Raw genomic sequence first — 144179 nt, 5'->3', positions numbered from 1 at the left:
CAAAACTTGCTCCCTCAGTACCTCAGATAGTGCTCGCTCAATACCTCAGAAAGTGCTCACTTCGTACCTCAGAAAGTGCTTCCTCAATACCTCAGAAAGTGCTTCCTCAATACCTCAGATAGTGCTCCCTCAATTCCTCAGAAAGTGCTTCCTAAATACCTCAGAAAGTGCTTTCTCAATACCTCAGAAAATGCTCCCTCAGTACATCAGATAGTGCTCCCTCAATACCTCAGAAAGTGCTCCATCAATACCTCAGAAAGTGCTTCCTCATTACCTCAGATAGTGGTCCCTCAATACCTCAGAATGTGCTCCCTCAATACTTCAGAATTTGGTCCCTCAGTACCTCAGATAGTTCTCCTTCAGTACCTCAGAAAGTGCTCCCTCAATACCTCAGTTATTTCTCCATCAATACCTCAGAAAATGTCCTCTCAGTACCTAGGAAATTGCTACCTCAATACCTCAGAAAGTGCTCCATCAATACCTCAGAGCGTGCTCCCTCAATACCTCTGAAAGTGCGCGCTCAGTACCTCAGATAGTTCTCCCTCAATACTTCAGATAGTGCTCCTACAATACCTCAGATAGTTCTCCCTCAATACCTCTGAAAGTGCTCGCTCAGTACCTCAGATAGTTCTCCCTCAATACTTCAGATAGTGCTCCTCAATACCTCAGATAGTTCTCCCTCAAAACCTCAGATAGTGCTCCCTCAATACCTCAGATATTTCTCCCTCAATACCTCAAAAGGTACTTCCTCAATACCTCAGACAGTTCTCCCTCAATGCCTCAGATAGAGCTCCCACAATACCTCAGGTAGTTCTCCCTCAATACCTCAGAGAGTGATCCCGCAGTACCTTAGAAAGTGCTCCCTCAATACCTCAGAAAGTGCTCGCTCAGTACCTCAGATAGTACTCGCTCAGAACCTCAGATAGTGCTTCCTCAGTACGTCAGAAAGTGCTCCCTCAATATCTCAGAAACTGCTCCCTCAGTACCTCAGATTGTTCTCCCTCAGTACTCAGATAGTTCTCACTCAGTACCTCAGAAAGCGCTACCTAAATAGCTCAGAAAGTGCTCCCACAGTACCTCAGATATTGCTCCCTCAATGCCTCAGATAGTGCTCCCTTAATACCTCAGAAAGTGTTCCCTCAGTACCTCAGATAGTACTCCCTCAATACCACAGAAAGTGCTCCCTCAATACCTAATAAAGTGCTTCCTCAATACAACAGATTGTGTTCCCTCTATACCTCAGAAAGTGCTTCCTCAATACATCAGAATGTGCTCCTTCAGTACCTCAGATAGTGCACCCTCAATATCTCAGAAGGTGCTCCATCAATACCTCAGATAGTTCTCCCTCAATACCTCAGAAAGTGCTCACTCAGTACGTCAGAAAGTGCTCCATCAATACCTCAGAAAGTGCTCCCTCAGTACCTCAGATAGTGCTCCCTCAATACCTCAGAAAGTGCTCCCTCAATACCTTAGAAAGTGCTTCCTCAATACCTCAGATATTGGTCCCTCAATACCTCAGAATGTGCTCCCTCAATACTTCAGAAAGTGGTCCCTCAGTACCTCAGATAGTTCTCCCTCAGTACCTCAGAAAGTGCTCGCTCAGTACCTCTGACAGTGATTCCTCAGTACCTCAGAAGGTGCTCCCTCAATACCTCAGATAGTGCTTCCTCAGTACCTCAGAAAGTGCTCCCTCAATACCTCAGGAAGTTCTCCCTCAATACCTCGAAATTGCTCCCTCAATACCTCAGAGACTTCCATCAGTACCTCAGAAAGTGCTCCCTCAATACCTCAGAAAGTGTCCCCACAGTACCTAAGAAATTGCTACCTCAATACCTCAGAAAATGCTCTATCAATACCTCAGAGAGTGCTCCATCAATACCGAAGATAGTTCTCCTTCAATACCTCAGATAGTTCTCCCTCAAAACCTCTGAAAGTGCTCGCTCAATACCTCAGATAGTTCTCCCTCAATACTTCAGATAGTGCTCCCACAATACCTCAGATAGTTCTCCCTCAATGCCTCAGATAGTGCTCCCACAATACCTCAGATAGTTCTCCCTCAATACCTCAGATAGTGCTCCCACAATACCTCAGATAGTTCTCCCTGAATACCTCAGATAGTGCTCCCGCAGTACCTCAGAAAGTGCTCCCTCAATACCTCAAAAAGTGCTCGCTCTGTACCTCAGATAGTACTCGCTCAGAACCTCAGATAGTGCTTCCTCAGTACGTCAGAAAGTGCTCCCTCAATATCTCAGAAACTGCTCCCTCAGTACCTCAGATTGTTCTCCCTCAGTACCTCAGATAGTTCTCACTCAGTACCTCAGAAAGTGCTCCATCAATACCACAGATCGTTCTCCCTCAGTACTCAGAGAGTGCTTCCTCAATACCTCAGAAAATGCTCCCTCAGTACCTCAGAAAGTGCTCCCTCAATACCTCAGAAAGTGCTTCCTCAATACCTCAGAAAGTGCTCCCTAAGTACCTCAGTAAGTGCTCACTCAATACCTCAGAAAGTGCTTCCTCTATACCTCAGAAAGTGTTTCCTCAATACCTCAGAAAGTGCTCCCTCAGTACCTCAGAAAGTGCTTCTTCAATACCTCAGATAGTGCTCCATCAATAACACAGATTGTTCTACCTCAGTACCTCAGAGAGTGCTTCCTCAAAACCTCAGAAAGTGCTCCCGCAGTACCTCAGAAAGTGCGACCTCAATCCCTCAGAAAGTGCTTTCTCAATACCTCATAAAGTGCTCCCTCAGTACATCAGAAAGTGCACCCTCAATACCTCAGAAAGTGCTTCCTCAATACCTCAGAAAGTCCTTCCTCAATACCTCAGAAAGTGCTCCATCAATACCACAGATAGTTCTCCCTCAGTATCTCAGATAGTACTCCCTCAATACCTCAGAAAGTGCTCCCTCAATTCCTAATAAAGTGCTTCCTCAATACAACAGATTGTGTTCCCACTATACCTCAGAAAGTGCTTCCTCAATACATCAGAATGTGCTCCTTCAGTACCTCAGATAGTGCACCCTCAATATCTCAGAAGGTGCTCCATCAATACCTCAGATAGTTCTCCCTCAATACCTCAGAAAGTGCTCACTCAGTACCTCAGATAGTGCTCCCTCAATACCTCAGAAAGTGCTCCCTCAATACCTTAGAAAGTGCTTCCTCAATACCTCAGATATTGGTCCCTCAATACCTCAGAATGTGCTCCCTCAATACTTCAGAAAGTGGTCCCTCAGTACCTCAGATAGTTCTCCCTCAGTACCTCAGAAAGTGCTCGCTCAGTACCTCTGATAGTGATTCATCAGTACCTCAGAAGGTGCTCCCTCAATACCTCAAATAGTGCTTCCTCAGTACCTCAGAAAGTGCTCCTTCAATACCTCAGATAGTTCTCCCTCAATACCTCAGATAGTGCTCCCACAATACCTCAGATAGTTCTCCCTGAATACCTCAGATAGTGCTCCCGCAGTACCTCAGAAAGTGCTCCCTCAATACCTCAGAAAGTGCTCGCTCAGTACCTCAGATAGTGCTCCCTCAATACCTCAGAAAGTCCTTCCTCAATACCTCAGAAAGTGCTCCATCAATACCACAGATAGGTCTCCCTCAGTATCTCAGATAGTGCTCCCTCAATACCTCAGAAAGTGCTCCCTCAATACCTCATAAAGTGCTTCCTCAATACAACAGATTGTGTTCCCTCAATACCTCAGAAAGTGCTTCCTCAATACCTCAGAATGTGCTCCATCAATACCTCAGATAGTTCTCCCTCAGTACCGCCGATAGTTCTCCCTCAGTACCTCAAAACTTGCTCCCTCAGTACCTCAGATTGTGCTCGCTCAATACCTCAGAAAGTGCTCACTTCGTACCTCAGAAAGTGCTTCCTCAATACCTCAGAAAGTGCTTCCTCAATACCTCAGATAGTGCTCCCTCAATTCCTCAGAAAGTGCTTCCTAAATACCTCAGAAAGTGCTTTCTCAATACCTCAGAAAATGCTCCCTCAGTACATCAGATAGTGCTCCCTCAATACCTCAGAAAGTGCTCCATCAATACCTCAGAAAGTGCTTCCTCATTACCTCAGATAGTGGTCCCTCAATACCTCAGAATGTGCTCCCTCAATACTTCAGAATTTGGTCCCTCAGTACCTCAGATAGTTCTCCTTCAGTACCTAAGAAAGTGCTCCCTCAGTACCTCTGATATTGACTCCTCAGTACCTCAGAAAGTGCTCCCTCAATACCTCAGTTATTTCTCCATCAATACCTCAGAAAATGTCCTCTCAGTACCTAGGAAATTGCTACCTCAATACCTCAGAAAGTGCTCCATCAATACCTCAGAGCGTGCTCCCTCAATACCTCTGAAAGTGCGCGCTCAGTACCTCAGATAGTTCTCCCTCAATACTTCAGATAGTGCTCCTACAATACCTCAGATAGTTCTCCCTCAATACCTCTGAAAGTGCTCGCTCAGTACCTCAGATAGTTCTCCCTCAATACTTCAGATAGTGCTCCTCAATACCTCAGATAGTTCTCCCTCAAAACCTCAGATAGTGCTCCCTCAATACCTCAGATACTTCTCCCTCAATACCTCTGAAAGTGCTTCCTCAATACCTCAGACAGTTCTCCCTCAATGCCTCAGATAGAGCTCCCACAATACCTCAGGTAGTTCTCCCTCAATACCTCAGATAGTGCTCCCGCAGAACCTTAGAAAGTGCTCCCTCAATACCTCAGAAAGTGCTCGCTCAGTACCTCAGATAGTACTCGCTCAGAACCTCAGATAGTGCTTCCTCAGTACGTCAGAAAGTGCTCCCTCAATATCTCAGAAACTGCTCCCTCAGTACCTCAGATTGTTCTCCCTCAGTACTCAGATAGTTCTCACTCAGTACCTCAGAAAGTGCTACCTAAATAGCTCAGAAAGTGCTCCCTCAGTACCTCAGATATTGCTCCATCAATGCCTCAGATAGTGCTCCCTTAATACCTCAGAAAGTGTTCCCTCAGTACCTCAGATAGTTCTCCCTCAGTACCTCAGATAGTTCTCCCTCAGTCCCTCAGTACCTCAGAGAGTGCTTCCTGATTAGCTCAGAACTTGTTCCCTCAGTACCTCAGATCGTGCTCCCTCAATACCTCAGAAAATGCTCCCTCAGTACCTCAGAAAGTGCTACCTAAATACCTCAGAAAGTGCTCCATCAATACCTCAGAGCGTGCTCCCTCAATACCTAAGATAATTCTCCTACAATACCTCAGATAGTTCTCCCTCAATACCTCTGAAAGTGCTCGCTCAGTACCTCAGATAGTTCTCCCTCAATACTTCAGATAGTGCTCCTCAATACCTCAGATAGTTCTCCCTCAAAACCTCAGATAGTGCTCCCTCAATACCTCAGATAGTTCTCCCTCAATACCTCAAAAGGTACTTCCTCAATACCTCAGACAGTTCTCCCTCAATGCCTCAGATAGAGCTCCCACAATACCTCAGGTAGTTCTCCCTCAATACCTCAGAGAGTGATCCCGCAGTACCTTAGAAAGTGCTCCCTCAATACCTCAGAAAGTGCTCGCTCAGTACCTCAGATAGTACTCGCTCAGAACCTCAGATAGTGCTTCCTCAGTACGTCAGAAAGTGCTCCCTCAATATCTCAGAAACTGCTCCCTCAGTACCTCAGATTGTTCTCCCTCAGTACTCAGATAGTTCTCACTCAGTACCTCAGAAAGCGCTACCTAAATAGCTCAGAAAGTGCTCCCACAGTACCTCAGATATTGCTCCCTCAATGCCTCAGATAGTGCTCCCTTAATACCTCAGAAAGTGTTCCCTCAGTACCTCAGATAGTACTCCCTCAATACCACAGAAAGTGCTCCCTCAATACCTAATAAAGTGCTTCCTCAATACAACAGATTGTGTTCCCTCTATACCTCAGAAAGTGCTTCCTCAATACATCAGAATGTGCTCCTTCAGTACCTCAGATAGTGCACCCTCAATATCTCAGAAGGTGCTCCATCAATACCTCAGATAGTTCTCCCTCAATACCTCAGAAAGTGCTCACTCAGTACGTCAGAAAGTGCTCCATCAATACCTCAGAAAGTGCTCCCTCAGTACCTCAGATAGTGCTCCCTCAATACCTCAGAAAGTGCTCCCTCAATACCTTAGAAAGTGCTTCCTCAATACCTCAGATATTGGTCCCTCAATACCTCAGAATGTGCTCCCTCAATACTTCAGAAAGTGGTCCCTCAGTACCTCAGATAGTTCTCCCTCAGTACCTCAGAAAGTGCTCGCTCAGTACCTCTGACAGTGATTCCTCAGTACCTCAGAAGGTGCTCCCTCAATACCTCAGATAGTGCTTCCTCAGTACCTCAGAAAGTGCTCCCTCAATACCTCAGGAAGTTCTCCCTCAATACCTCGAAATTGCTCCCTCAATACCTCAGAGACTTCCATCAGTACCTCAGAAAGTGCTCCCTCAATACCTCAGAAAGTGTCCCCACAGTACCTAAGAAATTGCTACCTCAATACCTCAGAAAATGCTCTATCAATACCTCAGAGAGTGCTCCATCAATACCGAAGATAGTTCTCCTTCAATACCTCAGATAGTTCTCCCTCAAAACCTCTGAAAGTGCTCGCTCAATACCTCAGATAGTTCTCCCTCAATACTTCAGATAGTGCTCCCACAATACCTCAGATAGTTCTCCCTCAATGCCTCAGATAGTGCTCCCACAATACCTCAGATAGTTCTCCCTCAATACCTCAGATAGTGCTCCCACAATACCTCAGATAGTTCTCCCTGAATACCTCAGATAGTGCTCCCGCAGTACCTCAGAAAGTGCTCCCTCAATACCTCAAAAAGTGCTCGCTCTGTACCTCAGATAGTACTCGCTCAGAACCTCAGATAGTGCTTCCTCAGTACGTCAGAAAGTGCTCCCTCAATATCTCAGAAACTGCTCCCTCAGTACCTCAGATTGTTCTCCCTCAGTACCTCAGATAGTTCTCACTCAGTACCTCAGAAAGTGCTCCATCAATACCACAGATCGTTCTCCCTCAGTACTCAGAGAGTGCTTCCTCAATACCTCAGAAAATGCTCCCTCAGTACCTCAGAAAGTGCTCCCTCAATACCTCAGAAAGTGCTTCCTCAATACCTCAGAAAGTGCTCCCTAAGTACCTCAGTAAGTGCTCACTCAATACCTCAGAAAGTGCTTCCTCTATACCTCAGAAAGTGTTTCCTCAATACCTCAGAAAGTGCTCCCTCAGTACCTCAGAAAGTGCTTCTTCAATACCTCAGATAGTGCTCCATCAATAACACAGATTGTTCTACCTCAGTACCTCAGAGAGTGCTTCCTCAAAACCTCAGAAAGTGCTCCCGCAGTACCTCAGAAAGTGCGACCTCAATCCCTCAGAAAGTGCTTTCTCAATACCTCATAAAGTGCTCCCTCAGTACATCAGAAAGTGCACCCTCAATACCTCAGAAAGTGCTTCCTCAATACCTCAGAAAGTCCTTCCTCAATACCTCAGAAAGTGCTCCATCAATACCACAGATAGTTCTCCCTCAGTATCTCAGATAGTACTCCCTCAATACCTCAGAAAGTGCTCCCTCAATTCCTAATAAAGTGCTTCCTCAATACAACAGATTGTGTTCCCTCTATACCTCAGAAAGTGCTTCCTCAATACATCAGAATGTGCTCCTTCAGTACCTCAGATAGTGCACCCTCAATATCTCAGAAGGTGCTCCATCAATACCTCAGATAGTTCTCCCTCAATACCTCAGAAAGTGCTCACTCAGTACCTCAGATAGTGCTCCCTCAATACCTCAGAAAGTGCTCCCTCAATACCTTAGAAAGTGCTTCCTCAATACCTCAGATATTGGTCCCTCAATACCTCAGAATGTGCTCCCTCAATACTTCAGAAAGTGGTCCCTCAGTACCTCAGATAGTTCTCCCTCAGTACCTCAGAAAGTGCTCGCTCAGTACCTCTGATAGTGATTCATCAGTACCTCAGAAGGTGCTCCCTCAATACCTCAAATAGTGCTTCCTCAGTACCTCAGAAAGTGCTCCTTCAATACCTCAGGAAGTTCTCCCTCAATACCTCGAAATTGCTCCCTCAATACCTCAGAGACTTCCATCAGTACCTCAGAAAGTGCTCCCTCAATACCTCAGAAAGTGTCCCCACAGTACCTAAGAAATTGCTACCTCAATACCTCAGAAAGTGCTCCCTCAATACCGAAGATTGTTCTCCTTCAATACCTCAGATAGTTTTCCCTCAAAACCTCTGAAAGTGCTCGCTCAATACCTCAGATAGTTCTCCCTCAATACTTCAGATAGTACTCCTCAATACCTCAGATAGTTCTCCCTCAATGCCTCAGATAGTGCTCCCACAATACCTCAGATAGTTCTCCCTCAATACCTCAGATAGTGCTCCCACAATACCTCAGATAGTTCTCCCTCAATACCTCAGATAGTGCTCCCGCAGTACCTCAGAAACTGCTCCCTCAATACCTCAGAAAGTGCTCGCTCTGTACCTCAGATAGTACTCGCTCAGAACCTCAGATAGTGCTTCCTCAGTACGTCAGAAAGTGCTCCCTCAATATCTCAGAAACTGCTCCCTCAGTACCTCAGATTGTTCTCCCTCAGTACGTCAGATAGTTCTCACTCAGTACCTCAGAAAGTCCTCCCTAAATAGCTCAGAAAGTGCTCCCTCACTACCTCAGATATTGCTCCGTCAATGCCTCAGATAGTGCTCCCTTAATACCTCAGAAAGTGCTCCCTCAGTACCTCAGATAGTTCTCCCTCAGTACCTCAGATAGTTCTTCCTCAGTACCTCAGAGAGTGCTTCCTGATTAGCTCAGAACTTATTCCCTCTGTACCTCAGATAGTGCTCCCTCAATACCTCAGAAAGTGCTCCCTCAGTACCTCAGAAAGTGCTTCCTCAATACCTCAGAAAGTGCTCCCTCAATACCTCATAAAGTACTTCCGCAATACAAGAGATTGTGTTCCCTCAATACCTCAGAAAGTGCTTCCTCAATACTTCAGAAAGTGCTCTCTCAGTACCTCAGATAGTGCTCCCTCAATACCTCAGAAGGTGCACCATCAATACCTCAGATAGTTCTCCCTCAGTACCTCAGATAGTTCTCCCTCAGCACATCAGAACTTGCTCCCTCAGTACCTCAGATAGTGCTTGCTCAATACCTCAGAAAGTGCTCCCTCAGTACCTCAGAAAGTGCTTCCTCAATACCTCAGAAAGTGCATCGTCAATACCTCAGATAGTGTTCCCTCAATACCTCAGAAAGTGCTTCCACAATACCTCAGAAAGTGCTCCATCAATACCTCAGAAAGTGCTCCCCCAGTACCTCAGAAAGTGCTACCTCAATGCCTCAGAAAGTGCTCCCACAATACCTCAGATAGTTCTCCCTCAATACCTCAGATAGTGCTCCCACAATACCTCAGATAGTTCTCCCTCAATACCTCAGATAGTGCTCCCGCAGTACCTCAGAAACTGCTCCCTCAATACCTCAAAAAGTGCTCGCTCTGTACCTCAGATAGTACTCGCTCAGAACCGCAGATAGTGCTTCCTCAGTACGTCAGAAAGTGCTCCCTCAATATCTCAGAAACTGCTCCCTCAGTACCTCAGATTGTTCTCCCTCAGTACCTCAGATAGTTCTCACTCAGTACCTCAGAAAGTGCTGCCTAAATAGCTCAGAAAGTGCTCCCTCACTACCTCAGATATTGCTCCGTCAATGCCTCAGATAGTGCTCCCTTAATACCTCAGAAAGTGCTCCCTCAGTACCTCAGATAGTTCTCCCTCAGTACCTCAGATAGTTCTTCCTCAGTACCTCAGAGAGTGCTTCCTGATTAGCTCAGAACTTATTCCCTCTGTACCTCAGATAGTGCTCCCTCAATACCTCAGAAAGTGCTCCCTCAGTACCTCAGAAAGTGCTTCCTCAATACCTCAGAAAGTGCTCCCTCAATACCTCATAAAGTACTTCCGCAATACAAGAGATTGTGTTCCCTCAATACCTCAGAAAGTGCTTCCTCAATACTTCAGAAAGTGCTCTCTCAGTACCTCAGATAGTGCTCCCTCAATACCTCAGAAGGTGCACCATCAATACCTCAGATAGTTCTCCCTCAGTACCTCAGATAGTTCTCCCTCAGCACATCAGAACTTGCTCCCTCAGTACCTCAGATAGTGCTTGCTCAATACCTCAGAAAGTGCTCCCTCAGTACCTCAGAAAGTGCTTCCTCAATACCTCAGAAAGTGCATCGTCAATACCTCAGATAGTGTTCCCTCAATACCTCAGAAAGTGCTTCATCAATGCCTCAGAAAGTGCTCCATCAATACCTCAGAAAGTGCTCCCCCAGTACCTCAGAAAGTGCTACCTCAATACCTCAGAAAGTGCTCCATCAATACCTCAGAGAGTGCTCCCTCAATAACTCAGATTGTGCTCCCTCAGTACCTCAGATAGTGCTCCTCAATACCTCAGATTGTTCTCCCTCAAAACCTCAGATAGTGCTCCCTCAATACCTCAGATAGTTCTCCCTCAATACCTCTGAAAGTGCTCCCTCAATACCTCAGATAGTTCTCCCTCAATGCCTCAGATAGTGCTCCCACAATACCTCAGATATTGCTCCCGCAGGACCTCAGAAAGTGCTCCCTCAATACCTCAGAAAGTGCTCCCTCAGTACCTCAGATAGTACTCGCTCAGAACCTCAGATAGTGCTTCCTCAGTAAGTCAGAAAGAGATCCCTCAATATCTCAGAAACTGCTCCCTCCGTACCTCAGATTGTTCTCCCTCAGTACCTCAGATAGTTCTCACTCAGTACCTCTGAAGGTGCTCCCTAAATAGCTCAGAAAGTGCTCCCTCACTACCTCAGATATTGCTCCCTCAACGCCTCAGATAGTGCTCCCTTAATACCTCAGAAAGTGCTCCCTCAGTACCTCAGATAGTTCTCCCTCAGTACCTCAGATAGTTCTCCCTCAGTACCTCAGATAGTTCTCCCTCAGTACCTCAGATAGTTCTCCCTCAGTACCTAAGAGAGTGCTTCCTGATTAGCTCAGAACTTATTCCCTCTGTACCTCAGATAGTGCTCCCTCAATACCTCAGAAAGTGCTCCCTCAGTACCTCAGAAAGTGCTTCCTCAATACCTCAGAAAGTGCTCCCTCAATACCTCATAATGTGCTTCCTCAATACAACAGATTGTGTTCCCTCAATACCTCAGAAAGTGCTTCCTCAATACCTCAGAAAGTGCTCTCTCAGTACCTCAGATAGTGCTCCCTCAATACCTCAGAAGGTGCACCATCAATACCTCAGATAGTTCTCCCTCAGTACCTCAGATAGTTCTCCCTCAGTACATCAGAACTTGCTCCCTCAGTACCTGAGATAGTGCTTGCTCAATACCTCAGAAAGTGCTCCCTCAGTACCTCAGAAAGTGCTCCCTCAATACCTCACAAAGTGCTTCGTCAATACCTCAGATAGTGCTCCCTCAATACCTCAGAAAGTGCTTCCTCAATATCTCAGAAAGTGCTCCATCAATACCTCAGAAAGTGCTCCCCAGTACCTCAGAAAGTGCTACCTCAATACCTCAGAAAGTGCTCCATCAATACCTCAGAGAGTGCTCCCTCCATACCTAAGATAGTTCTCCTTCAATACCTCAGACAGTTCCCCCTCAAAACCTCTGAAAGTGCTCGCTCAATACCTCTGATAGTTCTCCCTCAATACTTCAGATAGTGCTCCTCAATACATCAGATATTTCTCCCTCAATACCTCAGATAGTGCTCTCTCAATACCTCAGATAGTTCTCCCTCAATACCTCTGAAAGTGCTCCCTCAATACCTCAGATAATTCTCCCTCAATGCCTCAGATAGTGCTCCCACAATACCTCAGATAGTTCTCCCTCAATACCTCAGATAGTGCTCCCGCAGTACCTCAGAAAGTGCTCTCTCAATACCTCAGAAAGTGCTCGCACAGTACCTCAGATAATACTCACTCAGAACCTCAGCGAGTGCTTCCTCAGTACGTCAGAAAGTGCTCCCACAATACCTCAGAAACTGCTCCCTCAGTACCTCAGATATTTTCTCCCTCAGTACCTCAGATAGTTTTCTCTCAGTACCTCAGAAAGTGCTCCCAAAATACCTCAGAAAGTGCTCCCTCAGTACCTCAGATATTTCTCCCTCAATGCCTCAGATAGTGCTCCCTTAATACCACAGAAAGTGCTCCCTCAGTACCTCAGAGAGTGCTCCCTCAGTACATCAGACAGTGTAACCTCAATACCTCAGAAAGTGCTTCCTCAATACCTCAGAAAGTGCTTCCTCAATACCTCAGAAAGTGCTCGCTCAGTACCTCAGATAGTGCTCCCTCAATACCTCAGAAAGTCCTTCCTCAATACCTCAGAAAGTGCTCCATCAATACCACAGATAGGTATCCCTCAGTATCTCAGATAGTGCTCCCTCAATACCTCAGAAAGTGCTCCCTCAATACCTCATAAAGTGCTTCCTCAATACAACAGATTGTGTTCCCTCAATACCTCAGAAAGTGCTTCCTCAATACCTCAGAATGTGCTCCATCAATACCTCAGATAGTTCTCCCTCAGTACCGCCGATAGTTCTCCATCAGTACCTCAAAACTTGCTCTCTCAGTACCTCAGATAGTGCTCGCTCAATACCTCAGAAAGTGCTCACTTAGTACCTCAGAAAGTGCTTCCTCAATACCTCAGATAGTGCTCCCTCAATTCCTCAGAAAGTGCTTCCTCAATACCTCAGAAAGTGCTCCATCAATACCTCAGAGCGTGCTCCCTCAATACCTAAGATAATTCTCCTACAATACCTCAGATAGTTCTCTCTCAATACCTCTGAAAGTGCTCGCTCAGTACCTCAGATAGTTCTCCCTCAATACTTCAGATAGTGCTCCTCAATACCTCAGATAGTTCTCCCTCAAAACCTCAGATAGTGCTCCCTCAATACCTCAGATACTTCTCTCTCAATACCTCTGAAAGTGCTTCCTCAATACCTCAGACAGTTCTCCCTCAATGCCTCAGATAGAGCTCCCACAATACCTCAGGTAGTTCTCCCTCAATACCTCAGATAGTGCTCCCGCAGTACCTTAGAAAGTGCTCCCTCAATACCTCAGAAAGTGCTCGCTCAGTACCTCAGATAGTACTCGCTCAGAACCTCAGATAGTGCTTCCTCAGTACGTCAGAAAGTGCTCCCTCAATATCTCAGAAACTGCTCCCTCAGTACCTCAGATTGTTCTCCCTCAGTACTCAGATAGTTCTCACTCAGTACCTCAGAAAGTGTTCCCTCAGTACCTCAGATAGTTCTCCCTCAGTACCTCAGATAGTTCTCCCTCAGTACCTCAGAGAGTGCTTCCTGATTAGCTCAGAACTTGTTCCCTCAGTACCTCAGATAGTGCTCCCTCAATACCTCAGAAAATGCTCCCTCAGTACCTCAGAAAGTGCTTCCTAAATACCTCAGAAAGTGCTTTCTCAATACCTCAGAAAGTGCTCCCTCAATACCTCAGATAGTGCTCCCTCAATACCTCAGAAAGTGCTCCCTCAATAGCTCAGAAAATGCTTCCTCAATACCACAGATATTGGTCCCTCAATACCTCAGAATGTGCTCCCTCAATACTTCAGAAAGTGGTCCCTCAGTACCTCAGATAGTTCTCCCTCAGTACCTCAGAGAGTGCTCCCTCAGTACCTCTGATAGTGATTCCTCAGTACCTCAGAAGGTGCTCCCTCAATACCTCAGATAGTGCTTCCACTGTACCTCAGAAAGTGCTCCCTCAATACCTCAGGTAGTTCTCCCTCAATACCTCGAAATTGCTCACTCAATACCTCAGAGACTGTTCCATCAGTCCCTCAGAAAGTGCTCCCACAATACCTCAGAAAGTGTCCCCTCAGTACCTAAGAAATTGCTACCTCAATACCTCAGAAAGTGCTCCATCAATACCTAAGATAATTCTCCTTCAATACCTCAGACAGTTCTCCCTCAAATCCTCTGAAAGTGCGAGCTCAATACCTCAGATAGTTCTCCCTCAATACTTCAGATAGTGCTCCTCAATACCTCAGATTGTTCCCCCTCAAAACCTCAGATAGTGCTCCCTCAAAACCTCAGATAGTGCTCCCTCAATACCTCAGATAGTTCTCCCTCAATACCTGAGAAAGTGCTCCATCAATACCACAGATAGTTCTCCCTCAGTATCTCAGATAGTACTCCCTCAATACCACAGAAAGTGCTCCCTCAATACCTAATAAAGTGCTTCCTCAATACAACAGATTGTGTTCCCTCTATACCTCAGAAAGTGCTTCCTCAATACATCAGAATGTGCTCCTTCAGTACCTCAGATAGTGCACCCTCAATATCTCAGAAGGTGCTCCATCAATACCTCAGATAGTTCTCCCTCAATACCTCAGAAAGTGCTCACTCAGTACGTCAGAAAGTGCTCCATCAATACCTCAGAAAGTGCTCCCTCAGTACCTCAGATAGTGCTCCCTCAATACCTCAGAAAGTGCTCCCTCAATACCTTAGAAAGTGCTTCCTCAATACCTCAGATATTGGTCCCTCAATACCTCAGAATGTGCTCCCTCAATACTTCAGAAAGTGGTCCCTCAGTACCTCAGATAGTTCTCCCTCAGTACCTCAGAAAGTGCTCGCTCAGTACCTCTGACAGTGATTCCTCAGTACCTCAGAAGGTGCTCCCTCAATACCTCAGATAGTGCTTCCTCAGTACCTCAGAAAGTGCTCCCTCAATACCTCAGGAAGTTCTCCCTCAATACCTCGAAATTGCTCCCTCAATACCTCAGAAACTTCCATCAGTACCTCAGAAAGTGCTCCCTCAATACCTCAGAAAGTGTCCCCACAGTACCTAAGAAATTGCTACTTCAATACCTCAGAAAATGCTCCATCAATACCTCAGAGAGTGCTCCATCAATACCGAAGATAGTTCTCCTTCAATACCTCAGATAGTTCTCCCTCAAAACCTCTGTAAGTGCTCGCTCAATACCTCAGATAGTTCTCCCTCAATACTTCAGATAGTGCTCCTCAATACCTCAGATAGTTCTCCCTCAATGCCTCAGAGAGTGCTCCCACAATACCTCAGATAGTTCTCCCTCAATACCTCAGATAGTGCTCCCACAATACCTCAGATAGTTCTCCCTGAATACCTCAGATAGTACTCGCTCAGAACCTCAGATAGTGCTTCCTCAGTACGTCAGAAAGTGCTCCCTCAATATCTCAAAACTGCTCCCTCAGTACCTCAGATTGTTCTCCCTCAGTACCTCAGATAGTTCTCACTCAGTACCTCAGAAAGTGCTCCATCAATACCACAGATCGTTCTCCCTCAGTACTCAGAGAGTGCTTCCTCAATACCTCAGAAAATGCTCCCTCAGTACCTCAGAAAGTGCTCCCTCAATACCTCAGAAAGTGCTTCCTCAATACCTCAGAAAGTGCTCCCTAAGTACCTCAGTAAGTGCTCACTCAATACCTCAGAAAGTGCTTCCTCTATACCTCAGAAAGTGTTTCCTCAATACCTCAGAGAGTGCTCCCTCTGTACCTCAGAAAGTGCTCCCTCAATACCTCAGAAAGTGCTTCTTCAATACCTCAGATAGTGCTCCATCAATACCACAGAATGTTCTACCTCAGTACCTCAGAGAGTGCTTCCTCAAAACCTCAGAAAGTGCTCCCGCAGTACCTCAGAAAGTGCGACCTCAATCCCTCAGAAAGTGCTTTCTCAATACCTCATAAAGTGCTCCCTCAGTACATCAGAAAGTGCACCCTCAATACCTCAGAAAGTGCTTCCTCAATACCTCAGAAAGTCCTTCCTCAATACCTCAGAAAGTGCTCCATCAATACCACAGATAGTTCTCCCTCAGTATCTCAGATAGTACTCCCACAATACCTCAGATAGTTCTCCCTCAATGCCTCAGATAGTGCTCCCACAATACCTCAGATAGTTCTCCCTCAATACCTCAGATAGTGCTCCCACAATACCTCAGATAGTTCTCCCTCAATACCTCAGATAGTGCTCCCGCAGTACCTCAGAAACTGCTCCCTCAAGACCTCAAAAAGTGCTCGCTCTGTACCTCAGATAGTACTCGCTCAGAACCTCAGATAGTGCTTCCTCAGTACGTCAGAAAGTGCTCCCTCAATATCTCAGAAACTGCTCCCTCAGTACCTCAGATTGTTCTCCCTCAGTACCTCAGATAGTTCTCACTCAGTACCTCAGAAAGTGCTGCCTAAATAGCTCAGAAAGTGCTCCCTCACTACCTCAGATATTGCTCCGTCAATGCCTCAGATAGTGCTCCCTTAATACCTCAGAAAGTGCTCCCTCAGTACCTCAGATAGTTCTCCCTCAGTACCTCAGATAGTTCTTCCTCAGTACCTCAGAGAGTGCTTCCTGATCAGCTCAGAACTTATTCCCTCTGTACCTCAGATAGTGCTCCCTCAATACCTCAGAAAGTGCTCCCTCAGTACCTCAGAAAGTGCTTCCTCAATACCTCAGAAAGTGCTCCCTCAATACCTCATAAAGTACTTCCGCAATACAAGAGATTGTGTTCCCTCAATACCTCAGAAAGTGCTTCCTCAATACTTCAGAAAGTGCTCTCTCAGTACCTCAGATAGTGCTCCCTCAATACCTCAGAAGGTGCACCATCAATACCTCAGATAGTTCTCCCTCAGTACCTCAGATAGTTCTCCCTCAGCACATCAGAACTTGCTCCCTCAGTACCTCAGATAGTGCTTGCTCAATACCTCAGAAAGTGCTCCCTCAGTACCTCAGAAAGTGCTTCCTCAATACCTCAGAAAGTGCATCGTCAATACCTCAGATAGTGTTCCCTCAATACCTCAGAAAGTGCTTCATCAATGCCTCAGAAAGTGCTCCATCAATACCTCAGAAAGTGCTCCCCCAGTACCTCAGAAAGTGCTACCTCAATACCTCAGAAAGTGCTCCATCAATACCTCAGAGAGTGCTCCCTCAATAACTCAGATAGTGCTCCCTCAGTACCTCAGATAGTGCTCCTCAATACCTCAGATTGTTCTCCCTCAAAACCTCAGATAGTGCTCCCTCAATACCTCAGATAGTTCTCCCTCAATACCTCTGAAAGTGCTCCCTCAATACCTCAGATAGTTCTCCCTCAATGCCTCAGATAGTGCTCCCACAATACCTCAGATAGTGCTCCCGCAGGACCTCAGAAAGTGCTCCCTCAATACCTCAGAAAGTGCTCCCTCAGTACCTCAGATAGTACTCGGTCATAACCTCAGATAGTGCTTCCTCAGTAAGTCAGAAAGAGATCCCTCAATATCTCAGAAACTGCTCCCTCCGTACCTCAGATTGTTCTCCCTCAGTACCTCAGATAGTTCTCACTCAGTACCTCAGAAGGTGCTCCCTAAATAGCTCAGAAAGTGCTCCCTCACTACCTCAGATATTGCTCCCTCAACGCCTCAGATAGTGCTCCCTTAATACCTCAGTAAGTGCTCCCTCAGTACCTCAGATAGTTCTCCCTCAGTACCTCAGATAGTTCTCCCTCAGTACCTCAGATAGTTCTCCCTCAGTACCTCAGATAGTTCTCCCTCAGTACCTAAGAGAGTGCTTCCTGATTAGCTCAGAACTTATTCCCTCTGTACCTCAGATAGTGCTCCCTCAATACCTCAGAAAGTGCTCCCTCAGTACCTCAGAAAGTGCTTCCTCAATACCTCAGAAAGTGCTCCCTCAATACCTCATAATGTGCTTCCTCAATACAACAGATTGCGTTCCCTCAATACCTCAGAAAGTGCTTCCTCAATACCTCAGAAAGTGCTCTCTCAGTACCTCAGATAGTGCTCCCTCAATACCTCAGAAGGTGCACCATCAATACCTCAGATAGTTCTCCCTCAGTACCTCAGATAGTTCTCCCTCAGTACATCAGAACTTGCTCCCTCAGTACCTGAGATAGTGCTTGCTCAATACCTCAGAAAGTGCTCCCTCAGTACCTCAGAAAGTGCTCCCTCAATACCTCACAAAGTGCTTCGTCAATACCTCAGATAGTGCTCCCTCAATACCTCAGAAAGTGCTTCCTCAATACCTCAGAAAGTGCTCCATCAATACCTCAGAAAGTGCTCCCCCAGTACCTCAGAAAGTGCTACCTCAATACCTCAGAAAGTGCTCCATCAATACCTCAGAGAGTGCTCCCTCCATACCTAAGATAGTTCTCCTTCAATACCTCAGACAGTTCCCCCTCAAAACCTCTGAAAGTGCTCGCTCAATACCTCTGATAGTTCTCCCTCAATACTTCAGATAGTGCTCCTCAATACATCAGATAGTTCTCCCTCAATACCTCAGATAGTGCTCTCTCAATACCTCAGATAGTTCTCCCTCAATACCTCAGATAGTGCTCCCGCAGTACCTTAGAAAGTGCTCCCTCAATACCTCAGAAAGTGCTCCCTCAGTACCTCAGATAGTACTCGGTCATAACCTCAGATAGTGCTTCCTCAGTAAGTCAGAAAGAGATCCCTCAATATCTCAGAAACTGCTCCCTCCGTACCTCAGATTGTTCTCCCTCAGTACCTCAGATAGTTCTCACTCAGTACCTCAGAAGGTGCTCCCTAAATAGCTCAGAAAGTGCTCCCTCACTACCTCAGATATTGCTCCCTCAACGCCTCAGATAGTGCTCCCTTAATACCTCAGTAAGTGCTCCCTCAGTACCTCAGATAGTTCTCCCTCAGTACCTCAGATAGTTCTCCCTCAGTACCTCAGATAGTTCTCCCTCAGTACCTCAGATAGTTCTCCCTCAGTACCTAAGAGAGTGCTTCCTGATTAGCTCAGAACTTATTCCCTCTGTACCTCAGATAGTGCTCCCTCAATACCTCAGAAAGTGCTCCCTCAGTACCTCAGAAAGTGCTTCCTCAATACCTCAGAAAGTGCTCCCTCAATACCTCATAATGTGCTTCCTCAATACAACAGATTGCGTTCCCTCAATACCTCAGAAAGTGCTTCCTCAATACCTCAGAAAGTGCTCTCTCAGTACCTCAGATAGTGCTCCCTCAATACCTCAGAAGGTGCACCATCAATACCTCAGATAGTTCTCCCTCAGTACCTCAGATAGTTCTCCCTCAGTACATCAGAACTTGCTCCCTCAGTACCTGAGATAGTGCTTGCTCAATACCTCAGAAAGTGCTCCCTCAGTACCTCAGAAAGTGCTCCCTCAATACCTCACAAAGTGCTTCGTCAATACCTCAGATAGTGCTCCCTCAATACCTCAGAAAGTGCTTCCTCAATACCTCAGAAAGTGCTCCATCAATACCTCAGAAAGTGCTCCCCCAGTACCTCAGAAAATGCTACCTCAATACCTCAGAAAGTGCTCCATCAATACCTCAGAGAGTGCTCCCTCCATACCTAAGATAGTTCTCCTTCAATACCTCAGACAGTTCCCCCTCAAAACCTCTGAAAGTGCTCGCTCAATACCTCTGATAGTTCTCCCTCAATACTTCAGATAGTGCTCCTCAATACATCAGATAGTTCTCCCTCAATACCTCAGATAGTGCTCTCTCAATACCTCAGATAGTTCTCCCTCAATACCTCTGAAAGTGCTCCCTCAATACCTCAGATAATTCTCCCTCAATGCCTCAGATAGTGCTCCCACAATACCTCAGATCGTTCTCCCTCAATACCTAAGATAGTGCTCCCGCAGTACCTCAGAAAGTGCTCTCTCAATACCTCAGAAAGTGCTCGCACAGTACCTCAGATAATACTCACTCAGAACCTCAGCGAGTGCTTCCTCAGTACGTCAGAAAGTGCTCCCACAATACCTCAGAAACTGCTCCCTCAGTACCTCAGATATTTTCTCCCTCAGTACCTCAGATAGTTCTCTCTCAGTACCTCAGAAAGTGCTCCCAAAATACCTCAGAAAGTGCTCCCTCAGTACCTCAGATATTGCTCCCTCAATGCCTCAGATAGTGCTCCCTTAATACCACAGAAAGTGCTCCCTCAGTACTTCAGAGAGTGCTCCCTCAGTACATCAGACAGTGTAACCTCAATACCTCAGAAAGTGCTTCCTCCATACCTCAGAAAGTGCTTCCTCAATACCTCAGAAAGTGCTCGCTCAGTACCTCAGATAGTGCTCCCTCAATACCTCAGAAAGTCCTTCCTCAATACCTCAGAAAGTGCTCCATCAATACCACAGATAGGTCTCCCTCAGTATCTCAGATAGTGCTCCCACAATACCTCAGAAAGTGCTCCCTCAATACCTCATAAAGTGCTTCCTCAATACAACAGATTGTGTTCCCTCAATACCTCAGAAAGTGCTTCCTCAATACCTCAGAATGTGCTCCATCAATACCTCAGATAGTTCTCCCTCAGTACCTCAAAACTTGCTCTCTCAGTACCTCAGATAGTGCTCGCTCAATACCTCAGAAAGTGCTCACTTAGTACCTCAGAAAGTGCTTCCTCAATACCTCAGATAGTGCTCCCTCAATTCCTCAGAAAGTGCTTCCTCAATACCTCAGAAAGTGCTCCATCAATACCTCAGAGCGTGCTCCCTCAATACCTAAGATAATTCTGCTACAATACCTCAGATAGTTCTCCCTCAATACCTCTGAAAGTGCTCGCTCAGTACCTCAGATAGTTCTCCCTCAATACTTCAGATAGTGCTCCTCAATACCTCAGATAGTTCTCCCTCAAAACCTCAGATAGTGCTCCCTCAATACCTCAGATACTTCTCTCTCAATACCTCTGAAAGTGCTTCCTCAATACCTCAGACAGTTCTCCCTCAATGCCTCAGATAGAGCTCCCACAATACCTCAGGTAGTTCTCCCTCAATACCTCAGATAGTGCTCCCGCAGTACCTTAGAAAGTGCTCCCTCAATACCTCAGAAAGTGCTCGCTCAATACCTCAGATAGTACTCGCTCAGAACCTCAGATAGTGCTTCCTCAGTACGTCAGAAAGTGCTCCCTCAATATCTCAGAAACTGCTCCCTCAGTACCTCAGATTGTTCTCCCTCAGTACTCAGATAGTTCTCACTCAGTACCTCAGAAAGTGCTACCTAAATAGCTCAGAAAGTGCTCCCTCAGTACCTCAGATATTGCTCCATCAATGCCTCAGATAGTGCTCCCTTAATACCTCAGAAAGTGTTCCCTCAGTACCTCAGATAGTTCTCCCTCAGTACCTCAGATAGTTCTCCCTCAGTCCCTCAGTACCTCAGAGAGTGCTTCCTGATTAGCTCAGAACTTGTTCCCTCAGTACCTCAGATCTTGCTCCCTCAATACCTCAGAAAATGGTCCCTCAGTACCTCAGAAAGTGCTTCCTAAATACCTCAGAAAGTGCTCCATCAATACCTCAGAGCGTGCTCCCTCAATACCTAAGATAATTCTCCTACAATACCTCAGATAGTTCTCCCTCAATACCTCTGAAAGTGCTCGCTCAGTACCTCAGATAGTTCTCCCTCAATACTTCAGATAGTGCTCCTCAATACCTCAGATAGTTCTCCCTCAAAACCTCAGATAGTGCTCCCTCAATACCTCAGATAGTTCTCCCTCAATACCTCTGAAAGTGCTTCCTCAATACCTCAGACAGTTCTCCCTCAATACCTCAGATAGAGCTCCCACAATACCTCAGGTAGTTCTCCCTCAATACCTCAGATAGTGCTCCCGCAGTACCTTAGAAAGTGCTCCCTCAATACCTCAGAAAGTGCTCTCTCAGTACCTCAGATAGTGCTCCCTCAATACCTCAGAAGGTGCACCATCAATACCTCAGATAGTTCTCCCTCAGTACCTCAGATAGTACTCGCTCAGAACCTCAGATAGTGCTTCCTCAGTACGTCAGAAAGTGCTCCCTCAATATCTCAGAAACTGCTCCCTCAGTACCTCAGATTGTTCTCCCTCAGTACTCAGATAGTTCTCACTCAGTACCTCAGAAAGCGCTACCTAAATACCTGAGAAAGTGCTCCCTCAGTACCTCAGATATTGCTCCCTCAATGCCTCAGATAGTGCTCCCTTAATACCTCAGAAAATGTTCCCTCAGTACCTCAGATAGTTCTCCCTCAGTACCTCAGAGAGTGCTTCCTGATTAGCTCAGAACTTGTTCCCTCAGTACCTCAGATAGTGCTCCCTCAATACCTCAGAAAATGCTCCCTCAGTACCTCAGAAAGTGGTTCCTAAATACCTCAGAAAGTGCTTTCTCAATACCTCAGAAAGTGCTCCCTCAGTACCTCAGATAGTGCTCCCTCAATACCTCAGAAAGTGCTCCCTCAATACCTCAGAAAATGCTTCCTCAATACCACAGATATTGGTCCCTCAAAACCTCAGAATGTGCTCCCTCAATACTTCAGAAAGTGGTCCCTCAGTACCTCAGATAGTTCTCCCTCAGTACCTCAGAAAGTGCTCCCTCAGTACATCTGATAGTGATTCCTCAGTACCTCAGAAGGTGCTCCCTCAATACCTCAGATAGTGCTTCCTCAGTACCTCAGAAAGTGCTCCCTCAATACCTCAGGTAGTTCTCCCTCAATACCTCGAAATTGCTCCCTCAATACCTCAGAGACTGTTCCATCAGTACCTCAGAGAGTGCTCCATCAATACCTAAGATAGTTCTCCTTCAATACCTCAGACAATTCTCCCTCAAATCCTCTGAAAGTGCCAGCTCAATACCTCAGATAGTTCTCCCTCAATACTTCAGATAGTGCTCCTCAATACCTCAGATTGTTCTCCCTCAAAACCTCAGATAGTGCTCCATCAGTACATCAGATAGTTCTACCTCAATACCTCAGATAGTTCTCCCTCAATGCCTCAGATAGTGCTCCCACAATACCTCAGATGGTTCTCCCTCAATACCTCAGATAGTGCTCCCGCAGTACCTCAGAAAGTGCTCCCTCAATATCTCAGAAAGTGCTCGCTCAGTACCTCAGATAGTACTCGCTCAGAACCTCAGATAGTGCTTCCTCAGTACGTCAGAAAGTGCTCCCTCAATATCTCAGAAACTGCTCCCTCAGGACCTCAGATTGTTCTCCCTCAGTACCTCAGATAGTTCTCACTCAGTACCTCAGAAGGTGCTCCCTAAATAGCTCAGAAAGTGCTCCCTCAGTACCTCAGATATTGCTCCCTCAATGCCTCAGATAGTGCTCCCTTAATACCTCAGAAAGTGCTCCCTCAGTACCTCAGATAGTTCTCCCTCAGTACCTCAGATAGTTCTCCCTCAGTACCTAAGAGAGTGTTTCCTGATTAGCTCAGAACTTATTCCCTCAGTACCTCAGATAGTGCTCCTTCAATACCTCAGAAAGTGCTCCCTCAATACCTCATAAAGTGCTTCCTCAATACAACAGATTGTGTTCCGTCAATACCTCAGAAAGTGCTTCCTCAATACCTCAGAAAGTGCTCTCTCAGTACCTCAGATAGTGCTCCCTCAATACCTCAGAAGGTGCACCATCAATACCTCAGATAGTTCTCCCTCAGTACCTCAGATAGTTCTCCCTCAGGACATCAGAGCTTGCTCCCTCAGTACCTCAGATAGTGCTTGCTCAATACGTCAGAAAGTGCTCCCTCAGTACCTCAGAAAGTGCTTCTTCAATACCTCAGAAAGTGCTTCGTCAATACCTCAGATAGTGTTCCCTCAATACCTCAGAAAGTGCTTCCTCAATACCTCATAATGTGCTTCCTCAATACAACAGATTGTGTTCCGTCAATACCTCAGAAAGTGCTTCCTCAATACCTCAGAAAGTGCTCTCTCAGCACCTCAGATAGTGCTCCCTCAATACCTCAGAAGGTGCACCATCAATACCTCAGATAGTTCTCCCTCAGTACCTCAGATAGTTCTCCCTCAGTACATCAGAACTTGCTCCCTCAGTACCTCAGATAGTGCTTGCTCAATACGTCAGAAAGTGCTCCCTCAGTACCTCAGAAAGTGCTTCCTCAATACCTCAGAAAGTGCTCTCTCAGTACCTCAGATAGTGCTCCCTCAATACCTCAGAAGGTGCACCATCAATACCTCAGATAGTTCTCCCTCTGTACCTCAGATAGTAATCGCTCAGAACCTCAGATAGTGCTTCCTCAGTACGTCAGAAAGTGCTCCCTCAATATCTCAGAAACTGCTCCCTCAGTACCTCAGATTGTTCTCCCTCAGTGCTCAGATAGTTCTCACTCAGTACCTCAGAAAGCGCTACCTAAATAGCTCAGAAAGTGCTCCCTCAGTACCTCAGATATTGCTCCCTCAATGCCTCAGATTGTGCTCCCTTAATACCTCAGAAAGTGTTCCCTCAGTACCTCAGATAGTTCTCCCTCAGTACCTCAGAGAGTGCTTCCTGATTAGCTCAGAACTTGTTCCCTCAGTACCTCAGATAGTGCTCCCTCAGTACCTCAGAAAGTGCTTCCTAAATACCTCAGAAAGTGCTTTCTCAATACCTCAGAAAGTGCTCCCTCAGTACCTCAGATAGTGCTCCCTCAATACCTCAGAAAGTGCTCCCTCAATACCTCAGAAAATGCTTCCTCAATACCACAGATATTGGTCCCTCAATACCTCAGAATGTGCTCCCTCAATACTTCAGCAAGTGGTCCCTCAGTACCTCAGATAGTTCTCCCTCAGTACCTCAGAAAGTGCTCCCTCAGTACCTCTGATAGTGATTCCTCAGTACCTCAGAAGGTGCTCCCTCAATCCCTCAGATAGTGCTTCCTCAGTACCTCAGAAAGTGCTCCCTCAATACCTCAGGTAGTTCTCCCTCAATACCTCGAAATTGCTCCCTCAATACCTCAGAGACTGTTCCATCAGTACCTCAGAAAGTGCTCCCACAATACCTCAGAAAGTGTCCCCTCAGTACCTAAGAAATTGCTACCTCAATACCTCAGAAAGTGTTCCATCAATACCTCAGAGAGTGCTCCCTCAATACCTAAGATAGTTCTCCTTCAATACCTCAGACAGTTCTCCCTCAAATCCTCTGAAAGTGCTAGCTCAATACCTCAGATAGTTCTCCCTCAATACTTCAGATAGTGCGCCTCAATACCTCAGATTTTTCTCCCTCAAAACCTCAGATAGTGCTCCATCAGTACATCAGATAGTTCTCCCTGAATACCTCAGATAGTTCTCCCTCAATGCCTCAGATAGTGCTCCCACAATACCTCAGATGGTGTTCCCTCAATACCTCAGATAGTGCTCCCGCAGTACCTCAGAAAGTGCTCCCTCAATATCTCAGAAAGTGCTCGCTCAGTACCTCAGATAGTACTCGCTCAGAACCTCAGATAGTGCTTCCTCAGTACGTCAGAAAGTGCTCCCTCAATATCTCAGAAACTGCTCCCTCAGTACCTCAGATTGTTCTCCCTCAGTACCTCAGATAGTTCTCCCTCAGTACCTCAGATAGTTCTCCCTCAGTACCTAAGAGAGTGTTTCCTGATTAGCTCAGGAAGTGCTCCCTCAGTACCTCAGAAAGTGCGTCCTCAATACCTCAGAAAGTGCTCCCTCAATACCTCATAAAGTGCTTCCTCAATACAACAGATTGTGTTCCGTCAATACCTCAGAAAGTGCTTCCTCAATACCTCAGAAAGTGCTCTCTCAGTACCTCAGATAGTGCTCCCTCAATACCTCAGAATGTGCACCATCAATACCTCAGATAGTTCTCCCTCAGTACCTCAGATAGTTCTCCCTCAGGACATCAGAGCTTGCTCCCTCAGTACCTGAGATAGTGCTTGCTCAATACGTCAGAAAGTGCTCCCTCAGTACCTCAGAAAGTGCTTCTTCAATACCTCAGAAAGTGCTTCGTCAATACCTCAGATAGTGTTCCCTCAATACCTCAGAAAGTGCTTCCTCAATACCTCAGAAAGTGCTCCATCAATACCTCATAAAGTGCTTCCTCAATACAACAGATTGTGTTCCGTCAATACCTCAGAAAGTGCTTCCTCAATACCTCAGAAAGTGCTCTCTCAGTACCTCAGATAGTGCTCCCTCAATACCTCAGAAGGTGCACCATCAATACCTCAGATAGTTCTCCCTCAGTACCTCAGATAGTTCTCCCTCAGTACATCAGAACTTGCTCCCTCAGTACCTCAGATAGTGCTTGCTCAATACGTCAGAAAGTGCTCCCTCAGTACCTCAGAAAGTGCTTCCTCAATACCTCAGAGAGTGCTCCCTCCATACCTAAGATAGTTCTCCTTCAATACCTCAGATAGTTCCCCCTCAAAACCTCTGAAAGTGCTCACTCAATACCTCTGATAGTTCTCCCTCAATACTTCAGATAGTGCTCCTCAATACCTCAGATAGTTCTCCCTCAATACCTCAGATAGTGCTCTCTCAATACCTCAGATAGATCTCCCTCAATACCTCTGAAAGTGTACCCTCAATGCCTCAGATATTTCTCCTTCAATGCCTCAGATAATGCTCCCACAATACCTCAGATAGTTCTCCCTCAATACCTCAGATAGTGCCCCCGCAGTACCTCAGAAAGTGCTCTCTCAATACCTCAGAAAGTGCTTGCTCAGTACCTCAGAAAGTACTCACTCAGAACCTCAGCTAGTGCTTCCTCAGTACGTCAGAAAGAGCTCCCTCAATACCTCAGAAACTGCTCCCTCAGTACCTCAGATATTTTCTCCCTCAGTACCTCAGATAGTTCTCTCTCAGTACCTCAGGAAGTGCTCCCAAACTACCTCAGAAAGTGCTCCCTCAGTACCTCAGAGAGTTCTCCCTCAATACATCAGAAAGTGCTTCCTCAATACCTAAGAAAGTGCTTCCTCAATACCTCAGAAAGTGCTCCCTCAGTACATCAGATAGTTCTCCCTCAGTACCTCAGAGACTGCTTCCTGAACACCTCAGAACTTGTTCCCTCAGTGCCTCAGAAAGTGCTCCCTCAGTAACTCAGAAAGTGCTCCCTCAATACCTCAGAAAGTGCTTCCTCAATACATCAGAAAGTGCTCCCTCAGTACCTCAGTAAGTGTTCACTCAATACCTCAGAAAGTGCTTCCACTATACCTCAGAAAGTGCGTCCTCAATACCTCAGAGAGTGCTCCTTCTGTACCTCAGAAAGTGCTCCCTCAGTACCTCAGAAAGTGCTCCCTCAGTACCTCAGAAAGCTTCTTCAATACCTCAGATAGTGCTTCCTCTATACCTCAGAAAGTGCTTCCTCAATACCTCAGAGAGTGCTCCCTCTGTACCTCAGAAAGTGCTCCCTCAGTACCTCAGAAAGTGCTGCCTCAGTACCTCAGAAAGTGCTTCCTCAATACGTCAGAAAGTGCTCCCTCAGTACCTCAGAAAGTGCAACACAATACCTCAGAAAGTGCTTCCTCAATACTTCAGAAAATGCTCCCTCAGTACATCAGAAAGTGCACCCTCAATACCTCAGAAAGTACTTCCTCAATACCTCAGAAAGTGCTTCCTCAATACCTCAGAAAGTGCTCGCTCAGTACCTCAGATAGTGCTCCCTCAAAACCTCAGAAAGTCCTTCCTCAATACCTCAGAAAGTGCTCCATCAATACCACAGATAGGTCTCCCTCAGTATCTCAGATAGTGCTCCCTCAATACCTCAGAAAGTGCTCCCTTAATACCCCATAAAGTGCTTCCTCAATACAACAGATTGTGTTCCCTCTATACCTCAGAAAGTGCTTCCTCAATACCTCAGAATGTGCTCCCTCAATACCTCAGATAGTTCTCCCTCAGTACCTCAGAACTTGCTCCCTCAGTACCTCAGATAGTGCTCCCTCAATACCTCAGAAAGTGCTCCCTTAATACCCCATAAAGTGCTTCCTCAATACAACAGATTGTGTTCACTCTATACCTCAGACAGTGCTTCCTCAATACCTCAGAATGTGCTCCCTCAGTACCTCAGATAGTTCTCCCTCAGTACCTCAGAACTTGCTCCCTCAGTACATCAGATAGTTCTCCCTCAGTACCTCAGAGACTGCTTCCTGAACACCTCAGAACTTGTTCCCTCAGTGCCTCAGAAAGTGCTCCCTCAGTAACTCAGAAAGTGCTCCCTCAATACCTCAGAAAGTGCTTCCTCAATACATCAGAAAGTGCTCCCTCAGTACCTCAGTAAGTGTTCACTCAATACCTCAGAAAGTGCTTCCACTATACCTCAGAAAGTGCGTCCTCAATACCTCAGCGAGTGCTCCCTCTGTACCTCAGAAAGTGCTCCCTCAGTACCTCAGAAAGTGCTCCCTCAGTACCTCAGAAAGTGCTTCCTCAATACCTCAGAAAGTGCTTCCTCAATACCTCAGAGAGTGCTCTCTCAATTCCTCAGAAAGTGCTTCCTCAATACCTCAGAAAGTGTTTTCTCAATACCTCAGAAAGTGCTCCCTCAGTACCTCAGATAGTGCTCCCTCAATACCTCAGAAAGTGCTCCCTCAATACCTAAGAAGTGCTTCTTCATTACCTCAGATAGCGCTCCCTCAATACTTCATAAAGTGGTCCCTCAGTACCTCAGATAGTTCTCCCTCAGTACCTCAGAAAGTGCTCCCTCAGTACCTCTGATAGTGATTCCTCAGTACCTCAGAAGGTGCTCCCTCAATCCCTCAGATAGTGCTTCCTCAGTACCTCAGAAAGTGCTCCCTCAATACCTCAGGTAGTTCTCCCTCAATACCTCGAAATTGCTCCCTCAATACCTCAGAGACTGTTCCATCAGTACCTCAGAAAGTGCTCCCACAATACCTCAGAAAGTGTCCCCTCAGTACCTAAGAAATTGCTACCTCAATACCTCAGAAAGTGTTCCATCAATACCTCAGAGAGTGCTCCCTCAATACCTAAGATAGTTCTCCTTCAATACCTCAGACAGTTCTCCCTCAAATCCTCTGAAAGTGCTAGCTCAATACCTCAGATAGTTCTCCCTCAATACTTCAGATAGTGCGCCTCAATACCTCAGATTTTTCTCCCTCAAAACCTCAGATAGTGCTCCATCAGTACATCAGATAGTTCTCCCTGAATACCTCAGATAGTTCTCCCTCAATGCCTCAGATAGTGCTCCCACAATACCTCAGATGGTTCTCCCTCAATACCTCAGATAGTGCTCCCGCAGTACCTCAGAAAGTGCTCCCTCAATATCTCAGAAAGTGCTCGCTCAGTACCTCAGATAGTACTCGCTCAGAACCTCAGATAGTGCTTCCTCAGTACGTCAGAAAGTGCTCCCTCAATATCTCAGAAACTGCTCCCTCAGTACCTCAGATTGTTCTCCCTCAGTACCTCAGATAGTTCTCCCTCAGTACCTCAGATAGTTCTCCCTCAGTACCTAAGAGAGTGTTTCCTGATTAGCTCAGAACTTATTCCCTCAGTACCTCAGATAGTGCTCCTTCAATACCTCAGAAAGTGCTCCCTCAGTACCTCAGAAAGTGCGTCCTCAATACCTCAGAAAGTGCTCCCTCAATACCTCATAAAGTGCTTCCTCAATACAACAGATTGTGTTCCCTCAATACCTCAGAAAGTGCTTCCTCAATACCTCAGAAAGTGCTCTCTCAGTACCTCAGATAGTGCTCCCTCAATACCTCAGAATGTGCACCATCAATACCTCAGATAGTTCTCCCTCAGTACCTCAGATAGTTCTCCCTCAGGACATCAGAGCTTGCTCCCTCAGTACCTGAGATAGTGCTTGCTCAATACGTCAGAAAGTGCTCCCTCAGTACCTCAGAAAGTGCTTCTTCAATACCTCAGAAAGTGCTTCGTCAATACCTCAGATAGTGTTCCCTCAATACCTCAGAAAGTGCTTCCTCAATACCTCAGAAAGTGCTCCATCAATACCTCATAAAGTGCTTCCTCAATACAACAGATTGTGTTCCGTCAATACCTCAGAAAGTGCTTCCTCAATACCTCAGAAAGTGCTCTCTCAGTACCTCAGATAGTGCTCCCTCAATACCTCAGAAGGTGCACCATCAATACCTCAGATAGTTCTCCCTCAGTACCTCAGATAGTTCTCCCTCAGTACATCAGAACTTGCTCCCTCAGTACCTCAGATAGTGCTTGCTCAATACGTCAGAAAGTGCTCCCTCAGTACCTCAGAAAGTGCTTCCTCAATACCTCAGAGAGTGCTCCCTCCATACCTAAGATAGTTCTCCTTCAATACCTCAGATAGTTCCCCCTCAAAACCTCTGAAAGTGCTCACTCAATACCTCTGATAGTTCTCCCTCAATACTTCAGATAGTGCTCCTCAATACCTCAGATAGTTCTCCCTCAATACCTCAGATAGTGCTCTCTCAATACCTCAGATAGATCTCCCTCAATACCTCTGAAAGTGTACCCTCAATGCCTCAGATATTTCTCCTTCAATGCCTCAGATAATGCTCCCACAATACCTCAGATAGTTCTCCCTCAATACCTCAGATAGTGCCCCCGCAGTACCTCAGAAAGTGCTCTCTCAATACCTCAGAAAGTGCTTGCTCAGTACCTCAGAAAGTACTCACTCAGAACCTCAGCTAGTGCTTCCTCAGTACGTCAGAAAGAGCTCCCTCAATACCTCAGAAACTGCTCCCTCAGTACCTCAGATATTTTCTCCCTCAGTACCTCAGATAGTTCTCTCTCAGTACCTCAGGAAGTGCTCCCAAACTACCTCAGAAAGTGCTCCCTCAGTACCTCAGAGAGTTCTCCCTCAATACATCAGAAAGTGCTTCCTCAATACCTAAGAAAGTGCTTCCTCAATACCTCAGAAAGTGCTCCCTCAGTACATCAGATAGTTCTCCCTCAGTACCTCAGAGACTGCTTCCTGAACACCTCAGAACTTGTTCCCTCAGTGCCTCAGAAAGTGCTCCCTCAGTAACTCAGAAAGTGCTCCCTCAATACCTCAGAAAGTGCTTCCTCAATACATCAGAAAGTGCTCCCTCAGTACCTCAGTAAGTGTTCACTCAATACCTCAGAAAGTGCTTCCACTATACCTCAGAAAGTGCGTCCTCAATACCTCAGAGAGTGCTCCTTCTGTACCTCAGAAAGTGCTCCCTCAGTACCTCAGAAAGTGCTCCCTCAGTACCTCAGAAAGCTTCTTCAATACCTCAGATAGTGCTTCCTCTATACCTCAGAAAGTGCTTCCTCAATACCTCAGAGAGTGCTCCCTCTGTACCTCAGAAAGTGCTCCCTCAGTACCTCAGAAAGTGCTGCCTCAGTACCTCAGAAAGTGCTTCCTCAATACCTCAGAAAGTGCTCCCTCAGTACCTCAGAAAGTGCAACACAATACCTCAGAAAGTGCTTCCTCAATACTTCAGAAAATGCTCCCTCAGTACATCAGAAAGTGCACCCTCAATACCTCAGAAAGTACTTCCTCAATACCTCAGAAAGTGCTTCCTCAATACCTCAGAAAGTGCTCGCTCAGTACCTCAGATAGTGCTCCCTCAATACCTCAGAAAGTCCTTCCTCAATACCTCAGAAAGTGCTCCATCAATACCACAGAAAGTGCAACACAATACCTCAGAAAGTGCTTCCTCAATACTTCAGAAAATGCTCCCTCAGTACATCAGAAAGTGCACCCTCAATACCTCAGAAAGTACTTCCTCAATACCTCAGAAAGTGCTTCCTCAATACCTCAGAAAGTGCTCGCTCAGTATCTCAGATAGTGCTCCCTCAATACCTCAGAAAGTGCTCCCTTAATACCCCATAAAGTGCTTCCTCAATACAACAGATTGTGTTCCCTCTATACCTCAGAAAGTGCTTCCTCAATACCTCAGAATGTGCTCCCTCAGTACCTCAGATAGTTCTCCCTCAGTACCTCAGAACTTGCTCCCTCAGTACCTCAGATAGTGCTCCCTCAATACCTCAGAAAGTGCTCCCTTAATACCCCATAAAGTGCTTCCTCAATACAACAGATTGTGTTCACTCTATACCTCAGACAGTGCTTCCTCAATACCTCAGAATGTGCTCCCTCAGTACCTCAGATAGTTCTCCCTCAGTACCTCAGAACTTGCTCCCTCAGTACATCAGATAGTTCTCCCTCAGTACCTCAGAGACTGCTTCCTGAACACCTCAGAACTTGTTCCCTCAGTGCCTCAGAAAGTGCTCCCTCAGTAACTCAGAAAGTGCTCCCTCAATACCTCAGAAAGTGCTTCCTCAATACATCAGAAAGTGCTCCCTCAGTACCTCAGTAAGTGTTCACTCAATACCTCAGAAAGTGCTTCCACTATACCTCAGAAAGTGCGTCCTCAATACCTCAGAGAGTGCTCCCTCTGTACCTCAGAAAGTGCTCCCTCAGTACCTCAGAAAGTGCTCCCTCAGTACCTCAGAAAGTGCTTCCTCAATACCTCAGAAAGTGCTTCCTCAATACCTCAGAGAGTGCTCTCTCAATTCCTCAGAAAGTGCTTCCTCAATACCTCAGAAAGTGTTTTCTCAATACCTCAGAAAGTGCTCCCTCAGTACCTCAGATAGTGCTCCCTCAATACCTCAGAAAGTGCTCCCTCAATACCTAAGAAGTGCTTCTTCATTACCTCAGATAGCGCTCCCTCAATACTTCAGAAAGTGGTCCCTCAGTACCTCAGATAGTTCTCCCTCAGTACCTCAGAAAGTGCTCCCTCAGTACCTCTGATAGTGATTCCTCAGTATCTCAGAAGGTGCTCCCTCAATACATCAGATTGTGCTTCCTCAGTACCTCAGAAAGTGCTCCCTCAATACCTCAGGTAGTTCTCCCTCAATACCTCGAAATTGCTCCCTCAATTCCTCAGAGACTTTTCCATTAGTACCTCAGAAAGTGCTCCATCAATACCTCAGAAAATGTCCCCTCACTACCTAAGAAATTGCTACCCCAATACGTCAGAAAGTGCTCCATCAATACCTCAGAGAGTGCTCCCTCAATACCTAAGATAGTTCTCCTTCAATACCTCAGATAGTTCTCCCTCAAAACCTCTGAAGGTGCTTGCTCAATACCTCAGATAGTTCTCCCTCAATACTTCAGATAGTGCTCCTCAATACCTCAGATTGTTCTCCCTCAAAACCTCAGATAGTGCTCCCTCAATACCTCAGATAGTTCTCCCTCAATACCTCTGAAAAAGCTTCCTCAATAATTCAGATAATTCTCCCTCAATGCCTCAGATAGTGCTCCCACAATACCTCAGATAGTTCTCCCTCAATACCTCAGATAGTGCTCCCGCAGTACCTCAGAAAGTGCTCCCTCAATACTTCAGAAATTGCTCGCTCAGTACCTCAGATAGTACTCGATCAGAACCTCAGATAGTGCTTCCTCAGCACGTCAGAAAGTGCTCCCTCAATATCTCAGAAACTGCTCCCTCTATACCTCAGATTGTTCTCCCTCAGTACTCAGATAGTTCTCACTCAGTACCTCAGAAAGTGCTCCCTAAATAGCTCAGAAAGTGCTCCCTCAGTACCTCAGATATTGCTCCCTCAGTGCCTCAGATATTGCTCCCTTAATACCTCAGAAAGTGCTCCCTCAGTACCTCAGATAGTTCTCCCTCAGTACCTCAGATAGTTCTCAATCAGTACCTCAGATAGTTCTCCCTCAGTACCTCAGAGAGTGCTTCCTGATTAGCTCAGAACTTGTTCCCTCAGTACCTCAGATATTGCTCCCTCAATACCTCAGAAAGTGCTCCCTCAGTACCTCAGAAAGTGCTCCCTCAGTATCTCAGAAAGTGCTCACTCAATACCTAAGAAAGTGCTCCCTCAATACCTCAGAAAGTGCTCCCTCATTACCTCAGAAAGTGCTTCTTCAATACCTCAGAAAGTGTTCCATCAATACCACAGATAGTTCTCCCTCAGTACCTCAGAGAGTGCTTCCTCAATACCTCAGAAAGTGCTCCCTCAATACCTCAGATAGTGCTCCCTCAGTTCCTCAGATAGTTCTCCCTCAGTACCTCAGATTGTTCTCACTCAGTAACTCAGAAAGTGCTCCCTAAATACTTCAGAATGTGCTGCCTCAGTACATCCGATATTACCCACTCAATACCTCAGATAGTGCTCACTCAATACCTCAGAAAGTGCTCCCTCAGTACCTCAGAAAGTGCTTCCCCAATACCTCAGAAAGTGCTCCATCAATACCACAGATAGTTCTCCCTCAGTATCTCAGATAGTGCTCCCTCAATACCTCAGATAGTGCTGCCTCAATACCTCATAATGTGCCTCCTCAATACAACAGATTGTGTTCCCTCAATACCTCAGAAAGTGCTTCCTCAATACCTCAGAAAGTGCTCTCTCAGTACCTCAGATAGTGCTCCCTCAATACCTCAGAAGATGCTCCATCAATACCTCTGATAGTTCTCCCTCAGTACCTCAGATAGTTCTCCCTCAGTACACCAGAACTTGCTCCCTCAGTACCTCAGATAGTGCTTGCTCAATACCTCAGAAAGTGCTCCCTCAGTACCTCAGAAAGTGCTTCCTCAAGACCTCAGTAAGTGCTTTTTCTATACCTCAGATAGTGCTCCCTCAATACCTCAGAAAGCACTTCCTCAATTCCTCAGAAAGCGGTTTCTCAATACCTCAGAAAGTGCTCCCTCAGTACCTCAGAAAGTGCAACCTCAATACCTCAGAAAGTGCTCCATCAATACCTTAGAGAGTGCTCCCTCCATAACTAAGATAGTTCTCCTACAATACCTCAGATAGTTCCCCCACAAAACCTCTGAAAGTGCTCGCTAAATACCTCTGATAGTTCTCACTCAATACTTCAGATAGTGCTCCTCAATACCTCAGATAGTTCTCCCTCAATACCTCAGATAGTGCTCCCTCAATACCTCAGATAGTTCTCCCTCAATACCTCTGGAAGTGCTCCCTCAATACCTCAGATAGTTCTCCCTCAATGCCTCAGATAGTGCTCCCACAATACCTCAGATAGTTCTCCCTCACTACCTCAGATAGTGCTCCCACAATACCTCAGATAGTTCTCCCTCAATACCTCAGAAAGTGCTCCCTCAATACCTCAGAAAGTGTTCGCTCAGTACCTCAGATAGTACTCTCTCAGAACCTCAGCTAGTGCTTCCTCAGTACGTCAGAAAGTGCTCCCTCAATACTTCAGAAACTGCTCCCTCAGTACCTCAGTTTTTTTCTCCCTCAGTACCTCAGATAGTTCTCACTCAGTACCTCAGAAAGTGCTCCCAAAATACCTCAGAAAGTGCTCCCTCAGTACCTCAGATATTGCTCCCACAATGCCTCAGATAGTGCTCCCTTAATACCTCAGAAAGTGCTCCCTCACTACCTCAGAGAGTTCTCCCTCAATGCCTCAGAAAGTGCTTCCTCAATACCTAAGAAAGTGCTTCTCAATACCTCAGAAAGTGCTACCTCAGTACCTCAGATAGTTCTCCCTCAGTACCTCAGAGACTGCTTCCTGAATACCGCAGAACCTGGTCCCTCAGTACCTCAGATAGTGCTCCCTCAATACCTCAGAAAGTGCTCCCTCAGTACATCAGAGAGTTCTCCCTCAATACCTCAGAAAGTGCTTCCTCAATACCTCAGAAAGTGCTTCCTCAATACCTCAGAAAGTGCTCCCTCAGTACATCAGAGTGTTCTCCCTCAATACCGCAGATAGTGCTCCCTCAATTCCTCACAAAGTGCTCGCTCAGTTCCTCAGAAAGTGCTCCCTCAATACCTCACAAAGTGCTCCCTCAGTACCTCAGAAAGTGCTTCCTCAATACCTCAGAAAGTGCTCCCTCAATACCTCAGATGGTGCTCCCTCAGTTCCTCAGATAGTTCTCCCTCAGTACCTCAGATTGTTCTCACTCAGTAACTCAGAAAGTGCTCCCTAAATACCTCAGAATGTGCTCCCTCAGTACATCAGATATTACCCACTCAATACCTCAGATAGTGCTCACTCAATACCTCAGAAAGTGCTCCCTCAGTACCTCAGAAAGTGCTTCCCCAATACCTCAGAAAGTGCTCCATCAATACCACAGATAGTTCTCCCTCAGTATCGCAGATAGTGCTCCGTCAATACCTCAGATAGTGCTCCCTCAATACCTCATAAAGTGCTTCCTCAATACAACAGATTGTGTTCCCTCAATACCTCAGAAAGTGCTTCCTCAATACCTCAGAAAGTGCTCTCTCAGTACCTCAGATCGTGCTCCCTCAATACCTCAGAAGGTGCTCCATCAATACCTCAGATAGTTCTCCCTCAGTACCTCAGATAGTTCTCCCTCAGTACACCAGAACTTGCTCCCTCAGTACCTCAGATAGTGCTTGCTCAATACCTCAGAAAGTGCTCCCTCAGTACCTCAGAAAGTGCTTCCTCAAGACCTCAGTAAGTGCTTCTTCAATACCTCAGATAGTGCTCCCTCAATACCTCAGAAAGCACTTCCTCAATTCCTCAGAAAGCGGTTTCTCAATACCTCAGAAAGTGCTCCCTCAGTACCTCAGAAAGTGCAACCTCAATACCTCAGAAAGTGCTCCATCAATACCTTAGAGAGTGCTCCCTCCATAACTAAGATAGTTCTCCTACAATACCTCAGATAGTTCCCCCACAAAACCTCTGAAAGTGCTCGCTCAATACCTCTGATAGTTCTCCCTCAATACTTCAGATAGTGCTCCTCAATACCTCAGATAGTTCTCCCTCAATACCTCAGATAGTGCTCCCTCAATACCTCAGATAGTTCTCCCTCAATACCTCAGATAGTGCTCCCTCAATACCTCAGATAGTTCTCCCTCAATGCCTCAGATAGTGCTCCCACAATACCTCAGATAGTTCTCCCTCAATACCTCAGAAAGTGCTCTCTCAATACCTCAGAAAGTGCTCGCTCAGTACCTCAGATAGTACTCTCTCAGAACCTCAGCTCATGCTTCCTCAGTACGTCAGAAAGTGCTCCCTCAATACCTCAGAAACTGCTCCCTCAGTACCTCAGATATTTTCTCCCTCAGTACCTCAGATAGTTCTCACTCAGTACCTCAGAAAGTGCTCCCAAAATACCTCAGAAAGTGTTCCCTCAGTACCTCAGATATTGCTCCCACAATGCCTCAGATAGTGCTCCCTTAATACCTCAGAAAGTGCTCCCTCACTACCTCAGAGAGTTCTCCCTCAATGCCTCAGAAAGTGCTTTCTCAATACCTAAGAAAGTGCTTCCTCAATACCTCAGAAAGTGCTACCTCAGTACCTCAGATAGTTCTCCCTCAGTACCTCAGAGACTGCTTCCTGAATACCTCAGAACCTGGTCCCTCAGTACCTCAGATAGTGCTCCCACAATACCTCAGAAAGTGCTCCCTCAGTACATCAGAGAGTTCTCCCTCAATACCTCAGAAAGTGCTTCCTCAATACCTCAGAAAGTGCTTCCTCAATACCTCAGAAAGTGCTCCCTCAGTACATCAGAGTGTTCTCCCTCAATACCTCAGATAGTGCTCCCTCAATTCCTCACAAAGTGCTCCCTCAGTACCTCAGAAAGTGCTTCCTCAATACCTCAGAAAGTGCTCCCTCAATACCTCAGATAGTGCTCCCTCAGTTCCTCAGACAGTTCTCCCTCAGTACCTCAGATTGTTCTCACTCAGTAACTCAGAAAGTGCTCCCTAAATACCTCAGAATGTGCTCCCTCAGTACATCAGATATTACCCACTCAATACCTCAGATAGTGCTCACTCAATACCTCAGAAAGTGCTCCCTCAGTACCTCAGAAAGTGCTTCCCCAATACCTCAGAAAGTGCTCCATCAATACCACAGATAGTTCTCCCTCAGTATCGCAGATAGTGCTCCCTCAATACCTCAGATAGTGCTCCCTCAATACCTCATAAAGTGCTTCCTCAATACAACAGATTGTGTTCCCTCAATACCTCAGAAAGTGCTTCCTCAATACCTCAGAAAGTGCTCTCTCAGTACCTCAGATAGTGCTACCTCAATACCTCAGAAGGTGCTTGCTCAATACCTCAGTAAGTGCTTCTTCAATACCTCAGATAGTGCTCCCTCAATACCTCAGAAAGCACTTCCTCAATTCCTCAGAAAGCGGTTTCTCAATACCTCAGAAAGTGCTCCCTCAGTACCTCAGAAAGTGCAACCTCAATACCTCAGAAAGTGCTCCATCAATACCTCAGAGAGTGCTCCCTCCATAACTAAGATAGTTCTCCTACAATACCTCAGATAGTTCCCCCACAAAACCTCTGAAAGTGCTCGCTCAATACCTCTGATAGTTCTCCCTCAATACTTCAGATAGTGCTCCTCAATACCTCAGATAGTTCTCCCTCAATACCTCAGATAGTGCTCCCTCAATACCTCAGATAGTTCTCCCTCAATACCTCAGATAGTGCTCCCTCAATACCTCAGATAGTTCTCCCTCAATGCCTCAGATAGTGCTCCCACAATGCCTCAGATAGTTCTCCCTCAATACCTCAGATAGTGCTCCCACAATACCTCAGATAGTTCTCCCTCAATACCTCAGAAAGTGCTCCCTCAATACCTCAGAAAGTGCTCGCTCAGTACCTCAGATAGTACTCTCTCAGAACCTCAGCTAGTGCTTCCTCAGTACGTCAGAAAGTGCTCCCTCAATACCTCAGAAACTGCTCCCTCAGTACCTCAGATATTTTCTCCCTCAGTACCTCAGATAGTTCTCACTCAGTACCTCAGAAAGTGCTCCCAAAATGCCTCAGAAAGTGCTCCCTCAGTACCTCATATATTGCTCCCACAATGCCTCAGATAGTGTTCCCTTAATACCTCAGAAAGTGCTCCCTCACTACCTCAGAGAGTTCTCCCTCAATACCTCAGAAAGTGCTTCCTCAATACCTAAGAAAGTGCTTCCTCAATACCTCAGAAAGTGCTCCCTCAGTACCTCAGATAGTTCTCCCTCAGTACCTCAGAAGCTGCTTCATTTAGATTACCTTACATTTAGATTACCTTACAGTGTGGAAACAGGCCCTTCGACCCAACAAGTCCACACCGACCCGCCGAAGCGAAACCCACCCATACCCCTACATTTACCCGTACCTAACACTACGGGCAATTTAGTATGGCCAATTCACCTGACCCTGCACATCTTTGGATGGTGGGAGGAAACCGGAGCACCCGGAGGAAACCCACGCAGACACGGGGAGAACGTGCAAACTCAACACAGTCAGTCGCCTGAGGCGGGAATTGAACCCGGGTCTCTGGCGCTGTGAAGCAGCAGTGCTAACCACTGTGCCACCGTGCCGCCCACGAATACCTCTGAACTTGGTCCCTCAGTACCTCAGATAGTGCTCCCTCAATACCTCAGAAAGTGCTCTCTCAGTACATCAGAGAGTTCTCCCTCAATACCTCAGATAGTGCTCCCTCAATTCCTCAGAAAGTGCTCCCTCAGTACCTCAGAAAGTGCTCCCTCAATACCTCACAAAGTGCTCCCTCAGTACCTCAGAAAGTGCTTCTTCAATACCTCAGATAGTGCTCCATCAATACCACAGATAGTTCGACCTCAGTACCTCAGAGAGTGCTTCCTCAATACCTCAGAAAGTGCTCCCTCAGTACCTCAGAAAGTGCTTCCTCAATACCTCAGAAAGTGCTTCCTCAATACCTCAGAAAGTGCTCCCTCAGTACATCAGAAAGTGCCTCAATACCTTAGAAAGTGCTTCCTCAATACCTCAGAAAGTGCTTCCTCAATACCTCATAAAGTGCTTCCTCAATACAACAGATTGTGTTCCCTCAATACCTCAGAAAGTGCTTCCTCAATACCTCAGAAAGTGCTCTCTCAGTACCTCAGATAGTGCTACCTCAATACCTCAGAAGGTGCTTGCTCAATACCTCAGTAAGTGCTTCTTCAATACCTCAGATAGTGCTCCCTCAATACCTCAGAAAGCACTTCCTCAATTCCTCAGAAAGCGGTTTCTCAATACCTCAGAAAGTGCTCCCTCAGTACCTCAGAAAGTGCAACCTCAATACCTCAGAAAGTGCTCCATCAATACCTCAGAGAGTGCTCCCTCCATAACTAAGATAGTTCTCCTACAATACCTCAGATAGTTCCCCCACAAAACCTCTGAAAGTGCTCGCTCAATACCTCTGATAGTTCTCCCTCAATACTTCAGATAGTGCTCCTCAATACCTCAGATAGTTCTCCCTCAATACCTCAGATAGTGCTCCCTCAATACCTCAGATAGTTCTCCCTCAATACCTCAGATAGTGCTCCCTCAATACCTCAGATAGTTCTCCCTCAATGCCTCAGATAGTGCTCCCACAATGCCTCAGATAGTTCTCCCTCAATACCTCAGATAGTGCTCCCACAATACCTCAGATAGTTCTCCCTCAATACCTCAGAAAGTGCTCCCTCAATACCTCAGAAAGTGCTCGCTCAGTACCTCAGATAGTACTCTCTCAGAACCTCAGCTAGTGCTTCCTCAGTACGTCAGAAAGTGCTCCCTCAATACCTCAGAAACTGCTCCCTCAGTACCTCAGATATTTTCTCCCTCAGTACCTCAGATAGTTCTCACTCAGTACCTCAGAAAGTGCTCCCAAAATGCCTCAGAAAGTGCTCCCTCAGTACCTCATATATTGCTCCCACAATGCCTCAGATAGTGTTCCCTTAATACCTCAGAAAGTGCTCCCTCACTACCTCAGAGAGTTCTCCCTCAATACCTCAGAAAGTGCTTCCTCAATACCTAAGAAAGTGCTTCCTCAATACCTCAGAAAGTGCTCCCTCAGTACCTCAGATAGTTCTCCCTCAGTACCTCAGAAGCTGCTTCATTTAGATTACCTTACATTTAGATTACCTTACAGTGTGGAAACAGGCCCTTCGACCCAACAAGTCCACACCGACCCGCCGAAGCGAAACCCACCCATACCCCTACATTTACCCGTACCTAACACTACGGGCAATTTAGTATGGCCAATTCACCTGACCCTGCACATCTTTGGATGGTGGGAGGAAACCGGAGCACCCGGAGGAAACCCACGCAGACACGGGGAGAACGTGCAAACTCAACACAGTCAGTCGCCTGAGGCGGGAATTGAACCCGGGTCTCTGGCGCTGTGAAGCAGCAGTGCTAACCACTGTGCCACCGTGCCGCCCACGAATACCTCTGAACTTGGTCCCTCAGTACCTCAGATAGTGCTCCCTCAATACCTCAGAAAGTGCTCTCTCAGTACATCAGAGAGTTCTCCCTCAATACCTCAGATAGTGCTCCCTCAATTCCTCAGAAAGTGCTCCCTCAGTACCTCAGAAAGTGCTCCCTCAATACCTCACAAAGTGCTCCCTCAGTACCTCAGAAAGTGCTTCTTCAATACCTCAGATAGTGCTCCATCAATACCACAGATAGTTCGACCTCAGTACCTCAGAGAGTGCTTCCTCAATACCTCAGAAAGTGCTCCCTCAGTACCTCAGAAAGTGCTTCCTCAATACCTCAGAAAGTGCTTCCTCAATACCTCAGAAAGTGCTCCCTCAGTACATCAGAAAGTGCCTCAATACCTTAGAAAGTGCTTCCTCAATACCTCAGAAAGTGCTTCCTCAATACCTCAGAAAGTGCTCCCTCAGTACTTCAGAAAGTGCTCTCTCAATACCTCAGACAGTCCTTCCTCTATACCTCAGAAAGTGCTCCCTTAATAACTCAAAAAGTGCTTCGTCAATACCTCAGATAGTGCTCCCTCAGTACCTCAGATAGTGCTCCCTCAATACCTCAGAAAGTTCTTCCTCTGCACCTCAGAAAAGGCTCCCTCAGTACCTCAGATAGTGCTCCATCAATACCTCAGATACTTCTCCCTCAGTACCTCAGATAGTGCTCCCTCAATACCTCAGAACTTGCTCCCTCTGTACCGCAGATAGTTCTCCCTCAGTACCTCAGAAAGTGCATCCTCAATACCTCAGAAAGTGCTCCCGCAATACTTCAGAAAGTGCTCCCTCAGTACCTCAGAAAGAGCTTCCTCAATACCTCAGAAAGAGCTCCATCAATACCACAGGTAGTTCTCCTCAGGACCTCAGAAAGTGCTTCCTCAATACCTCAGAAAGTGCTCCCTCAGTACTTCAGATAGTGCACCCTCAATAACTCAGAAAGTGCTCCCTCAGTACCTCAGAAAGTGCTCCCTCAATACCACAAAAGTGCTTCCTCAATACTTCAGAAAGTGCTCCCTCAGCACCTCAGAAGGTGCTCCCTCAATACCTCAGAAAGTGCTTCCTCAATACCTAAGAAAGTGCTTCCTCAATACCACAGAACGTGCTCCCTCAGTACCTCAGATAGTGCTCCCTCAATACCTCAGAAAGTGCTTCCTCAATACCTCAGATAGTGCTCCCACAATACCTCAGAAAGTGCTTCCTCAATACCTCAGAAAGTGCTCTCTCAATACCTCAGAAAGTGCTCCCTCAGTACCTCAGACAGTGCACCCTCAATACCTCAGAAAGTGCTCCCTCAATACCTCAGAAAGTTCTTCCTCAATACCTCAGATAGTGGTCCCTCAATACCTAAGAATGTGCTCACTCAATACTTCAGAAGTTGGTCCCTCAGTACCTCAGATAGTTCTCCCTCAGTACCTCAGAAAGTGATCCCTCAGAACCTCTGATAGTGATGCCTCAGTACCTCAGAAGGTGCTCCCTCAATACCTCAGAAAATGCTCCCTCAGTACCTCAGAAAGTGCTCACTCAATACTTCAGAAAGTGCTTCCTCTATACCTCAGAAAGTGCTTCCACAATACCTCAGAGAGTGCTCCCTCAGTACCTCAGAAAGTGCTCCCTCAATACCTCAGAAAGTGCTCCCTCAGTACCTCAGAAAGTGCTTCTTCCATACCTCAGAAAGTGCTCCATCAATACCACAGATAGTTCTACCTGAGTACCTCAGAGAGTGCTTCCTCAATACCTCAGAAAGTGCTCCCTCAGTACCTCAGAAAGTGCGACCTCAATTTCTCAGAAAGTGCTTCCTCAATACCTCAGAAAGTGCTCCCTCAGTACATCAGAAAGTGCTCCCTCAGTACCTCAGAAAGCGCTCCCTCAATACCTCAGAAAGTCCTTCCTCAATACCTCAGAATGTGCTCCCTCAGTACCTCAGATAGTGCTCCCTCTATTTTTCAGAAAGTGCTCCCTTAATAACTCAGAAAGTGCTTCCTCAATACCTCAGATAATGCTCCCTCAGTACCTCAGATAGTGCTCCCTCAATACCTCAGAAAGTGCATCCTCTGTACCTCAGAAATTGCTGCCTCAGTACCTCAGATAGTGCTCCCTCAATACCTCAGAACGTGCTCCATCAATACATCAGATAGTGCTCCCTCAATACCTCAGAACTTGCTCTCTCTGTACCTCAGATACTTCTCCCTCAGTACCTCAGAAAGTGCTTCCTCAATACCTCAGAAAGTGCTCCCTCAAAACTTCAGATAGTGGTCCCTCAGTAGCTCAGATAGTTCTCCCTGAGTACCTCAGAAAGTGCTTCCTCAATACCTCAGAAAGTGCTCCCTCAGTACATCAGAAAGTGCTCCCTGAATACCTCAGAACGTGCTTCCTCAATACCTCAGAAAGTGCTTCCTCAATACCTCAGAAAGTGCTCCCTCAGTACCTCAGAAAGTGCTCCTTCAATACCTCAGAAAGTCCTTCCTCAATACCTCAGAAAGTGTTCCCTCAGTACCTCAGATAGTGCTCCCTCTATACCTCAGAAGGTGCTCCATTAATAACTCAGAAAATGCTTCCTCAATACCTCAGAAAGTGCTCCCTCAGTACCTCAGAAAGTGCTCCTTCAATACCTCAGAAAGTCCTTACTCAATACCTCAGAAAGTGCTCCCTCAGTACCTCAGATAGTGCTCCCTCTATACCTCAGAAAGTGCTCCATTAATAACTCAGAAAGTGCTTCCTCAATACCTCATAGTGCTCCCTCAGTACCTCAGATAGTGCTCCCTCAATACCTCAGAAAGTGCTTCCTCTGTACCTCAGAAAGTGCTCCCTCAGTACCTCAGGTAGTGCTCACTCAATACCTCAGAAAGTGCTCCATCAAAACCCCAGATAGTTCTCCCTCAGTACCTCAGATAGTGCTCCCTCAATACCTCAGAACTTGCTCCCTCTGTACCTCAGATAGTTCTCCCTCAGTACCTCAGAAAGTGCTTCCTCAATACCTCAGAACTTGATCCCTCAATACTTCAGAAAGTGGTCCCTCAGTAACTCAGATAGTTCTCCCTCAGTACCTCAGATAGTTCTCACTCAGTACCTCAGAAAGTGATCCCTAATTTCCTCAGAAAGTGCTCATTCCGTACCTCAGAAAGTTCTCCCTCAGTACCTCAGATATTGCTCACTCAATGCCTCAGATAGTGCCCCCTTAATACCTCAGAAAGTGCTCGCTCAGTACGTCAGATAGTTCTCCCTCAGTACCTCAGATAGTTCTCCCTCAGTAACTCAGAAAGTGCTCCCTCAGTACCTCTGATAGTGATTCCTCAGTACCTCAGAAGGTGCTCCCTCAATACCTCAGATAGTGCTTCCTCAGTACCTCAGAAAGTGCTCCCTCAATACCTCAGGTAAATCTCCCTCAATACCTCAAAAGTGCTCCCACAATACCTCAGAGAGTGTCCCGTAACTACCTCAGAAAGTGCTACCTCAATACCTCAGAAAGTGCTCCATCAATACCTCAGAGAGTGCTCACTCAATACCGAAGATAGTTCTCCTTCAATACCTCAGATAGTTCTCCCTCAAAACCTCTGAAAATGCTCGCTCAATACCTCTGATAGTTCTCCCTCAATACATCTGAAAGTGCTCACTCAATACCTCAGATCGTTCTCCCTCAATGCCTCAGATAGTGCTCCCACAATACCTCAGAAAGTGCTCCCTCAATACCTCAGAAAGTGCTCGCTCAGTACCTCAGATAGTACTCGCTCAGAACCTCAGATAGTGCTTCCTCAGTACGTCAGAAAGGGCTCCCTCAATACCTCAGAAACTGCTCCCTCAGTACCTCAGATATTTTCTCCCTCAGTACCTCAGATAGTGCTCCCTCTATACCTCAGAAGGTGCTCCATTAATAACTCAGAAAGTGCTTCCTCAATACCTCAGAAAGTGCTCCCTCAGTACCTCAGATATTTTCTCCCTCAGTACCTCAGATAGTTCTCACTCAGTACCTCAGAATGTGCTACCAAAATACCTCAGAAAGTGCTCCCTCAGTACCTCAGAATTTGCTCCCTCAATGCCTCAGATAGTGCTCCCTTAATACCTCAGAAAGTGCTCTCTCAGTACCTCAGAGAGTTCTCCCTCAGTACCTCAGATAATTCTCCCTCAGAACCTCAGAGAGTGCTTCCTGAATACCTCAGAACTTGTTCCCTCAGTACCTCAGATAGTGCTCCCTCAATACCTCAGAAAGTGATCCCTCAGTACCTCAGAAAGTGCTCCATCAAAACCACAGATAGTTCTAGCTCAGTACCTCAGAAAGTGCTTTCTCAATACCTCAGAAAGTGCTCCCTCAGTACTTCAGATAGTACAACCTCAATACCTCAGAAAGTGCGCCCTCAGTACTTCAGAAAGTGCTCCCTCAATACCTCAGAAAGTGCTTCCTCAATACCTCAGAAAGTGCTCCCTCAGTACCTCAGAAAGTGCTCCCTCAATATCTCAGAAAGTGTTTCCACAAAACCAAAGAAAGTGCTTCCTCAATACATCAGAAAGTGCTCCCTCAGTACCTCAGATAGTGCTTCCTCAATACCTCAGAAAGTGCTTCCTCAATACCTCAGATAGTGCTCCCTCAATACCTCAGAAAGTGCTTCCTCAATACCACAGAAAGTGCTTTCTCAATACCTCAGAAAATGCACCCTCAGTACCTCAGATAGTGCACCCTCAATACCTCAGATAGTGGGCCCTCATTACCTCAGAAAGTGCTTCCTCAATACCTCAGATAGTGGTCTGTCAATACCTCAGAATGTGCTCCCTCAATACTTCAGAAGGTGGTCCCTCATTACCTCAGAGAGTTCTCCCTCAGTACCTCAGAAAGTGCTCCCTCAGTACATCTGATAGTGATTCCACAGTACCTCAGAAGGTGCTCCCTCAATACCTCAGATAGTGCTTCCTCAGGACCTCAGAAAGTGCTCCCACAATACCTACGGTAGTTCTCCCTCAATACCTCAAAAGTGCTCCCTCAATACCTCAGAGAGTGTCCCCTCACTACCTCAGAAAGTGCTACCTCAAGACCTCAGAAAGTGCTCCATCAATACCTCTGAAAGTGCTCGCTCAATACCTCTGATAGTTCTCCCTAAATACTTCAAATAGTGCTCCTCAATACCTCAGACAGTTCTCGCTCAATACCTCAGAGAGTGCTCCCTCAGTACCTCAGATCGTTCTCCCTCAATGCCACAGATAGTGCTCCCACAATACATCAGATAGTTCTACCTCAATACCTCAGATAGTGCTCCCGCGGTACCTCAGAAAGTGCTCCCTCAATACCTCAGAAAGTGCTCGCTCAGTACCTCAGAAAGTACTCCTTCAATACCTCAGAAAGTCCTTCCTCAATACCTCAGAAAGTGCTCCCTCAGTACCTCAGATAGTGCTCCCTCTATACCTCAGAAAGTGCTCCATTAATAACTCAGAAAGTGCTTCCTCAATACCTCAGATAGTGCTCCCTCAGTACCTCAGATAGTGCTCCCTCAATACCTCAGAAAGTGCTTCCTCTGTACCTCAGAAAGTGCTCCCTCAGTACCTCAGGTAGTGCTAACTCAATACCTCAGAAAGTGCTCCATCAAAACCCCAGATAGTTCTCCCTCAGTACCTCAGATAGTGCTCCCTCAATACCTCAGAACTTGCTCCCTCTGTACCTCAGATAGTTCTGCCTCAGTACCTCAGAAAGTGCTTCCTCAATACTTCAGAATGTGGTCCCTCAGTACCTCAGATAGTTCTCCCTCAGTACCTCAGATAGTACTCGCTCAGTACCTCAGATAGTTCTCACTCAGTACCTCAGAAAGTGATCCCTAATTACCTCAGAAAGTGCTCATTCCGTACCTCAGAAAGTTCTCCCTCAGTACCTCAGATATTGCTCACTCAATGCCTCAGATAGTGCCCCCTTAATACCTCAGAAAGTGCTCGCTCAGTACGTCAGATAGTTCTCCCTCAGTACCTCAGATAGTTCTCCCTCAGTACCTCAGAAAGTGCTCCCTCAGTACCTCTGATAGTGATTCCTCAGTACCTCAGAAGGTGCTCCCTCAATACCTCAGATAGTGCTTCCTTAGTACCTCAGGAAGTGCTCCCTCAATACCTCAGGTAAATCTCCCTCAATACCTCAAAAGTGCTCCCACAATAGCTCAGAGAGTGTCCCGTCACTCCCTCAGAAAGTGCTACCTCAATACCTCAGAAAGTGCTCCATCAATACCTCAGAGAGTGCTCACTCAATACCTAAGATAGTTCTCCTTCAATACCTCAGTTAGTTCTCCCTCAAAACCTCTGAAAATGCTCGCTCAATACCTCTGATAGTTCTCCCTCAATTCTTCAGATAGTGCTCCTCAATACCTCAGATAGTTCTCCATCAATACCTCAGATAGTTCTCCCTCAATACATCAGATAGTTCTCCCTCAATACATCTGAAAGTGCTCACTCAATACCTCAGATCGTTCTCCCTCAATGCCTCAGATAGTGCTCCCACAATACCTCAGAAAGTGCTCCCTCAATACCTCAGAAAGTGCTCGCTCAGTACCTCAGATAGTACTCGCTCAGAACCTCAGATAGTGCTTCCTCAGTACGTCAGAAAGTGCTCCCTCAATACCTCAGAAAGTGCTCGCTCAGTACCTCAGATGTTTTGTCCCTCAGTACCTCAGATAGTTCTCACTCAGTACCTCAGAATGTGCTACCAAAATACCTCAGAAAGTGCTCCCTCAGTACCTCAGAATTTGCTCCCTCAATGCCTCAGATACTGCTCCCTTAATACCTCAGAAAGTGCTCTCTCAGTAGCTCAGAGAGTTCTCCCTCAGTACCTCAGATAGTTCTCCCTCAGAACCTCAGAGAGTGCTTCCTGAATACCTCAGAACTTGTTCCCTCAGTACCTCAGATAATGCTCCCTCAATACCTCAGAAACGGATCCCTCAGTACCTCAGAAAGTGCTTCCTCAATACCTCAGAAAGTGCTCCATCAAAACCACAGATAGTTCTCCCTCAGTACCTCAGAAAGTGCTTTCTCAATACCTCAGAAAGTGCTCCCTCAGTACTGCAGATAGTGCAACCTTAATACCTCAGAAAGTACACCCTCAGTACCTCAGAATGTGCTCCCTCAATACCGCAGAAAGTGCTTCCTCAATACCTCAGAAAGTGCTCCCTCAGTACTTCAGAAAGTGCTCTCTCAATACCTCAGACAGTCCTTCCTCTATACCTCAGAAAGTGCTCCCTTAATAACTCAAAAAGTGCTTCGTCAATACCTCAGATAGTGCTCCCTCAGTACCTCAGATAGTGCTCCCTCAATACCTCAGAAAGTTCTTCCTCTGCACCTCAGAAAGAGCTCCCTCAGTACCTCAGATAGTGCTCCATCAATACCTCAGATACTTCTCCCTCAGTACCTCAGATAGTGCTCCCTCAATACCTCAGAACTTGCTCCCTCTGTACCTCAGATAGTTCTCCCTCATTACCTCAGAATGTGCATCCTCAATACCTCAGAAAGTGCTCCCGCAATACTTCAGAAAGTGCTCCCTCAGTACCTCAGAAAGAGCTTCCTCAATACCTCAGAAAGAGCTCCATCAATACCACAGGTAGTTCTCCCTCAGTACCTCAGAAAGCGCTCCCTCAATGCCTCAGAAAGTCCTTCCTCAATACCTCAGAAAGTGCTCCCTCAGTACCTCAGATAGTGCTCCCTCTATTCCTCAGAAAGTGCTCCCTTAATAACTCAGAAAGTGCTTCCTCAATACTTCAGATAATGCTCCCTCAGTACCTCAGATAGTGCTCCCTCAATACCTCAGAAAGTGCATCCTCTGTACCTCAGAAATTGCTGCCTCAGTACCTCAGATAGTGCTCCCTCAATACCTCAGAACGTGCTCCATCAATACATCAGATAGTGCTTCCTCAATACCTCAGAACTTGCTCTCTCTGTACCTCAGATACTTCTCCCTCAGTACCTCAGAAAGTGCTTCCTCAATACCTCAGAAAGTGCTCCCTCAAAACTTCAGATAGTGGTCCCTCAGTAGCTCAGATAGTTCTCCCTGAGTACCTCAGAGAGTGCTTCCTCAATACCTCAGAAAGTGCTCCCTCAGTACCTCAGAAAGTGCGACCTCATTAACTCAGAAAGTGCTTCCTCAATACCTCAGAAAGTGCTCCCTCAGTACATCAGAAAGTGCTCCCTGAATACCTCAGAACTTGTTCCCTCAGTACCTCAGAAAGTGCTTCCTCAATACCTCAGAAAGTGCTCCCTCAGTACCTCAGAAAGTGCTCCTTCAATACCTCAGAAAGTCCTTCCTCAATACCTCAGAAAGTGTTCCCTCAGTACCTCAGATAGTGCTCCCTCTATACCTCAGAAGGTGCTCCATTAATAACTCAGAAAGTGCTTCCTCAATACCTCAGAAAGTGCTCCCTCAGTACCTCAGAAAGTGCTCCTTCAATACCTCAGAAAGTCCTTACTCAATACCTCAGAAAGTGCTCCCTCAGTACCTCAGATAGTGCTCCCTCTATACCTCAGAAAGTGCTCCATTAATAACTCAGAAAGTGCTTCCTCAATACCTCAGATAGTGCTCCCTCAGTACCTCAGATAGTGCTCCCTCAATACCTCAGAAAGTGCTTCCTCTGTACCTCAGAAAGTGCTCCCTCAGTACCTCAGGTAGTGCTCACTCAATACCTCAGAAAGTGCTCCATCAAAACCCCAGATAGTTCTCCCTCAGTACCTCAGATAGTGCTCCCTCAATACCTCAGAACTTGCTCCCTCTGTACCTCAGATAGTTCTCCCTCAGTACCTCAGAAAGTGCTTCCTCAATACCTCAGAACTTGATCCCTCAATACTTGAGAAAGTGGTCCCTCAGTAACTCAGATAGTTCTCCCTCAGTACCTCAGATAGTTCTCACTCAGTACCTCAGAAAGTGATCCCTAATTTCCTCAGAAAGTGCTCATTCCGTACCTCAGAAAGTTCTCCCTCAGTACCTCAGATATTGCTCACTCAATGCCTCAGATAGTGCCCCCTTAATACCTCAGAAAGTGCTCGCTCAGTACGTCAGATAGTTCTCCCTCAGTACCTCAGATAGTTCTCCCTCAGTACCTCAGAAAGTGCTCCCTCAGTACCTCTGATAGTGATTCCTCAGTACCTCAGAAGGTGCTCCCTCAATACCTCAGATAGTGCTTCCTCAGTACCTCAGAAAGTGCTCCCTCAATACCTCAGGTAAATCTCCCTCAATACCTCAAAAGTGCTCCCACAATACCTCAGAGAGTGTCCCGTAACTACCTCAGAAAGTGCTACCTCAATACCTCAGAAAGTGCTCCATCAATACCTCAGAGAGTGCTCACTCAATACCGAAGATAGTTCTCCTTCAATACCTCAGATAGTTCTCCCTCAAAACCTCTGAAAATGCTCGCTCAATACCTCTGATAGTTCTCCCTCAATACATCTGAAAGTGCTCACTCAATACCTCAGATCGTTCTCCCTCAATGCCTCAGATAGTGCTCCCACAATACCTCAGAAAGTGCTCCCTCAATACCTCAGAAAGTGCTCGCTCAGTACCTCAGATAGTACTCGCTCAGAACCTCAGATAGTGCTTCCTCAGTACGTCAGAAAGGGCTCCCTCAATACCTCAGAAACTGCTCCCTCAGTACCTCAGATATTTTCTCCCTCAGTACCTCAGATAGTGCTCCCTCTATACCTCAGAAGGTGCTCCATTAATAACTCAGAAAGTGCTTCCTCAATACCTCAGAAAGTGCTCCCTCAGTACCTCAGATATTTTCTCCCTCAGTACCTCAGATAGTTCTCACTCAGTACCTCAGAATGTGCTACCAAAATACCTCAGAAAGTGCTCCCTCAGTACCTCAGAATTTGCTCCCTCAATGCCTCAGATAGTGCTCCCTTAATACCTCAGAAAGTGCTCTCTCAGTACCTCAGAGAGTTCTCCCTCAGTACCTCAGATAATTCTCCCTCAGAACCTCAGAGAGTGCTTCCTGAATACCTCAGAACTTGTTCCCTCAGTACCTCAGATAGTGCTCCCTCAATACCTCAGAAAGTGATCCCTCAGTACCTCAGAAAGTGCTCCATCAAAACCACAGATAGTTCTAGCTCAGTACCTCAGAAAGTGCTTTCTCAATACCTCAGAAAGTGCTCCCTCAGTACTTCAGATAGTACAACCTCAATACCTCAGAAAGTGCGCCCTCAGTACTTCAGAAAGTGCTCCCTCAATACCTCAGAAAGTGCTTCCTCAATACCTCAGAAAGTGCTCCCTCAGTACCTCAGAAAGTGCTCCCTCAATATCTCAGAAAGTGTTTCCACAAAACCAAAGAAAGTGCTTCCTCAATACCTCAGAAAGTGCTCCCTCAGTACCTCAGATAGTGCTTCCTCAATACCTCAGAAAGTGCTTCCTCAATACCTCAGATAGTGCTCCCTCAATACCTCAGAAAGTGCTTCCTCAATACCACAGAAAGTGCTTTCTCAATACCTCAGAAAATGCACCCTCAGTACCTCAGATAGTGCACCCTCAATACCTCAGATAGTGGGCCCTCATTACCTCAGAAAGTGCTTCCTCAATACCTCAGATAGTGGTCTGTCAATACCTCAGAATGTGCTCCCTCAATACTTCAGAAGGTGGTCCCTCATTACCTCAGAGAGTTCTCCCTCAGTACCTCAGAAAGTGCTCCCTCAGTACCTCTGATAGTGATTCCACAGTACCTCAGAAGGTGCTCCCTCAATACCTCAGATAGTGCTTCCTCAGGACCTCAGAAAGTGCTCCCACAATACCTACGGTAGTTCTCCCTCAATACCTCAAAAGTGCTCCCTCAATACCTCAGAGAGTGTCCCCTCACTACCTCAGAAAGTGCTACCTCAAGACCTCAGAAAGTGCTCCATCAATACCTCTGAAAGTGCTCGCTCAATACCTCTGATAGTTCTCCCTCAATACTTCAGATAGTGCTCCTCAATACCTCAGACAGTTCTCGCTCAATACCTCAGAGAGTGCTCCCTCAGTACCTCAGATCGTTCTCCCTCAATGCCACAGATAGTGCTCCCACAATACATCAGATAGTTCTACCTCAATACCTCAGATAGTGCTCCCGCAGTACCTCAGAAAGTGCTCCCTCAATACCTCAGAAAGTGCTCGCTCAGTACCTCAGAAAGTACTCCTTCAATACCTCAGAATGTCCTTCCTCAATACCTCAGAAAGTGCTCCCTCAGTACCTCAGATAGTGCTCCCTCTATACCTCAGAAAGTGCTCCCACAATACCTCAGAAAGTGCTTCCTCAATACCTCAGATAGTGCTCCCTCAGTACCTCAGATAGTGCTCCCTCAATACCTCAGAAAGTGCTTCCTCTGTACCTCAGAAAGTGCTCCCTCAGTACCTCAGGTAGTGCTAATTCAATACCTCAGAAAGTGCTCCATCAAAACCCCAGATAGTTCTCCCTCAGTACCTCAGATAGTGCTCCCTCAATACCTCAGAACTTGCTCCCTCTGTACCTCAGATAGTTCTGCCTCAGTACCTCAGAAAGTGCTTCCTCAATACTTCAGAATGTGGTCCCTCAGTACCTCAGATAGTTCTCCCTCAGTACCTCAGATAGTACTCGCTCAGTACCTCAGATAGTTCTCACTCAGTACCTCAGAAAGTGATCCCTAATTACCTCAGAAAGTGCTCATTCCGTACCTCAGAAAGTTCTCCCTCAGTACCTCAGATATTGCTCACTCAATGCCTCAGATAGTGCCCCCTTAATACCTCAGAAAGTGCTCGCTCAGTACGTCAGATAGTTCTCCCTCAGTACCTCAGATAGTTCTCCCTCAGTACCTCAGAAAGTGCTCCCTAAGTACCTCTGATAGTGATTCCTCAGTACCTCAGAAGGTGCTCCCTCAATACCTCAGATAGTGCTTCCTTAGTACCTCAGGAAGTGCTCCCTCAATACCTCAGGTAAATCTCCCTCAATACCTCAAAAGTGCTCCCACAATACCTCAGAGAGTGTCCCGTCACTACCTCAGAAAGTGCTACCTCAATACCTCAGAAAGTGCTCCATCAATACCTCAGAGAGTGCTCCCTCAATACCTAAGATAGTTCTCCTTCAATACCTCAGTTAGTTCTCCCTCAAAACCTCTGAAAATGCTCGCTCAATACCTCTGATAGTTCTCCCTCAATTCTTCAGATAGTGCTCCTCAATACCTCAGATAGTTCTCCATCAATACCTCAGATAGTTCTCCCTCAATACATCAGATAGTTCTCCCTCAATACATCTGAAAGTGCTCACTCAATACCTCAGATCGTTCTCCCTCAATGCCTCAGATAGTGCTCCCACAATACCTCAGAAAGTGCTCCCTCAATACCTCAGAAAGTGCTCGCTCAGTACCTCAGATAGTTCTCGCTCAGAACCTCAGATAGTGCTTCCTCAGTACGTCAGAAAGTGCTCCCTCAATACCTCAGAAAGTAATCGCTCAGTACCTCAGATGTTTTGTCCCTCAGTACCTCAGATAGTTCTCACTCAGTACCTCAGAATGTGCTACCAAAATACCTCAGAAAGTGCTCCCTCAGTACCTCAGAATTTGCTCCCTCAATGCCTCAGATAGTGCTTCCTTAATACCTCAGAAAGTGCTCTCTCAGTAGCTCAGAGAGTTCTCCCTCAGTACCTCAGATAGTTCTCCCTCAGAACCTCAGAGAGTGCTTCCTGAATACCTCAGAACTTGTTCCCTCAGTACCTCAGATAATGCTCCCTCAATACCTCAGAAACGGATCCCTCAGTACCTCAGAAAGTGCTTCCTCAATACCTCAGAAAGTGCTCCATCAAAACCACAGATAGTTCTCCCTCAGTACCTCAGAAAGTGCTTTCTCAATACCTCAGAAAGTGCTCCCTCAGTACTTCAGATAGTGCAACCTTAATACCTCAGAAAGTACACCCTCAGTACCTCAGAAAGTGCTCCCTCAATACCGCAGAAAGTGCTTCCTCAATACCTCAGAAAGTGCTCCCTCAGTACTTCAGAAAGTGCTCTCTCAATACCTCAGACAGTCCTTCCTCTATACCTCAGAAAGTGCTCCCTTAATAACTCAAAAAGTGCTTCGTCAATACCTCAGATAGTGCTCCCTCAGTACCTCAGATAGTGCTCCCTCAATACCTCAGAAAGTTCTTCCTCTGCACCTCAGAAAGAGCTCCCTCAGTACCTCAGATAGTGCTCCATCAATACCTCAGATACTTCTCCCTCAGTACCTCAGATAGTGCTCCCTCAATACCTCAGAACTTGCTCCCTCTGTACCTCAGATAGTTCTCCCTCATTACCTCAGAATGTGCATCCTCAATAGCTCAGAAAGTGCTCCCGCAATACTTCAGAAAGTGCTCCCTCAGTACCTCAGAAAGAGCTTCCTCAATACCTCAGAAGGAGCTCCATCAATACCATAGGTAGTTCTCCCTCAGTACCTCAGAAAGTGCTTCCTCAATACCTCAGAAAGTGCTCCCTCAGTACTTCAGATAGTGCACCCTCAATAACTCAGAAAGTGCTCCCTCAGTACCTCAGAAAGTGCTCCCTCAATACCACAAAAGTGCTTCCTCAATACTTCAGAAAGTGCTCCCTCAGTACCTCAGATGGTGCTCCCTCAATACCTCAGAAAGTGCTTCCTCAATACCTAAGAAAGTGCTTCCTCAATACCACAGAACGTGCTCCCTCAGTACCTCAGATAGTGCTCCCTCAATACCTCAGAAAGTGCTTCCTCAATACCTCAGATAGTGCTCCCACAATACCTCAGAAAGTGCTTCCTCAATACCTCAGAAAGTGCTCTCTCAATACCTCAGAAAGTGCTCCCTCAGTACCTCAGATAGTGCACCCTCAATTCCTCAGAAAGTGCTCCCTCAATACCTCAGAAAGTTCTTCCTCAATACCTCAGATAGTTATCCCTCAATACCTAAGAATGTGCTCACTCAATACTTCAGAAGGTGGTCCCTCAGTATCTCAGATAGTTCTCCCTCAGTACCTCAGAAAGTGCTCCCTCAGAACCTCTGATAGTGATGCCTCAGTACCTCAGAAGGTGCTCCCTCAATACCTCAGAAAATGCTCCCTCAGTATCTCAGAAAGTGCTCACTCAATACTTCAGAAAGTGCTTCCTCTATACCTCAGAAAGTGCTTCCACAATACCTCAGAGAGTGCTCCCTCAGTACCTCAGAAAGTGCTCCCTCAATACCTCAGTAAGTGCTCCCTCAATACCTCAGAAAGTCCTTCCTCAATACCTCAGAATGTGCTCCCTCAGTACCTCAGATAGTGCTCCCTCTATTCCTCAGAAAGTGCTCCCTCAATACCTCAGAAAGTCCTTCCTCAATACCTCAGAAAGTGCTTCTTCAATACCTCAGATAGTGCTCCATCAATACCACAGATAGTTCTACCTGAGTACCTCAGAGAGTGCTTCCTCAATACCTCAGAAAGTGCTCCCTCAGTACCTCAGAAAGTGCGACCTCAATTTCTCAGAAAGTGCTTCCTCAATACCTCAGAAAGTGCTCCCTCAGTACATCAGAAAGTGCTCCCTCAGTACCTCAGAAAGCGCTCCCTCAATACCTCAGAAAGTCCTTCCTCAATACCTCAGAATGTGCTCCCTCAGTACCTCAGATAGTGCTCCCTGTATTCCTCAGAAAGTGCTCCCTTAATAACTCAGAAAGTGCTTCCTCAATACCTCAGATAATGCTCCCTCAGTACCTCAGATAGTGCTCCCTCAATGCCTCAGAAAGTGCATCCTCTGTACCTCAGAGAGTGCTGCCTCAATACCTCAGAAAGCGCTCCCTCAATACCTCAGAAAGTCCTTCCTCAATACCTCAGAAAGTGCTCCCTCAGTACCTCAGATAGTGCTCCCTCTATTCCTCAGAAAGTGCTCCCTTAGTAACTCAGAAAGTGCTTCCTCAATACTTCAGATAATGCTCCCTCAGTACCTCAGATAGTGCTCCCTCAATACCTCAGAAAGTGCATCCTCTGTACCTCAGAAATTGCTGCCTCAATACCTCAGATAGTGCTCCCTCAATACCTCAGAAAGTGCTCCATCAATACATCAGATAGTGCTCCCTCAATACCTCAGAACTTGCTCTCTCTGTACCTCAGATACTTCTCCCTCAGTACCTCAGAAAGTGCTTCCTCAATACCTCAGAAAGTGCTCCCTCAATACTTCAGATAGTGGTACCTCAGTAGCTCAGATAGTTCTCCCTGAGTACCTCAGAGAGTGCTTCCTCAATACCTCAGAAAGTGCTCCCTCAGTACCTCAGAAAGTGCGACCTCATTAACTCAGAAAGTGCTTCCTCAATACCTCAGAAAGTGCTCCCTCAGTACATCAGAAAGTGCTCCCTGAATACCTCAGAACGTGCTTCCTCAATACCTCAGAAAGTGCTCCCTCAGTACCTCAGAAAGTGCTCCTTCAATACCTCAGAAAGTCCTTCCTCAATACCTCAGAAAGTGCTCCCTCAGTACCTCAGATAGTGCTCCCTCTATACCTCAGAAGGTGCTCCATTAATAACTCAGAAAGTGCTTCCTCAATACCTCAGAAAGTGCTCCCTCAGTACCTCAGAAAGTGCTCCTTCAATACCTCAGAAAGTCCTTCCTCAATACCTCAGAAAGTGCTCCCTCAGTACCTCAGATAGTGCTCCCTCTATACCTCAGAAAGTGCTCCATTAATAACTCAGAAAGTGCTTCCTCAATACCTCAGATAGTGCTCCCTCAGTACCTCAGATAGTGCTCCCTCAATACCTCAGAAAGTGCTTCCTCTGTACCTCAGAAAGTGCTCCCTCAGTACCTCAGGTAGTGCTCACTCAATACCTCAGAAAGTGCTCCATCAAAACCCCAGATAGTTCTCCCTCAGTACCTCAGATAGTGCTCCCTCAATACCTCAGAACTTGCTCCCTCTGTACCTCAGATAGTTCTCCCTCAGTACCTCAGAAAGTGCTTCCTCAATACCTCAGAACTTGATCCCTCAATACTTCAGAAAGTGGTCCCTCAGTAACTCAGATAGTTCTCCCTCAGTACCTCAGATAGTTCTCACTCAGTACCTCAGAAAGTGATCCCTAATTTCCTCAGAAAGTGCTCATTCCGTACCTCAGAAAGTTCTCCCTCAGTACCTCAGATATTGCTCACTCAATGCCTCAGATAGTGCCCCCTTAATACCTCAGAAAGTGCTCGCTCAGTACGTCAGATAGTTCTCCCTCAGTACCTCAGATAGTTCTCCCTCAGTACCTCAGAAAGTGCTCCCTCAGTCCCTCTGATAGTGATTCCTCAGTACCTCAGAAGGTGCTCCCTCAATACCTCAGATAGTGCTTCCTCAGTACCGCAGAAAGTGCTCCCTCAATACCTCAGGTAAATCTCCCTCAATACCTCAAAAGTGCTCCCACAATACCTCAGAGAGTGTCCCGTCACTACCTCAGAAAGTGCTACCTCAATACCTCAGATAGTGCTCCATCAATATCTCAGAGAGTGCTCACTCAATACCTAAGATAGTTCTCCTTCAATACCTCAGATAGTTCTCCCTCAAAACCTCTGAAAATGCTCGCTCAATACCTCTGATAGTTCTCCCTCAATACATCTGAAAGTGCTCACTCAATACCTCAGATCGTTCTCCCTCAATGCCTCAGATAGTGCTCCCACAATACCTCAGAAAGTGCTCCCTCAATACCTCAGAAAGTGCTCGCTCAGTACCTCAGATAGTACTCGCTCAGAACCTCAGATAGTGCTTCCTCAGTACGTCAGAAAGTGCTCCCTCAATACCTCAGAAACTGCTCCCTCAGTACCTCAGATATTTTCTCCCTCAGTACCTCAGATAGTTCTCACTCAGTACCTCAGAATGTGCTACCAAAATACCTCAGAAAGTGCTCCCTCAGTACCTCAGAATTTGCTCCCTCAATGCCTCAGATAGTGCTCCCTTAATACCTCAGAAAGTGCTCTCTCAGTACCTCAGAGAGTTCTCCCTCAGTACCTCAGATAGTTCTCCCTCAGAACCTCAGAGAGTGCTTCCTGAATACCTCAGAACTTGTTCCCTCAGTACCTCAGATAGTGCTCCCTCAATACCTCAGAAAGTGATCCCTCAGTACCTCAGAAAGTGCTTCCTCAATACCTCAGAAAGTGCTCCATCAAAACCACAGATAGTTCTACCTCAGTACCTCAGAAATTGCTTTCTCAATACCTCAGAAAGTGCTCCCTCAGTACTTCAGGTAGTGCAACCTCAATACCTCAGAAAGTGCGCCCTCAGTACTTCAGAAAGTGCTCCCTCAATACCTCAGAAAGTGCTTCCTCAATACCTCAGAAAGTGCTCCCTCAGTACCTCAGAAAGTGCTCCCTCAATACCTCAGAAAGTGTTTCCACAATACCAAAGAAAGTGCATCCTCAATACATCAGAAAGTGCTCCCTCAGTACCTCAGATAGTGCTTCCTCAATACCTCAGAAAGTGCTTCCTCAATACCTCAGATAGTGCTCCCTCAATACCTCAGAAAGTGCTTCCTCAATACCTCAGTAAGTGCTTTCTCAATACCTCAGAAAGTGCACCCTCAGTACCTCAGATAGTGCACCCTCAATACCTCAGATAGTGGTCCCTCATTACCTCAGAAAGTGCTTCCTCAATACCTCAGATAGTGGTCTGTCAATACCTCAGAATGTGCTCCCTCAATACTTCAGAAGGTGGTCCCTCATTACCTCAGAGAGTTCTCCCTCAGTACCTCAGAAAGTGCTCCCTCAGTACCTCTGATAGTGATTCCTCAGTACCTCAGAAGGTGCTCCCTCAATACCTCAGATAGTGCTTCCTCAGGACCTCAGAAAGTGCTCCCACAATACCTACGGTAGTTCTCCCTCAATACCTCAAAAGTGCTCCCTCAATACCTCAGAGAGTGTCCCCTCACTACCTCAGAAAGTGCTTCCTCAAGACCTCAGAAAGTGCTCCATCAATACCTCTGAAAGTGCTCGCTCAATACCTCTGATAGTTCTCCCTCAATACTTCAGATAGTGCTCCTCAATACCTCAGACAGTTCTCCCTCAATACCTCAGACAGTGCTCCCTCAGTACCTCAGATCGTTCTCCCTCAATGCCACAGATAGTGCTCCCACAATACATCAGATAGTTCTACCTCAATACCTCAGATAGTGCTCCCGCGGTACCTCAGAAAGTGCTCCCTCAATACCTCAGAAAGTGCTCGCTCAGTACCTCAGAAAGTACTCCTTCAATACCTCAGAAAGTGCTCCATTAATAACTCAGAAAGTGCTTCCTCAATACCTCAGATAGTGCTCACTCAGTACATCAGATAGTGCTCCCTCAATACCTCAGAAAGTGCTTCCTCTGTACCTCAGAAAGTGCTCCCTCAGTTCCTCAGGTAGTGCTAACGCAATACCTCAGAAAGTGCTCCATCCAAACCCCAGATAGTTCTCCCTCAGTACCTCAGATAGTGCTCCCTCAATACCTCAGAACTTGCTCCCTCTGTACCTCAGATAGTTCTGCCTCAGTACCTCAGAAAGTGCTTCCTCAATACCTCAGAACTTGCTCCCTCAATACTTCAGAATGTGGTCCCTCAGTACCTCAGATAGTTCTCCCTCAGTACCTCAGATAGTACTCGCTCAGTTCCTCAGATAGTTCTCACTCAGTACCTCCGAAAGTGATCCCTAATTACCTCAGAAAGTGCTCATTCCGTACCTCAGAAAGTTCTGCCTCAGTACCTCAGATATTGCTCACTCAATGCCTCAGATAGTGCCCCCTTAATACCTCAGAAAGTGCTCGCTCAGTACGTCAGATAGTTCTCCCTCAGTACCTCAGATAGTTCTCCCTCAGTACCTCAGAAAGTGCTCCCTCAGTACCTCTGATAGTGATTCCTCAGTACCTCAGAAGGTGCTCCCTCAATACCTCAGATAGTGCTTCCTCAGTACCTCAGGAAGTGCTCCCTCAATACCTCAGGTAAATCTCCCTCAATACCTCAAAAGTGCTCCCACAATACCTCAGAGAGTGTCCCGTCACTACCTCAGAAAGTGCTACCTCAATACCTCAGAAAGTGCTCCATCAATACCTCAGAGAGTGCTCACTCAATACCTAAGATAGTTCTCCTTCAATACCTCAGTTAGTTCTCCCTCAAAACCTCTGAAAATGCTCGCTCAATACCTCTGATAGTTCTCCCTCAATACTTCAGATAGTGCTCCTCAATACCTCAGATAGTTCTCCATCAATACCTCAGATAGTGCTCCCTCAATACCTCAGATAGTTCTCACTCAATACATCTGAAAGTGCTCACTCGATACCTCAGATCATTCTCCCTCAATGCCTCAGATAGTGCTCCCACAATACCTCAGAAAGTGCTCCCTCAATACCTCAGAAAGTGCTCGCTCAGTACCTCAGATAGTACTCGCTCAGAACCTCAGATAGTGCTTCCTCAGTACGTCAGAAAGTGCTCCCTCAATACCTCAGAAAGTGCTCGCTCAGTACCTCAGATGTTTTCTCCCTCAGTACCTCAGATAGTTCTCACTCAGTACCTCAGAATGTGCTCCCAAAATACCTCAGAAAGTGCTCCCTCAGTACCTCAAAATTTGCTCCCTCAATGCCTCAGATACTGCTCCCTTAATACCTCAGAAAGTGCTCTCTCAGTAGCTCAGAGAGTTCTCCCTCAGTACCTCAGATAGTTCTCCCTCAGAACCTCAGAGAGTGCTTCCTGAATACCTCAGAATTTGTTCCCTCAGTACCTCAGATAGTGCTCCCTCAATACCTCAGAAAGGGATCCCTCAGTTCCTCAGAAAGTGCTTCCTCAATACCTCAGAAAGTGCTCCATCAAAACCACAGAAAGTGCTCGCTCAGTACCTCAGAAAGTGCTCCTTCAATACCTCAGAAAGTCCTTCCTCAATACCTATGAAAGTGCTTCCTCAGTACCTCAGATAGTGCTCCCTCTATACCTCAGAAAGTGCTCCATTAATAACTCAGAAAGTGCTTCCTCAATACCTCAGATAGTGCTCCCTCAGTACCTCAGATAGTGCTCCCTCAATACCTCAGAAAGTGCTTCCTCTGTACCTCAGAAAGTGCTCCCTCAGTACCTCAGGTAGTGCTAACTCAATACCTCAGAAAGTGCTCCATCAAAACCCCAGATAGTTCTCCCTCAGTACCTCAGATAGTGCTCCCTCAATACCTCAGAACTTGCTCCCTCTGTACCTCAGATAGTTCTGCCTCAGTACCTCAGATATTGCTCACTCAATGCCTCAGATAGTGCCCCCTTAATACCTCAGAAAGTGCTCGCTCAGTACGTCAGATAGTTCTCCCTCAGTACCTCAGATAGTTCTCCCTCAGTACCTCAGAAAGTGCTCCCTCAGTACCTCTGATAGTGATTCCTCAGTACCTCAGAAGGTGCTCCCTCAATACCTCAGATAGTGCTTCCTCAGTACCTCAGGAAGCGCTCCCTCAATACCTCAGGTAAATCTCCCTCAATACCTCAAAAGTGCTCCCACAATAGATCAGAGAGTGTCCCGTCACTACCTCAGAAAGTGCTACCTCAATACCTCAGAAAGTGCTCCATCAATACCTCAGAGAGTGCTCACTCAATACCTAAGATAGTTCTCCTTCAATACCTCAGTTAGTTCTCCCTCAAAACCTCTGAAAATGCTCGCTCAATACCTCTGATAGTTCTCCCTAAATACTTCAGATAGTGCTCCTCAATACCTCAGAGAGTTCTCCTTCAATACCTCAGATAGTGCTCCCTCAATACCTCAGATAGTTCTCCCTCAATACATCTGAAAGTGCTCACTCAATACCTCAGATCGTTCTCCCTCAATGCCTCAGATAGTGCTCCCACAATACCTCAGAAAGTGCTCCCTCAATACCTCAGAAAGTGCTCGCTCAGTACCTCAGATAGTACTCGCTCAGAACCTCAGATAGTGCTTCCTCAGTACGTCAGAAAGTGCTCCCTCAATACCTCAGAAAGTGCTCGCTCAGTACCTCAGATGTTTTCTCCCTCAGTACCTCAGATAGTTCTCACTCAGTACCTCAGAATGTGCTACCAAAATACCTCAGAAAGTGCTCCCTCAGTACCTCAGAATTTGCTCCCTCAATGCCTCAGATAGTGCTCCCATAAAACCTCAGAAAGTGCTCTCTCAGTAGCTCAGAGAGTTCTCCCTCAGTACCTCAGATAGTTCTCCCTCAGAACCTCAGAGAGTGCTTCCTGAATACCTCAGAACTTGTTCCCTCAGTACCTCAGATAATGCTCCCTCAATACCTCAGAAACGGATCCCTCAGTACCTCAGAAAGTGCTTTCTCAATACCTCAGAAAGTGCTCCCTCAGTACTTCAGATAGTGCAACCTCAATACCTCAGAAAGTACACCCTCAGTACCTCAGAAAGTGTTCTCTCAATACCGCAGAAAGTGCTTCCTCAATACCTCAGAAAGTGCTCCCTCAGTACCTCAGAAAGTGCTCCCTCAATACCTCAGAAAGTGCTTCCACAATACCAAAGAAAGTGCTTCCTCAATACCTCAGAAAGTGCTCCCTCAGTACCTCAGATAGTGCTCCCTCAATACCTCAGAAAGTGCTTCCTCAATACCTCAGATAGTGCTCCCTCAATACCTCAGAAAGTGCTCCCTCAATACCTCAGATAGTACTCGCTCAGAACCTCAGATAGTGCTTCCTCAATACGTCAGAAAGTGCTCCCTCAATACCTCAGAAACTGCTCCCTCAGTACCGCAGATATTTTCTTCCTCAGTACCTCATATAGTTCTCACTCAGTACCTCAGAAAGTGCTCCCAAAATACCTCAGAATGTGCTCCCTCTGCACCTCAGAATTTGCTCCCTCAATGCCTCAGATAGTGCTATCTTAATACCTCAGAAAGTGCTCTGTCAGTACCTCAGAGAGTTTTCCCTCAGTACTTCAGATAGTTCTCCCTCAGTACCTCAGAGACTGCTTCCTGAATACCTCAGAACGTGTTCCCTCAGTACCTCAGAAAGTGCTCCCACAATACCTCAGAAAGTGCTCCATCAATACCACAGATCGTTCACCCTCAGTACTCAGAGAGTGCTTCCTCAATACCTCAGAAAGTGCTCCCTCAGTACCTCAGAAAGTGCTCCCACAATCCCTCAGAAAGTGCTTCCTCAATATCTCAGAGAGTCGCCCCTCAGTACCTCAGAAAGTGCTCCCTCAATACCTCAGAATGTGCTCCCTCAGTACCTCAGAAATTGCTTCTTCAATACCTCAGATTTGTTCCATCAATACCACAGATAGTTCTACCTCATTACCTCAGAGAGTGCTTCCTCAATACCTCAGAAAGTGCTCCCTCAGTACCTCAGAATGTGCGCCCTCAGTACCTCAGAACGTGCTTCCTCAATACCTCAGAAAGTGCTCCCTCAGTACATCAGAAAGTGCTCCCTCAATACCTCAGCAAGTGCTTCCTCAACACCTCAGAAAGTGCTTCTTCAATACCTCAGAAAGTGCTTCCTCAATACCTCAGAAAGTGCTCCCTCAGTACCTCAGAAAGTGCTCCCTAAATACCTCAGAATGTGCTCCCTCAGTACCTCAGAAATTGCTTCTTCAATACCTCAGATTTGTTCCATCAATACCACAGATAGTTCGACCTCAGTACCTCAGAGAGTGCTTCCTCAATACCTCAGAAAGTGCTCCCTCAGTACCTCAGAAAGTGCGCCCTCAGTACCTCAGAACGTGCTTTCTCAATACCTCAGAAAGTGCTCCCTCAGTACATCAGAAAGTGCTCCCTCAATACCTCAGCAAGTGCTTCCTCAATACCTCAGAAAGTGCTTCTTCAATACCTCAGAAAGTGCTTCCTCAATACCTCAGAAAGTGCTCCCTCAGTACCTCAGAAAGTGCTCCCTCAATACCTCAGAAAGTCCTTCCTCAATACCTCAGAAAGTGCTCCCTCAGTACCTCAGATAGTGCTCCCTCAATACCTCAGAAAGTGCTCCCTTATATCTCAGATAGTGCTCCCTCAGTACCTCAGATAGTGCTCCCTCAATACCTCAGAAAGTGCTCCCTCAATACCTCAGATAGTTCTCCCTCAGTACCTCAGATAGTGCTCCCTCAATACCTCAGAACTTGCTCAATCAGTACCTCAGATAGTGCTCCCGCAGTACCTCAGAAAGTGCTCCCTCAATACCTCAGAAAGTGCTCGATCAGTACCTCAGATAGTACTCGCTCAGAACCTCAGATAGTGCTTCCTCAGTACGTCAGAAAGTGCTCCCTCAATACCTCAGAAACTGCTCCCTCAGTACCTCAGATATTGTCTCCCTCAGTACCTCAGATAGTTCTCACTCAGTACCTCAGAAAGTGCTCCCTCAGTACCTCAGAATTTGCTCCCTCAATGCCTCAGATAGAGCTCCCGTAGTACCTCAGAAATTGCTCTCTCAGTACCTCAGAGAGTTCTCCCTCAGTACCTCAGATAGTTCTCCCTCAGTACCTCAGAGACTGCTTCCTGAATACCTCAGCTCTTGTTCCCTCAGTTCCTCAGATAGTGCCCCCTCAATACCTCAGAAAGTGCACCATCAGTACCTCAGAAAGTGGTCCCTCAATACCTCAGAAAGTGCTTCCTCAATACCTCAGAAAGTGCTTCCTCAATACCTCAGAAAGTGCTCCCTCAGTACCTCAGAAAGTGGTCCCTCAATACCTCAGAAAGTGCTTCCTCAATACCTCAGAAAGTGCTTCGTCAATACCTCAGAGAGTGCTCCCTCAATACCACAGATCGTTCTCCCTCAGTACTCAGAGAGTGCTTCCTCAATACCTCAGAAAGTGCCCCTCAGTACCTCAGAAAGTGCTCCTTCAATACCTCAGAAAGTGCTTCCTCAATACCTCAGAAAGTGCTCCCTCAGTACCTCAGAAATTGGTCCCTCAATACCTCAGAAAGTGCTTCCTCACTACCTCAGAAAGTGCTTCGTCAATACCTCAGAGAGTGCTCCCTCAATACCTCAGAAAGTGCTCCCTCAGTACCTCAGAAATTGCTTCTTCAATACCTCAGATTTGTTCCATCAATACCACAGATAGTTCTACCTCAGAACCTCAGAGAGTGCTTCCTCAATACCTCAGAAAGTGCTCCCTCAGTACCTCAGAATGTGCGCCCTCAGTACCTCAGAACGTGCTTCCTCAATACCTCAGAAAGTGCTCCCTCAGTACATCAGAAAGTGCTCCCTCAATACCTCAGCAAGTGCTTCCTCAATACCTCAGAAAGTGCTTCTTCAATACCTCAGAAAGTGCTTCCTCAATACCTCAGAAAGTGCTCCCTCAGTACCTCAGAAAGTGCTCCCTAAATACCTCAGAATGTGCTCCCTCAGTACCTCAGAAATTGCTTCTTCAATACCTCAGATTTGTTCCATCAATACCACAGATAGTTCGACCTCAGTACCTCAGAGAGTGCTTCCTCAATACCTCAGAAAGTGCTCCCTCAGTACCTCAGAAAGTGCGCCCTCAGTACCTCAGAACGTGCTTTCTCAATACCTCAGAAAGTGCTCCCTCAGTACATCAGAAAGTGCTCCCTCAATACCTCAGCAAGTGCTTCCTCAATACCTCAGAAAGTGCTTCTTCAATACCTCAGAAAGTGCTTCCTCAATACCTCAGAAAGTGCTCCCTCAGTACCTCAGAAAGTGCTCCCTCAATACCTCAGAAAGTCCTTCCTCAATACCTCAGAAAGTGCTCCCTCAGTACCTCAGATAGTGCTCCCTCAATACCTCAGAAAGTGCTCCCTTATATCTCAGATAGTGCTCCCTCAGTACCTCAGATAGTGCTCCCTCAATACCTCAGAAAGTGCTCCCTCAATACCTCAGATAGTTCTCCCTCAGTACCTCAGATAGTGCTCCCTCAATACCTCAGAACTTGCTCAATCAGTACCTCAGATAGTGCTCCCGCAGTACCTCAGAAAGTGCTCCCTCAATACCTCAGAAAGTGCTCGTCCAGTACCTCAGATAGTACTCGCTCAGAACCTCAGATAGTGCTTCCTCAGTACGTCAGAAAGTGCTCCCTCAATGCCTCAGAAACTGCTCCCTCAGTACCTCAGATATTGTCTCCCTCAGTACCTCAGATAGTTCTCACTCAGTACCTCAGAAAGTGCTCCCTCAGTACCTCAGAATTTGCTCCCTCAATGCCTCAGATAGAGCTCCCGTAGTACCTCAGAAATTGCTCTCTCAGTACCTCAGAGAGTTCTCCCTCAGTACCTCAGATAGTTCTCCCTCAGTACCTCAGAGACTGCTTCCTGAATACCTCAGCTCTTGTTCCCTCAGTTCCTCAGATAGTGCCCCCTCAATACCTCAGAAAGTGCACCATCAGTACCTCAGAAAGTGCTCCTTCAATACCTCAGAAAGTGCTTCCTCAATACCTCAGAAAGTGCTCCCTCAGTACCTCAGAAATTGGTCCCTCAATACCTCAGAAAGTGCTTCCTCACTACCTCAGAAAGTGCTTCGTCAATACCTCAGAGAGTGCTCCCTCAATACCTCAGAAAGTGCTCTCTTAGTACCTCAGAGAGTTCTCCCTCAGTACCTCAGATAGTTCTCCCTCAGTACCTCAGAGACTGCTTTTTGAATACCTCAACTCTTGTTCCCTCAGTTCCTCAGATAGTGCTCGCTCAGTACATCAGAAAGTGCTCCCTCAATACCTCAGATAGTACTCGCTCAGAACCTCAGATAGTTCTTCCTCAGTACGTCAGAAAGTGCTCCCTCAATACCTCAGAACCTGCTCCCTCAGTACCGCAGATATTTTCTCCCTCAGTACCTCATATAGTTCTCACTCAGTACCTCAGAAAGTGCTCCCAAAATACCTCAGAATGTGCTCCCTCTGTACCTCAGAATTTGCTCCCTCAATGCCTCAGATAGTGCTATCTTAATACCTCAGAAAGTGCTCTGTCAGTACCTCAGAGAGTTTTACCTCAGTACCTCAGATAGTTCTCCCTCAGTACCTCAGAGACTGCTTCCTGAATACCTCAGAACGTGTTCCCTCAGTACCTCAGAAAGTGCTCCCTCAGTACCACAAAAAGTGCTTCCTCAATACCTCAGAAAGTGCTCCCTCAATACCACAGATCGTTCACCCTCAGTACTCAGAGAGTGCTTCCTCAATACCTCAGAAAGTGCTCCCTCAGTACCTCAGAAAGTGCTCCCACAATACCTCAGAAAGTGCTTCCTCAATATCTCAGAGAGTCGCCCCTCAGTACCTCAGAAAGTGCTCCCTCAATACCTCAGAATGTGCTCCCTCAGTACCTCAGAAATTGCTTCTTCAATACCTCAGATTTGTTCCATCAATACCACAGATAGTTCTACCTCAGTACCTCTGAGAGTGCTTCCTCAATACCTCAGAAAGTGCTCCCTCAGTACCTCAGAAAGTGCGCCCTCAGTACCTCAGAACGTGCTTCCTCAATACGTCAGAAAGTGCTCCCTCAGTACATCAGAAAGTGCTCCCTCAATACCTCAGCAAGGGCTTCCTCAATACCTCAGAAAGTGCTTCTTCAATACCTCAGAAAGTGCTTCCTCAATACCTCAGAAAGTGCTCCCTCAGTACCTCAGAAAGTGCTCCCTCAATACCTCAGAAAGTCCTTCCTCAATACCTCAGAAAGTGCTCCCTCAGTACCTCAGATAGTGCTCCCTCAATACCTCAGAAAGTGCTCCCTTATATCTCAGATAGTGCTCCCTCAGTACCTCAGATAGTGCTCCCACAATACCTCAGAAAGTGCTCCATCAATACCTCAGATAGTTCTCCCTCAGTACCTCAGATAGTGCTCCCGCAATACCTCAGAACTTGCTCAATCAGTACCTCAGATAGTGCTCCCGCAGTACCTCAGAAAGTGCTCCCTCAATACCTCAGAAAGTGCTCGCTCAGTACCTCAGATAGTCTCGCTCAGAACCTCAGATAGTGCTTCCTCAGTACGTCAGAAAGTGCTCCCTCAATACCTCAGAAACTGCTCCCTCAGTACCTCAGATATTTTCTCCCTCAGTACCTCAGATAGTTCTCACTCAGTACCTCAGAAAGTGCTCCCTCAGTACCTCAGAATTTGCTCCCTCAATGCCTCAGATAGAGCTCCCTTAGTACCTCAGAAATTGCTCTCTCAGTACCTCAGAGAGTTCTCCCTCAGTACCTCAGATAGTTCTCCCTCAGTACCTCAGAGACTGCTTTCTGAATACCCCAGCTCTTGTTCCCTCAGTTCCTCAGATAGTGCCCCCTCAGTACCTCAAAAAGTGCTTCCTCAATACCTCAGAAAGTGCTCCATCAATGCCACAGATCGTTCTCATTCAGTACTCAGAGAGTGCTTCCGCAATACCTCAGAAAGTGCCCCTCAGTACCTCAGAAAGTGCTCCCTCAATACATCAGAAATTGCTTCCTCAGTACCTCAGAAAGTGCTCCCTCAGTAACTCAGAAAGTGGTCCCTCAATACCTCAGAAAGTGCTTCCTCAATACCACAGAGAGTGCTCCCTCAATACCTCAGAAAGTGCTCCCTCAATACCACAGATCGTTCTCCCTCAGTATTCAGAGAATGCTTCCTCAATACCTCAGAAAGTGCTTCCTCAATACCTCAGAGAGTGCTCCCTCTGTACCTGAGAAAGTGCTCCCTCAATACCTCAGAAAGTCCTCCCTCAGTACCTCAGAAAATGCTTCTTCAATACCTCAGATTTGCTCCATCAATACCACAGATAGTTCTACCTCAGTACCTCAGAGAGTGCTTCCTCAATACCTCAGAAAGTGCTCCCTCAGTACCTCAGAAATTGTGCCCTGAGTACCTCAGAATGTGCTTCCTCAATACCTCAGAAAGTGCTCCCTCAGTACATCAGAAAGTGCTCCCTCAATACCTCAGAATGTGCTTCCTCAATACCTCAGAAAGTGCTTCTTCAATACCTCAGAAAGTGCTTCCTCAATACCTAGAAAGTGCTCTCTCAGTAACTGAGAAAGTGCTCCCTCAATACCTCAGAAAGTCCTTCCTCAATACCTCAGAAAGTGCTCCCTCAGTACCTCAGATAGTGCTCCCTCTTTCCCTCAGAAAGTGCTCGCTTAACACCTCAGATAGTGCTCCCTCAGTACCTCAGATAGTGCTCCCTCAATACCTCAGAAAGTGCTTCCTCTGCACCTCAGGAAGTGCTCCCTCATTACCTCAGATAGTGCTCCCTCAATACCTCAGAACTTGCTCAATCAGTACCTCAGATAGTTCTCCCTCAATACCTCAGATAGTGCTCCCGCAGTACCTCAGAACGTGCTCCCTCAATACCTCAGAAAGTGCTCGCTCAGTACCTCAGATAGCACTCGCTCAGAACATCAGATAGTGCTTCCTCAGTGCATCAGAAAGTGCTCCCTCAATACCTCAGAAACTGCTCCCTCAGTACCTCAGATATTTTCTCAACCAGTACCTTAGATAGTTCTCACTCAGTACCTCAGATAGTGCTCCCTTAATACCTCAGAAAGTGCTCTCTCAGTACCTCAGAGAGTCCTCCCTCAGTACCTCAGAAAATTCTCCCTCAGTACCTCAGAGACTGCTTCCTGAATACCTCAGATCTGTTCCCTCAGTTCCTCAGATAGTGCTCCCTCAATTCCTCAGAAAGTGCACCATCAGTACCTCAAACACTGCTACCCCAATACCTCAGAAAGTGCTCCATCAATACCACAGATCGTTCTCCCTCAGTACTCAGAGAGTGCTTCCTCAATACCTCAGAAGTGCTCCCTCAGTACCTCAGAAAGTGCTCGCTCAATACCTCAGAAAGTGCTTCCTCAATACCTCAGAAAGTGCTCCCTCAGTACATCAGAAAGTGCTCCCTCAATACCTCAGAAAGTGCTTCCTCAATACCTCAGAAATTGCTTCCTCAATACCTCAGAGAGTGCTCCCTCTGTACCTCAGAAAGTGCTCCCTCAATACCTCAGAATGTGCTCCCTCAGTACATCAGAAATTGCTTCTTCAATACCTCAGATTTGCTCCATCAATACCACAGATAGTTCTAGCTCAGTACCTCAGAGAGTGCTTCCTCAATACCTCAAAAAGTGCTCCCTCAGTACATCAGAAAGTGGGCCCTCAGTACCTCAGAAAGTGCTTCCTCAATACCTCAAAAAGTTCTCCCTCAGTACATCAGAAAGTGCTCCCTCAATACCTCAGAATGTGCTTCCTCAATACCTCAGAAAGTGATTCCTCAATACCTCAAAAAGTGCTTCCTCAATACCTCAGAAAGTGCTCCCTCAGTACCTCAGAAAGTGCTCCCTCAATACCTCAGAAAGTGCTCCCTCAATACCTCAGAAAGTGCTCCCTCAGTACCTCAGAAATTGCTTCTTCAATACCTCAGATTTGCTCCATCAATACCACAGATAGTTCTACCTCAGTACCTCAGAGAGTGCTTCCTCTATACCTCAGAAAGTGCTCCCTCAGTACCTCTGAAAGTGCGCACTCAGTACCTCAGAACGTGCTTCCTCAATACCTTAGAAAGTGCTCCCTCAGTACATCAGAAAGTGCTCCCTCAATACCTCAGAAAGTGCTCCCTCAATTCCTCAGAAAGTGCTTCTTCAATACCTCAGAAAGTGTTTCCTCAATACCTAGAAAGTGCTCCCTCAGTACCTCAGATAGTGCTCCCTCAATACCTCAGAAAGTGCTCCCTCAATACCTCAGAAAGTGCTCCCTCAGTACCTCAGAAATTGCTTCTTCAATACCTCAGATTTGCTCCATCAATACCACAGATAGTTCTACCTCAGTACCTCAGAGAGTGCTTCCTCTATACCTCAGAAAGTGCTCCCTCAGTACCTCTGAAAGTGCGCACTCAGTACCTCAGAACGTGCTTCCTCAATACCTCAGAAAGTGCTCCCTCAATTCCTCAGAAAGTGCTTCTTCAATACCTCAGAAAGTGTTTCCTCAATACCTAGAAAGTGCTCCCTCAGTACCTCAGAAAGTGCTCCCTCAAGACCTCAGAAAGTGCTTCCTCAATACCTCAGAAAGTGCTTCCTCAATAACTCAGAAGGTGCTTCCTCTATACCTAGAAAGTGCTCCCCCATTACTTCAGAAAGTGCTCCCTCAATACATCAGAAAGTCCTTCCTTAATACCTCAAAAAGTGCTCCCTCAGTACCACAGATAGTGCTCCCTCAATACCTCAGGTAGTGCTCCCTCAATACCTCAGAAAGTGCTTCCTCAATATCTCAGAAAGTGCTCCCTCAGTACCTCAGATAGTGCTCCCTCAATACCTCAGAAAGTGCTCCCTCAATACCTCAGAATGTGCTCCCTCAGTACCTCAGAAATTGCTTCTTCAATACCTCAGATTTGCTCCATCAATACCACAGATAGTTCTACCTCAGTACCTCAGAGAGTGCTTCCTCAATACCTCAGAAAGTGCTCCCTCAGTACCTCTGAAAGTGCGCACTCAGTACCTCAGAACATGCTTCCTCAAAACCTCAGAAAGTGCTCCCTCTGTACATCAGAAAGTGCTCCCTCAATACCTCAGAAAGTTCTCCCTCAATACCTCAGAAAGTGCTTCTTCAATACCTCAGAAAGTGCTTCCTCAATACCTAGAAAGTGCTCCCTCAGTGCCTCAGAAAGTGCTCCCTCAATACCTCAGAAAGTCCTTCCTCAATACCTCAGAAAGTGCTCCCTCAGTACCTCAGATAGTGTTCCCTCAATACCTCAGAAAGTGCACCCTTAATACCTCAGATAGTGCTCCCTCAGTACCTCAGATAGTGCTCCCTCAATACCTCAGAAAGTGCTACCACTGTACCTCAGAAAGTGCTCCCTCAGTACCTCAGATAGTGCTCGCTCAATACCTCAGAAACTGCTCCATCAAAACCTCAGATAGTTCTCCCTCAGTACCTCAGATAGTTCTCACTCAGTACCTCAGAAAGTGCTCCCTGAGTATCTCAGAATTTGCTCCCTCAATACCTCAGATAGTGCTCCCTTAATACCTCAGAAAGTGCTCCCTCAGTACCTCAGAGACTGCTTCCTGAATACGTCAGATCTGTTCCCTCAGTTCCTCAGATAGTGCTCCCTCAATACCTCAGAATGTGCTCCCTCAGTACATCAGAAATTGCTTCTTCAATACCTCAGATTTGCTCCATCAATACCACAGATCGTTCTCCCTCAGTACTCAGAGAGTGCTTCCTCCATACGTCAGAAAGTGCTCCCTCAGTACCTCAGGAAGTGCTCGCTCAATACCTCAGAAAGTGCTTCCTCAATACCTCAGAAAGTGCTCCCTCAGTACATCAGAAAGTGCTCCCTCAATACCTCAGAAAGTGCTTCCTCAATACCTCAGAAAGTGCTTCCTCAATACCTCAGAGAGTGCTCCCTCTGTACCTCAGAAAGTGCTCCCTCAATACCTCAGAATGGGCTCCCTCAGTACATCAGAAATTGCTTCTTCAATACCTCAGATTTGCTCCGTCAATACCACAGATACTTCTAGCTCAGTACCTCAGAGAGTGCTTCCTCAATACCTCAAAAGGTGCTCCCTCTGTACCTCAGAAAGTGCTTCCTCAATACCTCAGAAAGTGCTTCTTCAATACCTCAGAAAGTGCTTCCTCAATACCTAGAAAGTGCTCCCTCAGTACCTCAGAAAGTGCTCCCTCAATACCTCAGAAAGTCCTTCTTCAATACCTCAGAAAGTCCTCCCTCAGTACCTCAGATAGTGCTCCCTCTATACCTCAGAAAGTGCTCCCTTAATACCTCAGATAGTGCTCCCTCTATACCTCAGAAAGTGCTCCCTTAATACCTCAGATAGTGCTCCCTCAGTACCTAAGATACTGCTCCCTCAATACCTCAGAAAGTGCTACCTCTGTACCTCAGAAAGTGCTCCCTCAGTACCTCAGATAGTGGTCGCTCAATACCTCAGAAACTGCTCCATCAAAACCTTAGATAGTTCTCCCTCAGTACCTCAGATAGTGCTCCCTCAATACCTCAGAACGTGCTCAATCAGTACCTCAGATAGTTCTCCCTCAATACCTCAGAGACTGCTTCCTGAATACCTCAGATCTGTTCACTCAGTTCCTCAGATAGTGCTCCCTCAATACCTCAGAATGTGCTCCCTCAGTATATCAGAAATTGCTTCTTCAATACCTCAGATTTGCTCCATCAATACCACAGATCGTTCTCCCTCAGTACTCAGAGAGTGCTTCATCCATACGTCAGAAAGTGCTCCCTCAGTACCTCAGAAAGTGCTCGCTCCATACCTCAGAAAGTGCTTCCTCAATACCTCAGAAAGTGCTCCCTCAGTACATCAGAAAGTGCTCCCTCAATACCTCAGAAAGTGCTTCCTCAATACCTCAGAAAGTGCTTCCTCAATACCTCATAGAGTGCTCCCTCTGTACCTCAGAAAGTGCTCCCTCAATACCTCAGAATGTGCTCCCTCAGTACATCAGAAATTGCTTCTTCAATACCTCAGATTTGCTCCGTCAATACCACAGATAGTTCTAGCTCAGTACTTCAGAGAGTGCTTCCTCAATACCTCAAAAAGTGCTCCCTCAGCACATCAGAAAGTGGGCCCTCAGTACCTCAGAAAGTGCTTCCTCAATACCTCAGAACGTTCTCCCTCAGTACATCAGAAAGTGCTCCCTCAATACCTCAGAAAGTGCTTCCTCTATACCTAGAAAGTGCTCCCTCAGTACCTCAGAAAGTGCTCGCTCAATACATCAGAAAGTCCTTCTTTAATACCTCAAAAAGTGCTCCCTCAGTACCACAGATAGTGCTCCCTCAATACCTCAGATAGTGCTCCATCAATACCTCATAAAGTGCTTCCTCAATACCTCTGAAAGTGCTCCCTCAGTACCTCAGATAGTGCTCCCTCAATACCTCAGAAAGTGCTCCCTCAATACCTCAGAAAGTGCTCCCTCAGTACCTCAGAAATTGCTTCTTCAATACCACAGATTTGCTCCATCAATACCACAGATAGTTCTACCACTGTACCTCAGAGAGTGCTTCCTCAATACCTCAGAAAGTGCTCCCTCAGTACATCAGAAAGTGCTCCCTCAATACCTCAGAAAGTGCTTCCTCAATAGTTCAGAAAGTACTTCTTCAATACGTCAGAAAGTGCTTCCTCAATACCTAGACAGTGCTCCCTCAGTAGCTCAGAAAGTGCTCCCTCAATACCTCAGAAAGTCCTTCCTCAATACCTCAGAAAGTGCTCTCTCAGTACCTCAGATAGTGCTCCCTCTATACCTCAGAAAGTGCTCCCTTAATACCTCAGAATGTGCTCCCTCAGTACCTCAGATACTGCTCCCTCAATACCTCAGAAAGTGCTACCTCTGTACCTCAGAAAGTGCTCCCTCAGTACCTCAGATAGTGCTCGCTCAATTCCTCAGAAACTGCTCCATCAAAACCTCAGATCATTCTCCCTCAGTACCTCAGATAGTGCTCCGTCAATACCTCAGAACGTGCTCAATCAGTACCTCAGATAGTTCTCCCTCAATACCTCAGATAGTGCTCCCGCAGTACCCCAAAACGTGCTCCCTCAATACCTCAGAAAGTGCACGCTCATTACCTCAGATAGCACTCGCTCAGAACATCAGATAGTGATTCCTCAGTACATCAGAAAGTGCTCCCTCAATACCTCAGAAACTGCTCCCTCAGTACCTCAGATATTTGCTCCCTTAGTACCTCAGATAGTTCTCACTCAGTACCTCAGAAAGTGCTCTCTGAGTACCTCAAAATTTGCTCCCTCAATACCTCAGGTAGTGCTCCCTTAATACCTCAGAAAGTGCTCTCTCAGTACCTCAGAGAGTTCTCCCTCAGTACCTCAGAATGTGCTCCCTCAGTACATCAGAAATTGCTTCTTCAATATCTCAGATTTGCTCCATCAATACCACAGATCGTTCTCCCTCAGTACTCAGAGAGTGCTTCATCCATACGTCAGAAAGTGCTCCCTCAGTACCTCAGAAAGTGCTCGCTCCATACCTCAGAAAGTGCTTCCTCAATACCTCAGAAAGTGCTCCCTCAGTACATCAGAAATTGCTTCTTCAATACCTCAGATTTGCTCCATCAATACCACAAATCGTTCTCCCTCAGTACTCAGAGAGTGCTTCATCCATACGTCAGAAAGTGCTCCCTCAGTACCTCAGAAAGTGCTCGCTCCATACCTCAGAAAGTGCTTCCTCAATACCTCAGAAAGTGCTCCCTCAGTACATCAGAAAGTGCTCCCTCAATACCTCAGAAATTGCTCCCTCTGTACCTCAGATAGTGCTCCCTCAATACCTCAGAAATTGCTCCATCAATACCTCAGATAGTACTCGCTCAGGTCCTCAGATCGAGCTTCCTCAGTACCTCCGAAAGTTTTCCCTCAATACCTCAGATAATTCTCCCTCAATGCCTCAGATAGTGCTCCCACAATACCTCAGATAGTTCTCCCTCAATACCTCAGATAGTTCACCCTCAGTACCGCAGAAAGTGCTCCCTCAGTACCTCAGATAGTTCTCCCTCAGTACCTCAGAAAGTGTTTCCTCAATACGTCAGAAAGTTCTACCTCAATACCTCAGATAGTTCTCCTTCAATACCTCTGAAAGTGCTCCCTCAATACCTCAGATAATTCTCCCTCTATGCCTCAGATAGTACTACCACAATACCTCAGAAAGTGCTCGCTCAGTACCTCAGATAGCACTCGCTCAGAACATCAGATAGTGATTCCTCAGAACATCAGAAAGTGCTCCTTCAATACCTCAGAAACTGCTCCCTCAGTACCTCAGACATTTTCTCCCTCAGTACCTCAGATAGTTCTCACTCAGTACCTCAGAAAGTGTTCCCTGAGTACCTCAGAATTTGCTCCCTCAATACCTCAGGTAGTGCTCCCTTAATACCTCAGAAAGTGCTCCCTCAGTACCTCAGATAGTTCTCCCTCAGTACCTCAGAGACTGCTTCCTGAATACCTCAGATCTGTTCCCTCAGTTCCTCAGATAGTGCTCCCTCAATACCTCAGAATGTGCTCCCTCAATACATCAGAAATTGCTTCTTCAATACCTCAGATTTGCTCCATCAATACCACAGATCTTTCTCCCTCAGTACTCAGAGAGTGCTTCATCCATACGTCAGAAAGTGCTCCCTCAGTACCTCAGAAAGTGCTCGCTCCATACCTCAGAAAGTGCTTCCTCAATACCTCAGAAAGTGCTCCCTCAGTACATCAGAAAGTGCTCCCTCAATACCTCAGAAAGTGCTTCCTCAATACCTCAGAAAGTGCTTCCTCAATACCTCAGAGAGTGCTCCCTCTGTACCTCAGAAAGTGCTCCCTCAATACCTCAGAATGTGCTCCCTCAGTACATCAGAAATTGCTTCTTCAATACCTCAGATTTGCTCCGTCAATACCACAGATAGTTCTAGCTCAGTACTTCAGAGAGTGCTTCCTCAATACCTCAAAAAGTGCTCCCTCAGCACATCAGAAAGTGGGCCCTCAGTACCTCAGAAAGTGCTTCCTCAATACCTCAGAAAGACCTCCCTCAGTACATCAGAAAGTGCTCCCTCAATACCTCAGATAGTGCTTCCTCTATACCGAGAAAGTGCTCCCTCAGTACCTCAGAAAGTGCTCGCTCAATACATCAGAAAGTCCTTCCTTAATCCTCAAAAAGTGCTCCCTCAGTACCACAGATAGTGCTCCCTCAATACCTCAGATAGTGCTCCCTCAATACCTCAGAAAGTGCTTCCTCAATACCTCTGAAAGTGCTCCCTCAGTACCTCAGATAGTGCTCCCTCAATACCTCAGAAAGTGCTCACTCAATACCTCAGAAAGTGCTCCCTCAGTACCTCAGAAATTGCTTCTTCAATACCACAGATTTGCTCCATCAATACCACAGATAGTTCTACCACTGTACCTCAGAGAGTGCTTCCTCAATACCTCAGAAAGTGCTCCCTCAGTACCTCAGAAAGTGCGCTCTCAGTACCTCAGAACGTGCTTCCTCAATACCTCAGAAAGTGCTCCCTCAGTACATCAGAAAGTGCTCCCTCAATACCTCAGAAAGTGCTTCCTCAATACGTCAGAAAGTACTTCTTCAATACCTCAGAAAGTGCTTCCTCAATACCTAGACAGTGCTCCCTCAGTACCTCAGAAAGTGCTCCCTCAATACCTCAGAAAGTCCTTCCTCAATACCTCAGAAAGTGCTCTCTCAGTACCTCAGATAGTGCTCCCTCTATACCTCAGAAAGTGCTCCCTTAATACCTCAGATAGTGCTCCCTCAGTACCTCAGATACTGCTCCCTCAGTACCTCAGAAAGTGCTACCTCTGTACCTCAGAAAGTTCTCCCTCAGTACCTCAGATAGTGCTCGCTCAATTCCTCAGAAACTGCTCCATCAAAACCTCAGATAGTTCTCCCTCAGTACCTCAGATAGTGATCCGTCAATACCTCAGAACGTGCTCAATCAGTACCTCAGATAGTTCTCCCTCAATACCTCAGATAGTGCTCCCGCAGTACCTCAGAACGTGCTCCCTCAATACCTCAGAAACTGCTCGCTCATTACCTCAGATAGCTCTCGCTCAGAACATCAGATAGTGATTCCTCAGTACATCAGAAAGTGCTCCCTCAATACCTCAGAAACTGCTCCCTCAGTACCTCAGATATTTTCTCCCTCAGTACCTCAGATAGTTCTCACTCAGTACCTCAGAAAATGCTCCCTGAGTACCTCAGAATTTGCTCCCTCAATACCTCAGATAGTGCTCCCTTAATACCTCAGAAAGTGCTCTCTCAGTACCTCAGAGAGTTCTCCCTCAGTACCTCAGATAGTTCTCCCTCAGTACCTCAGAGACTGCTTCCTGAATACGTCAGATCTGTTCCCTCATTTCCTCACATAGTGCTCCCTCAATACCTCAGAATGTGCTCCCTCAGTACATCAGAGAGTGCTTCCACAATACCTCAGAAAGAGCTCCCTCATTACCTCAGATAGTTCTCCCACAATACCTCAGAAAGTGCTCCATCAATACCTCAGATAGTTCACCCTCAGTACCTCAGAGTGTGCTTCCTCAATACCTCAGAAAGTGCTCCCTCTGTACCTCAGATAGTGCTCCCTCAATACCTCAGAAATTGCTCCATCAATACCTCAGATAGTACTCGCTCAGGTCCTCAGATCGAGCTTCATCAGTACCTCCGAAAATTCTCCCTCAATACCTCAGATAGTTCTCCCTCAATGCCTCAGATAGTGCTCCCACAATGCCTCAGATAGTTCTCCCTCAATACCTCAGATAGTTCTCCCTCAGTACCGCAGAAAGTGCTCCCTCAGTACCTCAGATAGTTCTCCCTCAATACCTCAGAAAGTGCTTCCTCTCAATACCTCAGATAGTTCTCCTTCAATACCTCTGAAAGTGCTCCCTCAATCCCTCAGATAATTCTCCCTCTATGCCTCAGATAGTACTCCCACAATACCTCAGGAAGTGCTCCCTCAATACCTCAGATAGTTCTCCCTCAATACCTCTGAAAGTGCTCCCTCAATACCTCAGGTAATTCTCCCTCAATGCCTCAGATAGTTCTCCCTCAATGCCTCAGATAGTGCTCCCACAATGCCTCAGATAGTTCTCCCTCAATACCTCAGATAGTTCTCCCTCAGTACCGCAGAAAGTGCTCCCTCAGTACCTCAGATAGTTCTCCCTCAATACCTCAGAAAGTGCTTCCTCTCAATACCTCAGATAGTTCTCCTTCAATACCTCTGAAAGTGCTCCCTCAATACCTCAGATAATTCTCCCTCTATGCCTCAGATAGTACTCCCACAATACCTCAGGAAGTGCTCCCTCAATACCTCAGATAGTTCTCCCTCAATACCTCTGAAAGTGCTCCCTCAATACCTCAGGTAATTCTCCCTCAATGCCTCAGATAGTGCTCGCACAATACCTCAAATACTTCTCCCTCAATACCTCAGATAGTTCTCCCTCAGTACCTCAGAAACTGCTCCCTCAGTACCTCAGAAAGTGCTCCCTTAGTACCTCAGATAGTACTCGCTCAGAACCTCAGCTAGTGCTTCCTCAGTACGTTAGAACGTGCTCGCTCAATACATCATAAACTGCTCCCTCAGTACCTCAGATAGTTCTCCCTCAGTACCTCAGATAGTTCTCAAAAAGTTCCTCAGAAAGTGCTCCCTCAATACCTCAGAAAGTCCTCCCTCAGTACCTCAGATATTGCTCCCTCAATACCTCAGATAGTGCTCCCTTACGACCTCAGAAATTGCTCCCTCAGTACCTCAGATAGTTCTCCCTCAGTACCTCAGAGAGTGCTTCCTCAATACCTCAGAACTTGTTCCCTCAGTACCTCAGATAGTGCTCCCTCAATACCTCAGAAAATGGTCCCTCAGTATCTCAGAAAGTTCTTCCTCAATACCTCAGAATGTGCTCCATCAATACCAAAGATAGTTCTCCCTCAGTACCTCAGATAGTGCTCCCTCAATACCTCATAAAGTGCTCCCTCAATAACTCATAAAGTGCTTCCTCAATACAACAGATTGTGTTCCCTCAATACTTCAGAAAATGCTTCCTCAATACCTCAGAAAGTGCTACCTCAGTACCTCAGATACTGCTCCCTCAATACCTCAGAAAGTGCTACCTCTAGACCTCAGAAAGTGCTCCCTCAGTACCTCAAATAGTGCTCGCTCAATTCCTCAGAAACTGCTCCATCAAAACCTCAGATAGTTCTCCCTCAGTACCTCAGATAGTGCTCCGTCAATACCTCAGAACGTGCTCAATCAGTACCTCAGATAGTTCTCCCTCAATACCTCAGATAGTGCTCCCGCAGTACCTCAGAACCTGCTCCCACAATACCTCAGAAAGTGCTCGCTCAGTACCTCAGATAGCACTCGCTCAGAACATCAGATAGTGATTCCTCAGTACATCAGAAAGTGCTCCCTCAATACCTCAGAAACTGCTCCCTTCGTTCCTCAGATATTTTCTCCCTCAGTACCTCAGATAGTTCTCACTCAGTACCTCAGAAAGTGCTCCCTGAGTACCTCAGAATTTGCTCCCTCAATACCTCAGATAGTGCTCCCTTAATACCTCAGAAAATGCTCTCTCAGTACCTCAGAGAGTTCTCCCTCAGTACCTCAGATAGTTCTCCCTCAGTACCTCAGAGACTGCTTCCTGAATACCTCAGATCTGTTCCCTCAGTTCCTCAGATAGTGCTCCCTCAATACCTCCGAATGTGCTCCCTCAGTACATCAGAAATTGCTTCTTCAATACCTCAGATTTCCTCCATCAATACCACAGATTGTTCTCCCTCAGTGCCTCAGAGAGTGCTTCCTCAATACCTCAGAAAGTGCTCCCTCATTACCTCAGAAAGTGCTCGCTCAATACCTCAGAAAGTGCTTCCTCAATACCTCAGAAAGTGCTCCCTCAGTACATCAGAAAGTGCTCCCGCAATACCTCAGAAAGTGCTTCCTCAGTACCTCAGAAAGTGCTTCCTCAATACCTCAGAGAGTGCTCCCTCTGTACCTCAGAAAGTGCTCCCTCAATACCTCAGAATGTGCTCCCTCAGTACATCAGAAATTGCTTCTTCAATACCTCAGATTTGCTCCATCAATACCACAGATATTTCACCCTCAGTACCTCAGAGAGTGCTTCCTCAAAAACTCAAGAAGTGCTCCCTCAGTACCTCAGATGGTTCCCCCTCAGTACCTCAGAGACTGCTTCCTGAATACGTCAGATCTGTTCCCTCAGTTCCTCAGATAGTGCTCCCTCAATACCTCAGAATGTGCTCCCTCAGTACATCAGAAATTGCTTCTTCAATACCTCAGATTTGGTCCATCAATACGACAGATCGTTCTCCCTCAGTACTCAGAGAGTGCTTCCTCAATACCTCAGAAAAAGCTCCCTCAGTACCTCAGGAAGTGCTCCCTCAATACCTCAGAATGTGCTCCCTCAGTACATCAGAAATTGCTTCTTCAATACCTCAGATTTGCTCCATCAATGCCACAGATAGTTCACCCTCAGTACCTCAGAGAGTGCTTCCTCAATAACTCAAAAAGTGCTCCCTCAGTACATCAGAAAGTGGGCCCTCAGTACCTCAGAAAGTGTTTCCTCAATACCTCAGAAAGTTCTCCCTCAGTACATCAGAAAGTGCTCCCTCAATACCTCAGAAAGTGCTTCCTCAATACCTCAGAAAGTGCTCCCTCAGTACCTCAGATAGTGCTCCCTCAATACCTCAGAAAGTGCTCCCTCAATACCACATAAAGTGCTTCCTCAATTCATCAGATTGTGCTTCCTCAATTCATCAGATTGTGCTTCCTCAATACCTCAGAAAGTGCTCCCTCATTACCTCAGATAGTGCTCCCACAATACCTCAGAAAGTGCTTCCACAATACCTCAGAAAGTGCTCCCTCATTACCTCAGATAGTGCTCCCACAATACCTCAGAAAGTGCCCCATCAATACCTCAGATAGTTCACCCTCAGCACCTCAGAGTGTGCTTCCTCAATACCTCAGAAAGTGCTACCTCAATACCTCAGAAAGTGCTCCCTCTGTACCTCAGATAGTGCTCCCTCAATACCTCAGAAAGTGCTCCCTCAATACCACATAAAGTGCTTCCTCAATTCATCAGATTGTGCTTCCTCAATTCATCAGATTGTGCTTCCTCAATACCTCAGAAAGTGATCCCTCATTACCTCAGATAGTGGTCCCACAATACCTCAGAAAGTGCTTCCACAATACCTCAGAAAGAGTTCCCTCATTACCTCAGAAAGTGCTTCCTCAATACCTCAGAAAGTGCTTCCTCTGTACCTCAGATAGTGCTCCCTCAATACCTCAGAAATTGCTCCATCAATACCTCAGATAGTACTCGCTCAGATCCTCAGATCGAGCTTCCTCAGTACCTCCGAAAGTTCTCCCTCAATACCTCAGATAGTTCTCCCTCAATGCCTCAGATAGTGCTCCCACAATACCTCAGATAGTTCTCCCTCAATACCTCAGATAGTTCTCCCTCAGTACCTCAGAAAGTGCTTCCTCAATACCTCAGAATGTTCTCCCTCGATACCTCAGATAGTTCTCCTTCAATACCTCTGAAAGTGCTCCCTCAATACCTCAGATAATTCTCCCTCTATGCCACAGATAGTACTCCCACAATACCTCAGGAAGTGCTCCCTCAATACCTCAGATAGTTCTCCCTCAATACCTCTGAAAGTGCTCCCTCAATACCTCAGGTAATTCTCCCTCAATGCCTCAGATAGTGCTCCCACGTTACCTCAAATACTTCTCCCTCAATACCTCAGATAGTTCTCCCTCAGTACCTCAGAAGGTGCACCCTCAATACCTCAGAAAGTGCTCCCTTAGTACCTCAGATAGTACTCACTCAGAACCTCAGCTAGTGCTTCCTCAATACGTCAGAACGTGCTCCCTCAGTACCTCAGAAACTGCTCCCTCAGTACCTCAGATAGTTCTCCCTCAGTACCTCAGATAGTTCTCACTCAGTTCCTCAGAAAGTGCTCCCTCAATACCTCAGAAAGTCCTCCCTCAGTACCTCAGATATTGCTCCCTCAATGCCTCAGATAGTGCTCCCTTACTACCTCAGAAATTGCTCCCTCAGTACCTCAGACAGTTCTCCCTCAGTACCTCAGAGAGTGCTTCCTCAATACCTCAGAACTATTTCCCTCAGTACCTCAGATAGTGCTCCCTCAATACCGCAGAAAATGCTCCCTCAGTATCTCAGAAAGTGCTTCCACAATACCTCAGAATGTGCTCCATCAATACCAAAGATAGTTCTCCCTCATTACCTCAGATAGTGCTCCCACAATACCTCAGAAAGTGCTCCATCAATACCTCAGATAGTTCACCCTCGGTACCTCAGAGTGTGCTTCCTCAATACCTCAGAAAGTGCTTCCTCAATACCTCAGAAAGTGCTCCCTCTGTACCTCAGATAGTGCTCCCTCAATACCTGAGAAATTGCTCCATCAATACCTCAGATAGTACTCGCTCAAGTCCTCAGATCGTGCTTCCTCAGTACCTCCGAAAGTTCTCCCTCAATACCTCAGATAGTTCTCCCTCAATGCCTCAGATAGTGCTCCCACAATACCTCAGATAGTTCTCCCTCAATACCTCAGATAGTTCTCCCTCAGTACCGCAGAAAGTGCTCCCTCAGTACCTCAGATAGTTCTCCCTCAGTACCTCAGAAAGTGCTTCCTCAATACCTCAGAAAGTTCTCCCTCAATACCTCAGATAGTTCTCCCTCAATGCCTCAGATAGTGCTCCCACAATACCTCAGATAGTTCTCCCTCAATACCTCAGATAGTTCTCCCTCAGTACCGTAGAAAGTGCTCCCTCTGTACCTCAGATAGTTCTCCCTCAGTACCTCAGAAAGTGCTTCCTCAATACCTCAGAAAGTTCTCCCTCAATACCTCAGATAGTTCTCCTTCAATACCTCTGAAAGTGCTCCCTCAATACCTCAGAAAGTCCTCCCTCAGTACCTCAGATATTGCTCCCTCAATACCTCAGATAGTGCTCCCTTACTACCTCAGAAATTGCTCCCTCAGTACCTCAGATAGTTCTCCCTCAGTACCTCAGAGAGTGCTTCCTCAATACCTCAGAACATGTTCCCTCAGTACCTCAGATAGTGCTCCCTCAATACCGCAGAAACTGCTCCCTCAGTATCTCAGAAAGTGCTTCCTCAATACCTCAGAATGTGCTCCATCAATACCAAAGATAGTTCTCCCTCAGTACCTCAGATAGTGCTCCCTCAATACCTCAGACAGTGCTCCCTCAATAACTCATAAAGTGCTTCCTCAATACAAAGATTGTGTTCCCTCAATACTTCAGAAAATGCTTCCTCAATACCTCAGAAAGTGATCCCTCAGTACCTCAGATAGTGCTCCCTCAATCACTCAGAAAGTGCTCCATCAATACCTCAGATAGTTCTCCCTCAGTACCTCAGATAGTTCTCCCTCAGTACCTCACAACTAGCTCCCTCAGTACCTCAGATAGTGCTCGCTCAATACTTCAGAAAGTTCTCCCTCAGTACCTCAGAAAGTGCTTCCTCAATACCTCAGAAAGTGCTTCCTCAATACCTCAGATAGTGCTCCCTCAATACCTCAGAAAGTGCTTCCTCAATATCTCAGAAAGTGCTTTCTCAATACCTCAGAAAGTGCTCCATCAGTACCTCAGATAGTGTTCCCTCAATACCTCACAAAGTGCTCCCTCAATACCTCAGAAAGTGCTTCCTCAAAACCTCAGATAATGGTCTCTCAATACCTCAGAAAGTGCTCCCTCAATACTTCAGAAAGTGTTCCCGCAGTACCTCAGATATTTCTCCCTCAGTACCTCAGAAAGTGCTCCCTCAGTACCTCAGATAGTGCTTCCTCAGTACCTCAGAAAGTGCTTCCTCAATACCTCAGAAAGTTCTCCCTCAATACCTCAGATAGTTCTCCCTCAATGCCTCAGATAGTGCTCCCACAATACCTCAGATAGTTCTCCCTCAATACCTCAGATAGTTCTCCCTCAGTACCGCAGAAAGTGCTCCCTCTGTACCTCAGATAGTTCTCCCTCAGTACCTCAGAAAGTGCTTCCTCAATACCTCAGAAGGTTCTCCCTCAATACCTCAGATAGTTCTCCTTCAATACCTCTGAAAGTGCTCCCTCAATACCTCAGAAAGTCCTCCCTCAGTACCTCAGATATTGCTCCCTCAATACCTCAGATAGTGCTCCCTTACTACCTCAGAAATTGCTCCCTCAGTACCTCAGATAGTTCTCCCTCAGTACCTCAGAGAGTGCTTCCTCAATACCTCAGAACATGTTCCCTCAGTACCTCAGATAGTGCTCCCTCAATACCGCAGAAACTGCTCCCTCAGTATCTCAGAAAGTGCTTCCTCAATACCTCAGAATGTGCTCCATCAATACCAAAGATAGTTCTCCCTCAGTACCTCAGATAGTGCTCCCTCAATACCTCAGACAGTGCTCCCTCAATAACTCATAAAGTGCTTCCTCAATACAAAGATTGTGTTCCCTCAATACTTCAGAAAATGCTTCCTCAATACCTCAGAAAGTGATCCCTCAGTACCTCAGATAGTGCTCCCTCAATAACTCAGAAAGTGCTCCATCAATACCTCAGATAGTTCTCCCTCAGTACCTCAGATAGTTCTCCCTCAGTACCTCACAACTAGCTCCCTCAGTACCTCAGATAGTGCTCGCTCAATACTTCAGAAAGTTCTCCCTCAGTACCTCAGAAAGTGCTTCCTCAATACCTCAGAAAGTGCTTCCTCAATACCTCAGATAGAGCTCCCTCAATACTTCAGAAAGTGCTTCCTCAATATCTCAGAAAGTGCTTTCTCAATACCTCAGAAAGTGCTCCATCAGTACCTCAGATAGTGTTCCCTCAATACCTCACAAAGTGCTCCCTCAATACCTAAGAAAGTGCTTCCTCAAAACCTCAGATAATGGTCTCTCAATACCTCAGAAAGTGCTCCCTCAATACTTCAGAAAGTGTTCCCGCAGTACCTCAGATATTTCTCCCTCAGTACCTCAGAAAGTGCTCCCTCAGTACCTCAGATAGTGCTTCCTCAGTACCTCAGAAGGTGCTCCCCCAATACCTCAGATAGTGCTTCCTCAGTACCTCAGAAATTGCTCCCTCAATACCTCAGGTAGTTCTCCCTCAATACCTCGAAAGTGCTCGCTCAATACCTCAGAAAGTGCTCCCTCAGTACCTCAGAAAGTGCTTCCTCAATACCTCAGAAAGTGCTTCCTCAATACCTCAGAAAGTGCTTTTTCAATACCTCAGAAAGTGCTCCTTCAGTACCTCAGGTAGTGTTCCCTCAATACCTCAGAAAGTGCTCCCTCAATACCTCAGAAAGTGCTTCCTCAATACCTCAGATAATGGTCTCATAATACCTCAGAAAGTGCTCCCACAATACTTCAGAAAGTGGTCCCCCAGTACCTCAGATATTTCTCCCTCAGTACCTCAGAAAGTGTTCCCTCAGTACCTCAGATAGTGATTCCTCAGTACCTCAGAATGTGCTCCCTCAATACTTCAGATAGTGCTTCATCAGTACCTCAGAAAGTGCTCCCTCAATACCTCAGGTAGTTCTCCCTCAATACCACGAAAGTGCTCCCTCAATACCTCAGAGAGTGTTCCATCAGTACCTCAGAAAGTGCTCCCTCAATACCTCAGAAAGGGCTCCATTAATACCTCAGATAGATCTCCATCAGTACCTCTGATAGTGCTTCCTCAGTACGTCAGATAGTGCTCCCTCAATACCTCAGAAAGTGTCCCCTCAGTACCTCAGAAAGTGCTAACTCAATACCTCAGAAGGTGCTCCATCAATACCTCAGAGAGTGCTCCCTCAATACCTCCGATAGTGCTCCCTCAATACCTCAGAAAGTGCTTCCTCAATACCTCAGAAAGTGCTCCCTCAGTTCCTCAGAAAGTGCTCCACTCAGTAACTCAGAAAGTGCTTCCTCAATACCTCAGAAAGTGCTCCCTCAGTACCTCAGAAAGTGCTCCCTCAGTACCTCAGAAAGTGCTCACTCAGTACCTCAGAAAGTGCTACCTCAATACCTCAGAAAGTGCTTCCTGAATACCTCAGAAAGTGCTCCCTCAGTACCTCAGATAGTGCTCGCTCTATATCTCAGAAAGTGCTCCTTTAATACCTCAGAAAGTGCTTCCTCAATACCTCAGATAGTGCTCCCTCAATACCTCAGAACTTGCTCCCTCAGTACCTCAGATTGTTCTCCCTCAGTAACTCAGAAAGTGCTTCCTCAATACCTTAGAAAGTGCTCCCTCAATACTTCAGAAAGTGGTCCCTCAGTACCTCAGATAGTTCTCCCTCAGTACCTCAGATAGTACAAGCTCAGAACCTCAGATAGTGCTCCCTCTGTACCTCAGAAAGTGCTCCCTCAACACCTCAGAAACTGCTCCCTCAGTACCTCAGACAGTTCTCCCTCAGTACCTCAGATAGTTTCACTCAGTACCTCAGAAAGTGCTCCCTAAATACCTCAGAAAGTGCTCCCTCAGTACCTCAGATAGTTCTCCCTCAGTACCTCAGATAGTTCTCCCTCAGTACCTCAGAGAGTGCTCCCTCAGTACCTCAGATAGTTCTCCCTCAGTACCTCAGAGAGTGCTTCCTCAATACCTCAGAACATGTTCCCTCAGTACCTCAGATAGTGCTCCCTCAATACCGCAGAAACTGCTCCCTCAGTATCTCAGAAAGTGCTTCCTCAATACCTCAGAATGTGCTCCATCAATACCAAAGATAGTTCTCCCTCAGTACCTCAGATAGTGCTCCCTCAATACCTCAGACAGTGCTCCCTCAATAACTCATAAAGTGCTTCCTCAATACAAAGATTGTGTTCCCTCAATACTTCAGAAAATGCTTCCTCAATACCTCAGAAAGTGATCCCTCAGTACATCAGATAGTGCTCCCTCAATAACTCAGAAAGTGCTCCATCAATACCTCAGATAGTTCTCCCTCAGTACCTCAGATAGTTCTCCCTCAGTACCTCACAACTAGCTCCCTCAGTACCTCAGATAGTGCTCGCTCAATACTTCAGAAAGTTCTCCCTCAGTACCTCAGAAAGTGCTTCCTCAATACCTCAGAAAGTGCTTCCTCAATACCTCAGATAGTGCTCCCTCAATACTTCAGAAAGTGCTTCCTCAATATCTCAGAAAGTGCTTTCTCAATACCTCAGAAAGTGCTCCATCAGTACCTCAGATAGTGTTCCCTCAATACCTCACAAAGTGCTCCCTCAATACCTCAGAAAGTGCTTCCTCAAAACCTCAGATAATGGTCTCTCAATACCTCAGAAAGTGCTCCCTCAATACTTCAGAAAGTGTTCCCGCAGTACCTCAGATATTTCTCCCTCAGTACCTCAGAAAGTGCTCCCTCAGTACCTCAGATAGTGCTTCCTCAGTACCTCAGAAGGTGCTCCCCCAATACCTCAGATAGTGCTTCCTCAGTACCTCAGAAATTGCTCCCTCAATACCTCAGGTAGTTCTCCCTCAATACCTCGAAAGTGCTCGCTCAATACCTCAGAAAGTGCTCCCTCAGTACCTCAGAAAGTGCTTCCTCAATACCTCAGAAAGTGCTTCCTCAATACCTCAGAAAGTGCTTTTTCAATACCTCAGAAAGTGCTCCTTCAGTACCTCAGGTAGTGTTCCCTCAATACCTCAGAAAGTGCTCCCTCAATACCTCAGAAAGTGCTTCCTCAATACCTCAGATAATGGTCTCATAATACCTCAGAAAGTGCTCCCTCAATACTTCAGAAAGTGGTCCCCCAGTACCTCAGATATTTCTCCCTCAGTACCTCAGAAAGTGTTCCCTCAGTACCTCAGATAGTGATTCCTCAGTACCTCAGAATGTGCTCCCTCAATACTTCAGATAGTGCTTCATCAGTACCTCAGAAAGTGCTCCCTCAATACCTCAGGTAGTTCTCCCTCAATACCACGAAAGTGCTCCCTCAATACCTCAGAGAGTGTTCCATCAGTACCTCAGAAAGTGCTCCCTCAATACCTCAGAAAGGGCTCCATTAATACCTCAGATAGATCTCCATCAGTACCTCTGATAGTGCTTCCTCAGTACGTCAGATAGTGCTCCCTCAATACCTCAGAAAGTGTCCCCTCAGTACCTCAGAAAGTGCTAACTCAATACCTCAGAAGGTGCTCCATCAATACCTCAGGTAGTTCTCCCTCAATACCACGAAAGTGCTCCCTCAATACCTCAGAGAGTGTTCCATCAGTACCTCAGAAAGTGCTCCCTCAATACCTCAGAAAGGGCTCCATTAATACCTCAGATAGATCTCCATCAGTACCTCTGATAGTGCTTCCTCAGTACGTCAGATAGTGCTCCCTCAATACCTCAGAAAGTGTCCCCTCAGTACCTCAGAAAGTGCTTCATCAGTACCTCAGAAAGTGCTCCCTCAATACCTCAGGTAGTTCTCCCTCAATACCACGAAAGTGCTCCCTCAATACCTCAGAGAGTGTTCCATCAGTACCTCAGAAAGTGCTCCCTCAATACCTCAGAAAGGGCTCCATTAATACCTCAGATAGATCTCCATCAGTACCTCTGATAGTGCTTCCTCAGTACGTCAGATAGTGCTCCCTCAATACCTCAGAAAGTGCTCCCCCATTACTTCAGAAAGTGCTCCCTCAATACATCAGAAAGTCCTTCCTTAATACCTCAAAAAGTGCTCCCTCAGTACCACAGATAGTGCTCCCTCAATACCTCAGGTAGTGCTCCCTCAATACCTCAGAAAGTGCTTCCTCAATATCTCAGAAAGTGCTCCCTCAGTACCTCAGATAGTGCTCCCTCAATACCTCAGAAAGTGCTCCCTCAATACCTCAGAATGTGCTCCCTCAGTACCTCAGAAATTGCTTCTTCAATACCTCAGATTTGCTCCATCAATACCACAGATAGTTCTACCTCAGTACCTCAGAGAGTGCTTCCTCAATACCTCAGAAAGTGCTCCCTCAGTACCTCTGAAAGTGCGCACTCAGTACCTCAGAACATGCTTCCTCAAAACCTCAGAAAGTGCTCCCTCTGTACATCAGAAAGTGCTCCCTCAATACCTCAGAAAGTTCTCCCTCAATACCTCAGAAAGTGCTTCTTCAATACCTCAGAAAGTGCTTCCTCAATACCTAGAAAGTGCTCCCTCAGTGCCTCAGAAAGTGCTCCCTCAATACCTCAGAAAGTCCTTCCTCAATACCTCAGAAAGTGCTCCCTCAGTACCTCAGATAGTGTTCCCTCAATACCTCAGAAAGTGCACCCTAAATACCTCAGATAGTGCTCCCTCAGTACCTCAGATAGTGCTCCCTCAATACCTCAGAAAGTGCTACCACTGTACCTCAGAAAGTGCTCCCTCAGTACCTCAGATAGTGCTCGCTCAATACCTCAGAAACTGCTCCATCAAAACCTCAGATAGTTCTCCCTCAGTACCTCAGATAGTTCTCACTCAGTACCTCAGAAAGTGCTCCCTGAGTATCTCAGAATTTGCTCCCTCAATACCTCAGATAGTGCTCCCTTAATACCTCAGAAAGTGCTCCCTCAGTACCTCAGAGACTGCTTCCTGAATACGTCAGATCTGTTCCCTCAGTTCCTCAGATAGTGCTCCCTCAATACCTCAGAATGTGCTCCCTCAGTACATCAGAAATTGCTTCTTCAATACCTCAGATTTGCTCCATCAATACCACAGATCGTTCTCCCTCAGTACTCAGAGAGTGCTTCCTCCATACGTCAGAAAGTGCTCCCTCAGTACCTCAGGAAGTGCTCGCTCAATACCTCAGAAAGTGCTTCCTCAATACCTCAGAAAGTGCTCCCTCAGTACATCAGAAAGTGCTCCCTCAATACCTCAGAAAGTGCTTCCTCAATACCTCAGAAAGTGCTTCCTCAATACCTCAGAGAGTGCTCCCTCTGTACCTCAGAAAGTGCTCCCTCAATACCTCAGAATGGGCTCCCTCAGTACATCAGAAATTGCTTCTTCAATACCTCAGATTTGCTCCGTCAATACCACAGATACTTCTAGCTCAGTACCTCAGAGAGTGCTTCCTCAATACCTCAAAAGGTGCTCCCTCTGTACCTCAGAAAGTGCTTCCTCAATACCTCAGAAAGTGCTTCTTCAATACCTCAGAAAGTGCTTCCTCAATACCTAGAAAGTGCTCCCTCAGTACCTCAGAAAGTGCTCCCTCAATACCTCAGAAAGTCCTTCTTCAATACCTCAGAAAGTCCTCCCTCAGTACCTCAGATAGTGCTCCCTCTATACCTCAGAAAGTGCTCCCTTAATACCTCAGATAGTGCTCCCTCTATACCTCAGAAAGTGCTCCCTTAATACCTCAGATAGTGCTCCCTCAGTACCTAAGATACTGCTCCCTCAATACCTCAGAAAGTGCTACCTCTGTACCTCAGAAAGTGCTCCCTCAGTACCTCAGATAGTGGTCGCTCAATACCTCAGAAACTGCTCCATCAAAACCTTAGATAGTTCTCCCTCAGTACCTCAGATAGTGCTCCCTCAATACCTCAGAACGTGCTCAATCAGTACCTCAGATAGTTCTCCCTCAATACCTCAGAGACTGCTTCCTGAATACCTCAGATCTGTTCACTCAGTTCCTCAGATAGTGCTCCCTCAATACCTCAGAATGTGCTCCCTCAGTATATCAGAAATTGCTTCTTCAATACCTCAGATTTGCTCCATCAATACCACAGATCGTTCTCCCTCAGTACTCAGAGAGTGCTTCATCCATACGTCAGAAAGTGCTCCCTCAGTACCTCAGAAAGTGCTCGCTCCATACCTCAGAAAGTGCTTCCTCAATACCTCAGAAAGTGCTCCCTCAGTACATCAGAAAGTGCTCCCTCAATACCTCAGAAAGTGCTTCCTCAATACCTCAGAAAGTGCTTCCTCAATACCTCATAGAGTGCTCCCTCTGTACCTCAGAAAGTGCTCCCTCAATACCTCAGAATGTGCTCCCTCAGTACATCAGAAATTGCTTCTTCAATACCTCAGATTTGCTCCGTCAATACCACAGATAGTTCTAGCTCAGTACTTCAGAGAGTGCTTCCTCAATACCTCAAAAAGTGCTCCCTCAGCACATCAGAAAGTGGGCCCTCAGTACCTCAGAAAGTGCTTCCTCAATACCTCAGAACGTTCTCCCTCAGTACATCAGAAAGTGCTCCCTCAATACCTCAGAAAGTGCTTCCTCTATACCTAGAAAGTGCTCCCTCAGTACCTCAGAAAGTGCTCGCTCAATACATCAGAAAGTCCTTCTTTAATACCTCAAAAAGTGCTCCCTCAGTACCACAGATAGTGCTCCCTCAATACCTCAGATAGTGCTCCATCAATACCTCATAAAGTGCTTCCTCAATACCTCTGAAAGTGCTCCCTCAGTACCTCAGATAGTGCTCCCTCAATACCTCAGAAAGTGCTCCCTCAATACCTCAGAAAGTGCTCCCTCAGTACCTCAGAAATTGCTTCTTCAATACCACAGATTTGCTCCATCAATACCACAGATAGTTCTACCACTGTACCTCAGAGAGTGCTTCCTCAATACCTCAGAAAGTGCTCCCTCAGTACATCAGAAAGTGCTCCCTCAATACCTCAGAAAGTGCTTCCTCAATAGTTCAGAAAGTACTTCTTCAATACGTCAGAAAGTGCTTCCTCAATACCTAGACAGTGCTCCCTCAGTAGCTCAGAAAGTGCTCCCTCAATACCTCAGAAAGTCCTTCCTCAATACCTCAGAAAGTGCTCTCTCAGTACCTCAGATAGTGCTCCCTCTATACCTCAGAAAGTGCTCCCTTAATACCTCAGAATGTGCTCCCTCAGTACCTCAGATACTGCTCCCTCAATACCTCAGAAAGTGCTACCTCTGTACCTCAGAAAGTGCTCCCTCAGTACCTCAGATAGTGCTCGCTCAATTCCTCAGAAACTGCTCCATCAAAACCTCAGATCATTCTCCCTCAGTACCTCAGATAGTGCTCCGTCAATACCTCAGAACGTGCTCAATCAGTACCTCAGATAGTTCTCCCTCAATACCTCAGATAGTGCTCCCGCAGTACCCCAAAACGTGCTCCCTCAATACCTCAGAAAGTGCACGCTCATTACCTCAGATAGCACTCGCTCAGAACATCAGATAGTGATTCCTCAGTACATCAGAAAGTGCTCCCTCAATACCTCAGAAACTGCTCCCTCAGTACCTCAGATATTTGCTCCCTTAGTACCTCAGATAGTTCTCACTCAGTACCTCAGAAAGTGCTCTCTGAGTACCTCAAAATTTGCTCCCTCAATACCTCAGGTAGTGCTCCCTTAATACCTCAGAAAGTGCTCTCTCAGTACCTCAGAGAGTTCTCCCTCAGTACCTCAGAATGTGCTCCCTCAGTACATCAGAAATTGCTTCTTCAATATCTCAGATTTGCTCCATCAATACCACAGATCGTTCTCCCTCAGTACTCAGAGAGTGCTTCATCCATACGTCAGAAAGTGCTCCCTCAGTACCTCAGAAAGTGCTCGCTCCATACCTCAGAAAGTGCTTCCTCAATACCTCAGAAAGTGCTCCCTCAGTACATCAGAAATTGCTTCTTCAATACCTCAGATTTGCTCCATCAATACCACAGATCGTTCTCCCTCAGTACTCAGAGAGTGCTTCATCCATACGTCAGAAAGTGCTCCCTCAGTACCTCAGAAAGTGCTCGCTCCATACCTCAGAAAGTGCTTCCTCAATACCTCAGAAAGTGCTCCCTCAGTACATCAGAAAGTGCTCCCTCAATACCTCAGAAATTGCTCCCTCTGTACCTCAGATAGTGCTCCCTCAATACCTCAGAAATTGCTCCATCAATACCTCAGATAGTACTCGCTCAGGTCCTCAGATCGAGCTTCCTCAGTACCTCCGAAAGTTTTCCCTCAATACCTCAGATAATTCTCCCTCAATGCCTCAGATAGTGCTCCCACAATACCTCAGATAGTTCTCCCTCAATACCTCAGATAGTTCACCCTCAGTACCGCAGAAAGTGCTCCCTCAGTACCTCAGATAGTTCTCCCTCAGTACCTCAGAAAGTGTTTCCTCAATACGTCAGAAAGTTCTACCTCAATACCTCAGATAGTTCTCCTTCAATACCTCTGAAAGTGCTCCCTCAATACCTCAGATAATTCTCCCTCTATGCCTCAGATAGTACTCCCACAATACCTCAGAAAGTGCTCGCTCAGTACCTCAGATAGCACTCGCTCAGAACATCAGATAGTGATTCCTCAGAACATCAGAAAGTGCTCCTTCAATACCTCAGAAACTGCTCCCTCAGTACCTCAGACATTTTCTCCCTCAGTACCTCAGATAGTTCTCACTCAGTACCTCAGAAAGTGTTCCCTGAGTACCTCAGAATTTGCTCCCTCAATACCTCAGGTAGTGCTCCCTTAATACCTCAGAAAGTGCTCCCTCAGTACCTCAGATAGTTCTCCCTCAGTACCTCAGAGACTGCTTCCTGAATACCTCAGATCTGTTCCCTCAGTTCCTCAGATAGTGCTCCCTCAATACCTCAGAATGTGCTCCCTCAATACATCAGAAATTGCTTCTTCAATACCTCAGATTTGCTCCATCAATACCACAGATCTTTCTCCCTCAGTACTCAGAGAGTGCTTCATCCATACGTCAGAAAGTGCTCCCTCAGTACCTCAGAAAGTGCTCGCTCCATACCTCAGAAAGTGCTTCCTCAATACCTCAGAAAGTGCTCCCTCAGTACATCAGAAAGTGCTCCCTCAATACCTCAGAAAGTGCTTCCTCAATACCTCAGAAAGTGCTTCCTCAATACCTCAGAGAGTGCTCCCTCTGTACCTCAGAAAGTGCTCCCTCAATACCTCAGAATGTGCTCCCTCAGTACATCAGAAATTGCTTCTTCAATACCTCAGATTTGCTCCGTCAATACCACAGATAGTTCTAGCTCAGTACTTCAGAGAGTGCTTCCTCAATACCTCAAAAAGTGCTCCCTCAGCACATCAGAAAGTGGGCCCTCAGTACCTCAGAAAGTGCTTCCTCAATACCTCAGAAAGACCTCCCTCAGTACATCAGAAAGTGCTCCCTCAATACCTCAGATAGTGCTTCCTCTATACCGAGAAAGTGCTCCCTCAGTACCTCAGAAAGTGCTCGCTCAATACATCAGAAAGTCCTTCCTTAATCCTCAAAAAGTGCTCCCTCAGTACCACAGATAGTGCTCCCTCAATACCTCAGATAGTGCTCCCTCAATACCTCAGAAAGTGCTTCCTCAATACCTCTGAAAGTGCTCCCTCAGTACCTCAGATAGTGCTCCCTCAATACCTCAGAAAGTGCTCACTCAATACCTCAGAAAGTGCTCCCTCAGTACCTCAGAAATTGCTTCTTCAATACCACAGATTTGCTCCATCAATACCACAGATAGTTCTACCACTGTACCTCAGAGAGTGCTTCCTCAATACCTCAGAAAGTGCTCCCTCAGTACCTCAGAAAGTGCGCTCTCAGTACCTCAGAACGTGCTTCCTCAATACCTCAGAAAGTGCTCCCTCAGTACATCAGAAAGTGCTCCCTCAATACCTCAGAAAGTGCTTCCTCAATACGTCAGAAAGTACTTCTTCAATACCTCAGAAAGTGCTTCCTCAATACCTAGACAGTGCTCCCTCAGTACCTCAGAAAGTGCTCCCTCAATACCTCAGAAAGTCCTTCCTCAATACCTCAGAAAGTGCTCTCTCAGTACCTCAGATAGTGCTCCCTCTATACCTCAGAAAGTGCTCCCTTAATACCTCAGATAGTGCTCCCTCAGTACCTCAGATACTGCTCCCTCAATACCTCAGAAAGTGCTACCTCTGTACCTCAGAAAGTTCTCCCTCAGTACCTCAGATAGTGCTCGCTCAATTCCTCAGAAACTGCTCCATCAAAACCTCAGATAGTTCTCCCTCAGTACCTCAGATAGTGATCCGTCAATACCTCAGAACGTGCTCAATCAGTACCTCAGATAGTTCTCCCTCAATACCTCAGATAGTGCTCCCGCAGTACCTCAGAACGTGCTCCCTCAATACCTCAGAAACTGCTCGCTCATTACCTCAGATAGCTCTCGCTCAGAACATCAGATAGTGATTCCTCAGTACATCAGAAAGTGCTCCCTCAATACCTCAGAAACTGCTCCCTCAGTACCTCAGATATTTTCTCCCTCAGTACCTCAGATAGTTCTCACTCAGTACCTCAGAAAATGCTCCCTGAGTACCTCAGAATTTGCTCCCTCAATACCTCAGATAGTGCTCCCTTAATACCTCAGAAAGTGCTCTCTCAGTACCTCAGAGAGTTCTCCCTCAGTACCTCAGATAGTTCTCCCTCAGTACCTCAGAGACTGCTTCCTGAATACGTCAGATCTGTTCCCTCATTTCCTCACATAGTGCTCCCTCAATACCTCAGAATGTGCTCCCTCAGTACATCAGAGAGTGCTTCCACAATACCTCAGAAAGAGCTCCCTCATTACCTCAGATAGTTCTCCCACAATACCTCAGAAAGTGCTCCATCAATACCTCAGATAGTTCACCCTCAGTACCTCAGAGTGTGCTTCCTCAATACCTCAGAAAGTGCTCCCTCTGTACCTCAGATAGTGCTCCCTCAATACCTCAGAAATTGCTCCATCAATACCTCAGATAGTACTCGCTCAGGTCCTCAGATCGAGCTTCATCAGTACCTCCGAAAATTCTCCCTCAATACCTCAGATAGTTCTCCCTCAATGCCTCAGATAGTGCTCCCACAATGCCTCAGATAGTTCTCCCTCAATACCTCAGATAGTTCTCCCTCAGTACCGCAGAAAGTGCTCCCTCAGTACCTCAGATAGTTCTCCCTCAATACCTCAGAAAGTGCTTCCTCTCAATACCTCAGATAGTTCTCCTTCAATACCTCTGAAAGTGCTCCCTCAATCCCTCAGATAATTCTCCCTCTATGCCTCAGATAGTACTCCCACAATACCTCAGGAAGTGCTCCCTCAATACCTCAGATAGTTCTCCCTCAATACCTCTGAAAGTGCTCCCTCAATACCTCAGGTAATTCTCCCTCAATGCCTCAGATAGTTCTCCCTCAATGCCTCAGATAGTGCTCCCACAATGCCTCAGATAGTTCTCCCTCAATACCTCAGATAGTTCTCCCTCAGTACCGCAGAAAGTGCTCCCTCAGTACCTCAGATAGTTCTCCCTCAATACCTCAGAAAGTGCTTCCTCTCAATACCTCAGATAGTTCTCCTTCAATACCTCTGAAAGTGCTCCCTCAATACCTCAGATAATTCTCCCTCTATGCCTCAGATAGTACTCCCACAATACCTCAGGAAGTGCTCCCTCAATACCTCAGATAGTTCTCCCTCAATACCTCTGAAAGTGCTCCCTCAATACCTCAGGTAATTCTCCCTCAATGCCTCAGATAGTGCTCGCACAATACCTCAAATACTTCTCCCTCAATACCTCAGATAGTTCTCCCTCAGTACCTCAGAAACTGCTCCCTCAGTACCTCAGAAAGTGCTCCCTTAGTACCTCAGATAGTACTCGCTCAGAACCTCAGCTAGTGCTTCCTCAGTACGTTAGAACGTGCTCGCTCAATACATCATAAACTGCTCCCTCAGTACCTCAGATAGTTCTCCCTCAGTACCTCAGATAGTTCTCAAAAAGTTCCTCAGAAAGTGCTCCCTCAATACCTCAGAAAGTCCTCCCTCAGTACCTCAGATATTGCTCCCTCAATACCTCAGATAGTGCTCCCTTACGACCTCAGAAATTGCTCCCTCAGTACCTCAGATAGTTCTCCCTCAGTACCTCAGAGAGTGCTTCCTCAATACCTCAGAACTTGTTCCCTCAGTACCTCAGATAGTGCTCCCTCAATACCTCAGAAAATGGTCCCTCAGTATCTCAGAAAGTTCTTCCTCAATACCTCAGAATGTGCTCCATCAATACCAAAGATAGTTCTCCCTCAGTACCTCAGATAGTGCTCCCTCAATACCTCATAAAGTGCTCCCTCAATAACTCATAAAGTGCTTCCTCAATACAACAGATTGTGTTCCCTCAATACTTCAGAAAATGCTTCCTCAATACCTCAGAAAGTGCTACCTCAGTACCTCAGATACTGCTCCCTCAATACCTCAGAAAGTGCTACCTCTAGACCTCAGAAAGTGCTCCCTCAGTACCTCAAATAGTGCTCGCTCAATTCCTCAGAAACTGCTCCATCAAAACCTCAGATAGTTCTCCCTCAGTACCTCAGATAGTGCTCCGTCAATACCTCAGAACGTGCTCAATCAGTACCTCAGATAGTTCTCCCTCAATACCTCAGATAGTGCTCCCGCAGTACCTCAGAACCTGCTCCCACAATACCTCAGAAAGTGCTCGCTCAGTACCTCAGATAGCACTCGCTCAGAACATCAGATAGTGATTCCTCAGTACATCAGAAAGTGCTCCCTCAATACCTCAGAAACTGCTCCCTTCGTTCCTCAGATATTTTCTCCCTCAGTACCTCAGATAGTTCTCACTCAGTACCTCAGAAAGTGCTCCCTGAGTACCTCAGAATTTGCTCCCTCAATACCTCAGATAGTGCTCCCTTAATACCTCAGAAAATGCTCTCTCAGTACCTCAGAGAGTTCTCCCTCAGTACCTCAGATAGTTCTCCCTCAGTACCTCAGAGACTGCTTCCTGAATACCTCAGATCTGTTCCCTCAGTTCCTCAGATAGTGCTCCCTCAATACCTCCGAATGTGCTCCCTCAGTACATCAGAAATTGCTTCTTCAATACCTCAGATTTCCTCCATCAATACCACAGATTGTTCTCCCTCAGTGCCTCAGAGAGTGCTTCCTCAATACCTCAGAAAGTGCTCCCTCATTACCTCAGAAAGTGCTCGCTCAATACCTCAGAAAGTGCTTCCTCAATACCTCAGAAAGTGCTCCCTCAGTACATCAGAAAGTGCTCCCGCAATACCTCAGAAAGTGCTTCCTCAGTACCTCAGAAAGTGCTTCCTCAATACCTCAGAGAGTGCTCCCTCTGTACCTCAGAAAGTGCTCCCTCAATACCTCAGAATGTGCTCCCTCAGTACATCAGAAATTGCTTCTTCAATACCTCAGATTTGCTCCATCAATACCACAGATATTTCACCCTCAGTACCTCAGAGAGTGCTTCCTCAAAAACTCAAGAAGTGCTCCCTCAGTACCTCAGATGGTTCCCCCTCAGTACCTCAGAGACTGCTTCCTGAATACGTCAGATCTGTTCCCTCAGTTCCTCAGATAGTGCTCCCTCAATACCTCAGAATGTGCTCCCTCAGTACATCAGAAATTGCTTCTTCAATACCTCAGATTTGGTCCATCAATACGACAGATCGTTCTCCCTCAGTACTCAGAGAGTGCTTCCTCAATACCTCAGAAAAAGCTCCCTCAGTACCTCAGGAAGTGCTCCCTCAATACCTCAGAATGTGCTCCCTCAGTACATCAGAAATTGCTTCTTCAATACCTCAGATTTGCTCCATCAATGCCACAGATAGTTCACCCTCAGTACCTCAGAGAGTGCTTCCTCAATAACTCAAAAAGTGCTCCCTCAGTACATCAGAAAGTGGGCCCTCAGTACCTCAGAAAGTGTTTCCTCAATACCTCAGAAAGTTCTCCCTCAGTACATCAGAAAGTGCTCCCTCAATACCTCAGAAAGTGCTTCCTCAATACCTCAGAAAGTGCACCCTCAGTACCTCAGATAGTGCTCCCTCAATACCTCAGAAAGTGCTCCCTCAATACCACATAAAGTGCTTCCTCAATTCATCAGATTGTGCTTCCTCAATTCATCAGATTGTGCTTCCTCAATACCTCAGAAAGTGCTCCCTCATTACCTCAGATAGTGCTCCCACAATACCTCAGAAAGTGCTTCCACAATACCTCAGAAAGTGCTCCCTCATTACCTCAGATAGTGCTCCCACAATACCTCAGAAAGTGCCCCATCAATACCTCAGATAGTTCACCCTCAGCACCTCAGAGTGTGCTTCCTCAATACCTCAGAAAGTGCTACCTCAATACCTCAGAAAGTGCTCCCTCTGTACCTCAGATAGTGCTCCCTCAATACCTCAGAAAGTGCTCCCTCAATACCACATAATGTGCTTCCTCAATTCATCAGATTGTGCTTCCTCAATTCATCAGATTGTGCTTCCTCAATACCTCAGAAAGTGATCCCTCATTACCTCAGATAGTGGTCCCACAATACCTCAGAAAGTGCTTCCACAATACCTCAGAAAGAGTTCCCTCATTACCTCAGAAAGTGCTTCCTCAATACCTCAGAAAGTGCTTCCTCTGTACCTCAGATAGTGCTCCCTCAATACCTCAGAAATTGCTCCATCAATACCTCAGATAGTACTCGCTCAGATCCTCAGATCGAGCTTCCTCAGTACCTCCGAAAGTTCTCCCTCAATACCTCAGATAGTTCTCCCTCAATGCCTCAGATAGTGCTCCCACAATACCTCAGATAGTTCTCCCTCAATACCTCAGATAGTTCTCCCTCAGTACCTCAGAAAGTGCTTCCTCAATACCTCAGAATGTTCTCCCTCGATACCTCAGATAGTTCTCCTTCAATACCTCTGAAAGTGCTCCCTCAATACCTCAGATAATTCTCCCTCTATGCCACAGATAGTACTCCCACAATACCTCAGGAAGTGCTCCCTCAATACCTCAGATAGTTCTCCCTCAATACCTCTGAAAGTGCTCCCTCAATACCTCAGGTAATTCTCCCTCAATGCCTCAGATAGTGCTCCCACGTTACCTCAAATACTTCTCCCTCAATACCTCAGATAGTTCTCCCTCAGTACCTCAGAAGGTGCACCCTCAATACCTCAGAAAGTGCTCCCTTAGTACCTCAGATAGTACTCACTCAGAACCTCAGCTAGTGCTTCCTCAATACGTCAGAACGTGCTCCCTCAGTACCTCAGAAACTGCTCCCTCAGTACCTCAGATAGTTCTCCCTCAGTACCTCAGATAGTTCTCACTCAGTTCCTCAGAAAGTGCTCCCTCAATACCTCAGAAAGTCCTCCCTCAGTACCTCAGATATTGCTCCCTCAATGCCTCAGATAGTGCTCCCTTACTACCTCAGAAATTGCTCCCTCAGTACCTCAGACAGTTCTCCCTCAGTACCTCAGAGAGTGCTTCCACAATACCTCAGAACTATTTCCCTCAGTACCTCAGATAGTGCTCCCTCAATACCGCAGAAAATGCTCCCTCAGTATCTCAGAAAGTGCTTCCACAATACCTCAGAATGTGCTCCATCAATACCAAAGATAGTTCTCCCTCATTACCTCAGATAGTGCTCCCACAATACCTCAGAAAGTGCTCCATCAATACCTCAGATAGTTCACCCTCGGTACCTCAGAGTGTGCTTCCTCAATACCTCAGAAAGTGCTTCCTCAATACCTCAGAAAGTGCTCCCTCTGTACCTCAGATAGTGCTCCCTCAATACCTGAGAAATTGCTCCATCAATACCTCAGATAGTACTCGCTCAAGTCCTCAGATCGTGCTTCCTCAGTACCTCCGAAAGTTCTCCCTCAATACCTCAGATAGTTCTCCCTCAATGCCTCAGATAGTGCTCCCACAATACCTCAGATAGTTCTCCCTCAATACCTCAGATAGTTCTCCCTCAGTACCGCAGAAAGTGCTCCCTCAGTACCTCAGATAGTTCTCCCTCAGTACCTCAGAAAGTGCTTCCTCAATACCTCAGAAAGTTCTCCCTCAATACCTCAGATAGTTCTCCCTCAATGCCTCAGATAGTGCTCCCACAATACCTCAGATAGTTCTCCCTCAATACCTCAGATAGTTCTCCCTCAGTACCGTAGAAAGTGCTCCCTCTGTACCTCAGATAGTTCTCCCTCAGTACCTCAGAAAGTGCTTCCTCAATACCTCAGAAAGTTCTCCCTCAATACCTCAGATAGTTCTCCTTCAATACCTCTGAAAGTGCTCCCTCAATACCTCAGAAAGTCCTCCCTCAGTACCTCAGATATTGCTCCCTCAATACCTCAGATAGTGCTCCCTTACTACCTCAGAAATTGCTCCCTCAGTACCTCAGATAGTTCTCCCTCAGTACCTCAGAGAGTGCTTCCTCAATACCTCAGAACATGTTCCCTCAGTACCTCAGATAGTGCTCCCTCAATACCGCAGAAACTGCTCCCTCAGTATCTCAGAAAGTGCTTCCTCAATACCTCAGAATGTGCTCCATCAATACCAAAGATAGTTCTCCCTCAGTACCTCAGATAGTGCTCCCTCAATACCTCAGACAGTGCTCCCTCAATAACTCATAAAGTGCTTCCTCAATACAAAGATTGTGTTCCCTCAATACTTCAGAAAATGCTTCCTCAATACCTCAGAAAGTGATCCCTCAGTACCTCAGATAGTGCTCCCTCAATCACTCAGAAAGTGCTCCATCAATACCTCAGATAGTTCTCCCTCAGTACCTCAGATAGTTCTCCCTCAGTACCTCACAACTAGCTCCCTCAGTACCTCAGATAGTGCTCGCTCAATACTTCAGAAAGTTCTCCCTCAGTACCTCAGAAAGTGCTTCCTCAATACCTCAGAAAGTGCTTCCTCAATACCTCAGATAGTGCTCCCTCAATACCTCAGAAAGTGCTTCCTCAATATCTCAGAAAGTGCTTTCTCAATACCTCAGAAAGTGCTCCATCAGTACCTCAGATAGTGTTCCCTCAATACCTCACAAAGTGCTCCCTCAATACCTCAGAAAGTGCTTCCTCAAAACCTCAGATAATGGTCTCTCAATACCTCAGAAAGTGCTCCCTCAATACTTCAGAAAGTGTTCCCGCAGTACCTCAGATATTTCTCCCTCAGTACCTCAGAAAGTGCTCCCTCAGTACCTCAGATAGTGCTTCCTCAGTACCTCAGAAAGTGCTTCCTCAATACCTCAGAAAGTTCTCCCTCAATACCTCAGATAGTTCTCCCTCAATGCCTCAGATAGTGCTCCCACAATACCTCAGATAGTTCTCCCTCAATACCTCAGATAGTTCTCCCTCAGTACCGCAGAAAGTGCTCCCTCTGTACCTCAGATAGTTCTCCCTCAGTACCTCAGAAAGTGCTTCCTCAATACCTCAGAAGGTTCTCCCTCAATACCTCAGATAGTTCTCCTTCAATACCTCTGAAAGTGCTCCCTCAATACCTCAGAAAGTCCTCCCTCAGTACCTCAGATATTGCTCCCTCAATACCTCAGATAGTGCTCCCTTACTACCTCAGAAATTGCTCCCTCAGTACCTCAGATAGTTCTCCCTCAGTACCTCAGAGAGTGCTTCCTCAATACCTCAGAACATGTTCCCTCAGTACCTCAGATAGTGCTCCCTCAATACCGCAGAAACTGCTCCCTCAGTATCTCAGAAAGTGCTTCCTCAATACCTCAGAATGTGCTCCATCAATACCAAAGATAGTTCTCCCTCAGTACCTCAGATAGTGCTCCCTCAATACCTCAGACAGTGCTCCCTCAATAACTCATAAAGTGCTTCCTCAATACAAAGATTGTGTTCCCTCAATACTTCAGAAAATGCTTCCTCAATACCTCAGAAAGTGATCCCTCAGTACCTCAGATAGTGCTCCCTCAATAACTCAGAAAGTGCTCCATCAATACCTCAGATAGTTCTCCCTCAGTACCTCAGATAGTTCTCCCTCAGTACCTCACAACTAGCTCCCTCAGTACCTCAGATAGTGCTCGCTCAATACTTCAGAAAGTTCTCCCTCAGTACCTCAGAAAGTGCTTCCTCAATACCTCAGAAAGTGCTTCCTCAATACCTCAGATAGAGCTCCCTCAATACTTCAGAAAGTGCTTCCTCAATATCTCAGAAAGTGCTTTCTCAATACCTCAGAAAGTGCTCCATCAGTACCTCAGATAGTGTTCCCTCAATACCTCACAAAGTGCTCCCTCAATACCTAAGAAAGTGCTTCCTCAAAACCTCAGATAATGGTCTCTCAATACCTCAGAAAGTGCTCCCTCAATACTTCAGAAAGTGTTCCCGCAGTACCTCAGATATTTCTCCCTCAGTACCTCAGAAAGTGCTCCCTCAGTACCTCAGATAGTGCTTCCTCAGTACCTCAGAAGGTGCTCCCCCAATACCTCAGATAGTGCTTCCTCAGTACCTCAGAAATTGCTCCCTCAATACCTCAGGTAGTTCTCCCTCAATACCTCGAAAGTGCTCGCTCAATACCTCAGAAAGTGCTCCCTCAGTACCTCAGAAAGTGCTTCCTCAATACCTCAGAAAGTGCTTCCTCAATACCTCAGAAAGTGCTTTTTCAATACCTCAGAAAGTGCTCCTTCAGTACCTCAGGTAGTGTTCCCTCAATACCTCAGAAAGTGCTCCCTCAATACCTCAGAAAGTGCTTCCTCAATACCTCAGATAATGGTCTCATAATACCTCAGAAAGTGCTCCCTCAATACTTCAGAAAGTGGTCCCCCAGTACCTCAGATATTTCTCCCTCAGTACCTCAGAAAGTGTTCCCTCAGTACCTCAGATAGTGATTCCTCAGTACCTCAGAATGTGCTCCCTCAATACTTCAGATAGTGCTTCATCAGTACCTCAGAAAGTGCTCCCTCAATACCTCAGGTAGTTCTCCCTCAATACCACGAAAGTGCTCTCTCAATACCTCAGAGAGTGTTCCATCAGTACCTCAGAAAGTGCTCCCTCAATACCTCAGAAAGGGCTCCATTAATACCTCAGATAGATCTCCATCAGTACCTCTGATAGTGCTTCCTCAGTACGTCAGATAGTGCTCCCTCAATACCTCAGAAAGTGTCCCCTCAGTACCTCAGAAAGTGCTAACTCAATACCTCAGAAGGTGCTCCATCAATACCTCAGAGAGTGCTCCCTCAATACCTCCGATAGTGCTCCCTCAATACCTCAGAAAGTGCTTCCTCAATACCTCAGAAAGTGCTCCCTCAGTTCCTCAGAAAGTGCTCCACTCAGTAACTCAGAAAGTGCTTCCTCAATACCTCAGAAAGTGCTCCCTCAGTACCTCAGAAAGTGCTCCCTCAGTACCTCAGAAAGTGCTCACTCAGTACCTCAGAAAGTGCTACCTCAATACCTCAGAAAGTGCTTCCTGAATACCTCAGAAAGTGCTCCCTCAGTACCTCAGATAGTGCTCGCTCTATATCTCAGAAAGTGCTCCTTTAATACCTCAGAAAGTGCTTCCTCAATACCTCAGATAGTGCTCCCTCAATACCTCAGAACTTGCTCCCTCAGTACCTCAGATTGTTCTCCCTCAGTAACTCAGAAAGTGCTTCCTCAATACCTTAGAAAGTGCTCCCTCAATACTTCAGAAAGTGGTCCCTCAGTACCTCAGATAGTTCTCCCTCAGTACCTCAGATAGTACAAGCTCAGAACCTCAGATAGTGCTCCCTCTGTACCTCAGAAAGTGCTCCCTCAACACCTCAGAAACTGCTCCCTCAGTACCTCAGACAGTTCTCCCTCAGTACCTCAGATAGTTTCACTCAGTACCTCAGAAAGTGCTCCCTAAATACCTCAGAAAGTGCTCCCTCAGTACCTCAGATAGTTCTCCCTCAGTACCTCAGATAGTTCTCCCTCAGTACCTCAGAGAGTGCTCCCTCAGTACCTCAGATAGTTCTCCCTCAGTACCTCAGAGAGTGCTTCCTCAATACCTCAGAACATGTTCCCTCAGTACCTCAGATAGTGCTCCCTCAATACCGCAGAAACTGCTCCCTCAGTATCTCAGAAAGTGCTTCCTCAATACCTCAGAATGTGCTCCATCAATACCAAAGATAGTTCTCCCTCAGTACCTCAGATAGTGCTCCCTCAATACCTCAGACAGTGCTCCCTCAATAACTCATAAAGTGCTTCCTCAATACAAAGATTGTGTTCCCTCAATACTTCAGAAAATGCTTCCTCAATACCTCAGAAAGTGATCCCTCAGTACATCAGATAGTGCTCCCTCAATAACTCAGAAAGTGCTCCATCAATACCTCAGATAGTTCTCCCTCAGTACCTCAGATAGTTCTCCCTCAGTACCTCACAACTAGCTCCCTCAGTACCTCAGATAGTGCTCGCTCAATACTTCAGAAAGTTCTCCCTCAGTACCTCAGAAAGTGCTTCCTCAATACCTCAGAAAGTGCTTCCTCAATACCTCAGATAGTGCTCCCTCAATACTTCAGAAAGTGCTTCCTCAATATCTCAGAAAGTGCTTTCTCAATACCTCAGAAAGTGCTCCATCAGTACCTCAGATAGTGTTCCCTCAATACCTCACAAGGTGCTCCCTCAATACCTCAGAAAGTGCTTCCTCAAAACCTCAGATAATGGTCTCTCAATACCTCAGAAAGTGCTCCCTCAATACTTCAGAAAGTGTTCCCGCAGTACCTCAGATATTTCTCCCTCAGTACCTCAGAAAGTGCTCCCTCAGTACCTCAGATAGTGCTTCCTCAGTACCTCAGAAGGTGCTCCCCCAATACCTCAGATAGTGCTTCCTCAGTACCTCAGAAATTGCTCCCTCAATACCTCAGGTAGTTCTCCCTCAATACCTCGAAAGTGCTCGCTCAATACCTCAGAAAGTGCTCCCTCAGTACCTCAGAAAGTGCTTCCTCAATACCTCAGAAAGTGCTTCCTCAATACCTCAGAAAGTGCTTTTTCAATACCTCAGAAAGTGCTCCTTCAGTACCTCAGGTAGTGTTCCCTCAATACCTCAGAAAGTGCTCCCTCAATACCTCAGAAAGTGCTTCCTCAATACCTCAGATAATGGTCTCATAATACCTCAGAAAGTGCTCCCTCAATACTTCAGAAAGTGGTCCCCCAGTACCTCAGATATTTCTCCCTCAGTACCTCAGAAAGTGTTCCCTCAGTACCTCAGATAGTGATTCCTCAGTACCTCAGAATGTGCTCCCTCAATACTTCAGATAGTGCTTCATCAGTACCTCAGAAAGTGCTCCCTCAATACCTCAGGTAGTTCTCCCTCAATACCACGAAAGTGCTCCCTCAATACCTCAGAGAGTGTTCCATCAGTACCTCAGAAAGTGCTCCCTCAATACCTCAGAAAGGGCTCCATTAATACCTCAGATAGATCTCCATCAGTACCTCTGATAGTGCTTCCTCAGTACGTCAGATAGTGCTCCCTCAATACCTCAGAAAGTGTCCCCTCAGTACCTCAGAAAGTGCTAACTCAATACCTCAGAAGGTGCTCCATCAATACCTCAGAGAGTGCTCCCTCAATACCTCCGATAGTGCTCCCTCAATACCTCAGAAAGTGCTTCCTCAATACCTCAGAAAGTGCTCCCTCAGTTCCTCAGAAAGTGCTCCACTCAGTAACTCAGAAAGTGCTTCCTCAATACCTCAGAAAGTGCTCCCTCAGTACCTCAGAAAGTGCTCCCTCAGTACCTCAGAAAGTGCTCACTCAGTACCTCAGAAAGTGCTACCTCAATACCTCAGAAAGTGCTTCCTGAATACCTCAGAAAGTGCTCCCTCAGTACCTCAGATAGTGCTCGCTCTATATCTCAGAAAGTGCTCCTTTAATACCTCAGAAAGTGCTTCCTCAATACCTCAGATAGTGCTCCCTCAATACCTCAGAACTTGCTCCCTCAGTACCTCAGATTGTTCTCCCTCAGTAACTCAGAAAGTGCTTCCTCAATACCTTAGAAAGTGCTCCCTCAATACTTCAGAAAGTGGTCCCTCAGTACCTCAGATAGTTCTCCCTCAGTACCTCAGATAGTACAAGCTCAGAACCTCAGATAGTGCTCCCTCTGTACCTCAGAAAGTGCTCCCTCAACACCTCAGAAACTGCTCCCTCAGTACCTCAGACAGTTCTCCCTCAGTACCTCAGATAGTTCTCACTCAGTACCTCAGAAAGTGCTCCCTCAATACCTCAGAAAGTGCTTCCTCAATACCTCAGATAATGGTCTCATAATACCTCAGAAAGTGCTCCCTCAATACTTCAGAAAGTGGTCCCCCAGTACCTCAGATATTTCTCCCTCAGTACCTCAGAAAGTGTTCCCTCAGTACCTCAGATAGTGATTCCTCAGTACCTCAGAATGTGCTCCCTCAATACTTCAGATAGTGCTTCATCAGTACCTCAGAAAGTGCTCCCTCAATACCTCAGGTAGTTCTCCCTCAATACCACGAAAGTGCTCCCTCAATACCTCAGAGAGTGTTCCATCAGTACCTCAGAAAGTGCTCCCTCAATACCTCAGAAAGGGCTCCATTAATACCTCAGATAGATCTCCATCAGTACCTCTGATAGTGCTTCCTCAGTACGTCAGATAGTGCTCCCTCAATACCTCAGAAGTGTCCCCTCAGTACCTCAGAAAGTGCTAACTCAATACCTCAGAAGGTGTTCCATCAATACCTCAGAGAGTGCTCCCTCAATACCTCCGATAGTGCTCCCTCAATACCTCAGAAAGTGCTTCCTCAATACCTCAGAAAGTGCTCCCTCAGTTCCTCAGAAAGTGCTCCACTCAGTAACTCAGAAAGTGCTTCCTCAATACCTCAGAAAGTGCTCCCTCAGTACCTCAGAAAGTGCTCCCTCAGTACCTCAGAAAGTGCTCACTCAGTACCTCAGAAAGTGCTACCTCAATACCTCAGAAAGTGCTTCCTGAATACCTCAGAAAGTGCTCCCTCAGTACCTCAGATAGTGCTCGCTCTATATCTCAGAAAGTGCTCCTTTAATACCTCAGAAAGTGCTTCCTCAATACCTCAGATAGTGCTCCCTCAATACCTCAGAACTTGCTCCCTCAGTACCTCAGATTGTTCTCCCTCAGTAACTCAGAAAGTGCTTCTTCAGTACCTTAGAAAGTGCTCCCTCAATACTTCAGAAAGTGGTCCCTCAGTACCTCAGATAATTCTCCCTCAGTACCTCAGATAGTACAAGCTCAGAACCTCAGATAGTGCTCCCTCTGTACCTCAGAAAGTGCTCCCTCAACACCTCAGAAACTGCTCCCTCAGTACCTCAGACAGTTCTCCCTCAGTACCTCAGATAGTTCTCACTCAGTACCTCAGAAAGTGCTCCCTAACTACCTCAGAAAGTGCTCCCTCAGTACCTCAGATAGTTCTCCCTCAGTACCTCAGATAGTTCTCCCTCAGTACCTCAGAGAGTGCTCCCTCTTTACCTCAGAAAGTGCTCCCTCAGTACCTCAGAAAGTGCTTCGTCAATACCTCAGAAAGTGCTCCATCAATACCACAGATAGTTCTCCCTCAGTACCTCAGAGAGTGCTTCCTCAATACCTCAGAAAGTGCTCCCTCATTTCTTCAGATAGTGCACCGTCAATACCTCAGGAAGTGCTCCCTTAGTACCTCAGAAAGTGCTCCCTCAGTACCTCAGAAAGTGCTCCCTCAATCCCTCAGAAAGTTGCTCCTCAATACCTGAGAAAGTGCTTCCTCAATACCTCAGAAAGTGCTCCCTCAGTACCTCAGATAGTGCTCCCTCAGTACCTCAGATAGTGCTCCCTCAATACCTGAGAAAGTGCTCCATCAATACCTCAGATAGTTCACCCTCAGTACCTCAGAGTGTGCTTCCTCAATACTTCAGAAAGTGCTCCCTCAGTACTTCAGATAGTGCTCCCTTAATACCTCAGAAATTGCTACATCAATACCTCAGATAGTACTCGCTCAGGATCTCAGATAGTGCTTCCTCAGTACCTCCGAACGTTCTCCTTCAGTACCTCAGATAGTTCTCCATCAGTACCTCAGAAAGTGCTCCCTCAGTACCTCAGATAGTGCTCCCTCAATGCCTCAGATAGTGCTCCCTCAATACCGCAGATAGTTTTCCCTCAGTACCACAAAAAGTGCTTCCTCGATACCTCAGAAAGTGCTCCATCAATACCTCAGATAGTTCTCCCTCAGTACCTCAGATAGTTCTCCTTCAATACCTCAGAAAGTGCTTCCTCAATACCGAAGAAAGTGCTCCCTCAATACCGAAGAAAGTGCTCCCTCAGTACCTCAGAAAGTGCTCCCTCAAAATCTCAGAAAGTGCTCCCTCAATACCGAAGAATTCATCACTTTGTTGTGTTTAACCCCCAAAGCCCCTTAGACAGTAGCTCCACAAAACATTCACATCCTCAACTCTTCAGGGCTCAGCACAGCTCCCCCCTCAGACTGTGTTCAAACCCCTTCAGACTGTAAGGACCCACATCCACCCCTGTCCAAGATTGGAGCCCAGGTCCCCAGAACATGACTTGTCTCTCTGGATGAATTTTAGAATTCCTACAGTGTAGAAGCAAGCCATTCTGTCCATTGGCTCCACACTGACTGTCTGAACAGCATCGCACCCAGACTCACATCCTCTACTCTATCCCTGTAATGCTGCATTTCCCATGGCATCTTTGGGCGGTGGGAGGAAACTGGAGCATCCGGAGGGAACCCGCACAGATACAGAGAGAATGTGTAAACTCCACACAGACAGTCACCGGGAGTTAGAATCAAACCACTGAGGCACCGTGCTGTCCTCTCTCCTTGGATGCCATCTCCTCTAACCTTTTACTAAGCAGTCTCCCATGTGAAACCTTCTCATCTGTCTCCTTGGTCATCCCTTCAAAAGCTCTATCAAGTTGGACACATCATTTCCACAAACAAAGCCCAGCTGACCATCCCTAATCAATTCTTGCTTTTCCAAATACATGTAAGTTGTCTCTCAGAATGCCCTCCAACAGCTTACCCACCACTGCCATCAGGCTCACAGCTCCATAGTTCAATGGCTGTTCCTTGCAGCCTTACTTCAATAATGGCCCATCATTAATCACCCTCCAATCTTCAGGCACCTCACCCGTTGTCACTGATCGGTCCATCTGACAAGGCCATCTCCATCCTTCTGTAACCTAAGGCTATCCTCCTCAGTATTTATCACCCCACCAATACCCATATCATTCATGAACCCAATGATTAACCATCCACCATTCAAATCTAAATCTTTTCTATCAACCACATCAGCAAGACCCCAACAGTGAGACATGAGCAGACAGAGATTTCTAACTGGGCCATCACTGTCTGCTTCCTGCCACTCAGCATTCTGCACCAAATTCCTTGGATCTTGAGTTTTTATGTTCACTATCAGTTTCCAGTATGGGTCCTGATAAAAGCCTTACTGACCTCCAAGGAGACGACAGGAAAGCATTGCCCTTATTTACACAGCTGGTCACCTCCTTAAAAAGTGCACTCCCATTGGTCAGACCTGCCCTCCCCTTAACACAACCATTCTGACTGTTCATCATGAACTCCAGTCTCTGTAAATGCTGATTAATTCTATCTCCCAAAATTGCTTCCAACAGACGTCCCACCCACGATATTAGCCTGACTGGCCTGGAGCTGCCTGGTATATCCCATGTTCCTACTTGAATAACAGGACCACATGGTCAGTCCGACGGCACCTCTCCTGTGGCCAGAGGGGATTTGAAAATGTTTGCAAGTGTCCCTGCTACTTCCTCCATCACCTCATTCGGTAAACGGAGATACATTTCCACTGTCTTTGGAGATTTATTGAGCTGAAAGAAGGCCAGACCACTCAGAACCACCTCTCTCCCTATATATGCCAATACATTTAATTGTATCGCAGAGCATCTCCACGATTTCATACCGTCCCTGTCCCAATGAGCATTGACACAATGCATCCATTCACTGTAGCCTCTGGGTCCATGCACAAATTCTCACTGTGTTCCACAACCGAATCTTTCTCTCATTATCAATTCACCCTTAATGTCACTGTAAAGTCCTGTCAGATTTTTATTTCCTCTCTTAGCACTCCTCGCTCCCAGACAAATAGCCTGCAATACGATTTGGAGGAGTGTGGGATGTCATTCTGGATGTGGATTAGCATTGGGAAGCTCAGAAATAAGGAACACATGACTGGGCTGAGTGTGGGGCAGTGGGATTCATTTGGGATCAGCAGACGGAAGCTGAGGAATAAACCTCAGCCCTGTCGGCTGCAAAGGGACTTGGATATGATGCAGAGCTGGGCTGAGGAGTGGCAGATGGAGTTCTACCCTGCCAAGTGTGAGGTTGTCCATTTTGGAAAGACAAATAAGAATGCGGAATACAGGCCTTTTCTAGTTGGAATGGCGAAGGATGAGGGGTGACTTGATAGAGGTTTATAAGATGATCAGAGGAATGGATAGAGTACACAGTCAGAAACTTTTTCCCCAGGTACAACAGAGTGTTACAAGGGGACATCAATTTAAAGTGAAGGGTGGAAGGTATGGGGGAGATGTCAGGGGTGGGTTCTTTACCCAGAGAGTGGTGGGGGCATGGAATGCGCTGCCTGTGGGAGTGGTAGAGTCAGAATCTTTGGTGACCTTTAAGCGGCAATTGGATAGGTACATGGATGGGTGCTTAAGCGAGGACAAATGTTCGGCACAACATCGTGGGCCGAAGGGCCTGTTCTGTGCTGTATTGTTCTATGTTCTATGTTCTATATCCTCTGACAGTGCAACGCTCCCTCAGTACTGACCCTCTGACAGTGCAGCATTCCCTCAGTACTGACCCTCTGACAGTGCAGCTCTCCCTCAGCACTGACCCTCTGACAGTGCAGCGCTCCCTCAGTACTGACCCTCTGACAGTGCAGCGCTCCCTCAGTACTGACCCTCTGACAGTGCAGCGCTCCCTCAGTACTGACCCTCTGACAATGCAGCTCTCCCTCAGCACTGCTCCTTTGACCCTGCAGCACACTCTCAGAAATGACGCTCTGACACAACAGCTTTCCCTCAGTACTGACCCTCTAACTCTGCAGCACTCTCTTTGTCCTGACATTTCCACAGTGCAGCATTCCCTCAGTACTGACACTCATACAGTGTGGCATCCCCTCAGTACTGATCCTCCGATAATGTGGCACTCCCTCAATACAGATGCTCTTACAGTGCAGCACTCCCTCGGTACTGACCCTCCGATAACGTGGCATTTTCTCAGTACCAACCCTCCGGCAGAGCAGAACTCCCTCAGTACTGACAATCTGACAGTGCGGCACAGCCTCATTCCTGCACTTCTGATAGTCCAGCAATTCCTCAGTACTGACCCTTTGGCAGTGCAGCACTCCCTCAGTACTGACCATCTGACTGTGCAGCTCTCCCTCAGTACTGACCCTCTGACAGTACAGCTCTCCCTCAGTACTGACCCTCTGGCAGTGCAGCACTCCCTCAGTACTGACCCTCTGACAGTGCAGCACTCCCTCAGTACTGACCCTCTGAAACAACACTCCCTCAGAACTAACACACTGACCGTGTAGCTCTCCCTCAGTAATGACCCTTTGAGTGTGCATCACTCTCTCAGTACTGACCCCCTGGCAATGCAGCAATCACTCAGTACAGACTATCCGACAGATAGTATGGAACTCCCTCAGTACTGACCCCTCACAGCGTGGTGATCCCTCACTACTCATCCCCTCAGAGTGCGTTGCTCCCTCAGTTCTAACCCTTTCACAGTGCAGCGCTCCCGCAGTAGTAACCCTCTCACAGTGCGACACTCTGACAGCATGGTGATCCATTCGTACTGACCCTCAGAGAGTGCGCACTTTATCATTACTGACCTTCTCCCTGCACAGCAATCCCTCCATCCTGACGTTCTGACAATGCAGCACTCCCTCCACACTGACCCTCTGACAATGCAGCACTCCCTCCACACTGATCCTCTGACAATGCTGCACACCCTCCACTCTGACCCTCTGACAATGCTTCTCTACCTCCACACTGACCCTCTGACAATGCTGTACTCCCTCCACACTGACCCTCTGACAATGCTGCACTCCCTCCACACTGACCCTCTGACAATGCTTCACTACCTCCACTCTGACCCTCTGACAATGCTTCACTACCTCCACACTGACCCTCTGACAATGCTGAACTCCCTCCACACTGACCCTCTGACAATGCTGTACTCCCTCCACACTGACCCTCTGACAATGCTGCACTCCCTCCACACTGACCCTCTGACAATGCTGCACTCCCTCCACACTGATCCTCTGACAATGCAGCCCTACGTCCATACTGACCCTCTGACAATGCGGCACTCCCTCCACTCTGACCCTCTGACAATGCAGCACTCCGACCACACTGACCCTCTGACAATGGAGCACTACCTCCACACTGACCCTCTGACAATGCTGCACTCCCTCCACACTGACCCTCTGACAATGCTGTACTCTCTCCACACTGATCCTCTGACAATGCTGCACTCCCTCCACTCTGACCCTCTGACAATGCTGTACTCCCTCCACACTGACCCTCTGACAATGCTGCACTACCTCCACACTGACCCTCTGACAATGCTGCACTCCCTCCACTCTGACCCTCTGACAATGCAGCACTACCTCCACACTGACCCTCTGACAATGCTGCACTCCCTCCACACTGACCCTCTGACAATGCTGCACTCCCTCCACACTGATGCTCTGACAATGCTGTACTCCCTCCACACTGACCCTCTGACAATGCAGCACTACCTCCACACTGACACTCTGACAATGCTGTACTCCCTCCACACTGACCCTCTGACAATGCTGCACTCCCTCCATCCTGACGTTCTGACAATGCAGCATTCCCTCCACACTGACCCTCTGACAATGTTGCACTCTCTTCACACTGACCCTCTGACAATGCTGCACTCCCTCCATCCTGACGTTCTGACAATGCAGCATTCCCTCCACACTGACACTCTGACAATGCTTCACTCCCTCCACACTGATCCTCTGACAATGCTGCACTCCCTCCACACTGACCCTCTGACAATGCTTCACTCCCTCCACACTGACCCTCTGACAATGCTGCACTCCCTCCATCCTGACGTTCTGACAATGCAGCATTCCCTCCACACTGACCCTCTGACAATGCTTCACTCCCTCCACACTGATCCTCTGACAATGCTGCACTCCCTCCACACTGACCCTCTGACAATGCAGCACTACCTCCACACTGACCCTCTGACAATGCTGCACTCCCTCCACACTGATCCTCTGACAATGCTGTACTCCCTCCACACTGACCCTCTGACAATGCAGCACTACCTCCACACTGACCCTCTGACAATGTTGTACTCCCTCCACACTGACCCTCTGACAATGCTGCACTCCCTCCATCCTGACGTTCTGACAATGCTGCATTCCTCCACACTGACCCTCTGACAATGATTCACTACCTCCACACTGACCCTCTGACAATGCTGTACTCCCTCCACACTGACCCTCTGACAATGCAGCACTCCCTCCACACTGACCCTCTGACAATGCAGCACTACCTCCACACTGACCCTCTGACAATGCTTCACTCCCTCCACACTGATCCTCTGACAATGCTGCACTCCCTCCACACTGACCCTCTGACAATGCTGTACTCCCTCCACACTGACCCTCGGTCAATTCTGCACTCCCTCCACACTGAACTTCTGACAATGCTTCACTACCTCCACACTGACCATCTGACAATGCTGCACCCTCTCCACACTGACCCTCTGACAATGCTGCACTCCCTCCACACTGACCCTCTGACAATGCAGTACTCCCTCCACACTGACCCTCTGACAATGCAGCCCTACCTCCACACTGACCCTCTGACAATGCTGCACTCCCTCCACACTGATACTCTGACAATGCTTCACTCCCTCCACACTGATCCTCTGACAATGCTTCACTCCCTCCACACTGACCCTCTGACAATGCAGCACTACCTCCACACTGACCCTCTGACAATGCTGCACTCCCTCCAAACTGACCCTCTGACAATGCAGCATTCCCTCCACACTGACCGTCTGACAATGCTGCACTCCCTCCATCCTGACGTTCTGACAATGCAGCATTCCCTGCACACTGATACTCTGACAATGATTCACTCCCTCCACACTGACCCTCTGACAATGCAGCACTCCCTCCACACTGATACTCTCACAATGCTGTACTCCCACCACACTGACCCTCTGACAATGCAGCACTACCTGCACACTGACCCTCTGACAATGCTGCACTCCCTCCATCCTGACGTTCTGACAATGCAGCATTCCCTCCACACTGACCCTCTGACAATGCTGCACTCTCTTCACACTGACCCTCTGACAATGCTGCACTCCCTCCATCCTGACGTTCTGACAATGCAGCATTCCCTCCACACTGACCCTCTGACAATGCTTCACTCCCTCCACACTGACCCTCTGACAATGCAGCACTCCCTCCACACTGATACTCTCACAATGCTGTACTCCCACCACACTGACCCTCTGACAATGCAGCACTACCTGCACACTGACCCTCTGACAATGCAGCACTCACTCCATCCTGACGTTCTGACAATGCAGCATTCCCTGCACACTGATACTCTGACAATGATTCACTCCCTCCACACTGATCCTCTGACAATGCTGCACTCCCTCCACCGTGACCCTCTGACAATGCTGCACTCCCTCCATACTGACCCTCTGACAATGCTTCACAGCTCCACTCTGACTCTCTGACAATGCTTCACTACCTCCACACTGACCCTCTGACAATGCTGTACTCCCTCCACACTGACCCTCTGACAATGCTTCACTCCCTCCACACTGACCCTCTGACAATGCTGCACTCTCTCTATACTAATCCTCTGACAATGCAGCCCTACCTCCATACTGACCCTCTGACAATGTGGCACTCCCTCCAGTCTGACCATCTGACAATGCAGCACTACCTCCACACTGACCCTCTGACAATGCTGCTCTCCCTCCACACTGACCCTCTGACAATGCTGTACTCCCTCCACACTGACCCTCTGACAATGCTGTACTCCCTCCACACTGACCCTCTGACAATGCTGTACTCCCTCCACACTGAACCTCTGAAAATGCTTCACTACCTCCACACTGACCCTCTGACAATGCTGCACTCCCTCCACACTGTCCCTCTGACAATGCAGCACTACCTCCACACTGACCCTCTGACAATGCTGCAATCCCTCCACACTGACCCTCTGACAATGCTTCACTCCCTCCACACTGATCCTCTGACAATGCTGCACTCCCTCCACACTGACCCTCTGACAATGCTGCAATCCCTCCACACTGACCCTCTGACAATGCTGCACTCCCTCCACACTGATACTCTGACAATGCTTCACTCCCTCCACACTGATCCTCTGACATTGCTGTACTCCCTCCACACTGACCCTCTGACAATGCAGCACTACCTCCACACTGACCCTCTGACAATGCTGTACTCCCTTCACACTGACCCTCTGACAATGCTGCACTCCTTCCATCCTGACGTTCTGACAATGCAGCATTCCCTCCACACTGACCCTCTGACAATGCTGCACTCTCTTCACACTGACCCTCTGACAATGCTGCACTCCCTCCATCCTGACGTTCTGACAATGCAGCATTCCCTCCACACTGACACTCTGACAATGCTTCACTCCCTCCACACTGACCCTCTGACAATGCTGCACTCCCTCCATCCTGACGTTCTGACATTGCAGCATTCCCTCCACACTGACCCTCTGACAATGCTTCACTCCCTCCACACTGACCATCTGACAATGCTGCACTCCCTCCATCCTGACGTTCTGACAATGCAGCATTCCCTCCACACTGACCCTCTGACAATGCTGCACTCTCTTCACACTGACCCTCTGACAATGCTGCACTCACTCCACTCTGACCCTCTGACAATGCAGCACTACCTCCACACTGACCCTCTGACAATGCTGTACTCCCTCCACACTGACCCTCTGACAATGCAGCACTACCTCCACACTTTCCCTCTGTTAATGCTGCACTCCCTCCACTCTGACCCTCTGACAATGCTGCAATCCCTCCACACTGACCCTCTGACAATGCTGCACTCCCTCCACACTGATACTCTGACAATGCTTCACTCCCTCCACACTGATCCTCTGACAATGCTGTACTCCCTCCACACTGACCCTCTGACAATGCTGCACTCCCTCCATCCTGTCGTTCTGACAATGCAGCATTCCCTCCACACTGACCCTCTGACAATGCTGCACTCTCTTCACACTGACCGTCTGACAATGCTGCTCTCCCTCCATCCTGACTTTCTGACAATGCAGCATTCCCTCCACACTGACCCTCTGACAATGCTTCACTCCCTCCACACTGACCCTCTGACAATGCTGCACTCCCTCCATCCTGACGTTCTGACAATGCAGCATTCCCTCCAGACTGACCCTCTGACAATGTTTCACTCCCTCCACACTGATCCTCTGACAATGCTGCAATCCCTCCACACTGATCCTCTGACAATGCTGCACTCCCTCCACACTGATACTCTGACAATGCCTCACTCCCTCCACACTGATCCTCTGACAATGCTGCACTCCCTCCACACTGATCCTCTGACAATGCTGCACTCTCTTCACACTGACCCTCTGACAATGCTTCACTACCTCCACACTGACCCTCTGACAATGCTTCACTCCCTCCACACTGACCCTCTGACAATGCTGCACTCCCTCCATCCTGACGTTCTCACAATGCAGCATTCCCTCCACACTGACCCTCTGACAATGCTTCACTCCCTCCACACTGATCCTCTGACAATGCTGCACTCCCTCCACACTGACCCTCTGACAATGCTGCACTCCCTCCACACTGACCCTCTGACAATGCAGCACTACCTCCACACTGACCCTCTGACAATGCTGTACTCCCTCCACACTGACCCTCTGACAATGCTGCACTCCCTCCATACTGACCCTCTGACAATGCAGCACTACCTCCACACTGACCCTCTGACAATGCTGTACTCCCTCCACACTGACCCTCTGACAATGCTGCACTCCCTCCACACTGACCCTCTGACAATGCTGCACTCCCTCCATCCTGACGTTCTGACAATGCAGCATTCCCTCCACACTGACACTCTGACAATGCTTCACTCCCTCCACACTGACCCTCTGACAATGCTGCACTCCCTCCATCCTGACATTTTGACAATGCAGCATTCCCTCCACACTGACCCTCTGACAATGCTGCACTCCCTCCACACTGACCCTCTGACAATGCTGCACTCCCTCCACACTGACCCTCTGACAATGCTGCACTCCCTCCACACTGACCCTCTGACAATGCTGCACTACCTCCACACTTAACCTCTGACAATGCTGCGCTCCCTCCACACTGACCCTATGACAATGCTGCAATCCTCCACACTGACCCTCTGACAATGCTGCACTCCCTCCACACTGATCCTCTGACAATGCTGTACTCCCTCCACACTGACCCTCTGACAATGCAGCACTACCTCCACACTGACCCTCTGACAATGCTGTACTCCCTCCACACTGATACTCTGACAATGCTGCACTCCCTCCACACTGACCCTCTGACAATGCTGCACTCCCTCCACCCTGACGTTCTGACAATGCAGCATTCCCTCCACACTGACCCTCTGACAATGCTGCACTCTCTTCACACTGACCCTCTGACAATGCTGCACTCCCTCCATCCTGACGTTCTCACAATGCAGCATTCCCTCCACACTGACCCTCTGACAATGCTTCACTCCCTCCACACTGATCCTCTGACAATGCTGCACTCCCTCCACACTGACCCTCTGACAATGCTTCACTCCCTCCACACTGACCCTCTGACAATGCCGCACTACCTCCACACTGACCCTCTGACAATGCTGCACTCCCTCCACACTGACCCTCTGACAATGCAGCACTACCTCCACACTGACCCTCTGACAATGCTGCACTCCCTCCACACTGACCCTCTGACAATGCTGCACTCCCTCCACACTGACCCTCTGACAATGCAGCACTACCTCCACACTGACCCTCTGACAATGCTGCACTCTCTCTATACTAATCCTCTGAAAATGCTGCACTCCCTCCACACTGACCCTCTGACAATGCAGCACTACCTCCACACTGACCCTCTGACAATGCTGCACTCCCTCCGTACTGACCCTCTGATAATGCTGCACTCCCTCCACACTGACCCTCTGACAATGCAGCACTCCCTCCACACTGATACTCTGACAATGCTGCACTCCCTCCACACTGACCCTCTGACAATGCTGCACTCTCTCCACACTGACCCTCTGACAATGCTGCACTCCCTCCACACTGATACTCTGACAATGCAGCACTCCCTCCACACTGACCCTCTGACAATGCTGCACTCCCTCCTCACTGACCCTCTGACAATGCGGCACTCTCTCCACACTGACCCTCTGACAATGCTGCACTCCCTCCATCCTGACGTTCTGACAATGCTGCACTCCCTCCACACTGACCTTCTGACAATGCTGCACTCCCTCCACACTGACCCTCTGACAATGCTGCACTCCCTCCACACTGACCCTCTGACAATGCTGCACTCCCTCCACACTGACCTTCTGACAATGCTGCACTCCCTCCACACTGACCCTCTGACAATGCAGCACTACCTCCACACTGACCCTCTGACAATGCTGCACTCTCTCTTTACTAATCCTCTGACAATGCTGCACTACCTCCACACTGACCCTCTGACAATGCTGCACTCTCTCTATACTAATCCTCTCACAATGCTGCACTCCCTCCACACTGACCCTCTGACAATGCTGCACTCTCTCTATACTAATCCTCTGACAATGCTGCACTCCATCCACACTGACCCTCTGACAATGCTGCACTCTCTCTATACTAATCCTCTGACAATGCTGCACTCCCTCCACACTGATCCTCTGATAGTGATGCGCTCCCTCAGTACTGACTCTCTGGCAGAGTGGATGTGGCCCTATACTGACACTCCGACAGTGTGGCCGAATCTCAGGACAAATCCTCTGACAGTACAACAATCCATCACAACTGACACTCTGACAGTACAGCACTGCCTCAGTACTGACTCATTGACAGTGTAGCACTCCCTCAGTACGGACCCATTGACAGTGTATCACTCCCTCAGTACTGACCCTCTGCCTCGGTCCTGCACGTCTGACCGTCCAGCAGTGCCTCAGTACTGTCTATCTGACAGTGCAGCATTCTCTCTGTACTAACCCACTGTCAGTGCTGCACTCTCTCTGTACTAACCCTCTGACAGTGCAGCACTCCCTCAGTACTGACCCTCTGACAGTGCAGCACTCCCTCAGTACTGATCCTCTGACAGTGCAGCACTCCCTCAGTACTGACCATCTGACTGTGCAGCTCTCCCTCAGTACTGACACTCTGACAGTACAGCTCTCCCTCAGTACTGACCCTCTGGCAGTGCAGCACTCCCTCAGTACTGACCCTCTGACAGTGCAGCACTCCCTCAGTACTGACCCTCTGAAACAACACTCCCTCAGAACTAACACACTGACTGTGTAGCTCTCCCTCAGTAATGACCCTTTGAGTGTGCATCACTCTCTCAGTACTGACCCCCTGGCAATGCAGCAATCACTCAGTACAGACTGTCCGACAGATAGCATGGCACTCCCTCAGTACTGACCCCTCACAGCGTGGTGATCCCTCACTACTCATCCCCTCAGAGTGCGTTGCTCCCTCAGTTCTTACCCTTTCATAGTGCAGCGCTCCCTCAGTAGTAACCCTCTCACAGTGCGACACTCTGACAGCATGGTGATCCATTAGTACTGACCCTCAGAGAGTGCGCACTTTATCATTACTGACCTTCTCCCTGCACAGCAATCCCTCCATCCTGACGTTCTGACAATGCAGCACTCCCTCCACACTGACCCTCTGACAATGCAGCACTCCCTCCACACTGATCCTCTGACAATGCTGTACTCCCTCCACACTGATACTCTGACAATGCAGCACTACCTGTACACTGACCCTCTGATAATGCTGCACTCCCTCCATCCTGACGTTCTGACAATGCAGCATTCCCTGCACACTGATACTCTGACAATGCAGCACTCCCTCCACACTGATCCTCTGACAATGCAGCACTCCCTCCACACTGACCCTCTGACAATGCTTCACTCCCTCCACACTGATCCTCTGACAATGCTGCATTCCTCCACACTGACCCTCTGACAATGCTTCACTACCTCCACACTGACCCTCTGACAATGCTGCACCCCCTCCACTCTGACCCTCTGACAATGCTGTACTCCCTCCACACTGACCCTCTGACAATGCTTCACGACCTCCACACTGACCCTCTGACAATGCAGCAGTACCTCCACTCTGACCCTCTGACAATGCTGCACTCCCTCCACACTGACCCTCTGACAATGCTGCACTCCCTCCACACTGATCCTCTGAGAATGCTGCACTCCCTCCACACTGATACTCTGACAATGCTTCACTCCCTCCACACTGATCCTCTGACAATGCTGTCCTCCCTCCACACTGACCGTCTGACAATGCAGCACTACCTCCACACTGACCCTCTGACAATGCTGTACTCCCTTCACACTGACCCTCTGACAATGCTGCACTCCCTCCATCCTGACGTTCTGACAATGCAGCATTCCCTCCACACTGACCCTCTGACAATGCTGCACTCTCTTCACACTGACCCTCTGACAATGCTGTACTCCCTCCATCCTGACATTCTGACAATGCAGCATTCCCTCCACACTGACCCTCTGACAATGCTTCCCTCCCTCCACACTGACCCTCTGACAATGCTGCACTCCCTCCATCCTGACGTTCTGACAATGCAGCATTCCCTCCACACTGACCCTCTGACAATGCTTCACTCACTCCACACTGACCCTCTGACAATGCTGCACTCCCTCCATCCTGACGTTCTGACAATGCAGCATTCCCTCCACACTGACCCTCTGACAATGCTTCCCTCCCTTCACACTGACCCTCTGACAATGCTGCACTCCCTACATCCTGACGTTCTGACAATGCAGCATTCCCTCCACACTGACCCTCTGACAATGCTTCACTCCCTCCACACTGACCCTCAGACAATGCTGTACTCTCTTCACACTGAACCTCTGACAATGCTGCACTCCCTCCACACTGACCCTCTGACAATGCTTCACTCCCTCCACACTGATCCTCTGACAATGGTGAACTCCCTCCACACTGACCCGCTGACAATGAAGCACTACCTCCACACTGACCCTCTGACAATGCTGTACTCCCTCCACACTGACCCTCTGACAATGCTGCACTCCCTCCACCCTGACGTTCTGACAATGCAGCATTCCCTCCACACTGACCCTCTGACAATGCTGCACTCTCTTCACACTGACCCTCTGACAATGCTGCACTCCCTCGATCCTGACGTTCTGACAATGCAGCATTCCCTCCACACTGACCCTCTGACAATGCTTCACTCCCTCCACACTGATCCTCTGACAATGCTGCACTCCCTCCACACTGACCCTCTGACACTGCTTCACTCCCTCCACACTGATCCTCTGACAATGCTGCACTCCCTCCACACTGACCCTCTGACAATGCTGCAATCCCTCCACACTGACCCTCTGACAATGCAGCACTACCTCCACACTGACCCTCTGACAATGCTGCACTCTCTCTATACTAATCCTCTGACAATGCTGCACTCCCTCCACACTGACCCTCTGACAATGCACCACTACCTCCACTTTGACACTCTGACAATGCTGCACTCCCTCCGTACTGACCCTCTGATAATGCTGCCCTCCCTCCACACTGACCCTCTGACAATGCTGCCCTCCCTCCACACTGACCCTCTGACAATGCAGCACTCCCTCCACACTGATACTCTGACAATGCTGCACTCCCTCCACACTGACCCTCTGACAATGCTGCACTCCCTCCACACTGACCCTCTGACAATGCTGCACTCCCTCCACACTGACCCTCTGACAATGCTGTACACCCTCTACACTGACCCTCTGACAATGCTGCACTCCCTCCACACTGATACTCTGACAATGCTGCACTCCCTCCACACTGATACTCTGACAATGCTGCACTCGCTCCACACTGACCCTCTGACAATGCTGCACTTCCTCCACACTGACCCTCTGACAATGCTGCACTCCCTCCACACTGACCCTCTGACAATGCTGCACTCCCTCCTTCCTGACGTTCTGACAATGCTGCACTCCCTCCACACTGACCTTCTGACAATGCTGCACTTCCTCCACACTGACCCTCTGACAATGCTGCACTCCCTCCTTCCTGACGTTCTGACAATGCTGCACTCCCTCCACACTGACCTTCTGACAATGCTGCACTCCCTCCGTACTGACCCTCTGACAATGCAGCACTCCCTCGACACTGATACTCTGACAATGCTGCACTCCCTCCACACTGACCCTCTGACAATGCTGCACTCCCTCCACACTGACCCTCTGACAATGCTGCACTCCATCCACACTGACCCTCTGACAATGCTGCACTCCCTCCACACTGACCCTCTGACAATGCTGTACACCCTCCACACTGACCCTCTGACAATGCTGCAATCCCTCCACACTGATACTCTGACAATGCTGCACTCCCTCCACACTGATACTCTGACAATGCTGCACTCCCTCCACACTGACCCTGACAATGCTGCACTCCCTCCACACTGACCCTCTGACAATGCTGCACTCCCTCCACACTGACCCTCTGACAATGCTGCACTCCCTCCTTCCTGACGTTCTGACAATGCTGCACTCCCTCCACACTGACCTTCTGACAATGCTGCACTTCCTCCACACTGACCCTCTGACAATGCTGCACTCCCTCCACACTGACCCTCTGACAATGCTGCACTCCCTCCACACTGACCTTCTGACAATGCTGCACTCCCTCCACACTGACCCTCTGAAAATGCAGCACTACCTCCACACTGACCCTCTGACAATGCTGCACTCTCTCTATACTAATCCTCTGACAATGCAGCACTCCCTCCACACTGACCCTCTGACAATGCGGCACTCTCTCTATACTAATCCTCTGACAATGCTGCACTCCCTCCACACTGACCCTCTGACAATGCTGCACTCTCTCTATACTAATCCTCTGACAATGCTGCACTCCCTCCACACTGACCCTCTGACAATGCTGCACTCTCTCTTTACTAATCCTCTGACAATGCTGCATTCCCTCCACACTGACCCTCTGACAATGCAGCACTCCCTCCACACAGATCCTCTGACAATGCTGTACTCCCTCCACACTGACCCTCTGACAATGCAGCACTCCTTCCACACAGATCCTCTGACAATGCTGTACTCCCTCCACACTGACCCTCTGACAATGCAGCACTACCTGCACACTGACCCTCTGACAATGCTGCACTCCCTCCATCCTGACGTTCTGACAATGCAGCATTCCCTGCACACTGATACTCTGACAATGATTCACTCACTCCACACTGATCCTCTGACAATGCTGCACTCCCTCCACACTGACCCTCTGACAATGCTTCACTACCTCCACACTGATCCTCTGACAATGCTGCACTCCCTCCATACTGACCCTCTGACAATGCTTCACTACCTTCACTCTGACCCTCTGACAATGCTTCACTACCTCCACACTGACCCTCTGACAATGCTGTACTCCCTCCACACTGACCCACCGACAATGCTGCACTCCCTCCACACTGACCCTCTGACAATGCTGCACTCTCTCTATATTAATCCTCTGACAATGCAGCCCTACCTCTATAATGACCCTCTGACAATGCGGCACTCCCTCCACTCTGACAATGCAGCACTACCTCCACACTGACCCACTGACAATGCTGCACTCCCTCCACACTGACCCTCTGACAATGCTGTACTCCCTCCACACAGATCCTCTGACAATGCTGCACTCCCTCCACTCTGACCCTCTGACAATGCTGTACTCCCTCCACACTGACCCTCTGACAATGCTTCACTACCTTCACACTGACCCTCTGACAATGCTGCACTCACTCCACTCTGACCCCCTGACAATGCAGCACTACCTCCACACTGACCCTCTGACAATGCTGCACTCCTCCACACTGACCCTCTGACAATGCTGCACTCCCTCCACACTGACCCTCTGACAATGCTGCACTCCCTCCGTACTGAATCTCTGACAATGCAGGACTCCCTCCACACTGATAGTCTGACAATGCTGCACTCCCTCCACACTGACCCTCTGACAATGCTGCACTCCCTCCACACTGACCCTCTGACAATGCTGCACTCCCTCCACACTGACCCTCTGACAATGCTGCACTCCCTCCGTACTGAATCTCTGACAATGCAGGACTCCCTCCACACTGATAGTCTGACAATGCTGCACTCCCTCCACACTGACCCTCTGACAATGCTGCACTCCCTCCACACTGACCCTCTGACAATGCTGTACACCCTCCACACTGACCCTCTGACAATGCTGCAATCCCTCCACACTGATACTCTCACAATGCTGCACTCCCTCCACACTGATACCCTGACAATGCTGCACTCCCTCCACACTGACCCTCTGACAATGCTGCACTACCTCCACACTGACCCTCTGACAATGCTGCACTCCCTCCACACGGACCCTCTGACAATGCTGCACTCCCTCCTTCCTGACGTTCTGACAATGCTGCACTCCCCCACACTGACCTTCTGACAATGCTGCACTAACTCCACACTGACCCTCTGACAATGCTGCACTCCCTCCACACTGACCCTCTGACAATGCTGCACTCCCTCCACACTGACCTTCTGACAATGCTGCACTCCCTCCACACTGACCCTCTGACAATGCAGCACTACCTCCACACTGACCCTCTGACAATGCTGCACTCTCTCTATACTAATCCTCTGACAATGCAGCACTAACTCCACACTGACCCTCTGACAATGCTGCACTCTCTCTATACTAATCCTCTGACAATGCAGCACTCGCTCCACACTGACCCTCTGACAATGCTGCACTCCCTCCACACTGACCCTCTGACAATGCAGCACTACCTCCACACTGACCCTCTGACAATGCTGCACTCCCTCCACACTGACCCTCTGACAATGCTGCACTCCCTCCACACTGACCCTCTGACAATGCAGCACTACCTCCACACTGACCCTCTGACAATGCTGCACTCTCTCTATACTAATCCTCTGAAAATGCTGCACTCCCTCCACACTGACCCTCTGACAATGCAGCACTACCTCCACACTGACCCTCTGACAATGCTGCACTCCCTCCGTACTGACCCTCTGATAATGCTGCACTCCCTCCACACTGACCCTCTGACAATGCAGCACTCCCTCCACACTGATACTCTGACAATGCTGCACTCCCTCCACACTGACCCTCTGACAATGCTGCACTCTCTCCACACTGACCCTCTGACAATGCTGCACTCCCTCCACACTGATACTCTGACAATGCAGCACTCCCTCCACACTGACCCTCTGACAATGCTGCACTCCCTCCTCACTGACCCTCTGACAATGCGGCACTCTCTCCACACTGACCCTCTGACAATGCTGCACTCCCTCCATCCTGACGTTCTGACAATGCTGCACTCCCTCCACACTGACCTTCTGACAATGCTGCACTCCCTCCACACTGACCCTCTGACAATGCTGCACTCCCTCCACACTGACCCTCTGACAATGCTGCACTCCCTCCACACTGACCTTCTGACAATGCTGCACTCCCTCCACACTGACCCTCTGACAATGCAGCACTACCTCCACACTGACCCTCTGACAATGCTGCACTCTCTCTTTACTAATCCTCTGACAATGCTGCACTACCTCCACACTGACCCTCTGACAATGCTGCACTCTCTCTATACTAATCCTCTCACAATGCTGCACTCCCTCCACACTGACCCTCTGACAATGCTGCACTCTCTCTATACTAATCCTCTGACAATGCTGCACTCCATCCACACTGACCCTCTGACAATGCTGCACTCTCTCTATACTAATCCTCTGACAATGCTGCACTCCCTCCACACTGATCCTCTGATAGTGATGCGCTCCCTCAGTACTGACTCTCTGGCAGAGTGGATGTGGCCCTATACTGACACTCCGACAGTGTGGCCGAATCTCAGGACAAATCCTCTGACAGTACAACAATCCATCACAACTGACACTCTGACAGTACAGCACTGCCTCAGTACTGACTCATTGACAGTGTAGCACTCCCTCAGTACGGACCCATTGACAGTGTATCACTCCCTCAGTACTGACCCTCTGCCTCGGTCCTGCACGTCTGACCGTCCAGCAGTGCCTCAGTACTGTCTATCTGACAGTGCAGCATTCTCTCTGTACTAACCCACTGTCAGTGCTGCACTCTCTCTGTACTAACCCTCTGACAGTGCAGCACTCCCTCAGTACTGACCCTCTGACAGTGCAGCACTCCCTCAGTACTGATCCTCTGACAGTGCAGCACTCCCTCAGTACTGACCATCTGACTGTGCAGCTCTCCCTCAGTACTGACACTCTGACAGTACAGCTCTCCCTCAGTACTGACCCTCTGGCAGTGCAGCACTCCCTCAGTACTGACCCTCTGACAGTGCAGCACTCCCTCAGTACTGACCCTCTGAAACAACACTCCCTCAGAACTAACACACTGACTGTGTAGCTCTCCCTCAGTAATGACCCTTTGAGTGTGCATCACTCTCTCAGTACTGACCCCCTGGCAATGCAGCAATCACTCAGTACAGACTGTCCGACAGATAGCATGGCACTCCCTCAGTACTGACCCCTCACAGCGTGGTGATCCCTCACTACTCATCCCCTCAGAGTGCGTTGCTCCCTCAGTTCTTACCCTTTCATAGTGCAGCGCTCCCTCAGTAGTAACCCTCTCACAGTGCGACACTCTGACAGCATGGTGATCCATTAGTACTGACCCTCAGAGAGTGCGCACTTTATCATTACTGACCTTCTCCCTGCACAGCAATCCCTCCATCCTGACGTTCTGACAATGCAGCACTCCCTCCACACTGACCCTCTGACAATGCAGCACTCCCTCCACACTGATCCTCTGACAATGCTGTACTCCCTCCACACTGATACTCTGACAATGCAGCACTACCTGTACACTGACCCTCTGATAATGCTGCACTCCCTCCATCCTGACGTTCTGACAATGCAGCATTCCCTGCACACTGATACTCTGACAATGCAGCACTCCCTCCACACTGATCCTCTGACAATGCAGCACTCCCTCCACACTGACCCTCTGACAATGCTTCACTCCCTCCACACTGATCCTCTGACAATGCTGCATTCCTCCACACTGACCCTCTGACAATGCTTCACTACCTCCACACTGACCCTCTGACAATGCTGCACCCCCTCCACTCTGACCCTCTGACAATGCTGTACTCCCTCCACACTGACCCTCTGACAATGCTTCACGACCTCCACACTGACCCTCTGACAATGCAGCAGTACCTCCACTCTGACCCTCTGACAATGCTGCACTCCCTCCACACTGACCCTCTGACAATGCTGCACTCCCTCCACACTGATCCTCTGAGAATGCTGCACTCCCTCCACACTGATACTCTGACAATGCTTCACTCCCTCCACACTGATCCTCTGACAATGCTGTCCTCCCTCCACACTGACCGTCTGACAATGCAGCACTACCTCCACACTGACCCTCTGACAATGCTGTACTCCCTTCACACTGACCCTCTGACAATGCTGCACTCCCTCCATCCTGACGTTCTGACAATGCAGCATTCCCTCCACACTGACCCTCTGACAATGCTGCACTCTCTTCACACTGACCCTCTGACAATGCTGTACTCCCTCCATCCTGACATTCTGACAATGCAGCATTCCCTCCACACTGACCCTCTGACAATGCTTCCCTCCCTCCACACTGACCCTCTGACAATGCTGCACTCCCTCCATCCTGACGTTCTGACAATGCAGCATTCCCTCCACACTGACCCTCTGACAATGCTTCACTCACTCCACACTGACCCTCTGACAATGCTGCACTCCCTCCATCCTGACGTTCTGACAATGCAGCATTCCCTCCACACTGACCCTCTGACAATGCTTCCCTCCCTTCACACTGACCCTCTGACAATGCTGCACTCCCTACATCCTGACGTTCTGACAATGCAGCATTCCCTCCACACTGACCCTCTGACAATGCTTCACTCCCTCCACACTGACCCTCAGACAATGCTGTACTCTCTTCACACTGAACCTCTGACAATGCTGCACTCCCTCCACACTGACCCTCTGACAATGCTTCACTCCCTCCACACTGATCCTCTGACAATGGTGAACTCCCTCCACACTGACCCGCTGACAATGAAGCACTACCTCCACACTGACCCTCTGACAATGCTGTACTCCCTCCACACTGACCCTCTGACAATGCTGCACTCCCTCCACCCTGACGTTCTGACAATGCAGCATTCCCTCCACACTGACCCTCTGACAATGCTGCACTCTCTTCACACTGACCCTCTGACAATGCTGCACTCCCTCGATCCTGACGTTCTGACAATGCAGCATTCCCTCCACACTGACCCTCTGACAATGCTTCACTCCCTCCACACTGATCCTCTGACAATGCTGCACTCCCTCCACACTGACCCTCTGACACTGCTTCACTCCCTCCACACTGATCCTCTGACAATGCTGCACTCCCTCCACACTGACCCTCTGACAATGCTGCAATCCCTCCACACTGACCCTCTGACAATGCAGCACTACCTCCACACTGACCCTCTGACAATGCTGCACTCTCTCTATACTAATCCTCTGACAATGCTGCACTCCCTCCACACTGACCCTCTGACAATGCACCACTACCTCCACTTTGACACTCTGACAATGCTGCACTCCCTCCGTACTGACCCTCTGATAATGCTGCCCTCCCTCCACACTGACCCTCTGACAATGCAGCACTCCCTCCACACTGATACTCTGACAATGCTGCACTCCCTCCACACTGACCCTCTGACAATGCTGCACTCCCTCCACACTGACCCTCTGACAATGCTGCACTCCCTCCACACTGACCCTCTGACAATGCTGTACACCCTCTACACTGACCCTCTGACAATGCTGCACTCCCTCCACACTGATACTCTGACAATGCTGCACTCCCTCCACACTGATACTCTGACAATGCTGCACTCGCTCCACACTGACCCTCTGACAATGCTGCACTTCCTCCACACTGACCCTCTGACAATGCTGCACTCCCTCCACACTGACCCTCTGACAATGCTGCACTCCCTCCTTCCTGACGTTCTGACAATGCTGCACTCCCTCCACACTGACCTTCTGACAATGCTGCACTTCCTCCACACTGACCCTCTGACAATGCTGCACTCCCTCCTTCCTGACGTTCTGACAATGCTGCACTCCCTCCACACTGACCTTCTGACAATGCTGCACTCCCTCCGTACTGACCCTCTGACAATGCAGCACTCCCTCGACACTGATACTCTGACAATGCTGCACTCCCTCCACACTGACCCTCTGACAATGCTGCACTCCCTCCACACTGACCCTCTGACAATGCTGCACTCCATCCACACTGACCCTCTGACAATGCTGCACTCCCTCCACACTGACCCTCTGACAATGCTGTACACCCTCCACACTGACCCTCTGACAATGCTGCAATCCCTCCACACTGATACTCTGACAATGCTGCACTCCCTCCACACTGATACTCTGACAATGCTGCACTCCCTCCACACTGACCCTGACAATGCTGCACTCCCTCCACACTGACCCTCTGACAATGCTGCACTCCCTCCACACTGACCCTCTGACAATGCTGCACTCCCTCCTTCCTGACGTTCTGACAATGCTGCACTCCCTCCACACTGACCTTCTGACAATGCTGCACTTCCTCCACACTGACCCTCTGACAATGCTGCACTCCCTCCACACTGACCCTCTGACAATGCTGCACTCCCTCCACACTGACCTTCTGACAATGCTGCACTCCCTCCACACTGACCCTCTGAAAATGCAGCACTACCTCCACACTGACCCTCTGACAATGCTGCACTCTCTCTATACTAATCCTCTGACAATGCAGCACTCCCTCCACACTGACCCTCTGACAATGCGGCACTCTCTCTATACTAATCCTCTGACAATGCTGCACTCCCTCCACACTGACCCTCTGACAATGCTGCACTCTCTCTATACTAATCCTCTGACAATGCTGCACTCCCTCCACACTGACCCTCTGACAATGCTGCACTCTCTCTTTACTAATCCTCTGACAATGCTGCATTCCCTCCACACTGACCCTCTGACAATGCAGCACTCCCTCCACACAGATCCTCTGACAATGCTGTACTCCCTCCACACTGACCCTCTGACAATGCAGCACTCCTTCCACACAGATCCTCTGACAATGCTGTACTCCCTCCACACTGACCCTCTGACAATGCAGCACTACCTGCACACTGACCCTCTGACAATGCTGCACTCCCTCCATCCTGACGTTCTGACAATGCAGCATTCCCTGCACACTGATACTCTGACAATGATTCACTCACTCCACACTGATCCTCTGACAATGCTGCACTCCCTCCACACTGACCCTCTGACAATGCTTCACTACCTCCACACTGATCCTCTGACAATGCTGCACTCCCTCCATACTGACCCTCTGACAATGCTTCACTACCTTCACTCTGACCCTCTGACAATGCTTCACTACCTCCACACTGACCCTCTGACAATGCTGTACTCCCTCCACACTGACCCACCGACAATGCTGCACTCCCTCCACACTGACCCTCTGACAATGCTGCACTCTCTCTATATTAATCCTCTGACAATGCAGCCCTACCTCTATAATGACCCTCTGACAATGCGGCACTCCCTCCACTCTGACAATGCAGCACTACCTCCACACTGACCCACTGACAATGCTGCACTCCCTCCACACTGACCCTCTGACAATGCTGTACTCCCTCCACACAGATCCTCTGACAATGCTGCACTCCCTCCACTCTGACCCTCTGACAATGCTGTACTCCCTCCACACTGACCCTCTGACAATGCTTCACTACCTTCACACTGACCCTCTGACAATGCTGCACTCACTCCACTCTGACCCCCTGACAATGCAGCACTACCTCCACACTGACCCTCTGACAATGCTGCACTCCTCCACACTGACCCTCTGACAATGCTGCACTCCCTCCACACTGACCCTCTGACAATGCTGCACTCCCTCCGTACTGAATCTCTGACAATGCAGGACTCCCTCCACACTGATAGTCTGACAATGCTGCACTCCCTCCACACTGACCCTCTGACAATGCTGCACTCCCTCCACACTGACCCTCTGACAATGCTGTACTCCCTCCACACTGACCCTCTGACAATGCTGCACTCCCTCCACACTGACCCTCTGACAATGCTGTACACCCTCCACACTGACCCTCTGACAATGCTGCAATCCCTCCACACTGATACTCTCACAATGCTGCACTCCCTCCACACTGATACCCTGACAATGCTGCACTCCCTCCACACTGACCCTCTGACAATGCTGCACTACCTCCACACTGACCCTCTGACAATGCTGCACTCCCTCCACACGGACCCTCTGACAATGCTGCACTCCCTCCTTCCTGACGTTCTGACAATGCTGCACTCCCCCACACTGACCTTCTGACAATGCTGCACTAACTCCACACTGACCCTCTGACAATGCTGCACTCCCTCCACACTGACCCTCTGACAATGCTGCACTCCCTCCACACTGACCTTCTGACAATGCTGCACTCCCTCCACACTGACCCTCTGACAATGCAGCACTACCTCCACACTGACCCTCTGACAATGCTGCACTCTCTCTATACTAATCCTCTGACAATGCAGCACTAACTCCACACTGACCCTCTGACAATGCTGCACTCTCTCTATACTAATCCTCTGACAATGCAGCACTCGCTCCACACTGACCCTCTGACAATGCTGCACTCCCTCCACACTGACCCTCTGACAATGCTGCACGCCCTCCACACTGATACTCTGACAATGCTGCACTCCCTTCACACTGACCCTCTGACAATGCTGCACTCCCTCCACACTGACCCTCTGACAATGCTGCACTCTCTCTATACTAATCCTCTGACAATGCTGCACTCCCTCCACACTGACCCTCTGACAATGCTGCACTCTCTCTATACTAATCCTCTGACAATGCTGCATTCCCTCCACACTGAAACTCTGACAATGCAGCACTCCCTCCACACTGACCCTCTGACAATGCGGCACTCTCTCTATACTAATCCTCTGACAATGCTGCACTCCCTCCACACTGACCCTCTGACAATGCTGCACTCTCTCTATACTAATCCTCTGACAATGCTGCACTCCCTCCACACTGACCCTCTGACAATGCTGCACTCTCTCTATACTAATCCTCTGACAATGCTGCATTCCCTCCACACTGACCCTCTGACAATGCAGCACTCCCTCCACACAGATCCTCTGACAATGCTGTACTCCCTCCACACTGACCCTCTGACAATGCAGCACTCCTTCCACACAGATCCTCTGACAATGCTGTACTCCCTCCACACTGACCCTCTGACAATGCAGCACTACCTGCACACTGACCCTCTGACAATGCTGCACTCCCTCCATCCTGACGTTCTGACAATGCAGCATTCCCTGCAGACTGATACTCTGACAATGATTCACTCACTCCACACTGATCCTCTGACAATGCTGCACTCCCTCCACACTGACCCTCTGACAATGCTTCACTACCTCCACACTGATCCTCTGACAATGCTGCACTCCCTCCATACTGACCCTCTGACAATGCTTCACTACCTTCACTCTGACCCTCTGACAATGCTTCACTACCTCCACACTGACCCTCTGACAATGCTGTACTCCCTCCACACTGACCCACCGACAATGCTGCACTCCCTCCACACTGACCCTCTGACAATGCTGCACTCTCTCTATATTAATCCTCTGACAATGCAGCCCTACCTCTATAATGACCCTCTGACAATGCGGCACTCCCTCCACTCTGACCCTCTGACAATGCAGCACTACCTCCACACTGACCCACTGACAATGCTGCACTCCCTCCACACTGACCCTCTGACAATGCTGTACTCCCTCCACACAGATCCTCTGACAATGCTGCACTCCCTCCACTCTGACCCTCTGACAATGCTGTACTCCCTCCACACTGACCCTCTGAAAATGCTTCACTACCTTCACACTGACCCTCTGACAATGCTGCACTCACTCCACTCTGACCCTCTGACAATGCAGCACTACCTCCACACTGACCCTCTGACAATGCTGCACTCCTCCACACTGACCCTCTGACAATGCTGCACTCCCTCCACACTGACCCTCTGACAATGCTGCACTCCCTCCGTACTGAATCTCTGACAATGCAGGACTCCCTCCACACTGATAGTCTGACAATGCTGCACTCCCTCCACACTGACCCTCTGACAATGCTGCACTCCCTCCACACTGACCCTCTGACAATGCTGTACTCCCTCCACACTGACCCTCTGACAATGCTGCACTCCCTCCACACTGACCCTCTGACAATGCTGTACACCCTCCACACTGACCCTCTGACAATGCTGCAATCCCTCCACACTGATACTCTCACAATGCTGCACTCCCTCCACACTGATACCCTGACAATGCTGCACTCCCTCCACACTGACCCTCTGACAATGCTGCACTACCTCCACACTGACCCTCTGACAATGCTGCACTCCCTCCACACGGACCCTCTGACAATGCTGCACTCCCTCCTTCCTGACGTTCTGACAATGCTGCACTCCCCCACACTGACCTTCTGACAATGCTGCACTAACTCCACACTGACCCTCTGACAATGCTGCACTCCCTCCACACTGACCCTCTGACAATGCTGCACTCCCTCCACACTGACCTTCTGACAATGCTGCACTCCCTCCACACTGACCCTCTGACAATGCAGCACTACCTCCACACTGACCCTCTGACAATGCTGCACTCTCTCGATACTAATCCTCTGACAATGCAGCACTCCCTCCACACTGACCCTCTGACAATGCTGCACTCTCTCTCTACTAATCCTCTGACAATGCTGCACTCCCTTCACACTGACCCTCTGACAATGCTGCACTCCCTCCACACTGACCCTCTGACAATGCTGCACTCTCTCTATACTAATCCTCTGACAATGCTGCACTCCCTCCACACTGACCCTCTGACAATGCTGCACTTTCTCTATACTAATCCTCTGACAATGCTGCATTCCCTCCACACTGAAACTCTGACAATGCAGCACTCCCTCCACACAGATCCTCTGACAATGCTGTACTCCCTCCACACTGACCCTCTGACAATGCAGCACTCCCTCCACACAGATACTCTGACAATGCTGCACTCCCTCCATCCTGACGTTCTGACAATGCAGCATTCCCTGCACACTGATACTCTGACAATGATTCACTCCCTCCACACTGATCCTCTGACAATGCTGCACTCCGTCCACACTGACCCTCTGACAATGCTTCACTCCCTCCACACTGATCCTCTGACAATGCTGCACTCCCTCCATACTGACCCTCTGACAATGCTTCACTACCTCCACTCTGACCCTCTGACAATGCTTCACTACCTCCACACTGACCCTCTGCCAATGCTGTACTCCCTCCACACTGACCCTCTGACAATGCTGCACTACCTCCACACTGACCCTCTGACAATGCTGCACTCTCTCTATATTAATCCTCTGACAATGCAGCTCTACCTCCATAATGCCCTCTGACAATGCGGCACTCCCTCCAATCTGACCCTCTGACAATGCTGTACTCCCTCCACACTGATCCTCTGACAATGCTGCACTCCCTCCACTCTGACCCTCTGACAATGCTGTACTCCCTCCACACTGACCCTCTGACAATGCTTCACTACCTCCACACTGACCCTCTGACAATGCTGCACTCCCTCCACTCTGACCCTCTGACAATGCTGCACTCCCTCCACACTGATACTCTGACAATGCTGCACTCACTCCACTCTTACCCTCTGAAAATGCAGCACTACCTCCACACTGACCCTCTGACAATGCTGCACTCCTCCACACTGACCCTCTGACAATGCTGCACTCCCTCCACACTGAACCTCTGACAATGCAGCATTACCTCCACACTGACCCTCTGACAATGCTGCACTCCCTCCACACTGACCCTCTGACAATGCTGCAATCCCTCCACACTGACCCTCTGACAATGCAGCACTACCTCCACACTGACCCTCTGACAATGCTGCACTCTCTCTATACTAATCCTCTGACAATGCTGCACTCCCTCCACACTGACCCTCTGACAATGCAGCACGACCTCCACACTGACCCTCTGACAATGCTGCACTCCCTCTGTACTGTCCCTCTGACAATGCTGCACTCCCTCCACACTGACCCTCTGACAATGCAGCACTCCCTCCACACTGATACTCTGACAATGCTGCACTCCCTCCACACTGACCCTCTGACAATGCAGCACTCCCTCCACACTGACCCTCTGACAATGCTGCACTCCCTCCACACTGACCCTCTGACAATGCTGCACTCCCTCCACACTGACCCTCTGACAATGCTGCACTCCCTCCACACTGACCCTCTGACAATGCTGCACTCCCTCCACACTGACCCTCTGACAATGCTGCACTCCGTCCACACAGACCCTCTGACAATGCTGCACTCCCTCCACACTGACCCTCTGACAATGCTGCACTCCCTCCACACTGACCCTCTGACAATGCTGGACTCCCTCCACACTGACCCTCTGACAATGCTGCACTCCCTCCTTCCTGACGTTCTGACAATGCTGCACTCCCTCCACACTGACCCTCTGACAATGCTGCAATCCCTCCACACTGACCCTCTGACAATGCAGCACTACCTCCACACTGACCCTCTGACAATGCTGCACTCCCTCCGTACTGACCCTCTGACAATGCTGCACTCCCTCCACACTGACCCTCTGACAATGCAGCACTCCCTCCACACTGATACTCTGACAATGCTGCACTCCCTCCACTCTGACCCTCTGACAATGCTGCACTCCCTACACACTGACCCTCTGACAATGCTGCACTACCTCCACACTGACCCTCTGACAATGCTGCACTCCCTCCACACTGACCCTCTGACAATGCTGTACACCCTCCACACTAACCCTCTGACAATGCTGCACTCCCTCCACACTGATACTCTGACATTGCTGCACTCCCTCCACACTGATACTCTGACAATGCTGCACTCCCTCCACACTGACCCTCTGACAATGCTGCACTCCCTCCACACTGACCCTCTGACAATGCTGTACTCCCTCCACACTGACCCTCTGACAATGCTGCACTCCCTCCTTCCTGACGTTCTGACAATGCTGCACTCCCTCCACACTGACCCTCTGACAATGCTGCACTCCCTCCACACTGACCCTCTGACAATGCTGCACTCCCTCCTTCCTGACGTTCTGACAATGCTGCACTCCCTCCGTACTGACCCTCTGACAATGCAGCACTCCCTCCACACTGATACTCTGACAATGCTGCACTCACTCCACACTGACCCTCTGACAATGCTGCACCCTCTCCACACTGACCCTCTGACAATGCTGCACTCCCTCCACACTGACCCTCTGACAATGCTGTACACCCTCCACACTGACCCTCTGACAATGCTGCAATCCCTCCACACTGATACTCTGACAATGCTGCACTCCCTCCACACTGATACCCTGACAATGCAGCACTCCCTCCACACTGACCCTCTGACAATGCTGCACTCCCTCCACACTGACCCTCTGACAATGCTGCACTCCCTCCACACTGACCCTCTGACAATGCTGCACTCCCTCCTTCCTGACGTTCTGACAATGCTGCACTCCCTCCACACTGACCTTCTGACAATGCTGCACTTCCTCCACACTGACCCTCTGACAATGCTGCACTCCCTCCACACTGACCCTCTGACAATGCTTCACTCCCTCCACACTGATCCTCTGACAATGCTGCACTCCCTCCATACTGACCCTCTGACAATGCTTCACTCCCTCCACACTGATCCTCTGACAATGCTGCACTCCCTCCATACTGACCCTCTGACAATGCTTCACTACCTCCACTCTGACCCTCTGACAATGCTTCACTACCTCCACACTGACCCTCTGACAATGCTGTACTCCCTCCACACGGACCCTCTGACAATGCTGCACTCCCTCCACACTGACCCTCTGACAATGCTGCACTCACTCTATATTAATCCTCTGACAATGCAGCCCTACCTCCATAATGACCCTCTGACAATGCGGCACTCCCTCCACTCTGACCCTCTGACAATGCAGCACTACCTCCACACTGACCCTCTGACAATGCTGCACTCCCTCCACACTGACCCTCTGACAATGCTGTACTCCCTCCACACTGATCCTCTGACAATGCTGCACTCCCTCCACTCTGACCCTCTGACAATGCTGCACTCCCTCCACACTGACCCCCTGACAATGCTTCACTACCTCCACACTGACCCTCTGACAATGCTGCACTCACTCCACTCTGACCCTCTGACAATGCAGCACTACCTCCACACTGACCCTCTGACAATGCTGCACTCCTCCACACTGAGCCTCTGACAATGCTGCACTCCCTCCACACTGAACCTCTGACAATGCAGCACTACCTCCACACTGACCCTCTGACAATGCTGCACTCCCTCCACACTGACCCTCTGACAATGCTGCACACCCTCCACACTGACCCTCTGACAATGCTGCACTCCCTCCACACTGACCCTCTGACAATGCTGCACACCCTCCACACTGACCCTCTGACAATGCTGCAATCCCTCCACACTGACCCTCTGACAATGCAGCACTACCTCCACACTGACCCTCTGACAATGCTGCACTCTCTCTATACTAATCCTCTGACAATGCTGCACTCCCTCCACACTGACCCCCTGACAATGCTGCAATCCCTCCACACTGACCCTCTGACAATGCAGCACTACCTCCACACTGACCCTCTGACAATGCTGCACTCTCTCTATACTAATCCTCTGACAATGCTGCACTCCCTCCACACTGACCCTCTGACAATGCAGCACTACCTGCACACTGACCCTCTGACAATGCTGCACTCCCTCCACACTGACCCTTTGACAATGCTGCACTACCTCCACACTGACCCTCTGACAATGCTGCACTCCCTCCACACTGACCCTCTGACAATGCTGTACACCCTCCACACTGACCCTCTGATAATGCTGCACTCCCTCCACACTGATACTCTGACAATGCTGCACTCCCTCCACACTGATACTCTGACAATGCTGCACTCCCTCCACACTGACCCTCTGACAATGCTGCACTCCCTCCACACTGACCCTCTGACAATGCTGCACTCCCTCCACACTGACCCTCTGACAATGCTGCACTCCCTCCTTCCTGACGTTCTGACAATGCTGCACTCCCTCCACACTGACCCTCTGACAATGCTGCACTCCCTCCGTGCTGACCCTCTGACAATGCTGCACTCCCTCCACACTGACCCTCTTACAATGCAGCACTCCCTCCACACTGATACTCTGACAATGCTGCACTCCCTCCACACTGACCCTCTGACAATGCTGCACTCCCTCCACACTGACCCTAATACAATGCTGCACTCCCTCCACACTGACCCTCTGACAATGCTGCACTCCCTCCACACTGACCCTCTGACAATGCTGCACTCCCTCCACACTGACCCTCTGACAATGCTGCACTCCCTCCACACTGACCCTCTGACAATGCTGCACTCCGTCCACACTGACCCTCTTACAATGCTGCACTCCCTCCACACTGACCCTCTGACAATGCTGCACTCCCTCCACACTGACCCTCTGACAATGCTGGACTCCCTCCACACTGACCCTCTGACAATGCTGCACTCCCTCCTTCCTGACTTTCTGACAATGCTGCACTCCCTCCACACTGACCCTCTGACAATGCTGCACTCCCTCCGTGCTGACCCTCTGACAATGCTGCACTCCCTCCACACTGACCCTCTTACAATGCAGCACTCCCTCCACACTGATACTCTGACAATGCTGCACTCCCTCCACACTGACCCTCTGACAATGCTGCACTCCCTCCACACTGACCCTCTGACAATGCAGCACTACCTCCACACTGACCATCTGACAATGCTGCACTCTCTCTATACTAATCCTCTGACAATGCTGCACTCCCTCCACACTGACCCTCTGACAATGCAGCACTACCTCCACACTGACCCTCTGACAATGCTGCACTCCCTCCGTACTGACCCTCTGACAATGCTGCACTCCCTCCACACTGACCCTCTGACAATGCAGCACTCCCTCCACACTGATACTCTGACAATGCTGCACTCCCTCCACACTGACCCTCTGACAATGCTGCACTCCCTCCACACTGACCCTCTGACAATGCTGCACTACCTCCACACTGACCCTCTGACAATGCTGCACTCCCTCCACACTGACCCTCTGACAATGCTGTACACCCTCCACACTGACCCTCTGACAATGCTGCACTCCATCCACACTGATACTCTGACAATGCTGCACTCCCTCCACACTGATACTCTGACAATGCTGCACTCCCTCCACACTGACCCTCTGACAATGCTGCACTCCCTCCACACTGACCCTCTGACAATGCTGCACTCCCTCCACACTGACCCTCTGACAATGCTGCACTCCCTCCTTCCTGACCTTCTGACAATGCTGCACTCCCTCCACACTGACCCTCTGACAATGCTGCACTCCCTCCTTCCTGACGTTCTGAGAATGCTGCACTCCCTCCACTCTGACCTTCTGACAATGCTGCACTCCCTCCGTACTGACCCTCTGACAATGCAGCACTCCCTCCACACTGACCCTCTGACAATGCTGCACTCCCTCCGTACTGACCCTCTGACAATGCTGCACTCCCTCCACACTGATACTCTGACAATGCTGCACTCCCTCCACACTGACACTCTGACAATGCTGCACCCCCTCCACACTGACCCTCTGACAATGCTGCACTCCCTCCACACTGACCCTCTGACAATGCTGCACTCCCTCCACACTGACCCTCTGACAATGCTGCACCCCCTCCACACTGACCCTCTGACAATGCTGCAATCCCTCCACACTGATACTCTGACAATGCTGCACTCCCTCCACACTGATACCCTGATAATGCAGCACTCCCTCCACACTGACCCTCTGACAATGCTGCACTCCCTCCTTCCTGACGTTCTGACAATGCTGCACTCCCTCCACACTGACCTTCTGACAATGCTGCACTTCCTCCACACTGACCCTCTGACAATGCTGCACGCCCTCCACACTGACCCTCTGACAATGCTGCACTCCCTCCACACTGACCCTCTGACAATGCTGCAATCCCTCCACACTGACCTTCTGACAATGCTGCACTCCCTCCACACTGACCCTCTGACAATGCAGCACTACCTCCACACTGACCCTATGACAATGCTGCACTCTCTCTATACTAATCCTCTGACAATGCTGCACTCCCTCCACACTGACCCTCTGACAATGCTGCAATCCCTCCACACTGACCCTCTGACAATGCTGCACTCTCTCTATACTAATCCTCTGACAATGCTGCACTCCCTCCACACTGACCCTCTGACAATGCTGCACTCCCTCCACACTGACCCTCTGACAATGCTGTACTCCCTCTACACTGACCCTCTGACAATGCAGCACTCCTTCCACACAGATCCTCTGACAATGTTGTACTTCCTCCACACTGACCCTCTGACAATGCAGCACTACCTGCACACTGACCCTCTGACAATGCTGCACTCCCTCCATCCTGACGTTCTGACAATGCAGCATTCCCTGCACACTGATACTCTGACAATGATTCACTCCCTCCACACTGATCCTCTGACAATGCAGCACTCCCTCCACACTGACCCTCTGACAATGCTTCACTCCCTCCACACTGATCCTCTGACAATGCTGCACTCCCTCCATACTGACCCTCTGACAATGCTTCACTACCTCCACTCTGACCCTCTGACAATGCTTCACTACCGCCACACTGACCCTCTGACAATGCTGTACTCCCTCCACACGGACCCTCTGACAATGCTGCACTCCCTCCACACTGACCCTCTGACAATGCTGCACTCTCTCTATATTAATCCTCTGACAATGCAGCCCTACCTCCATAATGACCCTCTGACAATGCGGCACTCCCTCCACTCTGACCCTCTGACAATGCAGGACTATCTCCACACTGACACTCTGACAATGCTGCACTCCCTCCACACTGACCCTCTGACAATGCTGTACTCCCTCCACACTGATCCTCTGACAATGCTGCACTCCCTCCACTCTGACCCTCTGACAATGCTGTACTCCCTCCACACTGACCCTCTGACAATGCTTCACTACCTCCACACTGACCCTCTGACAATGCTGCACTCACTCCACTCTGACCCTCTGACAATGCAGCACTACCTCCACACTGACCCTCTGACAATGCTGCACTCCTCCACACTGACCCTCTGACAATGCTGCACTCCCTCCACACTGAACCTCTGACAATGCAGCACTACCTCCACACTGACCCTCTGACAATGCTGCACTCCCTCCACACTGACCCTCTGACAATGCTGCAATCCCTCCACACTGACACTCTGACAATGCAGCACTACCTCCGCACTGACCCTCTGACAATGCTGCACTCTCTCTATACTAATCCTCTGACAATGCTGCACTCCCTCCACACTGACCCTCTGACAATGCTGCAATCCCTCCACACTGACCCTCTGACAATGCAGCACTACCTCCACACTGACCCTCTGACAATGCTGCACTCTCTCTATACTAATCCTCTGACAATGCTGCACTCCCTCCACACTGACCCTCTGACAATGCAGCACTACCTCCACACTGACCCTCTGACAATGCTGCACTCCCTCCGTGCTGACCCTCTGACAATGCTGCACTCCCTCCACACTGACCCTCTTACAATGCAGCACTCCCTCCACACTGATACTCTGACAATGCTGCACTCCCTCCACACTGACCCTCTGACAATGCTGCACTCCCTCCACACTGACCCTCTGACAATGCTGCACTCCCTCCACACTGACCCTCTGACAATGCTGCACTCCCTCCACACTGACCCTCTGACAATGCTGCACTCCCTCCACACTGACCCTCTGACAATGCTGCACTCCCTCCACACTGACCCTCTGACAATGCTGCACTCCGTCCACACTGACCCTCTGACAATGCTGCACTCCCTCCACACTGACCCTCTGACAATGCTGCACTCCCTCCACACTGACCCTCTGACAATGATGGACTCCCTCCACACTGACCCTCTGACAATGCTGCACTCCCTCCTTCCTGACGTTCTGACAATGCTGCACTCCCTCCACACTGACCCTCTGACAATGCTGCAATCCCTCCACACTGACCCTCTGACAATGCTGCACTACCTCCACACTGACCCTCTGACAATGCTGCACTCTCTCTATACTAATCCTCTGACAATGCTGCACTCCCTCCACACTGACCCTCTGACAATGCTGCACTCCCTCCCTCCTGACGTTCTGACAATGCTGCACTCCCTCCACACTGACCCTCTGACAATGCTGCAATCCCTCCACACTGACCCTCTGACAATGCTGCACTACCTCCACACTGACCCTCTGACAATGCTGCACTCTCTCTATACTAATCCTCTGACAATGCTGCACTCCCTCCACACTGACCCTCTGACAATGCAGCACTACCTCCACACTGACCCTCTGAAAATGCTGCACTCCCTCCGTACTGACCCTCTGACAATGCTGCACTCCCTCCACACTGACCCTCTGACAATGCAGCACTCCCTCCACACTGATACTCTGACAATGCTGCACTCCCTCCACACTGACCCTCTGACAATGCTGCACTCCCTCCACACTGACCCTCTGACAATGCTGCACTACCTCCACACTGACCCTCTGACAATGCTGCACTCCCTCCACACTGACCCTCTGACAATGCTGTACACCCTCCACACTGACCCTCTGACAATGCTGCACTCCCTCCACACTGATACTCTGACAATGCTGCACTCCCTCCACACTGATACTCTGACAATGCTGCACTCCCTCCACACTGACCCTCTGACAATGCTGCACTCCCTCCACACTGACCCTCTGACAATGCTGCACTCCCTCCACACTGACCCTCTGACAATGCTGCACTCCCTCCTTCCTGACGTTCTGACAATGCTGCACTCCCTCCACACTGACCCTCTGACAATGCTGCACTCCCTCCTTCCTGACGTTCTGAGAATGCTGCACTCCCTCCACACTGACCTTCTGACAATGCTGCACTGCCTCCGTACTGACCCTCTGACAATGCTGCACTCCCTCCACACTGATACTCTG

This window comes from Chiloscyllium plagiosum, unplaced genomic scaffold (assembly GCF_037043375.1).
Source record: "Chiloscyllium plagiosum isolate Xiang-an unplaced genomic scaffold, Cpla_swu_hap1 HiC_scaffold_48, whole genome shotgun sequence".
NCBI classification, from domain to species: Eukaryota; Metazoa; Chordata; class Chondrichthyes; order Orectolobiformes; family Hemiscylliidae; genus Chiloscyllium; species Chiloscyllium plagiosum.
This window is presented reverse-complemented; position numbering follows the sequence as displayed.